Below are 144,179 nucleotides of genomic sequence, written 5' to 3' on the forward strand. Positions count from 1 at the left end.
TTCTCTTCCATTATATCATCATTTATATATATTTGAAAGGGTCATACGAATAATAAAAAGGACTCCTTAACAACCAGAGTGATTTATTGGCCACCGTCAAAGAATTACACTGACTCCAGGGGTGAAATTCGACCGCATCGGACCGGATCGGGCGAACCGGTAGGGACGATTTGAATCAGTTCGCCGAACCAGTAAAAATCACCCCTGGTTGGCCCCACCCACGGCCACCCGATCGCCGCTCACCTCTTCCAGCCGCTCGCTCGGCCCTCTCGGCCACTTGATATTCCACAGAATTCAACGTTAAATGCAGCAGAGAGAATTTGAGCTTTTCTCCCTTCATTCACAGCGGAGCTGCTGCAGCCTGTCCCTTTAAGGTAGTTCGACCCCCCGAAAGGGAGGGGGCCGGGGGGGAACCATAAAGGGAGCAGCAGCTCCGCTGTGAACGGAGGGAGAAAAGTTCAGCTTCTCTCTGCCACAGCATTCACCATGAGCCCTTCTCGTGCTCATACGCACATTTTTTTCCTACCGGGTTCTGTGGGCGTGGCTTGGTGGTGGTAGGTCATGTGACTGAGTGGGCGTGGGCATGAGTGCCATCGCGTTGGCCACTCCCATGCAGTCACAGGACCTCGCCCACCAAGCCACGCCCACAGAACCGGTAGGGAAAAAAATGTCACCACTGACTGATTCTGATTTATTTCAACAGTCTAAACCAGAGGAGGGCAATGAAGGAGCGTCATCGGATTCTGAAGGCTCCTTTTCAAGGACTTACAGCCATCCCTGCTCAAGATCAGGACATCAAAGATCAGAATATGTTTGCCAATTCGATGGGAGGCACCGGAATACAACTAATATTCGATCCCAGGCAAAATCCGCCATAACTCCGAGAAAGAATACGTTGCACAGAGCTGGACTGCTGTTGTCAGGCCTGAACGATAAGGGGAAGCACGAGGCTTCATGTCAAACAGAGCCAGTAGAGAAATCCAATGCAGCTGTGCAGTGTGACATCATCCAGAGGTGCCCCTGTAAAAAGGAGCTGTCCTTCGCCCACAGTGCTGAAATGGTGACTTCGACTAGCAAGGTAGACGCCACTGGAGGGCAGAACGTTCCAGCAGATAGTGCAGCCCTTCAGCCTCCAAATAGCAATTCTTTGTCGACTAATGAGAATTTGTCTCCCGAAACGGATGGTTTCATAGCGGCAAGGTCAGCCTAGCTCGGTCTAACAAATAAAAAAAAAAGGGGGGGGGAATTGCATCTGAACGTACATATTTATTGGCAAGGCAGTCAAGGAGCTTAAATTAATGTGTTCCTTCCGACATATATATTTTCCAGCTCTATTTCATGACACAGATTGAGGGATACTTAAATACAGGTGTCGCAAAACGGTGGGGAATTAAGCAACTATAATAACAGCGATTCAAACAACATATATATATATATAATATTGCTACTCTAGTGGTTTACTAACTTCATCTTCTCGGTAACTCCTTTTTCCGTCCCTTGACTAAATATCTCTTCCTGTGCCTTCCATTTTTGTTAACGCAGTTTAATGTAAATGTCTCTGTGAAAACAGCACTTAATACATTTGCATTTTGTCCTTCCCTTCCTGAAGCCAATGCACAGTGGCCCAATTCTGTCATAATGAGTCCTGCCGGCCAGAATTTGTTGGCAAGCTCATTTTGTCCTCTTCAGCTGAGCTTGGAACAGAAGGAAAGGAATCCTCATTTTAAAATGATGTCTGCATCAGAAAATTATGGATGAAGAGTCCCGCCCAGAGCCCCATTTGCTATTTTGTTTTTAAACCATCTTTAAACCGTAGTTTCCTGGTTAATCTATGAATAAGCGTACAAGAAGAAAGAGAAGAAGGCACACGTCATCCTGTTATTTATTCATAGGTCAAGAAGCAGGTTTCCCATTTGGATCAAAGATTGAGGGATTGGATCCATAGATTTCCATCTTATCATAAACTCTTATCAGAAGCTATATTAGAAATGAAGAATATTTCGGAAATTGGGAGCTTTAAGAATGCTCCTGATTAGTTATATTTCAGCCTTCCTTTTAGACAGGGGTTATTAATTCACCAGTTCTTGTTTTTATATCGAGCATCTTCTGGTTTAAGAGATTTTGAAATTTGCTGTCGTTTTCTTTGTAGTTATGGCATGTTGCCTGCAAACTCAGGATTGACAGCTTGTTTTATTTGTACTGTTGGAACAAGTGGGCTGATAGGCCCTTTTTAAACCATCCCCGCCTTTCGTTTGCCATGTTCCTTGTGGGTCAACCTGGACTAGCCGTGGTTGAAAGAAAAGCTTCCTTTCTAATTTTAAAGAAGAGTTTTAGGATTGTCGATATCACTCCATTGGATAACGAAAGAGAGAGATACCTATTAAAGGAAAACATACCTTCAAGAATTGTGTTTTTCAAATTGTGTTCTAAAGTACCAACATCTCACTAAAATAAACATCGATTTTAAAGTAAAAGTCTTCGACTTAACAACAGAAGAGCCTGTAGTACAGTGGACTAAGCACTGTTATTAAGAACTGCTGCTTGCAATTACTGCAAGTTCGAATCTCTCCAAGGCTCAAGGTTGACTCAGCCTTCCATCCTTTCTAAGGTAGGTAAATTGAGGACCCAGTTTGTGGGGGCAATAAGCTGACTTTGTATAAATATAAAAAAGAATGAAGGCTATTGCTTAACGCATTGTAAGCCGCCCTGAGTCCGAAGAAGGGCGGCATATAAATTAAAGCAAAATAAATAAAATAAATAAAAAATAAACAGTTCGTTTAGTGACCGTCCAAAGTTACCGCAGCACTGAAAAACGTGACTAACGACCGCTTTTCACACGTACGACAGTTGCAGCATCCCCATGGTCACCTTGTCAAAATTCAGAGGCTTGGCAACTGGTTGTGTGTGTGTGTATCAAGTGATCTCCTTTTGTGACCTTCTCACAAGCAAAGTCAACGGGGAAGCCAGATTCGCTTAACAACGAAGTGTTAATTAACTTAACAACTGCAGTGATTCACTTAACCACGATGGCATGAAAGGTCGTAAAATGGGTGCAAAGCTCACTTAATAAATGTCTCACTTAGCAACAGAAATGTTGGGCTCAATTGCGCTCATTAGCTGAGGAATACTTGTAGTTGTTTCTTATTGAACATGTTAGCTATGCTAGTCTGCCAAACGAAGCATTCGATCCACATACAGAGCAGGGGTGAAATGCTCCTGGTTCGGACCAGATCACCTGATCCGGTAGCGCTGGCGGCGGGTGGTTCGGAGAACCGGTAGCAAAAATCCCTGCGCCCTCCCCCCATGCCCAGCTGAGCCATACAATCATCAGAGGCTTTTTTTTTACTTTTAAAAGCATTTTTTTTACAAACTTTTCCAACGAAAAAATGCTTTAAAAAAAAAAAAGCCTCTGATGATCGCACGGCTCAGCTGGGATCTTCAGAGGCTTTTCAAAGCATTTTTTTTCTGCAACCTCTTGGCCGAAGAGGTGGTAAAAAAAAATGCTTTGAAAAGTCTCTGACGATCCCAGCTGAGTTGCCTGATCGGCAGAGGCTTTTCAAGGCATTAGAAAAAATGCTTTGAAAAGTAAAAAAAAAAAAAAAAGAAGTTGGCCACGCCCACCCAGTCACATTACCCACCACCACCACCAAGCCACGCCCACAGAACCGGTAGTAACAAATTTTACATTTCACCCCTGATACAGAGTATATTCTTGATTGTACTGTGGCTCCTTTTAAGACTTTCTCCAGCAGAAAACCAACCTGTTGCAATTCCCTCTCGTAGCATTCACAGGTCTTTGCAGCTTCTCGGCAGACGCAGAATTTAGAACAAATAACCAAAAACTGCTTTTCTGAAGAATGAGCGATGGATGGCTAGTGAAGGGGTGAGAAAGAAGCAATATAGACATTTACAGGTCGTTCTCAACTTACAACCTTTCATTTAGTGACCAAAGTTACAACGGCACTGGAAAAAGTGACCTAGGACCGTTTTTTCACACTTACAGCTGTTGCAATACCCTCCAAGGTCACGTGATCAAAATTCAGATGCTCAGCAACTGGCGTGGTTTTCTGACAGTGTCCCGGGGGTCATGTGATCACCTTTCGCGACCTCCCGACAAGCAAAGATAGTGGGGAAGCCAGATTCACTTCTTAACTTAACAACTGCAGTGGTTCCCCTAACCCAACAAAGGTCGTAAAACGGGCCAAACCTCACCTAACTGTCTCATTTAGCAACAGAAATTTTGGGCTCCCATTATGTATCTTATATCTCCAGATATTAAACATAAAAAGAAGGAAACGCATGACCCAAAAGCTCCTTAAAACAATACCACTAGTTCTTCCGGGTGTGTTATCAAAAAAAAAAATAAAAAATAGGCAATACGGCGCAAGAGAGGTTGTCATTGTTCCGTGATACGATTTGGGGAAGGAAAGTTGCTCGTATACAGAATCGTTCTCCAGCAGGAAGCCACCTAACTAAATAATCCTTTTTCTGAAATTCAATTTGCTTGCAAGATGATGAGATTTGCAAGGCACATTCACGCACGCTCTCGTCAGCTGTGCTGGCGATCTCGAAAAAGGACATTCGTGCTTTCTAAAATACAAGGGAAGACAATTGTGGGCCTTTCCTAATCACCCACCAAATGCCACCACAAGGGCTTTGAGGTAGCTGCCATCAGTGGGGGTGGGGGTGGGGAGAGAGAAATAATTTGTGAACTATTAGTATCTAATAGCGTTTTTTTTCATTTAACGTCTCTAGGACTATTTCAAATCACAGAACAGTGAGAAATCTACCTGTAAACGTGGCAACAGGAAGTACAATAGCAAAAGAAAGAAGTAAAATGTGAATAGGTTAGCAAAGGAGACACCAGTCCAGGCAGACAATAGACATAGAATAGAAATAGAAATAATAGAATAGAACAGAATAGAATAGAATTAGAATAGAATGGAATGGAATGGAATGGAATAGAATAGAATAGAATAGAATAGAATAGAATAGAATAGAATAGAATAGAATAGAATAGAATAGAATAGAATAGAATAGAATAGAAAATAGAATAATAGAAAATAGAATAATAGAAAATAGAATAGAAAATAGAATAGAAAATAGAGTAGTGTAGAGTAGAGTAGAGTAGAGTAGAGTAGAGTAGAGTAGAGTAGAGTAGAGTAGAGTAGAGTAGAGTAGAATAGAATTCTTTATTGGCCAAGTGTGATTGGACACACAAGGAATTTGTCTTGGTGCATACGCTCTCAGTGTACATAAAAGAAAAGATACATTCGTCAAGGATCATAAGGTACAACACTTAATGATAGTCATAGGATACAAATAAGCAATCCGGAAACAATATCAATATAAATCGTAAGGATACCAGCAACAAGGTTACAGTCATGCAGTCGTAAGTGGAAGGAGATGGGTGGTGGGAACGATGAGAAGATTAATAGTAGTGCAGACTTAGTAAATAGTTTGACAGTGTTGTGGGAATTATTTGTTTAGCAGAGTGATGGCATTCGGGAAAAATTTGTTCTTGTGTCTAGTTGTTCTGGTGTGCAGTGCTCTACAGTGTCGTTTTGAGGGTAGGAGTTGAAACAGTTTATGTCCAGGATGTGAGGGGGTCTGTAAATATTTTCACAGCCCCCTTTTTGACTCGTGCGGTATACAGGTCCTCAATGGAAGGCAGGTTCGTAGTAATCGTTTTTTTCTGCAGTTCAAACCAGAGAAAAGTTTATTCACTAATGAAGGCAAATATATGTGTCCCAGGATAATGATGCGAGATCGAATTTGGGTCGGTCACCGGGACCAGAGATTTACTCTTCCGAGCTTTCAGACTCGTGCTGGAGCCCATCCTCAGGGAATTTCTCTTTACTGAAATACATGTTTTGGGCTGTTTTGTGAGTCGCGTTTATGTGGTGCCTTCCTATTGGCTGATTGGTGTGCTGATGGCTGGCGATTGGCTGTCGCTTCCTTGTGCTGCCAAGCCCTCGGCTCCTAAGTATTTGATAGGCTGGTGGTACTTCAGCACTTCTGTTAATTGACAAGGGGCGAGTTTCTCAGGCTTCAATCATTTCCCTGGCTATTTTTGTACCTGCTCGTCCAACAATCTTAGTAGCTGCGAAATTGAATGCGTGAATGTCTTTTACTTACAGCTTAATTCACTGTTGAAATTTCTGCTAATTCTGTCTGCAAGAAAACCAAGTTCAGAGAGCACCAAGGACCCCATAATGCTTACCTGGGTGCATCCTTCTAATGAATGTTTCTGGAGTGTCCATCAAAGGGTGGAAATATAACGACAAGGCCTCTTCGTAATATGTCACTTGGCCCAGATACATTATTTGAACATCCAAGTTAGTTATGTGCTGCATTTCACACAGAGCTACTGTTCTGACCTAGGCTTCCTGAGACAGTAAAAAGCACACGATTAGTCCCAAAAACCCTCTTTTTATTTCAACGGCTGTGAATTATGTTCATTCACAGCCCGTAATGAGTCACAAATAGTTTGGAAAGAGTCTGAGGGAAGTCTGCCACAGTTCTTCAGGATAAGGCTAATAAGCACCCACTTTAATCTCCCATGACACGCTGCCAAAGACCTAATTGGCTACTAGCTTTGCAAGGCCACACGGAGCACAGAGTCAAAACGGAGCTTCAGAATTTAAACCGACCAGAACGAACAAAGTTGCTTCCTGCAAAGGCTCATGTCCTTTTGCTCCACCTTTATGTCTTATGGGAGCGGCCAATCATCTCCAAGCCTTACTCCCGAGTCGCCCCTTTTGTCTTAACTGCTCCTCCTGTTCCTCTGCCTCGCTGATTTAGACTCTGCAGACTCCGGAGGCAGCACAAAACTCCCAAATGGCCCTTTCTTTGCCTCCGACGCAGAGCCCTTGTCCGAGCCTTCCCCAGACTCCAGGACTGGTCCATATTCCTCCCCAACCTCCTCCTCACTGTCCGACTCTGCTGCCAGCTCTGCAGGCTTCCGGCGGACCACATCAGCTGCCTGCAAGTTGGTGTGTGGTAGCAGTGGCCGTGTCCCTATCTGTGGAAATGGCCCACGGGAACCTTATAGGCTTGCTCAGCAGTAGCTGTGCTGCCGATTGTTTCCTAAATATTTTACAATATTGGCAAACGTGACTATCCATACGAATAGATATGCATCTTTCTATTGTATGTGTGATAACATTCAGTAATTGGGGGGGGGGAGAAAATAAAAGGAAGAAACTATTTTTGTTCCGACGCTTTCCGATGGAAGATTTATCTTCATTATTTGATAATCCAACATTTGCAGCCACAGGCTTCTTCTATCGCCCATCAACCTCTCTCTCTCTTTATGAACCAGCAGGAGAGACCAATTTTACAAGCCTATTTGAAGATAACAGCAAATCCAGAGGTTGTTTCCTAGGAGACTTGGGCCTACTGGCTCTGCTTTCTTCATCCAGCTAGTAAATTGGATATTTTTTTTGTTTTGTTTTTGCAAGTAACACCTTTCCTCGACGATACAGGGACTGGTTTGCCTTCATTAAAGATATGCAAATGACAGAATGAAAGAACAAACACATCGACTGCTTTTTGAGACTGATTCAGTCCAAAGGGGTTGCCAGAACTGATGGCGCAGAGACCAGGGGTGAAATGCTCCCAGTTCGGACCAGATCGCCCGATCCGGTAGCGATGGCAGCGGGTGGTTCGGAGAACCGGTAGCAAAAATCCCTGCACCCCACCTCCACCCCACCGTGCCCAGCTAAGCCGCACGATCATCAGAAGCTTTTTTTCTTTTTTTTTTACTTTTAAAAGCATTTTTTCTACAACCTCTTCCGACGAAAAAATGCTTTTAAAAGTAAAAAAAAAAAAAAAAGAAAGCCTCTGATGATCGCGCGGCTCAGCTGGGATCGTCAGAGGCTTTTCAAAGCATTTTTTTCTGCAACCTCTTGGCCGAAGAGATGGTACAAAAAATGCTTTGAAAAGTCTCTGACGATCCCAGCTGAGTTGCCTGATCGTCAGAGAGGCATTTTTTAAAAAAGCCTCTTTGACGATCCCAGCTGAGTTGCCTGATCGGCAGAGGCTTTTCAAAGCATTAGAAAAAATGCTTTGAAAAGATAAAAAAAAAAAATTGGACACACCCACCCAGTCACATTACCCCCCCCCCCTGCCACCAAGCCACGCACACAGAACCGGTAGTAACAAATTTTACATTTCACCCCTGGCAAAGATGATCTCATTTTGGAGTCCTTTGGCTTGCAAACCGCCGCTTCCCCCCCCCTTTTTTTTTTTTTGCAAGGACCTCAGCAGAGAGTAACAATTTTTCACACAGAGACTCTTACCCAGGGAGATATTCGAAAACCAGCAGACTGGAGCATGTGAGGTTTCTGTGTCAGATTCCTAATAAAATTGCTTGCACCGCTGTGGTTATGTTTACATTACCCTTAATTATAAAATCTTTCCCGCTTGCACGCAAATCAGCGGGTCGCTCTCCGCTTCCAGCTTATTCTTGCCTGAAAAGTCATTAAGTGATGATGGCACGGTCCTACTGAGACGGACAACAGAATAATAATAATGAGAATTATCTTCCAGGCAGAAGATAATTTGTGTGCCCTCTGCAGTGGTGGGATTCAGCCCGGTTCGGGCCGGTTCGGGCAAACCGGTAAATTGCTAGCTGGCCTAAACCCTTCCAGCCTCTCCCAGGAGTCCCCACGGGCCCTATTTTGGCTCCCAGGTAAGTGCAGGGAGGCTTACACTGCCCAAAAAATGGCGTGGGGGGGGTGCGCCCCCCTGCGGCCCATTTTTGCTCCCAGGAGGCTGAAGGGAGGCCTACTAGACCCAAAACCAGGGGTGAAATCTACTTACCTTCCTTACCGCTTTGGAAGGGCATGCGCCCCCCGCGTGCATCACAGGTGCGCACAGACCTTCTGCACATGCGCAAAACCTTATGCGCAGAAGGTAAAAACCAGGAAGTAATGACACCCGGGCGGGTGGAGCTTTACTCCGCCATTGCTACCGGATCGCCGAACCAACGGCCAAGATCGCTACCGGATCGGCCGATCCAGTCCGATCTGGGAGCATTTCAACCTGCCCAAAACGGGACACGGGGAGGCGGCGCATCCCCCCACGGCCTGTTTTTGTTCCCAGGGGGGTGCAGGAAGCCGAGGGCTGCCTGTCACACCCCCTGGCCACGCCCACCATGGCCACGCCCATCCAGCCCGTCATTAGGGCTGAGAACCGGTTGTTAAATTATTTCAATCCCACCACTGGCCCTCTGTAACGTTCAGGAAATAACGGAAATATCAAAATCTACGGCAGACGAGGAGGACGCAAGATAGGTGCTGTTTTAAAAAGAAAAAGAAATGAGATCAGATTTGGGATCAAACGATAACGCAGTTGGTCGTGCATTCCTTTGTGCATTTCACCTCAGTTCTTCCAATAGCACTTCTTTGTGACATACACACACAACGTTCGACTTAACAACGTTCAAAGTTACGCCGGCATTGGAAAAAAGTGACTGACGACCATTTTTCACACTTACGACCGTTGCTGCATCCCCACGGCGTGATCAAAATTCTGACGCTTGGCCACCGACTCAGAGTTATGACGATGGCAGTGTCCTGCGGGGGGGGGGAAGTCATGGGTTCCACTTTTATGACCTTCTGACCAGCAAAGTCAATGGGGGAGCCCAATTCACTTAACAACCGGGTTACTAATTTAACAACTGCAGTGATTCACTTAACGACTGTGGCAAGAAAGGTGATAAAATGGGGCAAAACTCATTATTTAATAAGTGTCCCGCTTAGCAACATCAATTTTGGGCTCAATTCTGGTTGTAAGTTAAGGACTACCTACAGTCCTCGAATTACGATCAATTGCTTAACAGCCCTAGGAAGTTATGGCGAACTCCCCCTCCCAAAAGATACTGGTGACCTGATCCCAAAGTCCCAATGCCCCTGCATTCATTACAATTTTTTTGTTCTTTTGCTATGGATTCAAAAAAATATCTATTGACTGTACCTTAGTCTTATCTCATTTTAAACCTGGAGGCTTTGACATCAATAAAATGGGATGTAAGTGTAAGCTGTTTATACGGATTTGTTTTGGAGCGCCACTAAAAAAGAAACTTTCCAGAAAATACTGGCCTTCTATAATACCGTAGAATATTTCCTATTAGGGCTTGAGATTTATCTATTTTGAAAGGTGCTTGGTGCTCTCTGAGCGTGGTTGTTTTCTTGCAGGTGTTTCATAAAATAGATAACATCATCATCGCTAACATTGATGATGTTACCTAGTATGGTAATGAAACGTCTGCAAGAAAACAAGCAAGTTCAGAGAGCACCAAGGACTTCTCATATCAACCCTGAGCTACAAATATTCTCCTTTATTGCATCTATCTATCTATCTATCTATCTATCTATCTATCTATCTATCTATCCACCCATATCTATCATCTATCATCCATCTATCATCTATCTATCCACCCATGTATCTACCTATCTACCTACCTATCCACCCATATCTATCGTCTATTTATCTATCATCTATCCACCCATGTACCTATCTACCCATATCTTTCTACCTATCTATCTATCTACCTACCCACCCATATCTATCATCTATCTACCTAAGTATCCACCCATATCTATCTATCTATCTATCTATCTATCTATCTATCTATCTATCTATCTATCTATCATCTATCCACTCATGTATCTACCTACCTATCCACCCATATCTATCTACCTACCTACCCACCCACCCATATCTCTCTCTCTCTCTCATCTACCTACCTACCTACCTATCCACCCATATCTATCATCTATCTATCTATCTATCTATCTATCTATCTATCTATCTATCTATCCACCCATATCTATCATCTATCTATCATCCATCTATCATCTATCTATCCACCCATGTATCTACCTATCTACCCACCCATATCTATCATCTATCAACTCATGTATCTACCTATCTACCTACCTATCCACCCATATCTATCATCTATCATCTATCCACCCATGTACCTATCTACCCATATCTATCTACCTACCCACCCATATCTATCTATCATCTATCTACCTAAGTATCCACCCATATCTATCTATCTATCATCTATCCACTCATGTATCTACCTACCTATCCACCCATATCTATCATCTATCATCTATCTATCTATCCACCCATGTATCTACCTACCTATCCACACATATCTATCTACGTATGTACCTACCTACCTATCCACCCATGTATCTCTCCAGCCATGTATCTGTCTGTCTGTCTGTATCTATCTATCTACCTATCTATCCACCCATCTCTCTCTCTCTCTCTGTCTATATCCATCCACCCATGTATCATCTATCCATCACCTATCTATCTCTACTATCTACTACGATCTACTATCTACCCCTGATGATGTTACCTAGTGTGGTAATGAAACATCTGCAAGAAAACAAGCAAGCTCAGAGCGTACCAGGGATCCCTCATGTCAATCCTGAACTACAAATATTCTCCTTTATTATTACCTGTTTTGTTTGCTTAGTTTAAATATGTGTTTTTTTTCAAAGGGGCTATTCCTGCCACATCATAAGCTTAACTTGGTTGTTTTACATTAGGTTTGAAGTAGAATCCGCGAACATCAAATAATGAACATCATCTTTTTTTATTTTCTTTCCAAAAGCCACATGCCGTAATTTGGGTCATTAATTTTAAACCTTTTTCTCTTGCTGGTTTCTTACTGCTAGCGGCTGTGGGAATGAGTTTATGAGTCTAATTAGCATTATTCTAGAACTGGGAAGTTTATTATTCAGTAATACTTCCAAGAGCTTCTCCTTTCTGCATTGTATTAATATTACAGTACAGGTAGTCCTCCACTTACAACAGTTCATTTAGTGGCCATTGTTACTGGAAAAAGTTGACTTATGACCATTTGCCACACTTATATAGCCATTGCAGCATTCCCGTCGTCACGTGATCAAACTTTAGATGCTTGGCAACTGGCATGTACTTATGACAGTTGCTGTGTCCCAAGGTCACATGATCCCTTTTTGTGACCTTCTGTTGTGGTGCACCGGCAGCCTGCGGAGCTGGCAGCGGAGTCAGACAGTGAGGAGGCTGAGGAAGAACATGGGCCAGTCCTGGAGGCTGGGGAAGGCCCGGATGAGGGCTCTGCGTCGGAGGCAGAGATGGGGCCAGGGCCATCAGGGAGTGATGCACGGACTCCGGAGCCTCCAGAGGCTGATAGTAGAGAGGCAGAGGAACAGGAGGAGCCTGTTCCTAGTGCACGCATGGGAAGAGCTGTCAGAAGGCAAGAGCAGCTAAAGCAAAAAGGACGACTCAGGAGTAAGGCCAAGAGATGATTGGCCCCTCCCATAAGGCTTAAAACAGACCAGCAACGGCTCTTGGGCTCTTTGTCGGAAAACAGCGTTGATAGATTTGTTTCTTGTCTTGCTGCATTTCTTTCTTGTCGGCGTCTTCTGCTTCTGAACTTTTGCCAAGAAAAGCCTTTGGCAGGTTGCCAAAGTAGACCAAGGTTGGTGATAAGGCTGAAGAATTGTGTTATGAAGAGTTTGTTTTGAATTAGTTTGGACTACGCTGAGAATGAGTTCATTCTCAGCTGTTCTAATAAAATATGTTTGTTTAGAACTGATTGCGTCTGATAATACCTACTTGGACCTGGGTCACAACACCTTCTGACGAACAAAGTTGATGGGAAAGTGGCATTAGCTTAACAACCTTGTTACTAACTTAACAACTGTACTGATTCACTAAACAACCTTGGCAAGAAAGGTCATAAAAAGGGGGCAAAAATTCACTTCACAAATGTCTCATAGCAACAGAAATATTGGGCTCAATTGTAGTCATAAATCAAGGACTACTTGGATTGAAATTTGTTAAGAGGTAGGTACCCTTTGCGTTTCACAGATAACACCTTGAACAAGCAGCTCCAAAATTAAACTTGCCCTGACGTGCAAACAAAACGCCACAAAAGATTCTGTAATCAATTTATCTTTTATTTTGTTCGTTTTACTATCTTCAGACCGTTTTGAAAAGATATTTAGCTTTACATACATACAGAGAGAGAGAGAGAGAGAGAGAGAGAGAGAGAAAGACCCAGTGGTCCGAAAAGCAGTTTGAACATAAAAACAGTCAACTTCAGATCACTACATTTTCCAAATAAAAATAAAATAAAATAAAATAAAATACACCACTTTTTTTTGTTTTTTTTTTATACATTATAGGCTTGGTTGCTGGAAAAACAAAATGGCATGTGTTAAATGTCGAAAAAGGAAACCCATAGCAACGCGGAAATGTAAGGTCTTCCTAAAATGGCAAGTAAGACGTTACTTTGTACTTTTGCCATCTCCGTCTCATCGGTCAAGGTCTCTGTCTAAAATTACACCTAGGTGGAAAACAGGACTTCATGACATGATAAAACAGCTTCTGGACACTAATTTCAGCTGATCGTCGGAAATACCGGTTCAGATGAACTGCTAGCTTTTTTTTCCCCTAGTAGTAGCTTTTACTAGTAGTAGTACTAGTATTTTACTAGTATTTTACTATTTTACTAGTAGTAATACTATTAATACTAGTAATAGTAGTAGCTACTACTAGTAGTAGTAGCTAGTAGTAGTAGTTTTTATTACTACCGGTTTGCCCAAACTGGTGCAAACCGGTAGCATTTCACCCCTGGTCCACGGACCCCGGTGGAGGGGTCCGTTGTCGTCATTGAGTGAGGGGGGGGGTCCGTGCAGACGTGAAGAAATGTTATGATTTAAATCTTGAGTTAAGTCTTGGGGGTCCGTGGCCATGTTCCTTGGCCACAAAAGTTATTTCAAAGGGGTCATGGTGATGAAAAGTTGAGAATCGTTGCTTTAAGTGGTCCCCAGTGAGGGGAAAAAAAAACTCTCTGTAATGTCTTGGTATCTATTCTTCTACATAAAATGAATTTTTTTTTAAAGCATTGTATTTAATCTTGAACAGTCTTATGCAGCCTTCTAATCTTCCCCTGGTATGTTACATGAAATTAACCCCCCCAAAAATGTCTATATACTCATTTTTTTAATTTTTTTTTATTTTTGGAGGGAAGGAATCCAAAAAGAAAGACGTATGCTCAGCACACATGCCCAGTTCTTGATAATTAGATATTTAGCACATACAAAAAAAAAAAAAGGTTTGATATAAACTAGTTTCTTACATCGATTTTTACCGCCTTGATAGGAGTTAAGATTAGGAAATATATACTAACAAATCTGGTGGCTAAAATAAGTTTCATATACAGTACTTTTGAACAAATAGCACTTGGTTACAAAAACACCACGGTGAGGATTATTGGCACATTAAAAAAAAGAAAGAAAAGAAAATATTTTGTGGATGTGAAAATAACCAAAACAAAGAACTGCCTAAGAAATCCCTATGTTAAATCTACACCATTTTACAGAAACAAAACCATGTACAGTTTGTCCGTTTTCGACACTTGTTGCGATTCAAGCCATTTCCGTAGACCAAGCCGCACGAAAACTGTACACAAGGCGACGAAAAGTGTTAGGAAATCACATTTTCAAACGGCAAAATGTGACTCGTTTAAATCCGAAGACCCTTCAGGATCTTCTTATAATCTGTAGCTACATTTAAGCTGTAAAGTTACCCGCAATACCACACTTTACAAAAAACAAAACAAAACTCATAAAGCACATATTGTATGTCTATGGAGATTCTCAAATCATCCAGGTTATGGTTGTCCCAAAAGTGCTTTTTCAAAAGGCAACTGGACTTTTGTTTTTTTTCTTGAAGTCGTTTCGCTTCTCATCCGAGAAGCTTCTTCGGTTCTGATTGAAGTTAGAATCAGAAATAGTGAGTCAGAACTGAAGAAGCTTCTGTTGTGGTCTGCCAGCAGCCTGCGGAGCTGGCAGTGGAGTCGGACAGTGAGGAGGCTGGGGAGGACAATGGGCCAATCCTGGAGGCTGGGGAATGCCCGGATGAGGGCTCTGTGTCGGAGGCAGAGATGGGGCCAGGGCCATTGGGGAGTGATGCGCGGACTTCGGAGCCTCCAGAGGCTGACAGTAGAGAGGCAGAGGAACAGGAGGAGCCTGCTCCTAGTTGCACGCATGAGAGGAGCTGCCAGAAGGCAGAAGCAGCCAAAGCAGAGAGGACGACTCGGGAGTAGGGCCAAGAAATGATTGGCCCCTCCCATAAGGCTTAAGAAACGGCTCTTGGCCTCTTTGTCGGAAAACAACCGTTGAGAGATTTGCTTCGTGTTTGGATGTATTTCTTTCTTGTCAGCGTCTTCTGTTCCTGAACTGTTGCCAAGAAAAGCCTTTGGCAGTTTGCCTAATTATCCCAAGGTCAGAGATAAACTGAAGAATGGTGTTTTGAGGACTTTGCTTTCATTTCATTTGGAATAAGCGGAGAATGAGTTAATTCTCAGCTGTTTTAATAAAATCTGTTGGTTTTTGGAACTGTTTAGCATTTAATATCAACTACGTGGGCCTGGTCACAACAGCTTCTTGGATGAGAAGTGAAACGTCTTCAAGGAAAAATGAAGTCCAGTTGCAGTTTGAAAAAAAAAAACACATATTGAGGGGGGGAAAAAACAACAACTCCACAGATCAAAGTGATGATTAAAGTGCTTCTCAGGTCTGTAAATCTTCATATCAAAATAAAACTTTTAATACATTCTTTCCGACGTCTTAAAACACTGGTTTTGTTTTCTCTCTCGGCTTCCTGTACATAAGCTTGGGAGTCTTTTTCAGTTATAGGCAGAATTTGGGAATTAACACCACACTGGAAAAATAAACCTGCTTTAGATTTTCCAAACAAGGGTGGAATAAGAAGGATGATCAGGGATAGGAGGAAATTGGCACGTTTAGCAGTCTCACAGAAGCTGTAGAAAAAAAATATATCTAATGGCATCTGCAAAAGTTCATTTACATCCAAAGGTGTTGGTGATCACCTTTAAAGCGCTCCATGGCGTAGGGCCGGGGTACTTACGGGACCATCCTCCGCCACCAATTGCCTCTCACCGGCCAGTTCGCTCCCACAGAGAGGGCCTCCTCAGGGTGCCGTCGGCCAGACAATGTCGGCTGGCGACTCCCAGGGGGAGAGCCTTCTCTGTGGTGGCACCTACCCTCTGGAACAATCTACCCCCAGAGATACGAGTGATCCCAGACCTCTGGACTTTTCGTCGGGTCCTTAAAACCTATTTCTTTCAGTTAGCCGGGCTATCCTGATTTTATGGTGGGTTTTTAAAATTTGAAATTGGTTTTAAATTGAAATGTTTTAAATTATGGGCCAAACTTATTTAATTATTTTAAATCTATTTTAACTTTTGTGTACAAATGTTTTACTTTGGCTGTTCACCGCCCTGAGTCCGAAAGGAGAAGGGCGGTATAGAAATCTGATAAAATAAAATAAATAAATAAATAGGGATCCCCTGGTTAGCATTGGATCTTGAACTCTCCGCTGCCCAGAATTAAGAACTGAATCCGGTCTATCAGCTCTTTCTTACTTCCTTTTGGAAGGAAAGAGTAGAATAGTTAGGGTTAGAACAGTGATGGCGAACCTTTTTAGCACTGAGTGCCCAAACCGGAACGCATGTGCATGCCCGCGTGCCACAGCACTGGAGATCCGAAGACCACTTGGTCTTCAGATTTCCAGCATGCGCATGTGCGCCGGCTAGCTGGTCTTCGTGTGCGCCAGAAATCCGAACACCAGCTGGCCAACGCGGGCATGCTAGTTTTTTGGCTGTTTTCCAGCTGTATTTTGCCCTGCAACCCAACAACTGTAGAGTAACCTGGGATTTAAATCCTAAATGGTCTATGCCAGGGGTCTCCAACCTTGGCAACTTTAAGCCTGGAGGACTTCAACTCCCAGAATTCTAGCAGTTGAAATCCTCCCAGGCTTAAAGTTGTCAAGGTTGGAGACCCCGGTTCTATGCTATCTCAAATATGAACTGCTTGGACATCTTTGCTTATATGAAGTCAGCAAATATCTGGATTTAACATCTCACTTCTTTCTAGTCCAACGTCCGTTCTCTATATGGCAGAGATCCTCTCAGTCTCGTGTAGACCTGCTTCTAAAAAAAAAAAAATTCTTACATTTCTCTGCTTAAGAAGATAGCTTCCATTTGACATGATCAGAAGTGGGTTTCATATTGTCACCACCGGTTCGCCCAGCACCAGAAATGTGCGCGCACACTGTCCATACATGTGTGCAACATCAAACATGGCAATTCACGCATGCGTGCGGTGTCGAACACCGGAACTTGCTCATGCGCGCCATCCACACATGAGTGTGGTGTCAAAACCACAGCGATATAGGACGGGGATTGTGCCCAGGCGGGTGTGCTGGCCCACCCGCAGGTCGCTACTACCGGTTTGCTTGAACCGATCCGAACTGGCTGAATCCCACCTCTGGACATGATTATTAAATATATCCAAAATAGCTTATTTCTCCGAGTTTACTGAATGGATTTCCAAATTTACTACTCTTCACTTTTAAAATAGCTCAGAACATCTTCGTCATGACCATTGGATGGTGGGTATCAGTTATCAGCATTAACCCAACTGGTTTTAAGGATTTCCCAATATATATATATATATATATATTTGGTAAATTTATTTTTAATCACATTTTACAGCCTGAGGAAAATACTCGAGAAAATAATAATGCACATGGACCACTCAAAAAGCTGTTGGAATGTTGAAACAAACTAAAGAATTTTGATGAATTAAATGGAAGAGTAGAATTCAGCTACCTAAACTGGAGTCGGTTTAACTTCTGTTACGTTCTGGATATAACAATATTCGGTCCTGTATAGGTAATGGTAAAACATGATGGCTGCAGGCAATTTAAGAATTTGATTCATCAAGTAGATCTTCATTAGTAGATTGTTTTTGACAAATCGAGACAACTGATAAATAGAAGCAGCAGCAGCAGCAATATTTAAATGTTCTCTACTAGCACATCACTTGAAGCTATCGTGTCTTTTAAAAACAGACTTCTAAATCCAACAGACATCTAAAAATAATTAAACATTGGAATGTGTTGTGCTTCAGCTTGTTGTTCGTAACATTATTAAAAATAGACATTTTCGGTCGACGGAATTAATTCAATATCCTCTAAGTCTACTCTATTTAGAATCTGAGATCTGTAACGTAGCTTTCTTGAACTTAAAAAGTACCGCTTGCAAAATATAAAGAAAATCCTTGCTAAATAGAAGTACTCCACCTTTACTCATTCTTGTATAAACATAGATTCCAAAAAATAAAACACCCAATTTGTAGAGGGCTTATTTCAAGTATTCATTTAATTCAGCAGTATTAGAAATAAACTCTTTGCCATGAAGGATAATTTCTTTGCGTAAATGACTAAGGCAGGGCTACACGATAAAGCGATATCCAAAGGAAGACATAAACCAGTAATCCTGGTTAGAATACAGGGGCAAGGAACCTTGTGCTCTTGTATATATATATATATATATATATCAGGGGTGAAATCCAGCAGGTTCTGACAGGTTCTGGAGAACCGGTAGCGGAAATTTTGAGCAGTTCAGAGAACTGGCAAATACCACCTCTGGCTGGCCCCCGAGTAGGGGTGGGAATGGAGATTTTGCAATATTCTTCCCCCAGGAGTGTGGTGGGAATGGAGATTTTGCAATATCCTTCCCCCAGGAGTGGGGATGGGAATGGGGATTTTGCAGTATCCTTCCCCTGCCACGCCCACCAAGCCACACCCACAGAACTGGTAGTAAAAAAGTTTGGATTTCACCACTGAGATATATATATATATGTTTTTTTCTTTTATATATATATAAATTTATATAAATATATATATAAATTTATTATATATATATATATATATATATATATATATATATATATATATATATCTGATAAAGAAATATATATATATATATATTTCATAAGGAGACAATAAGCTTCCAAAGGATGCATGACTTGAACGAAGGCCAGAAAAATTAAAACAATGATTAATACTTTTCGATGGACAGAAGTTTCAGCCGAGTCTGAATAATAAGAAGGTTAAATCTAAACGGGGAACGTAATTTGCAAAGCGCAGCATGCGGCTTTCTGACAATATTTAATCATTTTCAATAAATGAAGGAAGCCATGCACAACTCTTGATGCCCCAAAGTAAAATAAGTGAAGCGGAAGAGAACACTGAATTTATCCCATTTGGCTTTGCGCTCAAATTTTTCATAGCGGCCGATTTCCACGGATCTGTTTCCCACGTGCTGGATGTCCTATTCCCCCCACACACACACCCAGTTTAAGGCTTTAGGCAGGGAAACCAGTAAAAGGCATATATATATAAGGGCAGCATTTTGTAACGACTTCTTAAGTTAGTGGTAACCCCGGGCTTCCAAATTCCGTGTCGACGCCGCGAAAAGTCAGAACACGACCGGCACAAAGGCAGAAACCAGTTTCATCCTAAAAGCAAAACCTGGTGTCATTTTAGGTAGGAGGAAGGCGGATTGGCGAGTGGGATTAAGCGGCATCGGGATGCAAGCCCCGCCTCTTTTCTCCAGCCCAAAGGGGGAGGAGCTTAGGCTTTTGTCTTTTCCGTTCGTAGAAGCAGCCGATCTTTACAGAAGTTGGGGAGGTTAGTTACTTTAAGGCAACACTTGTCTCTTTATTTATTGGAACTGGAACGGAAACGCTTTCTGAAATATCCAAGTTAGCTTTGACACAAGGAGAACCGTGAATCGTAGGTCTGTGCCCCTTTCAATTTTCGTAGTTTTGCGTCCAGTAAAAGAAAATAAGGTACAGCCAGAGCTTCCAGAAGGCTAAAAAAATATATACTCCGGCTGTCGAAACAGAATAAGAGAGTTGGAAGGGACTTTGGAGGTCTTCTAGGTGCTCAAGGAGGAACCCCTATACCATTCCTGACAAACGGCTTTTCGAATCTCTTCTTCAAAACCCCCAGTGATGGAGCACCCACAATTTCTGAAGGCAAGCCAGATCCTATAGCACCGTGATGGCGAATCTATGGCGCGAGTGTGACAGGTGGCACATGGAACCATATCGGTGGACACGCGAGTGTTGCCGTACCTCAGCTCCAGCACACATGCATGTGACGACCAGCTGATTTTTGGGCCTTCCGGTTCCACTGGAAGTTGGGAAATGGGCTGTTTCCGGCCTCCAGAGGGCCTCTGGGGGCGGGGGGGGAAGGCCATTTTTGCCCTCCCCAGGCTCCTAGAAAGCCACTGGAGCTTGGGAAGGGTGAAAAATGGGCCTACTGGGCCCACCGGGCCATCGCGTGCTAAAAGCAGGGGGGAGGGGCGTGAGCGGGGCGCATTGAATTATGGGTCACGCGGGTGACCTCCTCACGCTCTCCCAGCTTTTGGCACGCGACGGCAAAAAGGTTAGCGATCACTGTCCTATAGCATTTTAAAGAGGCAAATAGGAGAAATTAAAAGCAACTGTATACCTCCTTCTGGCAAAGAACTTTATTATTATAACAATTCCCTAATTTTATATTTCTCTCCTAGGCATATTTAACCCTACTCATTGTTCTCAGGCCTAGGAATATAATCTCATGTAAGAAGACAAAATAAATGACTTTATTCCACATGTTAATCCCAGAGATTCTATTTAGCTAACTTATAGCTACTTACAAACAGATCCACGTTTTCTCATACAAGTAGTCCTTGACTTACGACTACAACGGAGCCCAAAATGTATGTTGCTAAGCGAGAGATTTGTTCAGGGAGTTTTGCCCCGCTTTACGACTCTTCACACCATAGTTGTTAAGTAAATCGCTGCAATTGCCAAGTCAGGCACACGGTTGTTAAGTGAATCTGGCTTCCCCGTAGACTTGGGCTTGTCAGAAGGGCGCAAAAGGTGATCATGTGACCTTGGGATGCCGCAACTGTCATAAGTACATGCCAGTTGCCAAGCATTCATCTGAATGTAAATCACATGACCCTAGGGACGCTGCAACGGTCGTTAAGTGTGGGAAATGATCTTAGAGTCACTTTTTTTTGGTGCCGTTGTAACTATGAAAGGTCACTGAATGAATTGTTGTAAGTCAAGGACTACCTGTATCCTACAAGTTGAAGGCTCACCGAGGAGAGGTTTCTAAGATCAACATTGGAATATGGCAGCAGGACAGAACTGAAGAGAATTCTAGTTTAATCCTCATGAGCAGGTGAACGGTTTGTGGGTCAGATGGTCCCAAATATCTTACCTCATTTGTAGGGGTATCTGAACTAGTAAGGATGCCCTCCTTCATATCCATGTCAAGATTGAATCGCTTCACTTTTTCTGAGCTTCTATCGCTCCTCAATTTGCCAAATGGGAGGGAGGGAAGGAGGAGAGGAAATGGAATGCTAAGTTTTCATCTACGGGCCGTGGGAGCCTGAACCTCGCCAAGGTCACTGCTGCAGAGGTGTTAGGCGGCGACACGGACTGTTCCCATAACAAAAGGAAGCTTTATAATTGGACCATTTGCGCAGGGAAAATCAGAGCTGGTTTTGCTTCTGCAGTTCCGAGATGGTGTATTTATACTGTAACTGCTATTCTAATAGCAAAGCCTTCCTAAAAGTTATTGCATTACATTGATTAAATTATCTTTCCATTGATATATAATTTTATGGTACTACTCCCCCCAAAAAAGTGGTGTTATTATCTAGTTTTAGAAAATACACTTTCCTCAAAAGGTTTTCACAATTTTGGCCACTACTGTACAATAGATGGGATCGGTGGGAAGCTTTACATCTTATATGAATACGATCTTTCATTAATCCTTGGATTTAATGGACTGAATTTTAATCCATGAAACGGATTAAAGGAAAAAAAATAAGACGATATTTTAATCTTGAATTCGTCATCTACTAATTGACGTCCCCAAAATTACTTTTTAAAAATACTTTTAGTGAAGGAAGTTATAGGATTTCTTCCCCGTTTGGGAGAGTTTAAAATTGACTGTTATATACGATAGTTATAACCTTCTTTTTACTTTTCCTGTAATCCACAGGGGAACATTATTTCCCCTTTTAAAAAAATAATAATAATTTTTTTCGTTCGGTCTACGATGGATGGAAACACCTTCTCTTTGCTCCCTGCCACCTCTAAAGAAACACTGACGTTGTTGTGAGAGACTCTCTCACAACAACGCCAGTGTGAGACTGTTCATCACAAATTCTGAAATGAAATCTTCACACTGAAGGACCCACAGGTATCCTTTAACCCACCTTATGCAGCTCCCCAAAACTTGAGAAATATTGCTAACAAGAGTCAAATAACGTCCTGCCCAGAAGCAAAACTGAATTTCTTCTGATCTGGTTTTTTTTTTTTTTTTAAGCTGGAAGAATGGTGGTGAATTACTTTCGTTTGGGGAAGCTTCTTTCTAGGTTTGACATAAAACCATGATAAACTGGATCACTTCCCTGAAAATTCACTTCCTTCGTGCCCCAGGTTCCCTAAATACTGGAAGAATATCTGCCCTTAACTACAAGGCCTCAACAGGTTTACTTAATTCAATTAATCAGCGGGACAACTTGTCCCAAAGGTGCTTTTTCAAGAGGCGACTGGTTTTTCCTTTGAAGACGTTTCGCTTCTCATCCAAGAAGCTTCTTCAGTTCTGACAGGATAGTGGGGAATGGAAGGGTTTATACTCCTTGCAGACCGCTGGTCATTTGCATTCTTTTTATAGAATCGTTGAGGCCACCTGGAGGTTTATCTAGAGCAGGGATGGCTAACCTTTTTGCCGTCGCATGTCAAAAGCGTGGGGGATTGTGGGGGGGTTGCGCGCACATGTGCCCACACCCATAATTCAATGCCCCCTCTGTGCCCCGTCCCCTACGCATGCATCCCCCCGCGCTCCCTCGTGCATGCACGCACGACCCCCCCATCCCGTTTTGGGCCTAACAGGCCTCCCAGAAGCCTCCGGAGGCCAGAAACGGCCCGTTTCCAGACTTTCAGTAGGCCCGTTTTTCACCCTTCCAAGGCTCCAGAGGCTTTCTTGGGTAGGGCGAAAACGGCTTCTCCAGCCCCCGTGGAGGCCCTCCAGCCCCTGTGGAAGTCAGTTTCCTGACTTCCGGTAGGTCTGGCAGGCCTGTTTTTCACCCTCCCCAGGCTCCAGAAGCTTTCCTGGAGCCTGGGGAGAGCAAAAACGGCCTCCCCCATGGCCCGAGGCCCTCCGGAGGCTGAAAACGCCCTCCCAGAGCCTCCGTGTGAGCCCTGTACTTACCTGGCATCCAAAACAGGCTACGTGAAGACTCCTGGGAGGGGAGAGGCAGCTTGGGCGGCAGCACGTGCATGTGCACTGGAGCTGAGCTAGGGCAACAGCTCGCGTGCCTGCAGATATGGCTCCGTGTGCCACCTGTGGCACGCGTGCCATGGGTTCGCCATCATGGATCTAGAGGTTTAGCACCACTCAGGTGACTCTAATGACACAGATAAACCTCCAGGTAGCCTCAACGACTCTCTAAAAGGATGCAAACGACCAGTTGTCTCCAAGGAATATAAATACTTCCATCCTCCACCATCCAGTCAGAGCTGAAGAAGCTTCTTGGATGAGAAGTGAAAGGTCTTCAAAGAAAAACCAGAAAGTCCAGTTGCCTCTTGGGACAACCATGACCCGGGTGACCGAGACAGAATCTCCACGGACAGTGAAACAAGTTGCCTCCAGAAGTTGGGAATGCTCCATCACTTGAGCTTTTCAAGAAGCGACTGGACAGCCATTTGTCAGGAATAGTGTAGGGTTTTCCTACCTGAGCAGGAGGTTGGACTAGAAGACCTCCAGGGTCCCTTACAACTCTGTTATTCTGTATTCTGCTTAACAAATGCCTTTCACTCTGCAAAAAAAAAAAAAAAAATTAAAAAAATCACAAGTAAAATCTGAAAACTCAAGACGGACGACAAAGTTGAACTGCAAGAATCTGATGACAAAATTTATCTCCGCGGAAGGAGGCCAATCCCTTCCTTCTTAAGAAAAATGGAAGCCATCCCATTCCAGTTCATCCTTCTCCGTTCCCTCGCTTTGCTTCCACTCTAAACCGAAACAAATTCGGTTAATCCCAAGCCAAATTGTTTGCTTAGAAGTCATTCTGATGAGGTTCTCACATTGGTTTTTTGAGATTTGCAGGGTCAAAAAAAATAAAAATAAATATGAATTTCTGGCAACCTAGACCAGGAAGACACCCCCCCCCCTTCAAAATGAAGCAAAATCTTCTCCACAGGCCTGGTAGAATCCCACAGCCCACAAATCATTTAAAATGTTGTAATTCTAAGATCTCAGCTTTCCTTGTGCAAAGGACCAGCGGTGGGAAAGAAAGATTTCTAAAGATAAGCGCATCCACGGAAAGCAAGCCCCAGAGGAAGCTGCTTTCTCTAACTGCACACAACATCAGTGGAGTATTAACGTTACAATCAGTTTACAATTCCCCCACCCCCAAATAGACATTATTCTTTCCTTCCTTCTGTTTTACTCCTAAGAGGCGGGGTTACGTTTGTTCCCAAGTCTCGGGGTTCCAGGTTAACTGCTTTTACGAATCGCCTGGTTTCTGACTTCGTTGTTCTTTTATAAGCATTTTAATTTTTCGAGCCGGTCAACTAAGACGCCACCTCATCCCTCGACTCTCATCCTGAAGTTCAGCAAGCGTCCAGAACAGGAACTCTTAGAGACCTCAAGAGAGTCACTTTCACTCTGCAAGCTCTTTCCTTCTTGCCAATTCTTCTCAGCGATCGCCTCTTGGCTAGCGGGTAAGAGGATGTGGGATTTTTATTTCTATTTCCCCCCCCTCCCCCGAAGGGCATGGTTTAAAAATAGGGAACCGTTTCCACAGAGGCAGTAGGAAGCAGACCAGTGAGGTCATTCAGCGCAGCTCCTTCAGCATCCCTCAACCAAGGCTTTTGAAAGATCTAACCGATCGGCGGCTGAGATTTATTCCACGTCAGAGGCGTCGTTGTCGGAGAGATGGTAATTACTTCCCTTCACCCGGATGTACTCGATATACCTCCCGTCCTCCGATTCGGGAATGCCACATGTACATAGCGAAGTCTCAAACAAGCATTCAATTTCCTCCAGTTTTTTGCCTTTGGTCTCTGGAAGGCAGCCGTACAGAAAAAGGAGTCCCACGAACGCAAATCCAGCATAAAGGAAGAACGCTCCTGGAGTTTAAAAACAAACAAACAAAGAAAGAAACATGTCACCCCACATAGAGTTAATATATAGGTTGGGATTTTTTTTTTTTTAAAGGAAGTTTCTAAGGCTGTGGGTCTCAACCTGTGGTCCGTGGATCCCTGGAAGGGGGGGAGGGCACAGTGTCATCACAGGGAGTCCGTGAAGGTTTGGAAAAAGATGTTATGATTTAAATCTTGCGTTAAGTCTTGGGGGTCTATGGCCACAAAAGGTATTTAAAGGGGGTCCGTGGTGAAGAAAAGGTTGAGAAACACTGTTCTAAGACTTCTCTTAAGATCCATATTTCAAGAATATTACATAGGTGGTTTCGTTCAAAGCATTATATATAAAGTCAAGGACACCCCTACAAACCTAATATTCATTCATTAATTCATTCAATTTCTACACCCACCCATCTCAATCAATGATTCTGAGCAGCTTACAATTGTGTGTGTTTGTGTATTCTACACCCACCCATCTCAGTCCTTCCTTCCTTCCTTCCTTCCTTCCTTCCTTCCTTCCTTCCTTCCTTCCTTTCCTCCCTCCCTCCCTCCCTCCCTCCCTCCCAGAATCATTGACTGGGTGTAGAAATTGAATGAATGAATGAATAAATGAATGAATGGTAAAGTAAAGGTAAAGGTTGCCCTGCATATGCTTGCTAGTCGTTTCTGTCTCTAGGGGGCAGTGCTCATCTCTGTTTCTAAACCAAAGAACCATGCTGTCCAAAGACGTCTCCGTGATCATGTGGCTGACATGAACGCCGAAGGCGCACGGAACGCTGTTACCTTCCCACCAAAGGTGGTCCCTATTTTTCTACTTGCATTTTTTACATGCTTTCGAACTGCTAGCTTGGCAGAAGTTGAGACTAGTAATGGGAGCTCACCCCGTTACGTGGGCACTCGGGATTCGAACCGCTGAACTGCCGACCTTTCGATCGACAAGCTCAGCATCTTAGCCACTCAGCCACCGCGTTCCTATATATATGTAGTCCTTGGCTTATGGCCACAACTGAATGCAAAATTTCAGCTGCTACGTGAGACAAACATTAAGTGGGTTTTGTCCCATTTTACGACTTTTCTTGCCACATTTGTTAAGTGAATCACTCCAGTTGTTAAGATAGTAACACCATTCTTAAGTGAATCCAGCTTCCTCATTGACTTTGCTTGTCAGAAGGTCGCAAAAAGGGATCATGTCACCCCGGGACACTGCAAATCGTCATAAATGTGAAACAAGCATCTGAGTTTTGATCACATGACCACGGGGATATTGCAACGGTCGTTAAGTGTGAAAAAAGGGTCATAAGTCACTCTTTTCACTGGCGTTGTCATGTCAAAGGGCCCCTCAATGAACGACTGTAATTCGAGGACTACCGTATATGACAGTTAAAAAAAAATATTAAGAACGTTTTAAAACGTGTTAAAAACATTTCAAAACAATAAAGCAACTTAGGATGCCAAGGCAAATAATTGAAAATTGAAAAACGAAAACCCCAACGTATCCGAAATTAAATTGTTCTGGGTCTTGTTTTAAGAGGAAAAATAAAAAAAATAAATTCTTACCATAATAGGTCAGATATTCAGCTGTGTGCAGGAAAGTAAGTGACACCAGAACGTTGAAAATCCAGTTGACGCCAGAGGAACACGCGTTTCCTGTACTTCTCGCCCAAAGGGGATAAATTTCAGAATTGATGGTCCACGGCATTGGCCCCATTCCTTTTGACAAGTAATTGAAAAATAACCGATTAAAGTTTTTAACTTCAGTATTCTTAAATGATCTATCAAGATGGAAAGTTAAGAAATGATTAACATGGGTGAACCAGGGACTTTGCGGTGTCTCTGGGATCGTCAGGATGTGCCCTCCACTATCACAGTCAAAACGAGACTGTGAGGTCCAAAAAGGACTGTCCAGCGGTGGGGTTTTCGGCAGCGATCCTGGAGCCCAGGAATCCTCTGACCGTCCCATCGCAACGTCAGCTCCTCCCCCTTAAGAAGTGATTAACATGGGTGGAAGATGTCCTGAATAATATTTGCCTTCAATATAAATGCACGATGTGAAGAATATTCACCCTAATATCGGTTGTTCTCAACTTGCAATCGCAGTTGAGCCCAAAATACAGTTGTTAAGCAAATCATGCGGTCGTTAAGTGAATCCAGTTCTCCTCCCTTCCCCCCCATTGCCATTATGCATACTGTTCAGTTCAAAGTAAGATTCGCCATCTAGAGGAAAGTGTACATGGTTTTTTTCTTCATTCAATTCACTGGAATTGATTTTACCCAGGTGAAAGCAGAATCTGCTTCCTTACCCTATAAAATTACAAGGCTAGATGGTTCAAGGAGATATAGTAATAGAAAACATAGAATAACAGAGTTGGAAGGGACCTTGGAGGTCTTCTAATCCAACCCCCTGCTTAGGCAGGAAACCCTACACCACTTCAGACAAATGGTTATCCAACCTCTTCTTAAAAACTTCCAGTGTTGGAGCATCCACAACTTCTGGAGGCAGGTTGTTCCACTGATTAATTGTTCTCACTGTCAGGAAATTTCTCCTTATTCTAAGTTGCTTCTCTCCTTGGTTAGTTTCCACCCGTTGCTTCTTGTCCTGCCCTCAGGTGCTTTGGAGAATAGCTTGACTCCCTCTTCTTTGGGGCAGCCCCTGAGATATTGGAAGACTCTGCTATCATGTCTCCCCTAGTCCTCCTTTTCATCAAACTAGACATACCCAGTTCCTGCAACAATTCTTCGTATGTTTTAGCCTCCAGTCCCCTAATCTTCTTTGTTGCTCTTCTCTGCACTCTTTCTAGAGTCTCCACATCTTTTTTACACCGTGGTGACCAAAACTGGATGCATTACTCCAAGTGCGGCCTTACCAAGGCATTGTAAAGTGGTATTAACACTTCACCTGATCTTGATTCTATTCTCTCTGTTGATGCAGCCTAGAACTGTGTTGGCTTTTTTGGCAGCTGCTGCACACGGCTGGCTCATATTTAAGCGATTGTCCACTAGGACTCCAAGATCCCGCTCACAGTTACTACTATTGAGCGAAGTACCACATATACTGTACCTGTGCATTTTGGTTTTCTTGCCTAAATGTAGAACCTTCCTTTTATGATGGGATATTTAGATGGGATATTCAAACAGGGCGACCAGTGCTTTCAATTTTATTTTACACAGAAAAATAAAAAATTCAGACATCTAAGATTTTTAACCAGGGTTACTGAGTTTTCCCAGCTGATAACAGACAATTTCTTTTGGTCAAGGAAAGTTAAGTTCGTCACTTTGGCTTACCTGGTGCGAAGAAAACCAGGTACAATATGAGTCCCAGCAGCGCGGTCCATGAATAGGGCGTTGGACAGAAGTTATAAGCCCAAAAGAGATCTTCGGTTTTGAGTTTGGTTTCATTGGAGCATCTGGAAGGAAGGAAGGAAGGAAGGAAGAAAGGAAGGAAGGAAGGGGAAGAGAGAAAAGAAAAAGAGAAAAAGAGAGAGAGAGAGAAAGGGAGGGAGGAAGGAAGGAAAAAGAAAGAGGAAGGAAGGAAAAAGAAAGAGGAAGGAAGAAAGAAAAGAAAGAAAGAGAAAGAGAGAGAAAGGGAGGGAGGGAGGAAGGAAGGAAAAAAAGAGGAAGGAAGAAAGAAAAGAGAAAGGAAAGGAAAGGAAAGGAAGGAAGGAAGGGGAAGAGAGAAAAGTAAAAGAGAAAGAGAGAGAGAGAGAGAGAAAGGGAGGGAGGAAGGAAGGAAGGAAAAAGAAAGAGGAAGGAAGGAAAAAGAAAGAGGAAGGAAGAAAAAAGAGAAAGAGAAAGAGAGAGAGAGAGAGAAAGGGAGGGAGGGAGGAAGGAAGGAAAAAGAAAGAGGAAGGAAGAACGAAAAGAAAAAGAAAGAGAGAGAGAGAAAGAAAGGGAGGGAGGGAGGAAGGAAGGAAAAAAGAGGAAGGAAGAAATAAAAGAGAAAGGAAAGGAAAGGAAGGAAGGAAGGGGGAGGAAGAGAGAAAAAAGAAAGAGAGAGAGAGAAAGGGAGGAAGGAAGGAAGGAAGGAAGGAAGGAAGGAAGGAAGGAAGGAAGGAAGGAAAAAGAAAGAGGAAGGAAGAAAGAAAAGAGAAAGGAAAGAAAGGAAGGAAGGGGAGGGAGAGAGAAATGAAAAAAAGTGAGAGAGAGAAAGAAAGGGAGGGAGGGAGGAAGGAAAGAAAGAAAAATAAATATTTGAAGATAAATGCAATGCTTATTTGCACCAACACAAAATTAGAACAGATGTAACTCATGATTATTAAGCCCCACTCTTGTCCTGAAATAAATTGAGTGGCTTCTGCTTAAAAGTAGATAATGGATCACTGGGCATGTTCAGTGTAAAATCTCTGGAACAATATCAGAAATATACTTTATTGTGAAATGACTCGGAAGGTTAAAAATCATATTCCCACTACATAATTCCCAATGCAATTATGTTGTTTTTAAAATGATGTTTATTTCCTTTCTCAATCGATAGGGAGATATCACTGAATTCTGCAACCTATTTAAATTGAAGAACCTTAAGGCAAATGTCAGGGACGTAGTGGCTCAGGGGCTAAGATGCTGAGCTTGTCGATTGAAAGGTCGGCAGTTCAGCGGTTCAAATCTCTAGTGCCACATAACGGGGTGAGCTCCCGTGACTTGTCTCAGCTTCTGCCAACCTAGCAGTTCGAAAGCAGGTAAAAAATGCAAGTAGAAAAATAGGGACCACCTCTGGTGGGAAGGTAACAGTGTTCCGTGCGCCTTTGGCGTTTAGTCATGCCGGCCACATGACCACGGAGACGTCTTCGGACAGCGCTGACTCTTCGGCTTTGAAACGGAGATGAGCACCGCCCCCTAGAGTCGGGAACAACTAGCACATATGTGCGAGGGGAACCTTTACCTTTAAGGCACATGCAATTCTTTTGGGATCTACAATTTGGGATTGTAACTCTTCCAATATCTAAGGGGCTGCCACAGAATGGGAGGGGGTGTTCAACCTATTCTCCAAAGCCTCACAAGGCAGGAGAAAAACCAACGGATGGAAATTAATCAAGCAGAGAAGCAACCTAGAACTAAGGAGAAATTAATTCTTAATTAGAACAATTAATCAGGGAAAACAATTTGCCTCCAGAAGTTGTGGCTGCTCCATCACTTGAGTTTTTTAAGAAGAGACTGGACAGCCGCTTATCTGAAATGGTATAGCGTAGTGATGGCGAACCTATGGCACACGGAGCTATATTGGTGGGCATGTGAGCACTGCCCTAATTCAGCTCCGGTGCGTATGTGTGTGCTGGTCAGCTGATTTTCAGGCCTTCCGGGCCCACCGGAAGTTGGGAAACAGGCTGTTTCCGGCCTCCGGAGGGCCTCTGGAGAAGGTGGGAAAGGCCCGTTTTTCACTCTCCCCAGGCTCCAGAGCCTTTCTAGGTCCCACCGGAAGTTGGCAAACGGGCCATTCCTGGCCTCCAAGAGGGTGGGGAAGGCTGTTTTTGCCCTCCCCAGGCTCCTAGAAAGCATCTGGAGCCTGGGGATGGCGAAAAATGGGCCTACGGGGCCTGTTCTGTCCCCGTCTCACACACGCACACAAACAGATAGCCAGGGGTTAAATAAAACTGGCAGACAACAAATTCTTTCGATAAGAGGATTGGCAGCAACCCAGTAGCTGCTTGCCAAGAACTTTACTCATAGAGGGAGGGGTTGTTCCTCCGTCAGATAAACCCAAACAAGATACACACAGTTCAAGAATTGTCAAGTCCAGTCCGTATTAAATCCAAGGCAGATAACGTTGTTTCAAAGATACAATGTGACTTGCTAGTAGTTAGTTTTGTCCGTCACAGAGTCTGAATGGCCACCTCACCCCCTTTTATCCCCTGTGGGGTGTGGTCCAGGGACTCAGCTTAATCTCTGGCACACCTCCTTTTCTGCTGCGTGCGCTTGTCTCTCCGACGCTGGCGTGGATCCAGCCAAGACTTATCTCCGTCATGTCCGACTGTGAGGAGATACCTGGCTCCTGGCCAATCTCTTCTCCTTCGGGAGACACCTGAGGCATTGCCAGAGAGGAGGGTCCTGGAGAGGGAGGCCTGGCCAACTCCTCTCCTTCATGTTCGGAGCCTTCTCCCTCCGATAAGTCGGCCTCGGGGATCGGAGTCACAACAGGGCCCACCATGCGATCGCGTGCTAAAAACAGGGTTTGCGCAGGGAAGTGGGGTGCATTGAATTATGGGTGTGGGTACATGACCTCCCACGCTCCCCCAGCTTTTGGCACGCACTGGCAAAAAGGTTCGCCATCACTGGTATAGGGTCTCCTGCTTGAACAAGGGGTTGGACTAGAAGACCTCCAAGGTCCCTTCCAACTCTGTTATTCTATATTCTATACTTTATATGTAAAACCATGCAGGTTTAGGAGTTGGAAACTGAAGCTTTATCAAGTGATGTCTTTGATTGACTTGTGAATGCAGCAGGAATTATCAGAATCTGGTGGTATATTCAACTAGCTGATAACCCGGCATTCCTGAAATTGCTCAAGGCGTTCCAGAGTTATGCTGGAACATATACACCCTATATCCTACAGCCATTGTTCTAAACTACCACAAATAATAGCACATATAAAAAGGCCCCAATCATCACGGACAGCCAAATTTCCACCTTGACGTCAGTTTAAAGTATGGACAATAGGAAAGCAACTTCGCGGCACAGGAGTTAAATTCAGGATTGCTTCTTTAGAATTTTTTTCCCCCTGCAGGTGTGCCGTGATGAATGGAGGCTGATTATCCCCACTCAAGTGTCTTGAAGGCAGCAAAAAGGATACTATAATTGGCCTAGTACATTTTGGAAAGTGCCTTCAGCTGCCCACTCCATTTAATGTTTTCTTGGGAATTGCTCCTCGCTTGATCGTCTTGCAGTTCCCGTAGGGATCGAAGGCACCGAACAGCTGACAATCTGGACTAAGCCAAACATCCCTCATTAAAACGGACACTGTGTGCAAAACGCAAGGGCACCGTAAGCTCAAAAGTTGTGAAGATGCTGGGCTGCCACAGAGAAGAGAAGAGGTCAACTTACTCTCCAAAGCACTTGAGGGCAGGACAAGAAGCAATGGGTGGAAACTAATCAAGGAGAGAAGCAACTTAGAACTAAGGAGAAATTTCCTGGCAGTTAGAACAATTAATCAGTGGAACAACCCGACTCCAGAAGTTGTAAATGCTCCAACACTGGAAGTTTTTAAGAAGATGATGTTGGATAACCATTTGTCTGAAGTGGTGTAGGGTTTCCTGCCTAAGCAGGGGGTTGGACTAGAAGACCTCCAAGGTCCCTTCTGTTATTCCATTACTCTGCTTTTCTAAACGCTTTGCACTCAGGACTAGCACTGATATATATATATATATATTTACTCTGTTCTGTTTTACTCTGTTCTGTTTGGCCCTTGTAGAGTTAATATTCATGCTTCATGCATATAAAAATGATTCCCCCACTTAAGCTCTGAAAGAGGCAGCATCGTTTGAATATGATCCAATGTTGGTATAATGTTGGCCGTTTGATGATGTCGAGTGATGCAACTTGGGTCCCAAGGCAATATATATATACACTAAACGGGTCGCAGTAGCACCAGGCAGCTGGGAAATAATTTAGACAGAAAATCGAACCTATATGACAGCGTTAAATATGGGTATGTGGAAAGCAGTGGGATGCATGGCGACCAGCAAAATCCCTCTGCAGGAGCTGGGTCGGTACCTGAGAGAGCTCGGAGGTACTTGCGAACAGAAAGTGTTTGTAAAATCCCAAATTGATATTCCTCTGAAGCTCAGATCTTGGTGTACCGAAGACTTTATGCAAATCGAAACTTCATTCAGGTCATTAATATAAATTGCGGATGAGAGCAGGTTGGAAGGAAACACAGCAATGCGTTTATTTCTATCACCCTTTCTAAGCTGTAGTTGTTCTAACCTAAAGGTAAAGGTAAAGGTTCCCCTTGCACATCTGTGCTAGTCGATCCTGACTCTAGGGGGCGGTGCTCATCTCCGTTTCAAAGCCGAAGAGCGTTGAAGACGTCCGAAGACATCTCTGTGGTCCGAAGACGTCTCTGTGGTCATGTGGCCGGCATGACTCAACGCCAAAGGCGCACGGAACGCTGTTCCCTTCCCATCAAAGGTGGTCCCTATTTTTCTACTTGCATTTTTTACCTGCTTTCAAACGGCTAGGTTGGCGGAAGCTGGGACAAGTAACAGGAGCTCACCCCCATTACGCGGCACTAGGGATTCGAACCGCTGAACTGCCGACCTTTCGATCGACAAGCTCAGCGTCTTAGCCCGAGCCACTGTGTTCTGATCTAGGCTCCCTTAAAAAGCAGGAAGCAGAGTCTTGGTCCCGGCAAAACCTCTTTTGTTTACAAGGACTGTGAATTCCTTTCATTCACAGTCAGCAAGGCCTGTCTGAACAGTTTTTCAAAGGAATATTTATCAACACAGACCTTATCTTGTTTGGAAGGCTGCCAGATAGCTAATTTCCAAGCACAGTACAAGGCAAAACTTGGCACAGAGTCTCTCAGAGTCAAGGAATGAACAAATTGTTTCCTGCAAAAGCCCACTCCCCGTTCGCTCCTCTTTTGTTTCCTATGGGAGGGGCCAACACCTCCAAAGTGTGGCTTTACTCCCGAGTCGACCTTGCTTTCTTAGTTGTTCTTGTCTTCTGGTAGCTCTGCGCATGCGCACACTGGGAACAGGCTCCAGCTGTTCCTCTGCCTCACTGCTGTCTAGCTCCCACTCTGCCTCCGACACAGAGCCCTCGTCCAAGCTTTCCCCAGCCCCCAGGACTGGCCCAAGTTCCTCCCCAACCTCCTCACTGACCGACTCTGCAGCTAGCTCTGCTGGCCGCCGGCGGACCACAACAATAGTCCTTGATTTACGAACGCAACTGAACCCAACTTTTCTGGTGTGGAGACATTTATTAATCGAGTTTTGTCCCATTTTGCGACCTTTCTTGCCTCCATTGTTAAGTGAATCACTGGAGTGGATAAGTTAGTAACCCAGTTGTTAAGTGAATCTGGTTTTGCTGCATTAACTTTGCTGGTCAGAAGGCCGCAAAAGGGGGATCGCGTGACCTTGGGATGCAACAAGCATCATAAATATGAGTTCATTGCCAACTTTTCTGAATTTTGATCCGACCCTGGAGATTCTGCCACGGTCGTTAAGTGTGAAAAAAGGACATAAGTACAGAAGGGGATCACAGGACCCCGGGACACTGCAATCGTCATAAATGTGAGTCAGTTGTCGAGTGCCTAAATTTTGATCACGGGACCGCGGGGATGTTGCAATAGTAAAATGATCGTAAGTCCCTTTTTTCAGTGCCGTTGTAACTTTGGTCACTAAATGAACTGCTGTAAGTCGAGGACTATCTGTATATGCATCCAAGAAGTATAATCAAAATTGCCATCTCTCTTTAACCCTGTTACAAATCAGGTTAACCCAAGAGCCATGGTGGCGCAGTGGTTAGAATGCTATATTGCAGGCTAATTCTGCCGACTGCCAGCAGTTCGATTCTCACTGGCTCAAGGTTGACTCAGCCTTCCGTCCTTCCGAGGTCGATAAAATGAGGACCCAGATTGTTGGGGGCAACAGGATGACTCTGTAAACCACTTAAAGAGGTCTTTAAAGCACTGTGAAGTGGGTATATAAGTCAAAGTGCTATTGCTATCTCCGCCATGGTGGCGCAGTGGTTAGAATTCAGTATTGCAGGCTAATTCTGTCGACTGCCAGCAGTTCGATCCTCACTGGACCAAGGTTGACTCAGTCTTCCATCCTTCCAAATGAGGACCCAGATTGTTGGGGGCAAGATGCTGGCTCTGTAAACGGCTTAGGGAGAGCTGTAAAACACTGTGTAAGTCTAAGTGCTATTGCTATCGTCTCTTCTATTGAGTGACAAAATGGTGGCAAAGGTAGCAGACATTTTATGAAACATGGAGTCCTTTCTGCGCTTGGCTATTTGTTGGCAGACATTTTATTACACAAAAATAGGACGCATAAATACAAATATAGAGGGACGCGGTGGCTCAATGGCTAAGACGCTGAGCTTGTCAATCGAAAGGTCGGCAGTTCAGCGGTTCGAATCCCTACTGCCGCGTAATGGGGTGAGCTCCCGTGACTTGTCCCAGCTTCTGCCAATCTAGCAGTTCGAAAGCAGGTAAAAAATGCAAGTAGAAAAATAGGGAACACCTTTGGTGGGAAGGTAACAGCGTCCCGTGCGCCTTTGGCGTTGAGTCATGCCGGCCACATGACCACGGAGACGTCTTCAGACAGCGCTGGCTCTTCAGCTTTGAAACTGAGATGAGCACCGCCCCCTAGAGTCGGGAACGACTAGCACATATGTGCGAGGGGAACCTTTTCCTTTATATATACAAAATGCACTCCTGTCTCTTAACTCCTTGTCAAAAAAAAAACCCTGTGCAAGTGAATGAAAGTTATTTCTCCTAAGGAATTAACCCCCTTTCAATTGCCCCTAAAATAAGATGCTTTTAAAAGGGGAAAAAAATAAATAACCCATCGACAAATCTTCTCTAACTTTAAACTGGTGCCTCGATCCTTCTCGGCTTTTAATTGCTTTGCTGATCTTGTTTCCAAGATCAATTCCCAGCTTCCTGTCTCCCAGGATCGAAAAGTCAAAATAGCAGGCAGTTGTTTTCCAAACTTGTCACATTTAATTAGCTTCTCCTTCTAATGTAATTCCCAGAGCTGCTGCAATCCCTCCCAAAAGTTCACAGAGCTTCTGAGCATATTTGTTAGAGCTGACAGTAAATTGACAGGTCAGAATTTTAGCAATTTCCCTCCCAACCTATATTTAAAAAACAAAAACAAAAACTCTGGAGATGTATCAATAAGATGATATTTTAGCTTTAAATCAGTGTAGTTGTTGCAAAAGCTGACCCAAATCTCTCTCTCTCTCTCTCTTTTTTTTGGAATAATTATTATTTTGGAATACTGAATTATCAATCTTTTGAAGGGAGCAGATATTAAAAGTCTTATTTGCAGAAAAAAGGAATACATACACATACACACACACACACATATATATATACAAGACACTGGCCTGCTGCAGCCTCTTTGCCCGCGCGAGGTGCCCCCGTGCCCCATTTTGGCTTCCAGCTTGGTGCAGGAGGGTTTCCAGGCCCAAAACGGGGCACGAGACAGTGGTGAAATCCAATTTTTTTTTTACTACCGGTTCTGTGGGCGTGACTTGGTGGGCATGGTGTGGCTTGGTGGACGTGGCAGAGGAAGGATACTGCAAAATCTCCATTCCCACCCCACTCCGGGGGAAAGTTACTGCAAAATCTCCATTCCCACCCCACTCTGGGGCCAGCCAGAGGTGGTATTTGCCAGTTCTCCGAACTATTCAAAATTTCCGCTACCAGTTCTCCGAACTGCACAAAATTTCTCCTACCAGTTCACCGAACTGCTCAAAATTTCCGCTACCGGTTCTTCAGAACCTGTCAGAACCTGCTGGATTTCACCCCTGGCACGAAGGCACCCTCTGCGCCCCGTTTTGGGCCTGGAAAGCCTCCTGCACCAACCTGAAAGTCAAAATGGGGTGCGGGGCATGTGTGTGTGGGGGGGCGGCGCACATTCGCGGGGATGCTTATGCACATCAGCAGGGTGCATGCACAGGGGGCGCTTGCATTACATTTTGGGGGTTCGGCCATGCACATGTGCCTTTGCGCTTTGGGCACTCCGCACCAAAAAGGATGTAGATGTAGAAGATACCAAGGCAACTCATGGAAGCTAAACCTAGTTAAGCCACATCTGAAACCCAAAAGGCCTCAATTCCTCCCCAATTACAGCTAGTCCTCGACCTACGACGGCAGCTGAGCTATCTCTGTTGCTCAACGAGACAGTTAAGTGAGTTTTGCCCCATTTACCACCTTTCTTGCTAGGGTTCTTAAGTGAATCACTACCGTTATTAAGTGAGTCACATGGTTGTTAAGAGAATCTGGCATCCTCCATTGACTTTGCGTGTCAGAAGGTCACAAAAGGGGATCGCATGTCTTCCCCCACCTCCACCCCCCGGGGACACTGCAACCGTCATAAATATGAGTCAGTTGGCAAGCATTCGAATTTTGATCACATGACCATGTGGATGCCACAATGGTGGCATGAAAAACAGTCCAAAGTCACTTTTTTTTCAGTGCTGTTGAATGGTCATTATACGGAACTGTTGTAAAGCAAGGACTAAGCTGTATTTTTAAATAACAGCTGCTCCCACCCACGCATTACCCATGGATGAAAAAATCACGTAAAGCAAAGCAATATTTTGCCTGAGGCTGCGCAGACAGTCCTCGACTGAACGACCATAACTGAGCCCAAACTTTATGTCGCTAAGCGAGACACTTCTAAAATGAATTTTGCCCCATTTTACGACTTTTCATGCCACAGTTGTTAAGTGAATCCCTGTGGGGATAAAGCTGGACGTTGCATGTCAGCAGGCCGCAAAAGTGGACCGCAAGACTTGCAAATGTTGAAAATACGAGGCGCCAAGCGTCTGAATGTTGGATCACGAGACAACGGGGGTGTGAAAAATGGCCACCGGTCACTTTTCCCACTGCCGTTCTAATTTTAAACGGTCACTAAGTGAGCGGTTGTAAATTTGAGGATTACCTGTATGAGAGAGGAGGTCCCTTTTTTTTTTTTTTGATGAATAAATATTTCTTACCCAATTGTGTAAGCTCTCCTCTGGCACGCAGCATGGATCATTTGTCCTTTAACAAGACGTGACACGTTCATTACACACACGCGGCAAACCGTTGCGGGTATTTTGTAGTGCCCTTCAAATTGTGTTGTGATGAATGCAGTTCAGTAGGCTGCCACCTGTTTATAAAGCTGCCAACTGAATAAGGAGTCTTTGATGTTTAATTTTATTCACGTTGCCCAGAAAGGATTCATTCTTGGATTTCATGGATAAAACAGGATTATATTAGATTTTTCTCGGTGTGGTGCGGTGGCCTAGAGGTGGAGCTCTCGCCTCACGATCAGGAGGCTGGGAGTTCAATCCTAGGTAGAGGCAGGTATTTCTCTCTCTGGGCACAATATGAATATATCTGCTGAACAAAACTCCTCACTCGCAACAGGAAAGGCATCCGGCCAGTAAACACTCTGCTAGCTCCATTCAGTTGCCCAGACTCCACCCCACAAGGGATTACTGGGTCATTAAAATACAAAAAAAAATATTAAGAGTTTTCTCTAGTCAGCATACAAGTAGTTCTCGACTTACAACAGTTCACTTAGTGACCATTTGAAGTTAACACCGTAGGGAAAGAAGTGACTTATGATCATTTTTCACACCTTTGACTGTTGCAGAGTCCACACAGTTACATAAAATTACGGTAAAATTCATATGCTTGGCAACAGGTTCATATTTATGACCAGCGTCCCAGAGGTCACACAATCCCCTTTTTTCACCTTCTGACCAACAACGGGTGAACCCAATTCACTTAACAACCGGGTTACTAATTTGAAAAAACAACAGCGAACCGCTTAACAAATGTGGTGAGGAAAGCTGTAAAACGGCCCAAAATTCACTTGGCAAATTTCTTCACTTAGCAACGTAAACTCTCGGCTCAATTGCGGTTGTAAAATGAGGAGTACCTGTATTGACGCGGCCCAGAGGGCGGCAATCGTGAAACGAACAGAAAGTCAGCAAGGAATAACATTCTCCGGCTTACGCGCAATTTATCATGACAACTTAAAGAAACTTGCTAGGCAACCGAAGTGCGATTGCGGTCACAACGGTGTCATTTTCATTAGCTTTGCTTTATCGATGTGATAAAACACGATAAAGAGTCGGACTGTTTAGACTGTTCAGAACATTTATCTCAAATTGATCTGACAGCAGCGCGGAAAGTGTTGATAGACCCCCCCCCCCAAATAAAAATAGCATCCTAGATAACTGTTAAAAACTCTGGGAAAGAAACTATAAATCGACGATGGCAACCACTTATCAAGAAAACTTGTCTAAAGTGTTCTACAGGCGGCACTTACCACCAGCAAGACATAGCAAAAACGTTTAAAAATATGTCCACCAAATGTTGGAAATGTAATCAGAAAACCAGGCACATACTATCACCTGTGGTGGACATGCCCAAAAGCAAAAAAAAAAAAAAAAAGGGCGAAAATGCACATAGGGTTAGAAAATAATGTTAAGCCAGAACTATTTCTGTTAGGCATAAATACCAGAAAAATATGATCAAGGGAATGTATATTTAATATTACATGTTTTAACAGCGGTAAGAATCATATTTGCACAACATTGGAAAAGCGAGGAAACACCTACAGAAGAAGTTATAATTTAAAAAAATATTGCGCTGTGCAGAAATGGACAGATTGACAGTGAAGTTAAAAGAAAAAGAAGACACAGAATATTTTCTAATTTGTTTTATCAATGTTTGGACAACAGGGGTAGAAATTAGGAGTTTAAGAATTATTACCATGTAAACGAATGGACTCAGATAGTACACTGTTCTCATTAAGCAAATATTGTATGTAAAGACAAAACCTATATATATATATGTATGTATGTATGTATGTATGTATGTATGTATGTATATGTATATATGTAGGTCTTTGGTTATTCGGGTTTTCTCCCGTGTAAAATTGGAGGTTTCTTGGCAACGTTTCGACGAAGTCTCATTCGTCATCTTCAGGCTGGTGTTCTCGGCTTCGTGCTTCTAGGAGCAATGTATGTGATCGCAGCTGTTTCTTCCTTTTAACTGCCAGTGGGGGTGTGAATTGATTGGGTGGGAGCTTGGCTATGTTCTGATTGGGCGGAGGTGTGTTCTGAGCCAAACTCTGGCTCAGATACGTAGACGACACCTTCATAATCTGGCCACATGGGAAAGAAAAACTGGGCAACTTCCTCACACACCTCAACAACCTACACCTACAAACACCCACGAAAACCTCAGAAAACATACACACACACACACACACATACACACACACACACACACACACACATTGATTCAGCCCACCGAATCTAGGAAGGTAATTTCGTGTAAGAAGAGAAAATAAATGACTTTATTCCATATGTTTGATTCCCCAGATTTCTATTTAACTAATTTATAGCTACTTAAATAGAGACACACTTACTCATATACAGGCAGTCCTCCGACTTACGACCACAATTGAACCCAAAATGTATGTTGCCAAGCAAGACATTTGTTCAGTCAGTTTTGCCCCATTTTTACGACCTTTTTTGCTGCGGTTGTTAAGTGAATCACAACAGCTGTTCAGTTAGTAACAGGGTTGTTAAGTGAATCTGGTTTCCCCATTGACTTTGGCTTTGTCGGAAGGTTGCAAAGGGGGAATCATGTGACCTCCGGGATACTGAAACCCGTCATAAATACGAACCAGTTGCCAAGCATATGGATTTTGATCACGTGATCGTGGGGATTATGCAACGGTTGTAAGTGTGAAAAACGGTCGTAAAAAGCTTTTTTCCCACTGCCGTTGTAACTTGGAACGGTCACTAAACAAACTGTTTTAAGTCATGGAACACCTGTAGTATGCAGGTAATCTTTGACCTACAACAGTTTTAGTGTCCATTCAAAGTTACAAAGGCACTGAAAAAAAGTCAGTTATGAACATTTTTCATACTTACGACCGCTGTAGAATCCCTACAGTCACGCGGTGAAAATTTGGACACTTGGCAACTGGCTCATATTTATGACAGTCGGAGTGTTCTGGGATCACATGATTAGAAGAGATTGGATAACTATTTTTCTGGAATGGTCTAGGGCAGTGATGATGAATCTTTTCGGCACCGAGTGCCCAAACCAGAATGTACATGTATGTGCGTGCGTGTGTGCGGGCTGGGGCGCCGGAAACCCAAAGACCAGCTGGGTGGCGCATACATGCCTGTTTTTTGGCCATTTTTCGGGGCCATTTTCAGGCCATTTTTTGGCCCAAAGAACGGCCTGAAAATGGCCCCCAAAATGGCTTGAAAATGGTTCAAAAAACAGTTTGAAAAAGGCCCAGAAAACAGCCAAAAGCGGCCTTATAAATGGCCTGAAAATGGCCCCCAAAGCAGCCTGAAAATGGTTCAAAAAACAGTTTGAAAATGGCCCAGAAAACAGCCAAAAACAGCCTGAAAAATGGCCTGAAAACGGCCCCAGAAACAACCTGAAAATGGTTCAACAGTTTGAAAATGGCCCAGAAAACAGCCAAAAGCGGCCTGAAAAATGGCTTGAAAATTGTTCAAAAACCAGTTTGAAAAAGGCCCAGAAAACAGCCAAAAGTGGCCTGAAAAATGGCTTGAAAATTGTTCAAAAACCAGTTTGAAAATGGCCCAAAAAACAGCCAAAAGCAGCCTGAAAAATGGCCTGAAAATGGCCCCCAAAATGGCTTGAAAATGGTTCAAAAAACAGTTTGAAAATGGCCCAGAAAACAGCCAAAAACAGCCTGAAAAATGGCCTAAAAACGGCCCCAGAAACAACCTGAAAATGGTTCAAAAAACAGTTTGAAAATGGCCCAGAAAACAGCCAAAAACAGCCTGAAAAATGGCCTAAAAACGGCCCCAGAAACAACCTGAAAATGGTTCAAAAAACAGTTTGAAAATGGCCCAGAAAACAGCCAAAAACAGCCTGAAAAATGGCCTAAAAACGGCCCCAGAAACAACCTGAAAATGGTTCAAAAAACAGTTTGAAAATGGCCCAAAAAACAGCCAAAAGCGGCCTGAAAAATGGCTTGAAAATTGTTCAAAAACCAGTTTGAAAATGGCCCAAAAAACAGCCAAAAGCAGCCTGAAAAATGGCCTGAAAATGGCCCCCAAAATGGCTTGAAAATGGTTCAAAAAACAGTTTGAAAATGGTCCAAAAAACAGCCAAAAATGGCCTGAAAATGGCCCCCCAAATGGCCTGAAAACAGCCCGAAAAACAGCCTGAAAACAGCCCAGAAAACGGTCTGATTTTTTGGCTGTTTTTCAGGCACTTTTCAGGCCATTTTCTGGCACTCCAGCACCTGGAAGACCAGAAGAGAAGCTGGTGACGGTGCGTGTGCCCACAGAGAGGGCTCTGCGTGCCATAGGTTCGCCATCACCGGTCTAGGGTCTCCTGCTTAAGCAAGGGGTTGGACTAGAAGACCTCCAAGGTCCCTCCCAACTCTGTTATACTGTTGTTATTCTTTTGCAATCTTTTCACAGGCAAAGTCAATGGGGAAGCCAAATTCACTTAACAATTTAAGAACTGCAGTGGTTCACTTAGAAACTTTGGCAAGAAAAGTCGTAAAACGGGGAAAAACTCACTTAACAACTGTCTTGCTCAGCGACGGAAATCTGCAGCTCCACTGTAGTTGTACGCCAAGGACTCCCTGTATTTATTCTGGATTTTCTTCCTTTTAGAGTCCAATTTTCCGGGATTATATATTCCATTCGTCAAAACGATATGCCCCTTATTGTTGTTTCTTCAGGCTATGCTTTTTTGAATTTTTTAAAAAAGGCATGATTTATCTTTTATTCTCTTCATTCTTTTTATTTTATTATTTTAGTCTTTTATTCAATGGCCATCAGAGAAGGATCCCGACGGAAGGAAGTTTCACATATCCTTGTTTTAAACCTTCCATTGTTGTAAAAAGTTATTTCAGTCGTTAGCTGTCATTAAACACAATTATGGCAGCTGCAATCAACCGCTCCGAATATAGAAAAGAGATGTCTGTCTAAAGGACAATGATTTCATATTAATCACCCTTGATGGAGATCTTTCTTTCTTTCTTTCTTTCTTTCTTTCTTTCTTTCTTTCTTTCTTTCTTTCTTTCTTTCTTTCTTTCTTTTTCTTTCTTTCTTTCTCCCTTCTCCTCCTCCTCTTTCTTTCCTCCTCCCTTTCTTTCTTCCTTCCTTCCTTCTTCCTCCTTTTCTTTCTTCCTTTTTCTTTCTTTCTTTCTTTTCTTTCTTTCTTTCTTCCTCCTCCTCCTCCTCTTCCTCCTCCTCCTCCTCCTCTTCCTCCTCCTCCTTTTCTTTCTTTCTTTCTTTCTTTCTCTTTCTTTCTCCCTTCTCCTCTTCTTTCTTTCCTCCTCCTCCCTTTCTTTCTTCCTTCCTTCCTTCTTTCCTTCCTTCCTCCTCTTCTTTCTTCCTCCTTTTTCTCTTTCTTTCTTTCTTTCTTTCTCTTTCTTTCTTTCTTTCTTTCTTTCTTTCTTTCTTCCTCCTCCTCCTCCTCCTCCTCCTCCTCCTTTTCTTTCTTTCTTTCTTTCTTTCTTTTTCTTTCTTTCTTTCTTTTCTTCCTTCCTTCCTTCCTTTCTCTCTCTCTCTCTCTCTTTCTCTTTCTTTCTTTCCTTGAATTATTTCAACTCTTCGGAAGGTGATCCAAATTTGGCTGCTTGGCAACTGACTCGTATTTATGACGGTTGCAGTGTCTCTCGATGTTTGTGTGTGCGCTTTGAGACCTGACAAGCAAAGTCAACGGGGAAACCAGATTCACTTAATAACCGTGTTACAGACTTAACAATTTCATTGATTCCCTTAGCAACTGTGGCACACTTTGAACTTCCACTAAATCAGGGGTGTCAAACTCGATTTCCTTGAGGGCTGCAACAGGGCTGTGCTTCACCTTGGGGGGGCCAGGGGTGGCGTGGCCAGCTCAATGCCACTTGTGTCAGGGTGATGGCCTGAGTGCTTTGCCAGTGAAAAGGGGCTCCTGAGCTCCGTGCGACCGTCTCCTGCAACCCTCTGCCAGCAAAAACGGAGCTCTGGAGGGCTCTGTTTTTGCTCGCAGAGGCACTGTGGACTAGTCCTTTGCTGTTTTCAGGTGTTCTGATAAAGGCTTCCCAAGTGCATGAAGCAAACTCTTTGTCCTGACAAAAACCCCTTTTTATTAATGTCTGTGAATTCCTCTCATTCACATCCAGTGAAGTCTTTCAAGGGAGAATTTACAGACACAGACCTTATCTGGCTTGGAGAGCTGCCAGGCCGATATCTTCAAAATTTGGCAAGGAGTCACGGAGAGTCAGAACCAATTAAGTGAATTAATTGTCTCCTGCAAACTCCACTCCCCTTTTGCTCCTCTTTTATTCCCTCTGGGAGGGGCCATACATCGTCCACCTGTGGCCTTACTCCCAAGTCGACCCTTGTTCTTTAGCTGTTCCCTTCGTTTGGCAACTCTGTGCATGCGCATACTGGGAACAGGCTCCAGCTGTTCTTTTGCCTCCCTGATGTCAGACTCTGGAGGCTCCGGAGGCAGCAAATAACTACCAGATGGCCTTGGCCCCCTCTCTGCCTCCAACGCAGAGCCCTCATCAGAGCCTTCCCCAGACTCCAGGACTGGCCCATGTTCCTCCCCAACCTCCTCACTGTCCGAATCTGCTGCCAGATCCACTGGCGGGCCACAACACCAGGGCAGCCCTGCGGGCCAGATCTAACCACCCCACAGGCCAGATGCGGTCCTCAGGCCTTGAGTTTGACACCCCTGTACTTAATGAACTGGTATTACTCGTGGTTTTTTTTTTTGCTTTAATTTATATGCTGCCCTTCTCCGGAGACTCAGGGCGGCTTATAATGCGTTAAGCAATAGCCTTCATACTTTTGTATATTTTATACAAAGTCAGCTTATTGCCCCCACAATCTGGGTCCTCATTTTACCTACCTTTGAAAGGATGGAAGGCTGAGTCAACCTTGAGCCTGGTGGGATTTGAACTTGCAGTAATTGCCAAGCAGCAGATGTTAATAACAGTGCATTAGTCCACTGTGCTACCAAGGCTCCTTCCTGTTTGCCTTTATTCATTTGTGTGTGTGTGTTGCAGTGAGCAGCTTTTTTTTTAAATCCGCATAGCTCGTTGCTATATTAGCTTTTAAGGAAATGTCTCCTTGCTATAAAGAAAATTATAATGCAGCACAACGGTTTATTAAGGAAGGGAAAGGGGGAGGCGAGCCGGTGGAAAAATTGCCAAGGGTTTTAATGAAGCGGAGAGTAGCTTTTCACATTCACGGGCACAACAAGCGTTTGGAAAAGATAATAATATATATATATATTTAAAGTTCATGTTAGGCCAGTTGCTTGGATGTAGCCATGCAACGCTTTTCAGAATACTAATTGAGGCTCAGAGAAGCATTTGATCGGTTATGCAAGTCAAGAGAGCAAATTTAATCTCAGGTCAATAACGCGGACCGCGGGTAGTTCTCGATTTACAAACATTGCTTTAGCGACTGTTCAAAAGGTACAACAGCCCTGGAAAAGGTGGCTTACGATCCTTCTTCGCACCTTCTGTTGCTCCCCTCTGGGAGGAGGTTTCGAAGGATCTATAGAAGAATTATTAGATTCTGGAACAGTTTTGTTCCTTATGACATCCGTCTTCTAAACTCACAGGATTCTTGTTTTTTTTGGGGGGGGGCCACGTGTATGTGTACATTCGAACTAGGATTATCTTTTGAGAGCTGAATGCAATGAAATTTTATTTTAATGGATGCTGATTAGTATACATTTAAAGTGACAATAAAGTTTTATTCTGTTTTACGTTCTATTCTATAGCCTAGTCTATTCTAGTCAGCATTCTATGCTATTCTGTATTCTATTCTATAAAAGGTAAAGGTAAAGGTTCCCGTCGCACATATGTGCTAGTCGTTCCCGACTCTAGGGGGCGGTGCTCATCTCCGTTTCAAAGCTGAAGAGCCAGCGCTGTCCGAAGACGTCTCCGTGGTCATGTGGCCCGCATGTCTAAACGCCAAAGGCGCACGGAACGCTGTTCCCTTCCCACCAAAGGGGGTCCCTATTTTTCTACTTGCATTTTTTACGTGCTTTCGAACTGCTAGGTTGGCAGAAGCTGGGACAAGTAACGGGAGCTCACCCCGTTACGTGGCACTAGGGATTCGAACCGCTGAACTGCCGACCTTTCGATCGACAAGCTCAGCATCTTAGCCACTGAGCCACCGCATCCCATATTCTATTCTATATGTCTTTTCTATTCTATACTATTCTATTATTCTATTCTATTCTATTCTATTCTATTCTATTCTATTCTATTCTATTCTACCCAGCATTCTATTATATTCTGCACATATTTTCTATTCTATATGTCTTTTCTACACGTCTTTTCTGTACTATACTTCTATTCTATACTATTCTATACTATAATCTACTTCTATAATTATTTCTATTTCTATAATCTATTTCTATTTCTTTCTATTTCTATTTCCATTCCTATTCTACTCTATTCAGAAGTTGTGGCTGCTCCATCACTGGAGGCTTTCAAAAAGAGACTGGCTAACCGTTTGTCTGAAATGGTACAGGAATTCCCCCTTGAGCAGAGGGTTGGACTAGAGGACCTCTGAGACTTCTTCAAACTCTATTATTCTGTGTTCTAAGAAGCTTCTTTGGTTCTTGGTTGCGAAGCAAAACATTTTCAAAGAAAAAAACAAAGAAAGATGAGTTGCCTGAGGGGGGGCGGGGGTACCTTTGGGTCAACCATGCCCCGGATTATTAAGAATCTCCATAGATGTTTTCTCTGATTTTTTTTTTAAAAAAATGTTAAATTGTATGCAGCCCAGAGAATGAAAATTAAATTGTATTCTATATCATTGTCGTTGTCTTCTATGCTTGAGCATTAGTTTCTTCCTTGGGTACAAAGAAGAATTCTTCCATTAGCCATTAGAGAATGAAATTTCTACCGGAACCCGATCTCCAGAATTTGAAAAATGCTATTAGATTCCGAAATCAATTATTCACCACCATCCAACACAATGTTAAAACTAAGATCTTAGTTGTCTTATGAAAAACATGAAATACTATCCTGAACCCATCCAAAATATCTTTTTGCGTAGTTGGACGGATGACAAGGTTTCCAGGGTGAATTCTGTTATACCCTCTTTTATTTAAAAAAAATGAGGATTTTAATTGCTTACACTGTAGTTCCCTGACAGGGTGAAGGCCCTGTTTCTTCTTCGTGATCAGCTGAAAATACTATGTAAGTTTAATAGCACTATGTGTGTGGAGGGGGAAACAATCACAAATTGCAATGCTTTCTATATAATATACTAGCTGATAACCCGGCATTGCCCGGGTATTTCTTTATCCCAATCCTGAAATTGCTCGAGGAGTTCCAGAGTAATGCTGGAACACACACACACACATACAGATTTCGGGGTGCTAAGGGTGTCTCACCCCCACGGTATTTGTTTCCAGAAAGTAAGTTATCTGTGCACCAAGTTTGGTTGAAATTGCTCGAGCCGTCCCAGAGTTATGCTTGAATATACATACATACATAGATACATACATACATACACACACACACACACATATATACACACACACACACACACACACACACACACACACACCAGGGAGCCATTGAGAGGGGCCTTTCTTCCTCCTACTCCCATGCCCATCATCCCTGCCCTCTCCCTTCCCCCTCCCATGCACTCCTCTTTCCCACCCTGTTTACAAATCCTGGCATTTTGCCCCAAATCCACCAGGGGGCGCCTTCTGCCAAGAGAAGGGAACATCAGGCGCTTTCCCATTGGTCCACTGGAGGGCGAGCATTACAGCTGGCTTTCCAGAGGAAGCTGCAAAGGAACGGACATCACAAACAATTGCCGCTCTAGGATGCTGCACTCGCTCTCCTTAATGGCCCAAGCGTCCCAGAGTTATGCTGAAACACACACACACCCATCAGGGAGCCATTGAGAGGGGCCTTTCTTCCCTCTACTCCCAAGCCCATCATCCCTGCCTTCTCCCTTCCCCCTCCCATGCGCTCCTCTTTCCCGCCCTGTGTGAAAGCCCTTTCTCCTTCACAATCAGCTGAAAATGCTATGGAAGTTTAATAGCACTATGTTGGGGGGGGGGGAACGCCAATCACAAATTGCAATGCTTTCTATATAACATATAATCAAAATTATCCTGCATTCAGCAAACGTTTCCTGTGCCTCTAATTAAAACTTTTGCACTGCAACGTCAGAGGCTCTATTAATTCTTCTTCGGTGTGGCCCTAACAACCACTGACTGAGGAAAAATTCATCCCACCCAAAGGTTATTTAACAATTGAAACGAAAAATAGAAAAGCAACGATGAAAGCTTCCTGCCAATAGAAAGAGATACAGGTAGTCCTTGACTTACAACCTCAACTGAGTCCAAAATTTCTGTTGCTGACTGAGTTTTGCTCTGTTTTACGACCTTTCTTGCCACAGTTGTTGAGTGAGTCACTGCAGTTGTTAAATTAATAACACAGTTGTTAAGCGAATCTGGCTTCCCCATTGATTTTGCTTCTCAGAAGGTGGCAAAAAGGGGTCGATCGTATGATCCATTCCATTCCATATTTTCTATTGTTCTGTTCTATTCTACATTCTATTCTATTCTAGTCCGTTCCATTCCATATTTTCCATTCTGTTCTGTTCTGTTCCGTTCCTGATGTGGCCCACCAGCGGCCTGCGTGGATCATGGCTGATCCTTACGACGAGGAAGCTGGTGTGGGGTCGCGCCAGCAGCCTGCGCAGCCTGCGCTCGCGTCGGACAGCGAGGAGGCTGGAGAGGATGTGGTGCCAAGGCAGAAACTCAGCCAGGGCCTTCAGAACCTCCAGAGGCTCCTTCAAGTGAAGAGAGTGAAGTGGAGGAGTCTCTCCTCAATGCTCGAGCACACGCAGGGCTGCCAAAAGGCAGGAGTGGCTACTCAGGAGGAGGAGGTCTCCTCGAAAGTAAGGTTTGAGGATAATTGGGCACTTCCTTACCCTATTTAAGTTGCACGCAGTTAGTAATTTCTTGCTGGAAACAATGTGTAATTATTACAGAACATTTTGGAGAGTGAGTGTCTTATCGTATCTTGTTTTCTGGGCTGGTTGCCAACCTTTGCCGCACTTTGTTTATTCTTGGTATGTTATAACTTTGATAAGGACCGTTGGTGTATTTCACAATCCTTGGGAATCCGGATCTGGGGCAGAACAGTTCCATTCCATTCCGTTCCGTTCCATTCCGTTCCGTTCCATTCCAATAAATTTAATAGATAAATAAATAAATACTGTGGAGACTTACTTCTGAATGTTATTGTCATGACTGGTATTTAAGAACCCTACTGAAAAAGTGGCAATGAAGTAGACGGATTTGTTTCAACAAGAGAGCTTGTGTGCATTGTATACATGTATTGCATAGCTAAATCAATGCATTTATTTCTCTATATCTGAGTAAAACCTGCCTTAAAATTTAATCTAAGAGCACCATGGAGCAGCTATCAAGCTGCAGTCTTATATATATATATAAAAAAAGAATGTTAATGTGGGTTTTTTTCCCCCCTCTACAGATGATATGGAATCACAGTCACCAGGAACAATAATTCCGTAATAAAATGAAAACAATCAATCGGCTTTTAATATAATAAAAATGCTTCTTGTACCTACAGCAAACAGAGGCGGTTTACAGAGTCAGCCTCTTGCCCCCAACAATCTGGGTCCTCATTTTACCAACCTCGGAAGGACAAAAGGCTAAGTCAACCTTGAGCCGGTCAGGATTGAACTGCTGGGAGCGGGCAGAGTCAGCCTGCAATACTGCATTCTAACTACTGCGCCACCATGGCAGAGACAGCAATAGCCCTTAGACTTATATACCGCTTCACAGTGCTTTACAGCCTTCTCTAAGTGGTTTACAGAATCAGCACATTGCCCCAACAATCTGGGTCCTCATTTGACCGACCTCGGAAGGATGGAACGCCGAGTCAACCGTGATCCAGTGAGAATCGAACTGCCGGCAGCCGGCAGAAGCAGCCTGCAGTACTGCATTCTAACCACCGCGTCAACACGGCTCTTGATTTTATCTTAAAGTGTTTTTCTGAGAATTCCTTTTCTCATAAAAACACTGTAAGTACCATCCTGAAAACTAATGAAGAAACAGCAGCGTTTCTTTCTAAAGTACACCGAAAAGCGTTTCTACAATTACAAAATTAAGCCGCACCAAAAATAACTTACCTGCCCCAAGCAGCTTCCATTGTCGATTTCTTGCTAACCGGAGCGCAAGACGATTCGATGACACTTGACTTGTTCAGTTTGTAGCAAAACCCACATATTGGATCCAGCATGCAGCCGTTACAATTGCTGAAACGAAGAACGAAAAGTCATCGGAATAAATAACGCCAGCCTTTTTTTAAAGAGAAGCGTTAATTAAAGGAGAGTGGGAGTTAGCTGGTTTCTCAAAACGACAAGCTAGAATCTTAAGGTGCTTTTTTTCAAGAGGCAACTAGACTTTCTGATTTTTCTTGGAAAACCATTAATTAATGAATGAAAATATAACGGCCTGGCTAAAGAGGAAGCCCTGAGGAATCATATCGCAAAACGGGAGTGACAGAAGACGAGATCCTCTCCCTGAAAATCGTGAACCTCTCCCTGATTAAATCATGAGCCTCGAGCTAAGCTTCAAAAGAAATCCAGTTGTTTATTAGGAGCTTCATGTCGGCAAGTTCCCAAGTGAAGCCAGCTCTGACCCTACGTAATTTACACCCCAATCATGACCCCGTTTCCCCCCTTCCTCCCCAAGGTGTGTCATCAATCACATTCTCCAACGGAGCAATTTTGCGGGTTGTAGAGACCACTCCCCTCCAGCCGCTGTGGGTAACCCTGGGATACAGCCTTGAGAGAGATAAGTCTGGAATGTGCATCTTTGGCTGCCGTGCCATTTTGTTGGTTTCCCATCCCCCCTTGCTTATGGCAACTCGAGAGCAGGCAGGGGTGTCAAGCTCGATTTCATGGAGGGCTGCATCAGGGTTATGTTTGATCTGGGGGGACTGGGGTGGCCGTGGCGGGTGGGGCCAGTTTGATGTCATTTGTGTCGGCGGCGTCTCTGGTGGCCCAAGCACTCTGCCAGTGAAAACGGGCTCCCGAGCTCCGTTTTCGGTTGCGACGGCCTCCTGCAACCCTCTGCCAGCGAAAATGAAGCTCGGGAGGGCCGCATGTGGCCCTCCCGAGCTCCGTTTTTACTGGCAGGGGCATCACTGGCCGGTCCTTTGCTGTTTCTAGGGCGGCCCCATGGGCCAGATTTAAGCATCCCCCAGGCCAGGTCCGGCCCCCAGGCCTTGAGTTTGACACCCCTGGCGTAGTGGTTAAGGCACCGGGCTACAATGCAAGAGACATTGAGTTCTAGTCCCGCCTTAGCCTTGAAAGTCAGCTGGGTGACTTTGGGCTGGTCATTCTCTTTCTTCCCACCTCACAGGGTTGTTGTTATGGGGAAAAACAAAAGGAGGAAAGTGTGTTGGCTAAATTTATTGCCTTGAGTTATTTGTAAAAATAATGAAGAATGCAATATAAATAAATAAAATTAAGATGCTACTTGTATTCTTCTTAAAATCATACTACGTTTAGATTTAAATGAATCGTTGATATTACATCAAAAGCACTGATTCAAAACAAAGAACAACTTTATTCTAATTAATATATTAAATAATGGATTTTTAGCTTAGTCCTTTTAGCTTATTTGATAAGCGGATAAAGATAATTGCCAGAGGGGGAAAAAAATCACATATAAAAGGCAGATCCAAATGTTACTTCCCATAAGTATAGAAAAAATTACAGAGAGAAAATTACAGAGAGAAATTACAGACACAAGTTTTAAAGATTTTTCAGAAAGCATGCTGTGGAAAAGGGGAGAAAAATCCCAAGAAAAAATAAAATTCCAATTATGAAAACGACACTTGTACTAAATAAACATTGATGAAAGAAGGAATTGGTAGAATGCAATTAAAATTAATTGAAGCCATGGTGCCTGAACAGGATTTACTTCCAAATCTTTAACAAATATCGAAAAGCAGATGCCAAATAGTGGTTTCTCCCTGCTTGTAAAATAATATTTAGCATTTCAAGCATAAAGTGCACCAACTGAATCTTCCAAGCCATATCTCTCTCTATATAATGAGGTATGGGAGTTCTGGATGATAAAACCTGCTTGCTTTCATTAATAACAAATATTTTAGCAAATATTTCTGGCTATTGTCTCCGAGCAGACAGAAGCAGAGAATACCAAGAAGGGAATAATATAGGAATGGGATGGGAAGTTACGGGAATACATCCAGTTTTTTTAGAAAACACCTATTGCAATCCCAAAAAGATGCTTTTTCAGGACTTTCTTGTTTTTTTTCTTTTGAAGACGTTTCGCTTCTCATCCAAGAAGCTTCTTCAGCTCTGACTGGATGGTGGAGAGTGGAAGGATTGATATTCCTTGCGGACAGCTGGTCATTTGCATCCTTTTCGAGGGTCGTTGAGGCCCCTTGGAGGTTTTTCTGTGTCCTCAGGGTCACCTGAGTGGTGCAAATGATTCCTGTAGTCTGCAATTTTTGCCTCTGGAAATCCGTTCCTACTCCCACACCGTTCAAAGGATCTTCATCCGAAATTGTATAGCTAAAAGTCTGGAAACCCTGAGGACCAGGGGTGGGTTCTAAATTTTTTTTACTACCGGTTCTGTGGGCATGGCTTATTTTGTGGGTGTGGCTTGAGGTCATGTGACTAGGTGGGCGTGGCTAGCTGGTCAGAGTCATTTCTGGAAGGTCCTCGCACTTACAACCCGACTCATTTGTTTGCTTTTAACACTGAGCAGCTGTAGGACGGCCCTTTGAAGCCCCGCGGCAAGAGTTTAAACAATTTTTTTCCCTCTAGTCATCAGCTGGGACTCAGGAGGCAGCAATAGATTGGGGGTGGGACCAAATAAAAGGTAAGAATAACGTGGGGGGGGCGGGGGGGAAAGAACCGGTTCAGTGACATCATATCGTCACCGCTACCGGCTCGGCCAAACCGGACCAAACCGGGAGGAATCCACCACTGCTGAGAACACAGATAAACCTCCAAGTGGCCTCAATGACCCTCTAAAAGGATGCAAATGACCAGCTGTCCGGAAAGGAATATCAATATTTATTTTTAAAATATCAGACGCGTAAACTCTCTTTTGAGTTGAGAAAACTGGCCTGCTACCCCTCTGGCGTTTTAAATTAAATTACGAGATTTAATAAAGAGAAATGTGCTAAAAGCTAAGTTAAGTGCAACAACCCCAAAATGGCTTTTACTGCTTAGCTAATTTCAGGATTTATTACCAAGCCATCCTTCAGCTCTACGGCATGAACTTCCCAATCAAATTTTAATTACATGTTGATTAGAGCAAGGGAAAACGGCTTGAGCAGGCATTTTAAAGTTTCTTCTGAACATCTCTGGGTCAAATCCTTCGGGTTTTTTTAAACCATAATTTTTTTCATTATAAAATATGTTTTTAGAACTCAGAATGACAGAATTTGAAGGGACCTTGTAGGTTCAAGCAGGAAATCCTATATCATTTTTGGGGGCGTGGCAGGGGAAGGATACTGCAAAATCTTCATTCCCTCACCTCCTGGGGGAAGGATATTGCAAAATCTCCATTTCCACCCCATTCTGGGGTCAACCAGAGGTGGTATTTGCCGGTTCTCCGAACTACTCAAAATTTCCGCTACAGGTTTTCCAGAACCTGTTAGAACCTGCTGGATTTCACCCCTGCTTCTCTCCTTGATTAGTTTCCATCCGTTGCTCCTTGTCCTGGACTGCTGCTATTATGTCACCCTTAGTCCTTTTCATCAAAGGCACCTCAGAGGTCTTCTAGTCCAACCTCCTATACAAACAGGAGACCTATACCATTGATTGATTGATTTGTTTGTTTGTTTGTCATATTTCTATGCCGCCCACTCTCCGTGGACTCTGGGCGGCTTACACCAAAGACAGTATACTAAATAGCATATTGCCCCCTAACAATCTGGGTCCTCATTTTACCCACCTCGGAAGGATGGAAGGCTGAGTCAACCTTGAGCCGGTGAGATTTGATCCGCTGATCTGCTGAACTAGCAGTCAGCTGAAGCAGCTGCAGTACTGCACTCTAACCACTGCGCCACCTTGGCTCATTGAGACAAATGGTTGTCCTGTCACTTTTTGAAAGCCTCCAGTGATGGAGCGTTTACAACTTCTGGAGGCAAGTCGTTCTACTAATGAATTGCTCTCACCGTTAGGAAATTTCTCCTTAGTTCTAAGGTTGCTTCTCCCCTTGATTAGTTTCCATCCATTGTTTCTTGTCTTGCCTTTTGATGCTTTGGAAAATAAGTTCACCTTCAATTCCTTGTGACAGCCCCTCAAATACTAAAATACTGATAATGTCAGCGCTCCAAACTATGATTTCCCCAGCGCTAATATGAATGAGTGGGAAAAAAAAAATGAAAGAGAAAGAACCTGTTAGAAGTAGTAGCTTGGCTTTTCACCCAGTTCTTTTCCCCGGCAGATAACGTCACCTAGGTGATGTGGGGAGGGGGGAATTCCTGTGACGTGAAGTAGCTGAGATGAAAGATGGACTTGGAAGATGGCCAATGAGACACTGAGATTTGAGGAACGGAAAGGGAGGGGTTTGGGATCAGAGGATCAGTTTCGGCTGCAAATGAGTTCAGGACTAGATCTTTATTCTTCAATAAATAATAGATTTCATCAAAGACTTTGTGTTTGAGAATGAAATTTATTTGAGATAACATCGGAACTTGACAGCTAACATATCCCACCCCCGGTCCTTATTTTCTCTAATTTTTTTTCTGTGAAAAAAATGACTCAGAACCGTTTTCATACTCACAACCAATTCAAGCATCCCCATTGTTTGTGGAATCAAAACTGATTTGTACTCATGATGGTTGTAGTATCTCGGGGTTATGCGAACCCCTTTTGAGACCTTCTGACAAGCAAAGTCAGTGGGGAAATCAGATTCATTTCACACGATCCGGTTACTAACTTAAACAACGGCAGTGATCCACTTAATAAGTATATCCAAAAAAAAAAAAAAAAAAGTCGTAAAACGGAGCAACGTTCACTTAACAATGGTCTTGCTTAACCACAGAAATGCTGGGCTCGCTTGTGGTCGTACGTTGATGACTACCTATATCAGGGGTGTCAAACTCAATTTCATTGAGGGCTGCATCAGGGTTGTGTTTGACCTTGGGGAGGTGGGGTGGGGGAGTGGCCGGAGGGGGGGGGCATCACCAGCTCGACGTCGCTCGTGTCAGGGGAGCCTGTGGTGGCCCGAGCACTCTGCCAGCAAAAATGGGCTCCCAAGTTCCGTTTTAGGCTGCGACAGCCTCCTGCAACCATCTGCAAGTGAAAACAGAATTGGGAGGGCTACGTGCAGCCCTCCCAAGTGTTGTGGCTCCGTTGCCTGAGCCTGGGCTATCGACAGATGCAGACTCTGAGAGTGAGGGAGAGGAGTTGGCAAGGCCTCCCTCTCCAGGACCCTCCTCTCTGGCAATGCCTCCGGAGGACACCGAAGGCCAAAAGATAGGCTCAGAGCCAAGCACGTCCCTGCAGCCACAGGTGGACAGCGACGAAGGAGATAAGTGCTGGCTGGACCCTCGGCAGAGACGCAGGGAGAAGTGTGCACAGCAGAGGGGAAGCGTGCCAGAGATTAGCTGAGTCACTGGACCACACCCCACAGGGTATAAATGTGGGTGTGGTGGCCGGTTCAGTTTGTGACGAGCAAAAACTGGAAATACTCCATGATCTCTGCGTTACTGGACTTTGCCTGCTTTATTGGACTGCATTTGGACTAATCCTTGTATTGCTGAAACTCTGCCTGTTTTATCGGAATGCTTGCAGTCTAATCTTTGTTTTGTGTGAGTAAAGTCTGAATTGGCAGCTAGCCACTGGGTTGCTGCCAGCTTTATCTTCAAAGAGTTTTGTCGTGTGGCTTATTAACTCCGGCCCATCTGTGGGGGTGCGTGTGGGGTACGGGGACAGAACACCAAGCTCCATTTTTACCGGCAGAGGCCTCACGGGCCAGTCCTTCACTGTTGGCAGGGCAGCCCCGCGGGCCAGATCTAAGCACCCCGCGAGCCAGATCTGGCCCCCCGGCCCTTGGGTTTGACACCCCAACCTATATTCTCTTCTATCAATTGGATGAATCTTATATAAAATTAAAAAAATAAAATAAAGTAAGGTACCCAGAAGCATCCCATGTTTCTCTCCTTCTGTGAGAAATTCCTTAGTAAGACCGCATTGATTCAACAACGACTCATTTATATCATGGAGATGCTATATCAAAATTATTATATCAAATTCAAGTGCGTCTCATAATGAAAGGGTCAAAAAGCAGCAGAAAAACAACCCAACCCAAAAAAAAAATAAAAATGGACGATTAAAAAAATTTAGTTGGACAGCAATTCATAAGTCTTTACAGGCTTGTATTCATGCCAATCCAGAATGTTTATAAAACTGCATACAATTCAAGCTAATTTCAGCACACTTTAATAACTACCATCTACATATGGACCAGGGGTGAAATGCTACCGGTTCGGGAGAACCGGTAGTAAAAAAAATGCTACCAGTTTGTCTGAACTGGTATTTCCAACGATCAGCTGTGCTATTTCCTGCTAGAAAGCAAGAAATCCTGCTTTCTAGCTAATATAAATCGTGCGGCACAGCTGTTCCACCCCCTCACTATTCTACTTACCTTAAGCCTCCTTTCTCAACGCTGCACATGGGCGTGAAGCCTGTGTTTGGCAAGTACTGCGCATGCACGCGAAGTGAACCGGTCTCACTTCTGAGGATTTCACCACTGGTATGTACCAATTTTTCCTATAATGTGTTACATTATCAATAAATTGTACAGCCCTATTAGTAATACCAAGGCTTAATTCCATCTAATGAAGAATAATGAGTCTGGCATAGTTGCGAACACAAGCATTATTTCTGTCCCTTTCAACTTCGTTAATGGATGGCAAACTAAAATCATATTTACGTTATGTTGCCAGATGATGTTATGGATGTAATTTTGAACAATTCTTGCTCACCCATTAAGTTTCCCAGGCTTAATTTCTGTGTTGATTTGCTCCATAATTGGAGTTAAAGCAACTTTTTAATCATCTGCAGATGATGTTTGTAATTAAAGAGTTCACATCTAAGAGATTCCTGCAATTTGCCCTTAAAACAGCCCACGTTGGAACAAAACGCAGGCATGAAATTGCTTTCCTAAATTGTGCGACCAACTTATCACCCGGTTGCTGATTCTGTTTTCGAGCTTAATTTAGTAATACTGGAGAGCAATCATGTACCGCCGGGACACAAGATGCACAACATGAGAATCGTATATTAAGCTTCCTTTAAAGAAATATCATGGAATTTTGTAGACTACATTCGTTTATCATCATCATCTTTTAATGACCCCATCAATGGTGGGATTCAGCCGGTTCGGAACAGTTCGGGAAAACCGGTAGTTGTGACCTCAGGAGGGGGTGTCGGGGGGGGCTGGCTACTATGCCGTCCTATTCAGCCATGTTTTCTAAGCCGCACGCATGCATGCATGTAAGCCGCGTGCGCAAGGAAAGCGCATGCACGTGGAAGGCGCGTGCGGGTCGAAGTGAGCGTGTGCGCTCACTCACATTTTTAGTGCTGGACGAACGGGTTGTTAAATTATGTGAAGCCCACCCCTGGACCCCATAATCCCTTGCGGAGTGGAGTCTGGGTAACTCAATGGAACTGAGTGTTTACTGGCCGGATGCCCTTCCTGTTGCTAATGAGGAGTTTTTTGTTCAGCAGATATATTCTTATTATGCCCAGAGAGAGAAATATCTGCCTCTACCTAGGATCAAATTCACACCCTCCTGATTTAACACGTTAAATCAATACTGCTTGTATCAACTTGCCAGTTAGCGTGCCTATAGAACGATGTATTGTTACTCCCATCTGACGATATGAATCGTAAAGGAGAAGGAGCTATTTATGGCATCGAGATCAATTCAATGCAGGAATCCAAGTTAAAACGTCCTTCAGAAATCCAGCTTTGGCCTGAAAAGATTTAGCGAAGAGGGACCCAAGACCTCTCATGGTAAACAGGTTTTACATGGGGCTCCCCTTGAAGAGCACTCGGAGGCTCCAGCTGGTCCAGAATGCGGCCGCGCGGGTGGTTATGGGCACAACTCATTGTGCCCGCGTTACACCCCTCCTGCGCGAGCTGCACTGGCTCCCAGTGGTCTTCCGGGTACAATTCAAGGTGTTGGTCACCACCTTTAAAGCGCTCCATGACATAGCACCCGAGTACCTTTGAGACCGACTTCTGCCACCAATAGCCTCCCACCGGTCAGTCCGTTCCCACAGAGAGGGTCTCCTCAGGGTGCCATCGGCCAAGTTATGTCGGCTTGCGACACCCAGGGGGAGGGCCTTCTCTGTGGGAGCCCCAGCCCTGTGGAATGAACTACCCCCGGAAGTGCGTAAGATCTCCGACCTCCAGGCATTTCGCTGTGCACTCAAGACCCTGTTGTTCCGCCAGGCTGGGCTATCAACATAATAATTTAAAATTGGGTGTTTTAAATTTCTGGGGTTTTAAATTGAGCTGAATTATTTAATAATTTTAAATTATTTTAATTGATGTTTGTCTTGTGCTTTTAATAGGCTGTACACCGCCCTGAGTCCTTTGGGAGAAGGGCGGTATAGAAATAAAATTATTCTTATTCTTATTCTTTACTGGCAAAGAGATTCTATGACAGGTAGCTCTCAATTTACAACCATTTCTTTAGCGGCTGTTTAAAGTCAACCACAGACCAACGACTTGTGAAAGCAAGTTCGTAAACTGGGGAAAAACTCATTTAATTTCCTTCGCAATGAAAATTTTGGCTTAAATTGTGGTCGTAAATCAAGGACTAGCTGTAGAATGAAGTACTTTATTCCATTCCTGTATGAATGGTGTCAAAAGATGGAAGCTTAGGATGAGCTGGCTCAATCAATCAATCAACCAACCAATCAATCAATCAATCAATCAGAAAACAGCTGGAATGGACCCTGGAGGTCTTCTAGTCCAACCCCCTGCTGAGGCAGGAAACCCTACACCACTTCAGACAAATGGTTGTCCAATCTCTTCTTAAAAACTTCCAGTGTTGGAGCATTCACAACTTCTGGAGGCATGTAGTTCCACTGGCTAATTGGTCTCACTGTCTGGAGATTTCTCCTTAGTTCCAGGTTGCTTCTCTCCTTGATTAATTTCCATCCATTGTTTCTTGTCCTGCCTTCTGGTGCTTTGAAAAATAAGCGGACCTCCTCTTCTTTGTGGCAGTCCCTCAAATACTGGAACACCCCCCCCAGTCATCCCCCCCCCCGTCCCGTGATGGCGAACCTATGGCACGCGTGCCCGAAGTGGTAAGCAAAGCCATGTCGCCATGTCGCCCTGCACACGCGGACTTGCCTGTTTGTCTTCTGGGTTTCTGGTGCGCATGTGTGCACGATGATCAGCTGTCCTACGCATGCACGGCAGTGACGAAAACCAGTGCACGCATGCGCATTGACCTGCTGATTGTCGGGTGCGCATGTGTACCAGAACCCGGAAGTTAGTCTTTTCCAAAGAGCGATCCCTTCGCGCATGCAGCAGTGCCCAAAACCGGCCTGCGCATGTGTGCCAGCAGCTGATCATAGAGCATGCATGCGCGCTGGTACCCGGAAGTTCGGTTTTTCCAGAGTGTGGCCCCGATGAGTGCACGCATGTAACGTTTCCGCGTGACCTTTTCAGCACTCGGTGCCAAAAAGGTTCATCATCAGTGCCCTAGTGTTTCTTTTATTTTTATTTTATTTTATTTTTCAGACTTCTATACCGCCCTTCTCCTTTCGGACTCAGGGCGGTGAACAGCCAAAGTAAAACATTTGTACACAAAAGTTAAAATAGATTTAAAATAGTTAAATAAGTTTGGCCCATAATTTAAAACATTTCAATTCAAAACCAATTTCAAATTTTAAAAACCCACCATAAAATCAGGACAGCCCGGCTAACTGAAAGAAATAGGTTTTGAGAGCCCGACGAGAAGTCCAGAGGTCTGGGATCACTCGTATCTCTGGGGGTAGATTGTTCCAGAGGGTAGGTGCCCCCACAGAGAAGGCTCTCCCCCTAGGGGTCGCCAGCCGACATTGTCTGGCCGACGGCACCTCTGTGGGAGCGAACTGGCCGGTGGGAGGCAATTGGTGGCAGAAGATGGTCCCGTAAGTACCCCGGCCCTAAGCCATGGAGCGCTTTAAAGGTGATCACCAATACCTTGAAGCACACCCGGAAGTCCACCGGAAGCCAATGCAGCTCGCGCAGGAGAGGAGTCACATGGGAGCGCCCAGTCGCTCCCATAATCCCCCGCGCGGCCGCATTCTGCACCAGTTGAAGCCTCCGGGTGCACCCCAAGGGGAGCTCCATGTAGAGAGCGTTACAATAGTCCAGACAAGAAGTGACGAGTGTTTGAGTGACCGTGCATTTTCTCTAGACTGGCCATACCCAGTCTAGAGTCCATACCCTGCAAACCGTTCTTCATATGTTTTTTGTCTCTGGGCTCGTTATCATCTTGTTAAAAGGTCTCGTAATAGAAATCAGAAGCAACAAAAAATATTTCCTTTGGGGATGTTACAAACATTATCATAACACTTGGGAAAACAAGGCAGCTGCAACTTAATACCAATGTATACCAATGACTGCATCTCAAACGATCCCTCTGTTAAACTACTGAAGTTCGACACAACAGTGATCGGTCTCATTCGAGACAATGATGAATCCGCATACAGACGGGAGGTTGAACAACTAGCCTCGTGGTGCAACCGGAACAATCTGGAACTGAACACACTCAAAACCGTAGAAATGGTGGTGGACTTTAGGAGAAACTCTCCCATACTTCCACCTCTCACAATACTAGACAACCCAGTGTCAACAGTAGAGACCTTCAAATTTCTAGGTTCTACCATATCGCAAGATCTAAAATGGACACCTAACATCAAAAATGTCATCAAAAAAGCACAATAAAGAATGTTCTTTCTGCGGCAACTCAGGAAGCTCAAACTGCCCAAGGAGCTGCTGATCCAGTTCTACAGAGGAACTACTGAGTCTGTCATCTGCACCTCCATAACTGTCTGGTTTGGCTCTGCAACCCAACAAGACAGACACAGACTTCAGAGGATTGTTAGAACTGCAGAAAAAACCATGGCTACCAACCTGCCTTCCATGGAGGACCTGTATACTGCACGAGTCAAAAAGAGGACTGTGAAAATATCTACAGACCCCTCGCATCCTAGACATAAACTGTTTCAACTCCTACCCTCAAAACGACGCTATAGAGCACTGCACACCAGAACAACTAGACACAAGGACAGTTTTTTCCCGAACGCCATCACTCTGCTAAACAAATAATTCCCTCAACACCGTCAAACTATTTACTAAGTCTGTACTACTATTAATCTTCTCATGATTCCCATCACCCATCTCCTTCCATTTATGACTGTATGACTGTAATTTTGTTGCTTGTATCCTTACAATTTATATTGATATTGTTTCCTGATTGCTTATTTGTACCCTATGACTATCATTAGGTGTTGTACCCTATGATTCTTGATGAACGTATCTTTTCTTTTATGTACACTGAGAGGATATGCACCAAGACAAATTCCTTGTGTCCAATCACACTTGGCCAATAAAGAATTCTATTCTATTCTATTCTATTCTATTCTATTCTATTCTATTCTATTCTATTCTATTCTATTCTATTCTATTCTATTCTATTCTATTCTATTGTATTGTATTGTATTGTATTGTATTGTATTGTATTGTATTGTATTGTATTGTATTGTATTGTATTCTATTCTATTCTATTCTATTCTATTCTATTCTATTCTATTCTATTCTATTCTGATAGTCAAGAAGGATCAAAGGTAATTTATCAGGGTCATAGCTGGACTGCATCCTAAAATACTGAAGGAACTAGCAGAGAGAATCACAGAATATTCTCCGTACGTTGGGAACAAAAAAAACCTTAATCGAACAGCAATAACATGAGAAGAGAAATTAAGTTAAGGCAAAAGATGTACATGGTTAAAGAATTGCTGTTATCTGGAACTATTTAGGACTCGTCTACAAAAAAAAAAGTTCTATTAAAACAACCTTGGAACGATTGAATCAAAAACTGCAGTTTTGAATATTAGCTTAAAAGAGGTCTTCGTTTTACATTCTTGTGTTACCCTTCACTGTGGGAAAAAATAATTAGGGTATGTTTTTCTTAATATTTGAATAGTGCCAATTAAAATATTCAAAGAGATATCAAGACTGCTCCTGGATTCGGGATTTTTGCGCCCAAAACGCTTGACTAATTGTAAATTCTTAACTAATGCGAACGTTCGTTGTACCGTCTTTCGTCTTAGAACCACTGCAGAAGCTTCAAAGGTTTAATGAGCGAATCAAAATGACTTACCTGTATTTTGTGCAGGTGGAGTTTTGAGCCGACTGGCTTTCAGGGTTAAGAGTGACTTGTGGGGAAGCTTGAGCCGACAGCAAAAAACCCAAAGCTAAAACAACCAGGGCCACAGTAGTGCCTATTAAAAAAAACACACACAAAAAAAATCCAGCTTCATTTCAAGATACTGTACAAAATTCACGCATACACATAGGTAGGTAGTCCTTGATTTATGACCATAATTGAGCCCAACGCTTCCGTGGCGAAGTGAAACATGTGTAAAATGTGTAAAACATGTGTCAAAGGAGCTCTGGTGGCTCAGCAGACTAATTAACATCCACTTACATCCGCTGCCTGCAATTACTGCAAGTTCAAATCTCACCAGGCTCAAGGTTGACTCAGCCTTCCATCCTTTCTAAGGTAGGTAAAATGAGGACCCAGATTATGGGGGCAATAAGATGACTTTGTATAAATATACAAAAGTATGAAGGCTATTGCTTAACGCATTGTAAGCCACCCTGAGTCTCTGGAGAAGGGCAGCATATAAATCAAATTTAAAAAAAAAATGAATTTGTCTGCCCCCCCCCATTGTTAAGTGAATCACTTACTTCAGGGGTGTCAAACTCAATTTCATTGAGGGTCGCATCAGGGTTGTGTTTGACCTAGGGGCCGGGGGGGGGGTGTGCCCAGCTCCGTGTCACTTGTCGAAGCTGCGTTTTTGGCCGTGACGGCCTCTTCTCTACCAGCGAAAAGGGGGCCTGAGAGGGAACTGGCTTTCATGGCTAAGATGGGACTAGAACTCCCCGTCTCCTGGTGATTGGCCCAAGGTTACCCAGCTGGCTTTCATGGCTAAGACAGGACTAGAACTCCTCGTCTCCTGGTGATTGGCCTAAGGTCACCCAGCTGACTTTCCTGCCTAAGGCGGGACTAGAACTCCCTGTCTTCTGGTGATTGGCCCAAGGTAACCCAGCTGACTTTCCTGCCTAAGGCGGGACTAGAACTCCCTGTCTTCTGGTGATTGGCCCAAGGTAACCCAGCTGACTTTCCTGCCTAAGGCGGGACTAGAACTCTCCATCTCCTAATTTCTAACCTGATGCGTTAACCCCGAGACCAAATCTCTACGGTCCATTTTCAAATGTTCTTCCATTTGTTTCCGTCCATTCTTACATACCCGCTAAACTCCCCAGGGTAAGTTTGCGCCGGCCGACTTTTTCTACAAGCCAGACTCCCACAAGCGTGAAAATGAAATTAGTGAAGGCCGTCAGAGCAGCAAGCCAGATAGCCAGGCGGTCATCTCGGACACCCGACATCTGCATGATAGTTGCGCTGTAGTACCTGAAAGACAAATAACTTTATATGTGAAGTACATTCAACCGATTTGGACAACGGGCGAAGCGACAGATCGGTCTTGTCACGGATAGCGATAGACGAAACAGTTCTTTTCAAGTGACGCTAATATTACGCTCAATCCATCAAGACACAAGAAATTGGATCCTTGGAATTCTGGCACTCGAGCAAATCAATGTTTCTATCTCGGCATTCGTTCTACTGTTATTATTTCAAGCAATTAGTGAGCATAACACCGGAAATAGATCTTCAGGGAAGAGACATGAGGGGGGGGGAAAGGCATACTGTAGTTGTGCAAAATGTGATTTCTTGCCTTCCCCGGATTTGAAGGCATTTCTGAAACTGTATTCTGGTTATCTGTGGCAAATTCTTCACTGTGGCAAATCAAATTAACTGGTTTGAAATATTAAAGAGAGGAATGAAATGAGTTCTTATTTAGGTGGGAATAACCACTGAAGAAGGGGTTTTATTTATTTGTTTCAAATTTATGGCTATCCATCGATCCATCTTTCTATCCTTCCATCCATCCATCCATCCTATTATCTATCTATCTATCTATCTATCCGTCCATCTATCTTTCTATAACCCATCCATCTATTATCTCTCTATGTACGTCAGTCCATCCATCTCTCCATCCATCATCTATCTGTCTATCCATCCATCTTTCTATCTATCTATCCATCCATCCATCTCTCCATCCACCCACCCACCCACCCATCTATCCATCCATCTCTCTATCCATCTATCTCTCTATCCATTCATCCATCCCTCTAGCCATCCATCCACCCACCCACCCATCCATTTACCCATCCATTATTTCTCTATCCATCCGTCCATCCATCCATCCATCTCTCTATCCATCTATTATCTCTCTATCCATCCATCAATCCCTCTATCCACCCATCCATCCATCCATCTACCCATCTATCCATCCATTATCTCCCTATCCATCCATCAATCCCTCTATCCATCCATACATTCATCTATCCACCCACCCACCTATCTCTCTATCCATCCATTATTTCTCTATCCATCCATCCATCCATCCACCAATAATTCTCACTGTCTTACACCACCCATGAAAGTTCTCCTGAGCTCCTGAATATATACACCCATCCATTTTTTCAGTCCATTTGCTAAATGTGCCCTTCTGTCAGAAGACTCCCTATGCTGGTTTAAGCCTACTGTAGTAGTTACACTGAGAAAACCGAAAAAATATTGTACTTGGGGGATTGTCATTCACAGATTTAGCATTTCTAGTTGATTTAAGATAGCTTGATGGTGGCTATCCAATTACTCAGCACAGTCCAAAATGCAACCAGGGGCATTTGCAAAATGTAAAAACACCAGTAAACGTTTCTATATATGGAAACAGAGTCACCTTTAATTGTCTCCAGTTCTGTCCAACCTAATAATATGTTTGGAGTTATTATTAGCCATTACTGGTCCCCGAAGAGTTAACATGTCTGCTAAAGATGTTTTCTCCTTTGAGATGGAAAGCTAAAAATAACAGGCATTACGAACCTATGATGATACTTCAAAAGCTTTCCACTGTTTACATACCACGTTGATTGGATGGTATGTATTAATAATGGACTAAACTAAAGGAAGAGTTTAAAAATAGAGATTGAAAATGGGAAGAAGCATCCACCATGACAGCAACTAAGAGACCAAGACAATAGTGATGGCATTTAAGAAGTGATACAGTACGAAAAATACCTCCCCTCTTGCGTTGAGAAATTTCTCAAGCCGGGGGGGGGGGGGGGGCAACCTTTTTGATTTGTGGACTTCCAGAATTCCTCAGTCAGCAGGATAGCTAGATAAAGATGATAGGTAATATATGTAGATAAACAATAAATAATGGATGAGTGGATGGAGGACAGATAAATAGCATAGATGGGTAGAGAAGATAGATAATACAGATAAATAATAATAATGATAGATACATAAATAATAGATGGATGGTTGGACAGATAGATAACATTGATAGTAGAGATGACAGATAATATATATAAATGATAAATAATAATAATAATAATAATAATAATTTTATTTCTATACCGCCCTTCTCCCGAAGGACTCAGGGCGGTGTACAGCCTGTTTAAAAACACAAACAAAACAACAATATAAAATTTAAAATAATTAAATAAAGTGGCTCAGATTTAAAACCCCAATAAATTTAAATATCCCAATTTAAAAGCTATTGTGTTGTTAGTCCGGCCTGGCGGAATAATAGGGTCTTCAGTGAGCAGCGAAACGCCCGGAGGTCGGAGATCTTACGAATTTCCGGGGGCAGTTCGTTCCACAGGGATGGGGCTCCCACAGAGAAGGCCCTCCCCCTGGGCGCCACCAGTCGACATAACTTGGTTGACGGCACCCTGAGGAGACCCTCCCTGTGGGAACGGACTGGTCGGTGGGAGGCTATTGGTGGCAGGAGACGGTCTCGGAGGTACCCGGGTCCTATGCCATGGAGTGCTTTAAAGGTGGTAACTAACACCTTGAATTGCACCCGGAAGACCACTGGGAGCCAGTGCAGCTCGCGCAGGAGGGGTGTCACATGGGCACAACGAGTTGTGCCCATAACCACCCGCGCGGCAGCATTCTGGACCAGTTGGAGCCTCCGAGTGCTCTTCAAGGGGAGCCCCATGTAGAGAGCATTACAATAGTCCAACCGGGAAGTAACAAGGGCATGAGTGACCGTGCGTAGGGCGTCCCGATCCAGAAAGGGCTGCAACTGGTGAATCAGGCGAACCTGATAAAAGGCCCCCCTGGCCACGGCCGTCATATGCTCTTCTAAAGACAGCCGTGCATCTAGAAGGACACCTAGATTGCGAGCCCTCTCTGTGGGGGGCAGAGATTCACCCCCAATAGTCAGCGATGGCACCTGCTGACTATATCGGGGCGCCGGAAGCCATAGCCACTCGGTCTTGGAGGGGTTGGGTCTGAGCAAGTTCCTCCCCATCCAGACCCGCACGGCCTCCAGGCAGCGAGACATCACATCAAGGGCATTGTTGGGGTGGTCTGGGGTGGAGATGTACAGCTGAGTATCATCAGCGTACAGATGGCACTTCACCCCAAAACCACGGATGATCTCACTCAGCAGCTTCACATAAATATTGAACAGGAGGGGCGAGAGGACTGACCCTTGCGGCACCCCCCATGTGAGATGCCTCGAGGTCGACCTCTGTCCCCCTGATAACACAAACTGCGAGCGGTCGGAGAGGAAGGAGGAGAACCACCGCAAAACGGTGCCCCCTATTCCTAACCCCCTCAACCGCTGCAGCATGATACCATGGTCGATGGTGTCAAAAGCCGCTGAGAGATCTAATAGGACTAGGACAGAGGAGCAACCCCTGTCCCGAGCCCTCCAGAGATCATCCACCAACGCGACCAATGCCGTTTCTGTGCTGTACCCCCGCCTGAAGCCCGACTGGTACGGGTCTAGATAGATAGCTTCATCCAGGTGTCGGGAAAGTTGTCGTGCCACCACGCTCTCAACAACCTTCGCCACAAAACGAAGGTTGGAGACTGGACGATAGTTAGCTAATTCAGCCGGGTCCAGGGAAGGCTTCTTGAGGAGGGGCCTCACCACCGCCTCTTTCAAGGCGGCAGGAAAGGCACCCTCACTCAGAGAAGCATCTATAATCCCCTGGAGCCAGCCTCGTGTAACCTCCCGGGAGGCCAGTACCAACCAGGAGGGGCACGGGTCCAATAAACACGTGGCGGCACTAATCTTACCCAGAACTCTGTCCACATCCTCGGGAGTCACAGGATCAAACTCCTCCCAGATAACATTCTCAAGACCTGCCCCGGTCTCCTCCCGTGGACTCATCCAATCGGAGTTCAAGCCATCCCGAATCCGAGCGACTTTATCATGCAGGAATTGCACAAAATCCTCAGCACGACCCTGCAAGGGATCTTCCCGTACTCCCCCCCGAAGAAGGGAGTGGGTCACCCTAAACAGGGCAGCTGGGCGGTTCTCTGCAGATGCAATAAGAGCGGAAAAATGGTTAGATTTTGCCGCTTTTATCGCCACTAGGTAGGTCTTGATATAAGACCTCACCTGTGTCCGGTCAGAATCGGATTGACTAGTCCTCCAAATGCTCTCTAGGCGTCTTTTCCGACGCTTCATCTCTCTCAGCTCCTCAGAGAACCAAGGAGCTAATTGAGATCGGCATCGGGTCAGAGGCCGCAAAGGCACGACGCGGTCCAAAGCTCCAGCGGCCGCCCTTTCCCAGGCGGCCACCAGTTCTTCAGTCGAGTCGTGTGTTGGATAGATGGATAGATGGGTGACTTATAGCATAGATAGATAGATAACACAGATAAATGATAGATAATTGATAGATACATAAATAATGGATGGATGGTTGGACAGATAGATAACATTGATAGAGATTATAGATAATAAATGTAAATGATAAATAATGGATGGATGGAGGACAGATAGCATAGATATGTAGAGAAGATAGATAATACAGATAAATGATACATAAATGATAAATAATGGATGGATGGTTGGACAGATAGATAACATTGATAATAGAGATGATAAATAATAAATATAGATAAATGTTAGATAATAAATGTTAAGAAATAAATGTTAGATAAAGGATGGAGGGATGGAGGGATCGATGATAGATTTCAAAATGGGTATGAGTATTGCAAAATCCCGTTCCCTCCCCATTCCTGGGGAAAGGATATTGCAAAATCCCCATTCCCTCCCCACTCCTGGGGGAAGGATATTGCAAAATCCCCATTCCCTCCCCACTCCTGGGGGAAGGATATTGCAAAATCCCCATTCCCTCCCCACTCCTGGGGGAAGGATATTGCAAAATCCCCATTCCCTCCCCACTCCTGGGGGAAGGATATTGCAAAATCCCCATTCCCTCCCCACTCCTGGGGGAAGGATATTGCAAAATCCCCATTCCCTCCCCACTCTTGGGGGAAGGATACAAAATCCCCATTCCCTCCCCACTCCTGGGGGAAGGATACTGCAAAATCTCCCTTCCCACCCCATTCTGGGGCCAGCCAGAAGTGGTATTTGCCGGTTGTTGAAACTACTCAAAATTTCCGCTGCCGGTTCTCCAGAACCTGTCAGAACCTGCTGGATTTCACCCCTGATCTCATCTGCAGACTCATAAGACTAAGACATGGAAGAAAAAAAAAAAACCCAACAGATTTCAGGCATATATTCCAAAACATTTTCCCAACAACCAGATGACACAGCAGCAGCTATGCAAATCTCCCACTGCTTTCAGGAAAAAGAGGACAACGGCAATAAATTAAAAAAAAAAATACCAGAAATTCATGATTCTGAACAATATATCATTATGATATATACCCCTCAATACTAGGCTCTATACTGGAAAGTACAACCTCTTAACACCTAGTGTAATTTTTCTCGTTTTATAGATGGAAGATTACACGCATAGAGATTCGCTGAGCTATTCCCCTTTGGGATGAGCAACATTATGAGAAACACAGAAAAAGAATGAGAAGTACAGAAGCAAAAGAAATTGAACACTGGAGATGAGAAGGAGAGGAAAGTTAAATCTGGTTTAGTAACGCAACTCATTATATGTCTCCATGTCTTTCTGCCCTGTGGGGCATCAACAGTGGGCGGCGGCAGCCAAAAAAGCCAACGCAGTCCTAAACTGAATTAACAGTTAATCAAGAATGAATCAAGATCAAGCGAGGTACTAATAAAAGGTAAAGATTCCCCTCGCGCATATGTGCTAGTCATTCCCGACTCTAGGGGGCGCTGCTCATCTCCATTTGAAAGCCGAAGAGCCAGCACTGTCCTAAGACGTCTCCGTGGTCATGTGGCCGGCATGACTCAATGCCAAAGGCGCACGGAACGCTGTTATCTTCTCACCAAAGGTGGCCCCTATTTTTCTACTTGCATTTTTTACCTGCTTTCGAACTGCTAGGTTGGCAGAAGCTGGGACAAGTCACGGGAGCTCACCCCATTACGCGGCACTAAGGATTCGAACCGCTGAGCTGCCGAACTTTTGACTGACAAGCTCAGCGTCTTAGCCACTCAGCCCCTGCGTCCCTATAGTGACACGATCAGGCAACTCAGCTGGGATCGTCAGAGGCTTTTAAAGGCATTTTTTTTTCTACAACCTCTTCGGCCGAAGAGGTTGTAGAAAAAATGCTTTTAAAAGTTAAAAAAACAGCCTCTGATGATCGCGCGGCTCAGTTGGGTATGTGGGGTGGGTGGATGCAGGGATTGTTGCAACCGGTTCTCTGAACCACCCGCCACCATCGCTACCGGATCGCGTGATCCGGTCCGAACCGGGAGCATTTCACTCCTGATATAAACCAAAGTTTCAATCTTTCGCTTAACACAAATGTAAAGAATTATCTCTGCAAGCTAGGAACGCTAATACGGACACGACTTTGCAAGCCAATATTCCGTGGAATTCATCAAACTGGAAGTACCTGCCTTGTGCAAACATACCCACGGCCCTAGAATGAAAGGATTCAAGAATAAATGCAGAATTTAGAATGTATATATAACTGATCTGCTGTCCCCATCTTAATAAAACCACTTCTCCCATTATACTATATACACGTTTCATTGCCAATTTATATATATGTTTGCTAAACCACACTGTGGTTTGGTTCTGGCTTATAAAACCTTACAAATCATTGTGGTTTACGAATCCTGGTTTACGAGTTGGCATTAATAGATCAAACTGCTGTGGTTTTGTTGTGACCTGTCGGCTTCCAGCCCCTCCAACAGCCGAATCAGAGGAGGTGTGGGAGTCGGGGTCAGCATCAAGGCAACCTGAGAGCTCCGAGGGGGAGGAGGGAATGGAGATGGCAGAGAGAGAGACAGAGGCGGAGCCTGGGCCGTCCGTCAGCCCTCAGATGGAAACAGCTCCAGGGCCTGGAGGTAACTGATGAGGAAGAGGAGGAACAGCTGGGTCCAGTGCCTCACGCGCAGATGCACAGAAGGCAGAGGAGAGGAGAGCAGTGGAAATCTATGGGCCGGTCCTTGGGACAGAAGAGCCACCGCTGCTAGCGAAGTCCCACCCTAGCTCTGGGGATAAAAGGCAGGGGGCGGAGATGAATAGATGTGGCAGACAACTATTTAACCCCCCGGGCGGACGGACTTGTTAGCCTGCGGTGAGAGACATTTTGCCGGGGCTGCTGGCGCTCCAAATAAATTGTTGTGTACCTCTTGAAGTTATTTTATACACGACACATATGGCTAAGAACCTACATTGCAGCTTAGAAACGAAGAACAGATGACTGATCTCCTCTATAAAGCCGTCATTTCAGTAATTCCAAGGTGATTTACATTTACAATTTTGCATGATTTTCCTCTACCGCAATATCCGGAGTTAAAAAAAAATCACGGAACGTTTAAACTGACAGTCGCGATAAGACGCCTCCTGGCCAATCAGATATATCATGCGGCTTTTCTCCTTCAACAATTTCATTTCCAGGAAAGAAATAACTGGAAGCAAACAACTGGAAAAAAAACTGTTTTCCACCTTCATCAAACCCAGCGAACCTAGGATTTATTGGGCTTGTATAATATATATTTAATAATTAAATGGTCCTTAGCCGAAACCGGAGAACATTCTGGAAGCTTCGTTCTGTCTTGTTTGAGATGGTAAAGAGTATTTTTTTCAAAGCTTCTCTCCCAAGCTTTTCATCTCAAAGATCATGATATTTACTGTGATCTCCATCCTCTCTCACAAGCATTCCTCCTTTAGCTCTAATTTCCAGTAATTTTAGGCTGGTTTTTCAGAGAAAGAACTGCATTCAATCCATCCATCCACTCACCCATCCATCTTTATTCAGTCTTAGGGCAGTAGATAACCCCCCCCCCCAAAATTACAATGAAGTAACAGAAGAACAAAGTTGGAACTTGGAGGTCTTCTAGTCTAGAGGTCACCAACCTTTCGGACCTCACGGACCACTAAATTCATAATCTTAAATCCTGCGGACCAGTAATATGATCTGCCTAATGACTGGCTGGGTGGGCGTGGCTAGGTGGTCATGTGACTGGATGGGCGTGGCCAAGTCAATGTCACTCACGTGGAGGGGCGCCACGCCGGCCTCTACCCACTCCTCCCCTCCCAGCCACTCCTTGCCTCCCCGCCCGGGCTCCTTAGGGCCCCAACAGGAAGAAGTTGTTGAAGCTAAGCAGCCGCCATGAGAAAGAGTTGCCAAAGCAAAGTTACTGGACTTCTGCCTGCCTTGTCGGACTGCATTTGGACTAATCCTTGTATTGCAGAAACTTTGCCTGCTTTATCGGAATGCTTGCAGTCTAATCTTTGTTTTGTGTGAGTAAAGTCTGAATTGGCAGCTAGCCACTGGGTTGCTGCCAGCTTTATCTTCAAAGATTTTGTCGTGTGGCTTATTAACTTTGGGCCGTCCGTGGGGGTGCGTGTGTGGGACAGGGACAGAACAGCCTCTTCCAGCTCTTGTTATTCTGTTTTAAATTGGGAATTGAAACGGCAGTGCCATTAGCCTTCCCAAACATGCTGTAGTGTCTGTAGTATTGGAACACTGCTATCATGTCACTATAGGGACGCAGTAACTCAGTGGCTAAGACGCTGAGCTTGTCGATCGAAAGGTCGGCAGCTCAGCGGTTTGAATCTCTAGTGCCGTGTAATGGGGTGAGTTTCCGTTACTTCTCCCAGCTTCTGCCAACCTAGCAGTTCGAAAGCACGTCAAAAAGGCAAGTAGAAAAATAGGGACCACCTTTGGTGGGAAGGTAACAGCGTTCCGTGCGCCTTTGGCGTTGAGTCATGCCGGCCACATGACCATGGAGACGTCTTCGGACAGCGCTGGCTCTTTGGCTTTGAAACAGGGATGAGCACCGCCCCCTAGAGTCGGGAACGACTAGCACATATATGCGAGGGGAACCTTTACCTTTATCATTTCACTCCTGGTCCTTCTGTTCATTAAACTAGACATTATCTACTTCCTACAATAATTCTTTATACGTTTTAATTTAAATTAATTTAATGGCTCTAAAAGATCTAAAAATGAGAGGAAATATTACGGCATATTGTACAATAACTGATAACTGATAATTTAATAATGGAACTGACTTCACTGAAGATATACTGATATAAAATGTTGTTGCGTAAATACTAGAAAATTCAGTTTTACGACCTTGCTTGCCATTGTTAAGCGAATCACCATAGATGTTAAGTTAGTAACAGTGAATCCGGCTTCCCCATGGACTATGCTAGTCAGAAGATCGCAAAACGGGATCCCGTGACCCCTGCGGACACTACAACCGTCATAAATACATGCCAGTTGCCAAGCCTTCTGAATTTTGATGACATGACCATGGAGATGCCTTATATCAGTGAAAGCCTCGGCTGGGATTGATAGCCATTTATATTTTAAAGCTCTTTCATAATTAAAGCTTCTTCTCCTTAGCCGACTGTCAGGAAATCATGGTCCCATTTGATTTCACGCGGTTGCCTTGGTAATAACTAATGCTATCAAATCCAATTTGAAATCTATTAATAGGGAAACAAAAATGACGTGGGGGAGAGAAACCACTTTGTTGTCGTACACAGCTTTGGGAACGATCGAATGGGCTAAGATTGTTGTGGCCCGCCAGCGGCCAGCAGAGCTGAGTCAGACAGTGAGGAGGCTGGGGAGGAACTTGGGCCAGTCCTTGGGGCTGAGGAAAGCTCGGACGAGGGCTCTGCGTCGGAGGCAGAGAGGAAGCTAGACAGCAGTGAGGCAGAGGAACAGCTGGAGCCCGTTCCCGTGTGCGCATGAGCAGAGCTGCTAGAAGACAAGGACAACTAAGAAAGCAGGGTCGACTCAGGAGTAAAGCCACACCTTGGAGGTGATTGGCCCCTCCCATAGGAAACAAAAGGGGAGCAAACGGGGAGGGGGCTTTTGCAGGAAACAATTCATTTGTTCCGTGACTCTGAGAGACTCTGTGCCAAGTTTTGCCTTGTACTGCGGTTGGAAACAAGTCACGTGGCAGCTTGCCAAACGAGATAAGGTCTGTGTTGATAAGTATTCCTTTGAAAAACTGTTTGGACAAACCTTGCTGACTGTGAATGAACGTCATTCACAGTCATGTCAATAAGGACCAATTCCTGCCTCCTGCTTGTTAAGGGAGCCTAGGTCCAAACAAAGACAGGGAGCAAAGTTCAGTTGAAATCTTGTCAGAGCAATTAAAAAAAAAAAAGAATTTGTCCGGCAGAATCGAATACAAGCCTTGTGTGTAATGAGTTGTTCAGTCTATCACAACGAAGGCCGCCGGGGTCCCTTGCTTCGTGAATCGCTTCACCTTTATTTTTGAGGATGTGAAAACAGGTTTTTTACGGATGAGGAAACCGACCTATCTAGATAACCAAAACTTTATCCATCAGAGCGCACAACAAGAATCAATCGTAGCCAAAGATTTTTAAAAAAGCAGGCAGCCTTAAACGGAAAGGACTATCTGAGATTGATGTTGGGGCACCTTGTCACTGTTTGATTCCGTGAGATTTTTTCCCAAGGATAAAGTCTGTTTTATCTGCAGCCTGTCCAAGGGAACCTGTTTTTCTTTTAGAAGGCCAAATTCCTTCCTTCCTTCCTTCCTTCCTTCCTTCCTTCCTTCCTTCCTTCCTTCCTTCCTTCCTTCCTTTCCTTCCTTCCTTCCTCTGTCATTCCTATTTCCTTCCTTCCTTCCTGTCATTCCTATTTCCTTCCTTCCTTCTTCTCAAACATTTCTCAATTTCCTTTCTTCCTCTGTCATTCCTATTTCCTTCCTTCCTTCCTTTTCCTTCCTTCCTTCCTTCCGGAAAATGTCTGTGCATCTTATAGACCAAATATTGCTGAAGCTCCACCCACCCGTCATTTTTTGGCCTCTGCACACCCCGTTTTTGGACCTTTTTTCGGCCTTTTTCCGGCCCATTTTTGGAGCTTATTTCAGCCTGTTTTTGAGGCTTTTTCTGGCCCATTTTTGAAGCTTTTTCTGGCCTGTTTTTGAGGCTTTTCTCGGCCCGTTTTTGAGGCTTTTTCTGGCCCGTTTTCGAGGCTTTTTGTTCGGCCATTTTTGAGGCTTTTTTGGGCCGTTTTTTCAGGAAAAACAGGCTGAAAAAAGCCTCGAAAACGGGCCAAAAAAAGGCCCGAAAAAAAAGAGGCTAAAAACTTTTGTTGTTGTTTTCTCTCTTCTAAATTTAGGTGCATCTTATAGTCAGGTGCGTCTTATAGTCCGAAAAATACAGTAAATCAAATCTACTCTGCTGCAAAGAGCTGGAAAAAAACATTTTTGTTAAGGTAAAAGCCACACTTGGCCTTGGGCTTTACATTATATGTTGCTTTTATTTAGAAACATTAGTGCTCATTCATGTTCAGACAGTTTTCCTTCCCAGCTGGCTATAAAGTCCTTCAACCGATTTGGAACAAATCATTGAAAAGGTTGAAGCCAAAATGTTCCCAGAGCAAAGCCAAAAATGAAAGTAAATAGTCATATATAGGCATTATATCGAAAGGTGGCTTTAGTACTTTAGCATTGTTAAAACCATTTTAATGATGTTTTCCATCTCTTAAACCGAAAATAAAGGGCGGAATTCTCTTTAAAAAGTTGAATGATACATACATGACTGTGTTAATACCTGCCAGCTGTTGGAACATCTGTAAGCTGCAGCCCACAATCAGCTGCCTTCGAGTCGGAGGATAGGTCAGCATTCGGTAGATCACCGGTCCAGCTTCAAAAGAAACAAGGGAAAAAGGTTTTAATTCCTTTACCGTTTCAACCTATCGCTTTTCAAATCTTCTTGACATGCAGCTAGTCCTCATTTATAAAAATTAAAATCGCAAGCGCGTAAAGTTGCCTAACACCTTGGCATTATCACAGGAAGTTGAGAAGGCATGTTGAAATGATAATACAGATAGTCCTTGACTTATAGTAGTTCACAATGACCGTTCGAAATCACAATAGCACCTTTTTTCACAGTTAAGGACATTTGCAGCCTCCCCATGATCATGTGATCAAAATTCAGACGCTTGGCGACTGGTTCTTATTTATGACCGTTGCTCCGTCCTAGGCCTTTTGCGACCTTCCTGGCCACAGTTGTTAAGTGAATCACTGCAGTTGTTAAGTTAGTAACTCGGTTGTTAAGTGAATCTGGCTTCCCTGTGGACTTTGCTCGTCAGAAGGTCGCCAAAGGGGAAAAGTCATCTCTGTTACAGTGCTGTTGTAACTTGTCACTGAATGGTCACTAAATGAACTGTTGTAAGTGGAGGACTACCTATATATCCGTATATCTAGATGTAGCTATATTTTATATAGATACAAATAAAATGGAGTGAAGTAAGAACATAAGAAAATGAAATAACAAAATAAAAAATAAAATATGAAAGCAAAACAAAATAAAAAAATAGAATATAAAATATGAAAGTAAAGTAAAATGAAATAGAATAAAAAATAAAATAAAACAAAATAAAACATAAAATAAAATAAAAAATAGAAAATAAAAATATAATATAATAAAAAATAAAATAAAAAAATATAAAAAGTATAATATACCGTATTTTTCAGAATATAAGACGCACCTTTTTCCCCCCTAAAAGAGGGTGAAAATTTAGGTGCGTCTTATAGACCAAATATGGGCGTTTTTGGCCTTCCGAACCTTCCGTGCGTCGTTTTTGCCCTCGCCGGCCCACAGAAGCACTCTGCAGATCAAAACCTGGCACATTTTTGTCGAAAACAGCCTTTTTTCGGTGAAAACGGGCATTGCGGAGCACTGCAGAGTGCTTCTGGGGGCCTGGGAGCGCGAAAACGTGATGCATGGAGGGTTGGGAGCCCAAAAACGGGCCCAGTACTGCAGAGTGCTTCTCAGGGCCTGTGAGGGCGAAAATCTGACGGGAGGAGGCCAAAAGCTATTTTTTTCTTGTTTTCCTCCTGTAAATTTAGGTGCGTCTTATAGTCCGAAACATATGGTAATATAAATATATTAATATAATACATTAATACAACATAATAAATAAAAAATAAAATAAAAATAAAAAAGGGGGGGACCCTAAAGTCACACTACCAAGCTTTTTTTGAGGAAAAGGGGTATTTTAATGTTTTCCTCACATCAATGTACTTTGTTGGCAAAGGACTATTAATACTTCGGAAGTTTGGAATTAACTTTGTGTATTATATCCTAAAGGAACTAGGTGGCACTCTCTTATTAAATTAAAAGGACAGCATCTTGTGTTCCCGAAATGTTTATACTGTTAAAACCTGTGTTGTTTTGAAACACAACACCTCCAATATTGACTTCAGAATGGAAAGTATTCCAAAGAGGACAACAAAACCTTTGATGTTATTACTCAGTGGCCGGAGAGTCTTTGTAACATCTAACCTCGCTGGTTCTTCTGGTTACACAAGAAAACCTCAAGATATTTTGCTCCAAGTGAAGCTTAAATCACAACTCTCAGTGAAAAAAATGCATTATTTTTTATACTTTCCAGTGAAATTCCAGGAAATCTTCCATTTACCTACTACAGGTAGTCCTCGCCTTAAAGGTAAAGGTTCCCCCCCGCACCTATGTGCTAGTCGTTCCCGACTCTAGGGGGCGATGCTCATCTCCGTTTCAAAGCCGAAGAGCCAGCGCTATCCGAAGACGTCTCCGTGGTCATGTGGCCGGCATGACTCAACGCCAAAGGCGCACGGAACGCTGTTGCCTTCCCACCAAAGGTGGTGCCTATTTTTCTACTTGCATTTTTTACGTGCTTTGGAACTGCTAGGTTGGCAGAAGCTGGGACAAGTAACGGGAACTCACCCTGTTACGCGGCACTAGGGATTCAAACCGCTGAACTGCCGACCTTTCGATCGACAAGCTCAGCATCTTAGCCACTGAGCCACTGCATCCTCGCCTTACAACAGTTCATTTAGTGGCGGAAATTACAACAGCACTGAGAAAAGTGACTTATAATGGTTTTTCACGATTTGCAGCCTCCCTATTATTCATGTGATCCAAATTCAGGTGCTTGGCAACTGACTCGTACTTATGATGGTTGTAGCGTCCAAGGGGGGGTCATGTGATCCCCTTTTGCGCCCTTCAGACAAGCCAAGTCAATGGGGAAGCCTGCCTGATTCACGCAACAACCGGATTACTAATCTAACAACTGCACTTAATTGTCACCTAACAACTGTGACAATAAAGGTTGTAGGTTTGATGCATAATTTCTTTCTGACTTTTCAAAACAAATAAAAAATACAGTAGTGGCCAAAATTGTGGAAACCTTTTGGGAAAAGTGTATTTTCTAAAACTAGCTAATAACACCACTTTTTGGGGGGAGTAGTACCATAAAATGATATATCAATGGAAAGACTGATGGCTTTCCATTGGTTTAGGACCTGGTTATCTACAGGACCGCCTACTACCACCAATAGCCTCCCACCGGCCGGTACGCTCTCATAGAGAGGGGCTCCTCCAGGTGCCGTCGGCCAAACAATGTCGACTGGTGGCCCCTAGGGGGAGAGCCTTCTCTGTGGGGGCACCTACTATCTGGAATGAGCTCCCCCCCCGGAGATACGGAGGATCCCGGATCTGCGCACCTTCCGCACCTCTTAAAACCTTTTTATTCCACCAGGCCTAATCCTTTCCCTCTTTTTAATTATGCAAATTTTAATCGGTTTTTAAATGATTGGGGTGTTTTAATCTGTCTGGGCCAAATTGTTTAATTCGATTTTACTTTGTTTTTAAATTTTGTATCTATGTATTTTTACCGTTTGGCTGTTCACCGCCCTGAGTCCTTCGGGAGTAGGGCGGTATATAAATCAAATAAAGTAAGTAAGTAAGTAAGATAATTTAATGAAGAATGTAATGCAATAACTTTTAGAAACAATTTGCTATTAGAGTGTAAAGAAGAAAAGTGAAACACGTAGAAAAAACGAGATATACAAAAATGATCCCCACGTCAGATAATACTTTGTTGGGTAACCTTTAGCATGAATTGCGGCCTTACAACGTCTTCCCATGGAGTGAACCAAGTCTTTTAGTTCTGCAGCTGTTCGAATGTGAAACCAAGATTGAATGATGGCTTCTATTAACTGGGTTTTATTGCTGGGTCGCTTCTGACTAACAAGTTTCTTTAATCAGTTCCATAGATTTTCAATTGGGTGAAGGTCTGGGCTATTCTCAGGCCATTCCAGCAGCGGAATAGGATTATCTTGAAACTCTCCCCCAAAAGTGGTGTTATTAGCCAACAAACCTCAAAAATACACTTTTCCCAAAAGGTGTCCACAATTTTGGCCACTACTGTAGGTAATACTAAGCCATTTATTGAAGTTAAAAGAATCAAAAGCAAAAAAACGAAAGCAGTCTCCAGTGCGTTACAATGGCTCTTAAGTCATACATGAGTAAGATACGTCGAGTTGGCTGATTCACAACTGAAAAGACAAACATGAACTGTGAAAAAGGTCTTAGAAGAGGAGATGACCACTAATAAAAATGAAATTGTGTTGTTTATTTACAGCACTCTGAATGTTCAACGGATGCAGCCTCTCATTTTACTGTAATGAAAATAAGCATTATTGCCACTTTAAAAATAGTAAGACTATTAACTCAGACCGTTAAAAAAGCTGATGGTGCAAATTACAAGTGTTTGTTGCTGCTCTATGTTCCGCACGGCAAGCCAGGGGAACTGAATTCTTCTATAAATGCTTCCCTTGTGCTCAGCAACTCTTAGTCTGCACATACTAGAGAGCAAGCATATCTCCGCTTACATAGTTCTCTGCCTTCCAGCTATTGCATTACAAATATATTAAAGTATTTCTAACGGTGTTTGGTAGGCCGACTTTCAAGGCGACATACAGGACATTTCGCAAGGATTTGCAGGAAAAGGCATGGCAGAACCTAGGGGCGGAGTTAAGAGAGGGATTAGCCTAGAATCTCTATGTGGTCACAAGCTGAATTACCGTATTTTTCAGAATATAAGACGCACCTTTTTCCCCCCTAAAAGGGGGTGAAAATTTAGGTGGGTCTTATACAACGAATGTAGCCCCGCCCGCCCACAGGCCCCCACCCTTTGGCCTCTGCCTCCCAGCAGTTTACCTCCTTGTGGCAAGCAGCAAGAAGAAACAGGCCATTTCAGCTTCAGCACAGCCTAATTAGCACAAGTTGATCGTCTATTGGATCGGCCTTCCGACTCTCAGCTGTTTTGCGTGGGCCTCTGCTGCTTGCTGCAAGGAGGTAAATTGCTGGGAGCAGATTTTTTTTTTTTCCTTGTGCTAATCAAGCTATGCTGAAAACGAAAATGAAAGTAAAGCAGGTTGTTTGCTGCAACGAGGCAAAATTGCTGGGAGGCAGAGGCAAATTTCTTTTTCTTGTTTTTATACCAAAAAAGGGAGGTGCGTCTTACAGTCTGGTGAGTCTTATACTCCGAAAAATATGGTAAGTCCAACCTCCCTTGAATTCCATTGACCCTTGTCTAACTCTAAGCAGGTGCTGCACTGTTATTTTAGAAGATTCCTGTGCGTAGGCTTTTAGCAATGAAGTTGTTTAATTGGAACGTCACAGGTGGACCTGGCCTTTTGCACCTAACATATTTCAAACCACAATCTCAAGAAACAGAAAACTGAAAATAGAGCCATCTATCCATCTCTTACTAACCAATATACTCTGAAATACTTCCTGCTTAAGTACCACCACTTCTGACAATTCTTCTGGCGAATTCTTTTGTACCTGGATCTTTACTATACAAAATACTATATATTACATTCTACTAAGTCACCTGTATTTATGGGTGCCCCTGTACAGGAGAAAAAAGGACTACAGATTTCATTGTTCTAAAAGTATTATCATGTATATACACATATATTTAAAAATCTAGAGAGGGTACATAGCAAAGAATGTTCTTCCTATATGCTCAAAGGCATATCTGAAGGCAAGCCATCCCACTGATTAATTGTTCTCACTATCAAGAAATTTCTCTATATCTTAGATGAGTTCTCCCTTTGATTAGTTTCCATCCGTTGCTTCTTGTCCTGTCTTCAGGTGCTTTGGAGAATAGATTGACCCCCTCTTCTTTGTGGCAGCCCCTCAGATATTGGAACATTGCTATTATGTCACCCCAGTCCAGTGGTGGGATGCTGCCTGTTTAACAACTGGTTTGATGAGCGCACATTTTGCGCGCACGCGCACCTAGGGTGCTTCCGCATAGCGCTAAAAATGGAACATTTAGAAGCTCAGCTGCTTACCTTCCAAGTCAGCAACGGTAAGTAGAACAATGAGGTGGAGGGGAATCAGCTGTGCCGCGCGATTGAGATGAGCTACAAAGCAGGAAATAAAGGACAGGAGAGAGCGGGGGCGGGGCCAACTGATTGTCGGAGCTACAGGTTCACCCGAACCGGTCTGAACTGGTCCAAACAGGTTGAATACCACCTCTGCCCCAGTCCTCTGCAACCATTCTTCGTATGTTTTGGCCTCTGGTCCCCTAAGAAAAATATCATTTTTTCCTACACATTTAATGGTTCATACTATTTGCCGTTTTCTTCTCTGTTTCATTAAAATATAGAGAGTTTCATTTCCACGATTGGCTGTGCTGACATTCTAATGCACTGTAATTCTGTCAAGTACCGTCAAGTGTGGGATTAAATTTTGTAAATATAATAACTAAATTATTCCACAGTGGTTCTGTAGTGCTTCTGGTAACGGTGAGATTGCTGCAAACAAGAGCTTGAACATCGGTTTTGGAGGGGGGGGGAACAGCTATGGGATAAGAGTATCATGCTTATCTCCTTGTTTCTTTGCAATTATTTAATTACAAAAATAATTACCAAAGTTCATTACAGAGAGAGGTCCAACCTAGAAGCGAGGAGAAATTTTCTTGACAGTGAGAACAATTAATCAATGGAATAAGCTTGCCTCCTGAGATTGTGGGTGCTCCATCACTGGAGGTTTTCAAAAATAGATTGGACAACCATTTGACCCGGATGGTTTAAGGTTGCTTGCCTTGTCAGTGTATAAGAGTTCATGAATTCGAATAGACATGGCAACAAGTCAACCAATGGGGACTGTTTGGTGACTCAGATAGTTTGTAGCCTGGGCGTGGCTTAGCATAACTGTTCTGTATGTAAGACCTTGAGTGCACTGGCACTATCTTGTTTCTGTGATTATATTGATTCTGTATTTCTGGATTCTGAGTTCTGGTTCTGGCTTCTGCTGCATGGGTATTGTATACATGCATCATGCTTTACATTTACTGTATATAAAGAAGTTTCTTTTATACATGAATCCTGCTGAATGTGTGCTGGTTGGATTGCTGCAAACTCTAACATACCTTGACCAGGGGGTTGGATTAGAAGACCTCCGTGGTCCCATCCAGTTCTATCATTCTAATGCATTCCATTACATAAATAATAGCCTGCTTAGCCACTCGGGGAAGAGACTGGTAAAGGAAGGGTTCCCATATTTTTGTACTGTCCTCCTTCTCCATGATTCAGAAATATCTAGCTGAAGAAAGTGAAGCACTAATCTTTAGGGGGCCAGAGCAGGGGTGTCAAAAACTCAAGGTCCAGGGGTCACATCCAGCCCACACGGCCGCCCTGGAAACAGGGACCAACCCGCGGTGCCTCCGCCAGCAAAAATGGAGCGTACGGCCCTCCCGAGCTCTGTTTTCACTGGTAGAGGGTTGCAGGAGGCCGTCACAGCTGAAAACGAAGCTTGGGAGTCCATTTTTGCTGGCAAAGCACTCGGGCCCCCAACACGAGTGACATTGAGCTGGCCACACCCACCTTGGCCACACCCATGTCGGCCCCTCCAAAGTCAAACACAACCCTGATGCAGCCCACCATGAAATTGAGTTTGACACCCCTGGGCTAGAGGCTAAAACATATGAATAAGGGTGGCAGGAATTGGGTATGTCTAGTCTGGTGAAACGAAGGACTGGGGTGATATGATAGCAATGTTCCAATATTTGAGGAGCTGTCACAAAAAAAAAAGGGGTTGATCTATTGTCCAAAAGCACTAGAAGTCAAGACAAGAAGCAATGGATGGAAACTTATCAAGGAGAGATCTAACCTAGAAATTAGGACAACTTTCCTGAAAGTGGGAACAATTAACCAATGGAACGACTTCGTCTTCAGAACTTGTGGATGCTCCAACACTGGAAAAAAGTGTTTTTTATCAGGGCAACCTGGTCTACCCAAATATGGGACAGAGCATACTGCTTCCGCTTTCACCTTTCAGCGCCAATCCAGGGGCCTTCGCAGACAAGTCGCTTTCGCGACACACTACTGTGTTTCCCCGAAAATAAGACCCTGTCTTATATTTTTTTGAACCCCGAAATAAGAGCTTGGCCTTATTTTTGGGGAGGTCTTATTATTTTGGGGCACGTGGAGGAAACCAGAGGAAATGGTGGGGACCGGCTGCACATGTGTTTAAATATTTTCAGGGAGGACTTATTTTCAGGGGGGGCTTATTTTAGCGCATACGCTCAAAAGCCTAATTGGGCTTATTATCAGGGGATGTCTTATTTTCGGGGAAACAGGGTAGTTTTGTGTTAAATTTATATTTTACCGCCAAAGAAATAAAGGGAGACTAGTATAGATCTATTTCAAGCTATTTAGCTCTCGTTAAGTTAGCCATACGCTTTCTGGGATTCAAACTCGAGCTACTTACATATTAGGTAAATGTATTTACCTCTAAGCTACGGGCTCTCCTCCCTTTGTCAGCTCTACCAGGGGACAGATTAAGTGTTTTTGTTTTTTTTATCAGGGCAACCTGGTCTATCCAAATATGCGACGGAACATACTGCTTCCACTTTCGCCTTTCAGGCCCAATCCAGAAGCTTTCGCAGGCCATTGCTTTCGTGACAAACTAGCTTTGTGTTAAATTTATACCGACAAAAGAAATAAAGGGATACTATTTACCCACAACACTGGACATTTTTAAGAAGAGACTGGACAGGCACTGGTCTGAAATGGTATAGGGCCGTGATGTCTTGGTGGGCGTGGTGTGGCTTGGTGGGCGTGGCAGGGGAAGGATACTGCAAAATCTCCATTCCCACCCCACTCCAGGGGAAGGATACTGCAAAATCCCCATTCCCTCCACACTCTTAGAGGAAGGATATTGCAAAATCTCCATTCCCACCCCACTCTGGGGCCAGCCAGAGATGGTATTTGCCGGTTCTCCGAACTACTCAAAATTTCCGCTACAGGTTCTCCAGAACCTGTTTGAACCTGCTAGATTTCACCCCTGGCGCATGCCCACCGGCCAGCTGTTCTTCGGGTTTCTGGTGCTCCGGCGCATATGTGCATTCCAGTTTGGGCAGTCGGTGCCGAAAAGGTTCCTCATCACTGGTATAGGGTGTACTGCTTGAGCATGGGGCTGGACTAGAAGACCTCCGAGGTCCCTTCCAAGTTCGTTATTCTGTTACTTTCCCAGTGCTGTTTTATTTCAAGTGATGAGCAGAAGAGACATAATCATTAACTAACGAGGACGGGGGGGCGGAAATCTTGATGCCTCATCAGCGGAGCAAATATTGCGGTTTTCAGAGTTGATTAATTCATTAGAGGACTCAAGCCCAACCCATTTACCAGATGTTATTGTAAAGACGGTATCTTTCCCAATTTTTTTTTTAAAAAAACCCAGCCTATTAAAGCACGCAGTTGGTTACCTCGGTTTTTTTTTTTGTTTGTTTGTTTGTTCTTCACAGCTTAGAACGCGGACTGCGCTTTTAGGAGGCATAAAACTGGAAACGTTTGAAGTCCTTAAACAACCTCGCTTTTTTAACTTTTCAATTATCGTGAACTGCGTGATTTTAAGTTCATCGCTTTCTTTAAAAAAAATAATAATAATTTTTTTAAAAAAAAAGAAAAAAAGAACAAACTAACTCCCCGATGCCCTGGTGCGCAGATTGCTGTTCTTGTTGCTAAGATACGTTGGAAAGGGATTTTGTGAAAAAGTGTGGACCGTGATGAGCTCGGGAGCAAATTTTTCTGCTGCTCCACAATAGCTAGCCTCCACTTTCCTCACAGCTAAAAGCAAACCCTGTCCAAAAAAATATCCAAAAACATGTTTCGGAGAATTATTAAATTGGTTTATTCATATACGTCCGGCCATATTCTTTTTTTTTTTTATTGAAAAGTTTTACAAAGAAAAATTCCTCCCCCAGTTCCCTCCCCACTACCCCCACAGCCCTTCCCCCCTCCCCTCCCCCCCCTTCCCCCCAGACTTCCCAGAGCAAAATACAGGGTATTTCTGTTTAACAATCATATGCTAAATTAACCTAACTATTCTTAAACTGCCAAATCCCCCCCCGAAACCTTAACTCCACTATTAATAAGATAATACTTCGGAAGTTTAACATTCATTCATAAACTATTTGATATTTTCTTGTCTGATACTTATTTTGAATATAATCAATCCATCTTCTCCATTCCAATATGTATCTATGGACACTGAAAGTAGCGAATTTAGCGGAAATGGCGAAAATTTCAGCATATTTGAAGGATATGCTGAAATTTTCACAATTTCCGTTAAATTCACTACTTTCAGTGTCCATTCTTCAATAGTAGGCAAAGAATCCTTCTTCCAATATTGCGCTACCAGCAGCCTAGCTGCTGATATTAAGTTCAAAATCAGTTTGAACTCTAATACTGTACAATCCGTCATTATACTCAGTAAAAACAATTGAGGAGTAAATTTCAATCTTTTTTTCAGAATGTTCTGCATCACCCACCAAATTTTTATCCAAAATGCCTTGATTTTCTTACAAGTCCACCATATATGGTAATAAGTTGCATCATCAGATTCACATCTCCAACATTTAGCTTGTAAGTTTGGATACATACATTATAATTTTTTAGAATCTAAGTGCCATCTATAAAACATTTTGTAAAAATATGTCCGGCTGTATTCTTATCGCTGTTAAATGTATACCTGAAAAAACAAAAAACTCTTGGCCATAGCTACAAATCAGATTAACAGAGTTAGAAGGGACTCTGGAGGTCTTCTAGTCCAACCCCGCTGGCTCAAGCAGGAAACCCTGTACCATTTCAGACAAATGGTTGCCCAATCTCCCCTTAAAATCCTCCAGTGTTGGAACATTCCCACCTTCTACTAGCTAAAACATTTTCAAATCTATTTCAGGTAATCCTTGACTTACAACAGTTCATTGAGTGACAAAAGTTCCAACAGCATTGAAAAAGGTAACTTATTACCATTTCTTCACCTCTTAATACTACCTAGTGTTTCCCCGAAAATAAGACCCTGTCTTATATTTTTTTTTTTTGAACCCTGAAATAAGCACTTGGCCTTACTGCCATGCGCTCAAAAGCCCGATTGGGATTATTATCAGGGGAATGTCTTATTTTGGGGGGAAACGGGGTATTGCCGCTAGAGATAAAATTGAAATGTAAAAAAGTGTGATGGGGATTTTGAAATAATATGTTGTAAATTATGAAATAAAATAATTAATTGACGTTATAAGAAGAAATCAGGAATTAAGGGGGGATAGTGATATTTCTTATTTAGAAGAGATTAAGATAAGATCAGTGGTGGGTTCCTCCCGGTTCGGCGTGGTTCGGCCGAGCCGGTAGCGGTAACGATATGACATCACCAAACCGGTTCTCTTTGTTCGGGAGCTGGGCCCTCCTGCCCACCCCCACGTTATTCTTACCTTTTATTTGACCCTGCCCCCAATCTATTCGCTGCCTCCCAAATCCCAACTGATTGGCTAGAAGGAAAAAAACTGTTTTGCCGCAGGGTTTCAAAGGGCCGCCCTACAGCTAATCAGTGTTAAAAGGCAGTGTGATGGTAGACCAGGGCGCTCGAAAAACAAATGGGTAGACCGGTACAGCTCTGCAAGCATTTATAAGCCTGGTAGACCAGTACCTCTGCCAAATCCTAAAAAATTGTCACATGACCATCAAACTATGCCCACAAAATAAGCCACGCCCACAGAACCGGTAGTAAAAACATTTAGAACCCACCCCTGGATAAGATGTCGAAGTTCAATTAAGTTAAAGGGTTTCAATGTAAAAATTGAATAAGATGAAGTACATTGTTTATAGCCAAAAAATGTGATGGGGATTTTGAGAAATATATTTTATAAATGGAGAAATAAGATAATTAATTTAAGTAATGCTAAGAAATTAGGATTTGAAGGGCGGATGGTGATATTGTTGATATATTATGTATTAAGAAGAGGTTAAGATCAGATAAAAAAGTAGGGAAAAAGAATATCATGGCAGAAATATGAAATATGTAAATTGCATTTGGAAAAAACAAAAAAGATTGGAATAGATTATAAAATCAATATATGTTATTAGTAGTATAAAATGTGACCCAGTCAATACTCTGTTCATAAAATATGTACGTAAAAGAAAAATTTAATAAAACTTGTTAAAAAAAAAAATACCATTGCCGCATCTTTCTGGCCATGTGATCAAAATTTAGATGCTTGGCAATGACTCATATTTATGACAGGTGCAGTGTCCCAGGGGCATGTGATCCTCTTTTGCAAACTGGGGAACCCAGATTCACTTAACAACTGTGGTGAGAAAGGTCGTGAAATTGGACAAAACTCGCTTCACAAATGTCTCATTTAGGTTTTGGGCTCAATTGCGGTCGTAAGTTGAAGACTACCTGTATTAAATAAAAGAATTACCGTCAATGTTCACCTGTACTTAGGTAGTGAGTGTTCAACTTATTACACCCAGATACTCCATCTAAACCTTGATTTTAAACCAATTACAGGAAAAGTAACAGGTCCACTAACTTCACTTTCTAAATTAAATTAAGTGGCTTAATCTACCTTTAAAATCGTTGCCTTAACTATTATCAATCTGACTACAAGGTTCAAAGAAGTTTCAAAACTCATCTGACAATGTTTGATTTTATATCTTCTGTTGACTCAATGAACCTCTAGATCTAAAAACTTTAAAAATATCATTTTCGGAAAAAACAGGCCAAAAAATATCCTTGAAAACAGGTCGAAAAATCCTCGAAAATGGGCTGATTTTTTTTTTTTTCGAAAAGAGGCCGAAAAAAGCCTTGAAAGTGAGCCAAAAAAATCCTCGAAAACGGGCCGAAAAATCCTCGAAAATGGGCTGAATTTTTTTTGAAAAGAGGCCGAAAAAAGCTTCAAAATTGAGCCAGAAAAGCCTCAAAAACGGGCCAAAAAAGCCTAAAAAATGGGCCCAAGAAAGCCTCCAAAACAGGCCAAAAAAGGTCTTGAAAACGGGCCAAAAAAAGCCTCAAAAATGGGCCCAAGAAAGCCCTGAAAACAGGCCGAAAAAAGCCCCCAAAATGGGCCAAAAAAAGCCTTGAAAATGGACTGAAAAAAGCCCCGAAAAAAGGGACGCCAAAAACTTTTATTGTTTTCCTCTTCTAAAATTTAGGTGTGTCTTACAGTCCGAAAAATACGGTATATATTCAAGGTATGCTGAAAAGATCACATTTGCATTATGCCCATAAACTGAAAAACTATATTTTTATTTTTAAAAAGTCCAAATCAATAATGTAACTTTAAAAAAATAAACTAACCGCAAATAGATGGATCATTATTAAAGTCATATAATCGTTGCTTAATATAGGGAAAGGTACCAAACAGAGTATATTTGTTTTAAAGATATATATATATATATATAAAAAAGAATATAAATTTTTGAGTTTAATGCCAAAGTGATTAAAGTTTTCTCAGCTAAGATCTGAGCCCAAGTCTTCTCTGGAGCTCAGGTGGGCCTCTGAAAAGTCATTTTTTTCTCTTGAAAGAGTTCAATCCATCTATTTATATCTATTTACGATATAAGTAGTCCTTGGTTAATGACGGTAAAGGCAGGAATTCTGTTGCTAAGGGACATGTTCCTAAAGCTTAACGTCATGCTAACACTGTCAGACTCCCAGAATTACTTCTTTTTATTAACAGATTTGCAATCTTAGCCTGTCCTTCCCATCAGGACAGGTTGAACCTCTTCAGAAAAAATCATCACAGGAACTCTATAACTTAACAACCAAGGATCCTTTGCATATCCAACATCCTTAGATGCTGGAATTACTTAATCATCATCTATTTACTCCAACTGAGATATCCGAGCCATAGTTCAGCGTACAGGTAGTTCTCAACTTATAAACCATTCGCTTAGTGACCCAAAGTTACAATGGCACAGAAAAATAAGTGTGTTCTGACCCAACACGACAAACCCTCAGTATTTAAATCAATTATTCCTTTATTAGGAGCGCCAGCAGCCCCGGCAAAAAAAAAATTCTCTCTCAACACAGGCTAACAAGGCCGTCCGGCAGGGAGATGAATAGTTGTCTGCCACATCTACTCATCTCTGCCCCCTGCCTTTTATCCTCAAATCTAGGGTGGGGCTTCGCTAGCAGCAGTAGCTCTTCCGTCCCGAGGACCAGCCCATAGATTTCCACTGCTCTCCTCTCCTCTGCCTTCTGTGCATCAGCGCGTCAGGCACTGGACCCAGCTGTTCCTCCTCTTCCTCATCAGCCACCTCCAGACCTGGGGGCTGTTGACTCTCCGTCTGAGGGCTGACAGACGGCCCAGGCTCTGACTCTGTCTCTCTCTCTCTGCCAGCTCCATTCCCTCTTCCCCCTCAGAGCTCTCAGGTTGCCTTGATACTGGCCCTGACTCCTCCTCCTCATCTGATTTGGCCGCTTGAAGGACCGGTGGCCGACAGGCCATAACTAAGTGACTTATGACCATTTTTCACATCTTATGACCATTTATACCATCCCCGTGCTCATGGGATCAAAATTTGGATGATTGGCCAACTGCCTCGTATTTATGACTTGTAATTCAGCAGCCCACATAGTCTATGCTTTCTCCTGGAATAATTTTTTTTTTTTTAAATCTCATTTTAAAATCTAGATCCAAGTTCTAAATTTTCATGAGAAAACTGACCCCAATCGAGCCCAAAATTTTTCCTGATAAGCAGGCTAGTTGTTAAGTGAGCTCTGCCCAGTGGTGGGTTTTGACCGGTGTTACCACCGATTCGCTTCATGCGAACCGCGCTGTTGTGGCCCGTCAGCGGCCTGTGCAGATTGTAGCTGATTCCGACAACGAGGAGGCTGGTGTGGTGCCGTGCCAGCAGCCTATGCAGCTGGCACTCGAGTCGGACAATGAGGAGGCTGGAGAAGATGTGGTGCCAGAGGCAGGGATTCAGCCAGGGCCTTCAGAACCTCCAGAAGCTCCTTTAAGTGAAGAGGATGAAGAGGAGGAGCCTATTCTCGATGCACGAGCGCACAGAGCTGCCAAAAGGCAGGAGTGGCTCCTCAGGAGGAGGTATCCTCGAGAGTAAGGCTTGGGGCTAATTGGCCACTCCCTTAGCCTATTTAAGAAGGAACGCCACTTTCAGCAAGCTGTAGGGAACAACTTTAGTTCACTCTCCTTCATGTCTGGATTCTCTGCAAAATTGTTTCTGGGCTTTCTGCCAACTCTAGTAAGACTGTGATTACCTTATCTTAGAATTCTGGTAGGCTGTTAAGACAGTTTATTAACAGCCTTTGGTTGATAAAGACTAAGTTATTTGAGTAAAATAAGCTTTGTATAGAGTTTGTGTGTGCTGCGTTCTTTGGGGTCCGTAGCTGAGGCAGAACACGCGCGCTTTCCGCGCACTTCTGCTGCCGTGCCTTTCAGCTGGGCTAAAAATGACTGATTATAAGGTATGTATAACGCAGGGGCAGGCGGGAGGGCCAAGCTAACCGTCAGAGAGAACCGGTTCGCTCTCACCTCACCATCTCCGCTACCGGCTCACCCCCCGAACTGGGGAGAACCGGTAGCAACGCACCACTGGCTTTGCCCCATTTTACAACCTTTCTTGCCATCTCTGTTAAATGAATCATTGCAGTTGTTCAGTTAATTACAGGGGCGGGCAAATGTGGCCCTTTTACAACCTGTGGACTTCAACTCCCAGAATTCCTGAGACAGTCAAGCTGTCTCAGGAATTCTGGGAGTTGAAGTCCACAGGTTGTAAAAGGGCCACATTTGCCCGCCCCTGAGTTAGTAACGCGGTTGTGAAGTGAATCCAGCTTCCCCCATGAACTTTGCTCCTCAGAAGGTCTCAAAAGGGGATTGCGTGACCTCGGGACCCCGTAACCGTCCCGAGTCGCTTGCCAAGTGTCTGAATTTTGATCGCGTGACCATGGGGATGCTGCAATGGTCGTTAAGTGTGAAAAAATAGTCGCAAGTGCTTTTTTTTTTTTTTTTAGTAACGTTGTAACTTCGAACGGCCGCTAAACAAACTGTTGTAAGTCAAGGACCAACTGTATTAGATCAGGGTGGACAGCCTGCTGCTTTCAAAACTTACGTTTTAAAAAGCTTTCTGCAAGCAATTCAGAAATATGAAAGGCACCTTCCTTCCTTCAGCCAATAGTCAGGAAAGAGGGAAGGCAGGAGCTGGAGGGAGGGAGGGAGGAAAGGAAAGGAGGAGAAGACAGGACAAAGGGACTGTCAAAGGAAACAAATCTATTTTTGAGCTGTGCAAATTGCTCCAATCTCAAGAAAGGACTTGAAACAAAACGCACTGGCTTTGTTCCAAGTTTCACACAGAACGCAGGGACACACTCTTAAAGCAGCCATTGTTCCAAACGCTCCGTACGTCTTAAGCCCTGTGTTGCCTCATTATTTTATACATCTTGGTTGGAGTGGTTTTAAAAGAATGTATTTTCCAGAAGAACTAGTAAATTAGCAAGAGTCAGGGAGCAGCAGAATAACAGGATTGGGAGGGACCTTGGAGGTCTTCTAGTCCAACCCCTGCTTAGGCAGGAGACCCTGTACCAGTGATGGCTAACCTTTTTTTTTCTTGGGTGCCAAAAGTGTCTGTGCGCGCTATTGCGCATGCTATTGCGAGCATGTGCATGCCCACACCCATAATGCAATGCCCCTCCTGCATGCCATGCCCCTGCACATGTGTGCGTGATCCCCGCACATGCGTACGCGACCCCCCGCTCCCCTTCCCCCTACGCATGCACATGCGACCCACCCTTTTGGCCTCACATCCCAAAAGAGCATGGGGGGGGAGCCTCGCCTCCCAAAATGACTGGGAGGGGGAAAAAGCCTCGCCTCCCAAAACAGCGCTGGGAGGGGAATCTCCGGAGATCTGGGAAGGCACGGGGAACAGAAAGTGAAGAGAAAGGTAGCCCCCCCCCCTCTCCCGCTTGCAGGGCAGAGCGCCGAAAATCAGTTGGCCGGCTGGAAGCGCGTGCACACATGCGCAGTGGAGCTAAGCTGGACGACGGCTCGCGTGCCCGCAGAGAGGGCTCTGTCTGCCACCTGTGGCATGTATGCCATAGGTTCGCCATCACAGCCCTATACCATTTCAAGTAAATGGTTGTCCGACCTCTTCTTAAAAACCTCCAGTGTTGGAGAACCCAAAAATATCTGGAGGAAAGTCATTCCACTGATAAATTGTTCTGTCAGGAAATTTCTCCATAGTTCCTTAATCACAAAGGCCATATTTGATGACTTGATCTCTGAAGTTGTTATGTTAACTCAACAGAAAGATACTGTATTTTACATCTTATCCCTCTCCCTCTCCCTCTCCCTCTCCCTCGGCTGTATATATGTATGTTCCAGCATAACTCTGGAATGCCTCAAGCAATTTCAACCAAACTTGGTACACAGATGACTTACCCTCTGGAAACAAATATGGGGGGGGGGACATCCCTGGGGGGGTGTATGTTCCAGCATAACAATGGAACGACTTGAGCAATTTCAGGAATGCCGGGTTATCAGCTAGTTGCATATACCAGCAGATTCTGATAATTCCTGCTGCATTCACAAGTCAATCAAAGACATCACTTGATAAAGCTTCAGTTTCCAACTCCTAAACCTGCAAGGTTTTACATATAAAGTATAGAAAATAGAGTAACAGAGTTGGAAGGGACCTTGGAGGTCTTCTAGTCCAACCCCCTGCTCGAGCAGGAAACCCTATGCCATTTCAGACAAATGGATGTCCAGTCTCTTTAAAACCTCCAGTGATGCATCCACAACTTTTGAAGGAGAATTGATTAATTGCTCTCCCTGTCAGAAAATTTATCCGGAACATAATTATGTGTGTTAAAATTTGCCAGCATTATATTGCCATATTTTAGCTCATTACCGAATCTCTTTTTCTAATGAAAGTTCAAAATGTCTACTTATGGTACATTACAAATTAGGGGCTTTTTTTTTTTAACCTTTAAAGCAGATACATGCCGGGGGGGGGGGGAATGGTCATTTTTACTATTTTAATTAGCTGTCCTCTTTCTAAGACTGTACTTGGATATCAATATTTTCTTACTTCTTTTCCTTTTGCAAATGTTACAAGTGTTAAGGCCAGTAGGGAAAACAGAATCCTGTTGTCATAGCAACGGAAGATAAATACGAGGAAGCCATAGCACCTTTGAAGCAAAATGTGAAGAAAACTATTTTACCCAGGAATCTGTAAAACTATGTATTATTACTGCCGACTGAATTTGTTTTGCTAGCACATCAAAGTCCTTTTGTAGCAATTATTTGCTCTTGTTAAAAAAAAAAAAGGCGAATATATAAACCCCAAGATTGCTTTTTTTCAAAAGGCAACTGGCTTTTTTCTTGTGTTTTTCCTTGAAGACATTTCGCTTCTCATCCAAGAAGCTTCTTCAGTTCTGATTTCTGACAGAACCTCTGATAGAACTGAAGAAGCTTCTTGGGTGAGAAGCAAAATGTCTTCAAGGAAAAAAAAAGGAAGTCCAGCTGCCGTTTGAAAAAAAACAATTTTGGGACAACCATGACCTGGAAGATTGAGCATCTCCGTAGACATATGTGCTTTATGAGTTGTTCTTTTTAAAGTGTGGTATTGCGGGTAACTGTATAGTTTAGATGTAGCTAGAGATTATAAAAAGATTCTGAACAGTCTTCAGATTTAAATAATCCAGTTGGCCTTTTGAAAAAAAAACACCTTTGGGACAACCCAATGACCTGGATAACTGAGACTCTCCACAAATATTTGAATATATGACAAGATCCAAAAGAATGCAACCACACCACAACAATGACAAGTCGACAACAACAGGCAGATGCCCAAAGAAATAAAAACCACCATCGAAACACAATTGAGAGACATCAATTGAGCAGGGGGTTGGACTAGTCCAATAATGGCTAACCTTTTTGCTGTCATGTGCCAAAAGCGGGAAAAGAGCGGGAGGGTCGCGCACATGTGTGCCCACACCCATCATTCAATGCGCCCCGCCCCCACATGCATGCGCACGCGATTCTCCCCCCCCCTTTTTGGCACGCGATGGCACGATGGGTCCGGTAGGCCTGTTTTTTTGCCCTCCCCAGGCTCCAGAGGCTTTCTAGGAGCCTGGGGAGGGAAATACGGCCTTCCCCACCTCGAGGCCCTCCATTTTCTGACTTCCAGTGGGCCCAGAAGGCCTGTTTTTCGCCCTCCCCAGGCTCCAGAGGCTTTCTAGGAGCCTGGGGAGAGCAAAAATGGCCTTCCCCACCCTCTGGAGGCCCTCCGGAGGCCGAAAACAGCCTGTTTCCCAACTTCTGGTGGGACCAGAAGGCCCGAAAATCAGCTGGCATGCACACTGGAGCTCATGTGCCCACAGATATGGCTCCGCATGCCACCTGTGGCAAGCATGCCATAGGTTCGTCATCACAGGACTAGTCCCTTCCAACTCTGCCCTTCTATGATTCTATATGAACATTATCTAATTATTCACTAATACCCGATCTCCAAATACAGCCTCTAATTTTAAAAGCTACATCTTGACGGCAGAAGTTTTTCCAAGGTGAATTGCAAAGTGGCAAATGCTACCACACAGATTTATGTCGCCGGTAATTTAATGTTCACCGGTAGACATAAATTGCAAGCAAAAAAGTACACAGAGCTTTGAGAATTTTGAATTCCTAAAGAATGCTCTGTTGCTACTCAGGCGTTATTCCTCATCTGGGTACTGTCAACTCTGCAGCTGTTCTAAGATTTATGCACTTAAGCTGTTTTACATACCTAGAGTAACAGAAGAACCCTGCAAGCAAGAACAATGATTTGATTATTGAGAAAAAGGTGAGCATGGATGCTAAAAACTGATATATAATTTGCATGAATATGGACATGCAGTGAATCCTAATTTTAAATAAACAGCATGGCTGCCTGCCTGGCTGAATCCAAAATATTTAAGTCTTTGTTAGCCTTTTCGAAGATTATGGAAAATGCACAACTTTAGAAAATAATTAAAATTTCTAAATGACAAGCTGGTCAGAGTCTCATTTCCTGAGACTCTGGCACACGACTTGACTGAAGACCTGGTGGCCACCTGGGATAGGGCGGCCGCCGGGGCTTTAGACCGCGTCATGCCTTTGCGGCCTCTGACCCGATGTCGATCTCAATTGGCTCCTTGGTTCTCTGAGGAGCTGAGAGAGATGAAACGTCGGAAAAGACGCCTAGAGAGCGTCTGGAGGACTAGTCAATCTGATTCCGACTGAACACTGGTGAGGTCTTATATCAAGACCTATGTCAGGTTTCCATGTCATCTCAAATAAATTGCACTCCCAAACAATTAATCTTTGCTGAAATATTCCATTTATTGAGTACGACAGATCTGGCCCCGACTTCGTCATAGCCGATACTAACCCTCTGACCCCCAAACCCTTCCCTTTCCGTTCCCCAATTCTCATCTTCTCATTGGCCATCTTCCAAGTCAGTCTCCCCAGCTTCTGACCTCACCCCACAGGAATGTTCCCCCCTCCCATCCCATCTCCTAGGGGATATTATCTACAGAGAAAATAAGTAGATGAAAAATCAAGCCTCGTCTTTTTATGGCAGCATCAGAATGCTGACAACCTACCGAGTGGAGATAAAAGCGGCAAAATCTAACTATTTTCCCGCTCTTATCGCATCTGCAGAGAACCGCCCAGCCGCTCTGTTTAGGGTGACCCGTTCCCTTCTTTGGGGGGGAGCGCGGGAAGACCCCTTGCAGGGTCGAGCTGAGGAGTTTGTGCAGTTCCTGCATGATAAAGTCACTTGGATTCGGGAAGGCTTGGACTCCGACTGGGTGAGTCCAGGGGAGGAGACGAGGATAGGTCTTGAGAACATTATCTGGGAAGAGTTTGACCCTGTAGCTCCCGAGGACGTGGACAGGATTCTGGGTAGGCTTAGTGCTGCCAATGTTTATTGGACCTGTGTCCCTCCTGGTTGGTACTGGCCTCCCGGGAGGTTACACGAGGCTGGTTCCAGGGGATTATAAATGCTTCTCTGAGTGAGGGGACCTTTCCTGCCGCCTTGAAGGAGGCGGTGGTGAGGCCCCACCTCAAGAAGCCTTCCCTGGACCCGGCTGTATTAGCAAATTACCGTCCGGTCTCCAACCTTCGCTTTGTGGTGAAGGTTGTTGAGCGTGGTGGCACGACAGCTCCCCCAGTACCTGGATGAAGCTGTCTATCTGGACCCTTACCAGTCGGGCTTCAGGCAGGGGTACAGCACGGAAACGGCATTGGTCGCATTGGTGGATGATCTCTGGAGGGCTCGGGACAGAGGTTGTTCCTCTGTTCTGGTCCTATTAGATCTCTCAGCGGCTTTTGATACCATCGACCATGGTATCATGCTGCAGTGGTTGAGGGGGTTAGGAATAGGAGGCACCATGTTGCGGTGGTTCTCCTCCTTCCTCTCCGACCGCTCGCAGTTTGTGTTGGCAGGGGGGCAGAGGTCGACCTCGAGGCGCCTCGCTTGGGGGGTGCCACAAGGGTCGGCCCTCTCGCCCCTTCTGTTCAACATTTATGTGAAGCTGCAGGGTGAGATCATCCGTGGTTTTGGGGTGAGGGTACATCAGTACGCTGATGACACTCAGCTGTACATCTCCACCCCAGACCATCCCAATGATGCCCTTGATGTGATGTCCCACTGCCTGGAGGCCGTACGGGTCTGGATGGGGAGAAATAGGCTCAGACTCAACCCTTCCAAGACCGAGTGGCTGTGGCTACCGGCGTCCCAGTATAGTCAGCTGACGCCATCGCTGTCTATAGGGGGTGAATCTCTACCCCCCACAGAGAGGGCTCGCAATCTGGGCGTCCTCCTGGATGCACCGCTGTCTTTAGAAGAGCATATGACAGCCGTGGCCAGGGGGACTTTCTATCAGGTTCGCCTGATTCGCCAGTTGCGTCCCTTTCTGGACCGAGACGCCTTGCGCACAGTCACTCACGCCCTTGTTACCTCCCGGCTGGACTACTGTAATGCTCTCTACATGGAGTTCCCCTTGAAGGAGGCTCCAACTGGTCCAGAATGTGGCCGCGCAGGTAATTATGGGTGCAACTCGTTGCCCCCATGTAACACCTCTCCTGCGCGAGCTGCACTGGCTCCCAGTGGTCTTCTGGGTGCGATTTAAGGTGTTGGTTACCACCTTTAAAGCGTTCCATGGCTCAGGACCTGGGTACTTACGAGACCGCCTTCTGCCACCGATAGCCTCCCACCGACCAGTTCGCTCCCACAGAGAGGGACTCCTCAGGGTGCGATCGGCCAAATTATGTCAGCTGGCGACACCCAGGGGGAGAGCCTTCTCTGTGGGAGCCCCTGCCCTTTGAAATGAACTGCCCCCGGACATACGCAAGATCTCTGACCTCCGAGTTTTCCGCTGTGCTCTTAAGACCCTGCTCTTCCGACAGGCAGCGCTAGCTTCATAATTGAGTTTTAAATTCGGAGTTCTTAAATTTTTTGGGTTTTTTTAGCTAATTTTGGCCTTAAATGTAATACTTTTAAGAATTTTTTAAATTTAAATTGTGATATTTGTATTGTGTTTTACCTGGCTGTACACCGCCCTAAGTCCCTCGGGAGAGGGGCGGTATAGAAATAAAATTATCCTTATCCTCATCCTTGGTCATTTGCATTCTTTGGGTTTGAAAGAAGGGTCCAAGAGGCCATCTGTGTCCAAATTGAACAGCCCACTCTCAACAGAGGGGAAAGGATACGACATCGTCTATCTCCAATCTACAACACAATCCTTTCAGCAGTTCCAAAAAGGCTCCACGCTCCACTACTCAGGTGACCCTGAGGACACAGACAAACCTCCAAGTGGCCTCAAGGACTCTCTAAAAGGACGCAAATGACCAGCTGTCTGCAAGGAACACAAATCCTTCCGTTCATTTCATTTCATTTCATTTCTTAAATTTATTTAATAAATTTAATAAAGTTCCCCATCATCCAGTCAGAGCTGAAGAAGCTTCTTGAATGAGAAGCGAAACATCTTCAAAGAAAAACCAGAAAGTCCAGTAGCCATTGAAAAAGCACCTTTGGGACAACTGTGACCTGGATGATTGAGAATCCCCACAGACTTTAAGGTATGCACTTTGAGGTGAACACCAGGGGTGAAATGCTCCCGGTTCGGACCGGATTGCCCGATCCGGTAGCGATGGAGGCAGGTGGTTCGGAAAACCAGTAGCAAAAATCCCTCCCCACCCCCATGCCCAGCTGAGCCGTGCGATCATCAGAGGCTTTTTATTTTATTTTTAAAAGCATTTTTTCTACAACTCCTTCAGCCAAAAAAATGCTTTTAAAAGTAAAAAAAGAAAAGCCTCTGCCGATCAGGCAAGTCAGCTGGGATCGTCAGAGGCTTTAAAGAAAAAGAAAAGCCTCTGTCGCTCAGGCAAGTCAGCTGGGATCGTCAGAGGCTTTAAAGAAAAAGAAAAGCCTTTGTCGATCAGGCAAGTCAGCTGGGATCGTCAGAGGCTTTTAAAAGCCACGCTAGGAGACTTTGATGGGGGAACCGGACTTCCGGTCGGCTCCAGAATTGAACAGGGGCTTCTAGTTAGGACCTTTGTGGCTCTTTGAGTGTTTAAGGTTGCCGATCCCTGGTCTGGGGGGACCTCAAGAATTCTCTAAAAAGATGCAAATGACCAGCTGTCCACAAGGAGTATAAATCCTTCCATTCCCCATCCTCCAATCAATGGCAGGCGTGAAGATCCAATGCAAAAGATGGCTCCCAGATAGAGATAAAGAAGCTTCTTGGATGAGAAGCGAAAACGTCTTTAAAGAAAAATCAGAAAATCCAGTTGCTTCTTGGAAGAAAAAAGCACCTCCACAGACATTTAAGAAAAAAAAATCGTTTTTTAAGGCAAATTAAGCAGGCGCAATTCCACTTAAACTTTTGTGCCAAAGCAAGTTATTAAAATTCTCTTGTAGTAAGGCACGGCCTGTGGCTAACAAATATGCAAAAAGGACGATAAAAATTCAGCCTACCTGACCCAACTTCCTTTTCTTCCTCGTCAATGTTATTCTTGATGCTGTCGTATTCGTCGTCTATCGTTTGATTGCCCCGCATCCGTGAGAGGATTCGCCGTGCTTTTTGAGTCTGTCCTTTTTGAATAAGCCAGCGGGGGCTTTCGGGAAGAAAAAGGAAACCGACGAATTGTATGACAGCTGGAATTGCTGAGAGACCCAGCATATACCTGCAGGGAGAGACATAAAATTACAGATGTTTTTAAATAGGGGCTTATTAACGTTCTCTTCCTAGAATAGCGGTGTCAAACTCAAGGCCCGTGGGCCGAATTTGGCCCACGATATGGTCGAATCCGGCCCGTAGGGCCATCCGGGTCTACCCAATGCGAAGAGGAAACGTGTCAGCAGTTTGGGGAGTGGCGTCAAGCTGGCCACGCCCACCCAGTCGGCCACGCCCGCCCAGTCAGTCACACATACACACCCCCAAAATCAACCACAGCCCTGATGCGGCCCTCAATGAAATTGAGTTTAATACCCCTGTCCTAGAAGAACAGCAAGAGTTTAGTTTTGGATTTTTTTTCAAGGGAGTCCCTATGGGTACCGTTTCCCCGAAAATAGGACCCAACCAGAAAATAAGCCCTAGCATGGTTTTTCAGGATGCTCGTAATATAAGCCCTATCCCCAAAATAAGCCCCAGTTAAGATTGTCAGCCAGATGTGTGCATTTAGTACCGTATTTTCCCAAAAAAATAAGGCCTAACCAGAAAATAAGCCCTAATGTGTCTTTTGGAGCAAAAATTAATATAAGACCCGGACTTATTTTCGGGAAAACATGGTAGATCTCGACTTATGACCACAACCGAACCCAAAACTTCTGTGGTTAAGCGAGACGGTTGTTAAAGTGAATTTTGCCCCATTTTACGACATACAGGTGTTGTAAACAAAACTCATTTCGGGAGCGTGACTTGGCTCTATCTACAATGAAAAGGAGGGTTGTGATTTCATTTTAAAATTAATATATATACCAACCTCCATCCGCCCTTGGGAAGGTAGCTGAAGGCGCCATCTATAACACTGGCAAAGAACTGCCCCCCTGTGATGAAAAGTGTATTTATAGTCACTAAACGGCCTCTCAGGTGAGGTGGGGCCACTTCTGCTATGTAGACAGGGACCGTCATCGAAGCAATGCCTGCAAGAGATAAACCATAATAATTAAAATTATTATCAACTATTTAATTTGTAAAAATTAAAATATTTACCATATTTTTCAGAGTATAAGACGTTCCGGAGTATAAGACACACATTAGTTTTGGGGGAGAAAAACAAGAAAAAAAAATCCGCCTCTGCCTCCCAGCATCCATCAGTATTCATCTGGCCAGCATCCTTGTAGCTAACAGCCTGGTCAGCTTCAGCACATTTTCAGAGCCTGATTCAGCATGAACAGCTGATTGGCGATTGGATCGGCCTCTCGGAATACCGCCAACAGCTGTTCCAGGCTGCGGGGATCACCACAGCCCATTGCCACCTCCACGCATTGCATTTTTGGCCTCTGCGCGTCGTGTTTTTGGCCTCCACATGTCACATTTTCGGCCTCCGCATGCTCCATTTTAGACCCATTCCAGGCTGTCAGGATCGTCACAGCAAATCGCCGATCACTGCCTCCGCGCATCGCGTTTTTGGCCTCTGCGCGTCATGTTTTTGGCCCGTTCCATGTGGCGGGGGGAATCACCTCCAATCCCCGCTGCCTGGAACCGGCCGAAAACGTGACACGTGGAGGTGGTGATGTGCTGTGGTGATCCCCACAGCCTGGAACGGGTCTAAAACGGGATGTGCGGAGGCCGAAAACACGATGCGCGGAGGCCAAAAATGGCTGAACAGTGGGGGCCGGCAGGTGGGCGGGGCTTCAGCAACATTCACTGTGTAAGACGCACAGACATTTCCACCCACTTTTTTTGGGCGGGGGGAGTGCATCTTATACTCTGAAAAATACGATAAATTCAAAATCTAAAATCACAGACACAGAACCTTGGCATGATCGCAGGAAGTTGGGGAGGCATGTTGAAACGGTAATACAGGTAGTCCTCGACTTACAACAGTTCATTTAGTGACCGTTAAAAGTTGCAACGGCACTGGAAAATGTGATTTATGACTGTTTTTCACAGTTACAACCTTTGCAACATCCCCAGGATCATGGGATCAGAATTCACACGCTTGGCAATGGTTCATATTTATAACCATTGCTGTGTCCCAAGATCATGTGATCCCCTTTTGCGACCTTCTGACAAGCAAAGTGAATGGGGAAGCCAGATTCACTTAACAACCAGGTTACTCACTTATCAGCTGCAGTGATTCACTTAACAACGGTGGCAAGAAAAGCCGTCAAATGGGACAAAACTCACTTAACAGACGTCTCGCTTCACAACAGAAATGTTGGGCTCAATTGAGGTCGTAAGTCGAGGACGTACTTTAGAAAAGCATTGAAATTCTATGCCTGTTAATTTCAACCTGGTGCGTACAGTTCTAAATATTCATTTCTGCATGGGAAGGTAAACATCTCATGTTTTGAATCATATACAATTTTAATCATCTTTTGATGATGAAAAACCAATTTTGAGTATGCTAAGCTGCTGGAGAAGAAAGAAGAAGAGGAAGAGGAGGAGGAGGAGAAGGAGGAGGAGGAAGAGGAAAAATCAAGATCTTTTAGTTCCTCACTGCCAACTCTGAATTAAATGGACAAAATTAAAAATGTGTGTGACTGACACCTGTCCAAGCATCATCAATTAATTAGATAGTTAGACTACATTAAGTACACAGGATGAATCTATCACCAGAATATGTTAATTAATCGTAAGTTACAACAGAACCAGTTTGGTCTAGCGGTTAAGGCACCAGGCTAGAAAGCAGGAGACTGTGAGTTCAAGTCCTGCCTTAGCCATCAAAGCCAGCTGAGCCAATCAATAGGAGAAGGAGAGTTCTAATCCCGCCATAGGCATGAAAACCAGTTGGATGACTCTGAGCCAATCACGGAGAATTCTAATCTCGCCGTAGGCATGAAAGCCAGTTGGGTGACTGTGAGCCAATCACCAGGAGATGGAGAGTTCTCCTCCCGCTTTAGCCATTAAAGACAGATGGGTGACTCTGGACCAGTCCTTCTCCCTCAGAACAACCCACCTCACAGGGTTGTTGTAGGAAAATCAGGAGGCGGAAAGAGCATTTAGTATGTTAGCCCCCTTAACAATAAAGGCAGGATATTATGCCCAGTTGCTCTGTGATTTTATTTTTGTTTTGCTTTCTACATTTTCATTTGTTTTATTGTATGCTAGAGACGCCTGAAAGAAGGGCAGCTAACTAAATAATTAAACTTGAATTAGAACAAGCGTAGTGATATTTTCATGAGACTTTTAACCCTTCAGCCCTTTCAAAACTGTCAGGTTTAATGCTATTAAAATCAAATTTTACCTTAGCTAAGATGTCCATAAAATGAAAACAAACACTAGTCATTTTTTTTTCTTTAATTTGATTTATATGCCACCCTTCTCCGAAGACTCAGGGCGGCTTACAATGTGCTCAGCAATAGCCTTCATCCTTTTGTATATTTATACAAAGTCAGCTTATTGCCCCCACAACTGGGTCCTCAATTTACCTACCTTAGAAAGGATGGAAGGCTGAGTCAACCTTGAGCCTTGGCGAGATTCGAACCCTGCAGTAATTGCAGCCAGCTGGTCTTAATAACCAGCTTAATAACAGGGTGCCTTAAACCCCTGTACTACCAAGGCTCATTAAGGAGCTTAGAGCCCTTATTTTAAGAGTCCCCAAATCTCAAGATATAAACAAACAGTTTCAGGTTAAACCGAAACTAACATTTAAGACTTGTGTTTTAAAAGTAGATTTCCCTGTCTGTTCATTATTTTTACCGCTACGCTGCCAACAATCAAATATTTTTATTGGTATAAATCTGCATATATAGTTTATCGTACCCGATTAAGTCATATATGTGAAAATAAACTTTAATCCTTAGAAAATCAGTGCTTGTTCCTATCATTGGAGAAGATGTAAGAACTAGCAATCAAAACAACAGCGCTTATAGTTTATTTGCAATTTTAATGATTATGGTGGGGGGAAAAAAAACAGCTGTATTATCTGCCCTAACAGCCAACCTTTGGACAAACACACACACACCCACAATGTACACACATATAAACATAACTGAGTCCAGGACAGTAGACATACCATTCATTGCCATGGTAACCAATCCTTTCCAAGACCGGTAATGCAACTTTACAATTTAGCCCGTCAATGACACATGTCACTTTATAACTCGGCTGCTGAGAGGATTTGCTTTGACAGAATATATTTATATTCCACCACATCATGAAGCAGAGAGATCGGAAAACCACAAATAAGCATGTCTTGTGATAGAACGACCTTTTTTTAAAAAAAAAAAAAAATAGTATATAAAGATAGAAAACTATCTTTCTCCTGCTCTCTGAAATCTTTGCACTTAAAATGCATTTTTTTTGGAGATTTAGTAGGCTGAGAAGAATTTATATCTGAAAAGGAATGAATCGTAACAGACAGGCTGTTTTTCAAGTAAAAAAACAACACAAAAACTATAGTTAAAATTATTTTCATCTATAACTAATTGGATTTTCAAACGTGGTTTGACCTAAAATGACCAGCTAAAATGACCATCATTAAGATTCTGTATTCCAGCATCGAAATTTGTATAATTCTGTTCAAGCTCTAAAACAGGGGTCTCGAACTCAAGACCCGCGGGCTGGATCCGGTTCTTAAATCTGGCCCGCGGGACTGGCCTGGAAATATTAAAGGACCAGCCCATGGTGCCTCTGCCAGCTAAAACAGGCCTCACGGGGCCTCCACGTCGTCCGTTTTCAGCCAGGAGAGTGCTGCAGGAGGCTGAAAATGTGACGTGGGGGGCGCACACGCCCCCCCATGCCCCGTTTTGGCCGGCAGGGTGCTACAGGAGATGTAACCCTAACCCCGTGATGGCGAACTTATGGCAGCACACACGGCTTTGCCTGTTTGTCTTCCGGGTTTCTGGTGCACACGCAACCATCAGCTGTCCTTCGCACACACAGCAGTGTCGAAAACCGGTGTGCCCATTTGCGCCAACCAGCTGGTTGTCGGGTGTGCATGCGCGCCAGAACCCGGAAGTTTGGCTTTTCTGGAGTGCAATCCCTTCGCGCACGCAGCAGTGCTGAAAACCGGCCTGCAAATGCACGCTAGCCAGCTGATTGTTGGTTACGCATGCGCGCTAGAACGCAGAAGTTTGGCTTTTCCAGAGCGCGGTCCCAACAAGCACACATATACACGCGTGACATTTCCGTGCGACCTTTTCTGCACTTGGTGCCGACAACATTCGCCATCACTGTCCTAACCCACCTTCCCCACCCCACCCCCAGATGCTGATCTGGCCCTCGAAGAAATCCAGTTTGACACCTCCACTCTAAAATATTGAATTTCTGTGAATATATTCAACAAAGAAATAAGATGAATGCATATAATGTCTTGAAGCGAACGTATTAATAAGTGGATTATAATCACTTGATTTTATAAACATTGTTCTCAAATTATATCTCTCCATTCAACCTATACTTTTTTAAAAAAAAAAGTAAAGCAAAAATGTGACTTATCGATTTATCTGCCTAAATTATAGGGTGATAGCAATCTTTGATGAGTTACAAAAATTACAATTTTTTTGAGAATGGGTGTCTAACCCCAGCTCAGCTGGCTGGGGAATTCTGAGGGTTGAAGTCCACAGATCTTAAAGTTGCCAAGGTTGGGCACTCTTGCTTTTGAGTAAATATTTGTGTTAGACTCTAAATATATACTCAACGAAACAAGTTGTGGACACCTACCATATGTATTGATATAATAAGTGTCTTTCAGACCAGAAGGAAAAGACATGGGGACATGACCCCTCCCCCCCCCCGGGGTGAATTCAGCCAGTTCTATCCAGTTTGGGCTAACAGGTAGCGGCGGCTGCAGGAGGCTCCGCCCACCCACGCAGACGTCATGACGTCGCTTTTTTGTGACGATTTTAAGCCTCTGCGCATGCGGAGTGCACACATTTGCAAACTGGTAGAGAAGGTAAAAGAATTTCACTCCTGCCCCCACCGATGAAAATAAATTCTCTTTTCTTCAGCCTTTTCCATTAAAAAAAAGAAAGCTTTTTTTTCTTAATGCGTGCTACTTTATAAGGAATCACCATCTACACATCTCATTCCAACTGTTAATCGCAGAAAAGTTTGCAACTTTCCTGGTTTTCTCCACATTGATCCTTTGATTAAAAAAAAAAGTGTATTTTCTGAATGAAGTCAGACCTATCATCCATTAGTAAGGAGGAAAATCAGCTCTCCAGGCCCATATCTACTGTAAGGTATGAACGGCAACTCAGAACATGCATACAGGTAGTCCTCGACTTACGACCACAATGGAGCCTAACATTTCTGTTATTAAGTGAGACATTTGTTAAGTGAGTTTGGTCCCGTTTTACGACCTTCCTTGCCGCAGTTGTTAAGTGAATCGCCACAGTTGATAAGTTCGTAACCCGGTCGTTAAGTGAGTCTGGCTTCCCCGTTGATTTGTGTTGTGACCCAGGCCCAAGTAGGTATTATCAGACGCAAACAGTTCGAAACAAACAGACTTTATTAGAACAGTTGAGAATTAACTCATTCTCAGCGTAGTCCAAACTAATTCAAAGCAAATTCTTCATAACACAATTCTTCAGCCTTATCACCAACCTTGGTCTACTTTGGCAACCTGCCAAAGGCTTTTCTTGGCAAAAGTTCAGAAGCAGAAGATGCCGACAAGAAATAAATGCAGCAAGACAAGAAACAAATCTATCAACGTTCTTTTCCGACAAAGAGCCCAAGAGCCGTTGCTGGTCTTTTAAGCCTTATGGGAGGGGCCAATCATCTCTTGGCCTTATTCCCGAGTCGTCCTTTTTGCTTCAGCTGTTCTTGCCTTCTGGCAGCTCTTCTCATATGTGCACTAGGAACAGGCTCCTCCTGTTCCTCTGCCTCTCTGCTGTCAGCCTCTGGAGGCTCCGGAGTCCGCACATCACTCCCAGATGGCCCTGGCCCCATCTCTGCCTCCGACGCAGATCCCTCATCCGGGCCTTCCCCAGCCTCCAGGAGTGGCCCCTGTTCTTCCTCAGCCTCCTCACTGTCTGACTCCGCTGCCAGCTCCACAGGCTGCTGGCAGACCACAACAGTCAGGAGGTCGCAAAAGCGGATTACGTGACCTTGGGACACAGCAACGGTCATAAGTTTAAGTCCGTTGCCAAGTGTGTGAATTTTGATCACGTGATCATGGGGATCCTACAAAGGTCGTAACTGTGAAAAACGATCATAAGTCACTTTTTTCAGTGTGTTTTAGACTTACTTTATTGCTACCTTGAATGTCCACGAATCGGCATACATTAAAAATGAAATTTCGTTGCATACAGTTCTCAAAGGGTCTCCACCTCCAGGATACACCACATAAACATTACAAAATAAATAAATACAAAATTATGCACATACCCCCCACCCCATATATTATGAAGTTTGTAACTTGGAAACAGTCACTAAATGAACTGTTGTAAGTCGAGGACTACCTGTCATTGTCTCAACTCAATGGCGGTCACTGGTGTTTCTGTTCTGACCCAGTTCCCCAAACACGACAAACCCTCTGAAGTTAATTCAAAGATTCCTTTATTAGGAGTGCCAGCAGCCCCAGCAAAATGTTTCTCTCTCAACGCAGGCCAGCAAGTCTGCCCGACAGGGAGATGAATAGTTGTCTGCCACATCTATTCATCTCCGCCCCCTGCCTTTTATCTCCGGAGCTAGAGTGGGGATTCGCTAGCAGCAGTGGCTCTTAGGTCCCAAGGACCGGCCCATAGATTTCCACTGCTCTCCTCTCCTCTGCCTTCTGCGCATCCATGCGTCAGGCACTGGGCCCAGCTGTTCCTCCTCTTCCTCATCAGCCACCTCCAGCCCTGGGGGCTGTTGACTCTCCACCTGAGGGCTGACGGACGGCCCAGGCTCCGCCTCTCTCTCTCTCTGCCAGCTCCATTCCCTCTTCCCCTCAGAGCTTCCAGGTTGCCTTCCCCTCAGAGCTTCCAGGTTGCCTTCCCCTCGGAGCTTCCAGGTTGCCTTCCCCTCAGAGCTTCCAGGTTGCCTTCCCCTCAGAGCTTCCAGGTTGCCTTGATGCTGACCCTGATTCCCAGGCCTCCTCCTCCTCCGATTCGGTTGCTGGAGGGGCCGGCAGCCGGCAGGCCACAACAATACCCAGCAACCACAGATTGGTGCTGCCAAAATGCATTTCTTACCAAAGGAGGTTTTAAGAGGCAAAGGCAAGGTTAAAACTTTAATCATTCCTGCAGAGAGCTCGTAATTTTGTGGGAAGGTAATTAAGGCAAACCAGACATCTTTTCCGTCACTTACAGATTGAGTTGCAATGTATGTGTATTCAGCAAGGGACTATATAAAAATGTACTCGAAAATTCGTTAAGGCTACCTGGGGTGAGAGCAATTCATTTGTGCAGGAGCTAAAATTTATTTCTGGATCTGGCGGCAGAAACCAGGATTATAAACTAAAATCCAGTGGCAGGAGGTTACTTTAAAGTCCCTACAATAGATAGGTAGATTATGGACTATTTGCACATAACCAACCTTGCTTGCTCCAATCTATCCATCTATCTCTATCTATCTATCACCAGATGTTGGTCCATTCAGAATCTGGGAGGGTAAAATTGACATTAATTTATGCATACCTTCCATCCAAAATGGTTGTCTTTGGCCTGGCAAGGCCTGATAACGTTTTATTTGCGAATGAAATATTCCTTTCTTTCTTTCTGCCTTTTTATTTTTTTAATCCACTGTATAGACGAGTAAGCTTAATGAATTTAATTGGAGGGCTATTCTGCTCGACAATTATGCAGTATATTAATCTCCCTTTGGGGAGAAAAAAGGCTACCGATAAATACAATTAAGTATCATTATTACAGAAGAAATAAATTCAGCATTACCGACCATCTCTATCCATATTGATTACGGCAGTTTCATAAATCTGTCTATAATTTTTTTTCTAGAACATTTAAGTCTCTGTTAATAAAGCGAAATTCAAACTAAATCTTAACCAGAACATTAGGGAGAAAAACAAAGAACTATCAGTTTACTAATCTGCCATCTCTCACACACATACACAAACGTGTAATTTTTCTTCTTACTGCTTTTTAGTGTTATTTTAATTTGAACTTAAAACAGTACCGTTGATCTGTATATTTATTTATGATGCGTTAGCTAATCTCCTTAGCGCCCTCTGATGGATGACAATAAATATGACTGTATACTGAATTTTTAAAAAGATTAATTAGTGTGGTTTTTTTTTCTATTGGCAAAAAAAAAAAAAAACAATCCATAAGGAAATACCAATGTTTTTGAATCACAAAAGACAAAAAAAAAATATTGATGTTTTATATTATTTCTGTACTAATATTCTGAGTTGCTAAATGACAACATTAATTACCTTTGAGTACTGGGGACCTAGGCAATTCCCACTTCCTATTAATACAGTTAGTCCTCAATTTACAATGGCAAATTGAGCCCAAAATTGATGTTGTTAAGTGAGAAATTTGAGTTTTGCCCCATTTTACTTTTCTCGCCACATTTGTTAAGTGAATCGCTACAGTTCTCAAATTAGTAACACGGTCGTTAAATGAATCAATGGCCTTCCCCATTGATTTTGCTTGTCGGGAGGTCGCAAAAGGGGTATCGCATGACCCTGGGACGCTACAACCGTCATAAATGTGAATCAGTTATCAAGCATCCGAATGTAAATCACATAACCACGGGGGATCTTGCCATGGTCGTTAAGTGTGGAAAAAAAAGAGGTTCCAAGTCACTTTATTTTAAGCGCAGTGGTAACTTCAAACGGTCACTAAATGAACCGCCGTAACTCGAGGACTACCTGTAATTGCAATCTAGTTAACCCAGCTGTCTTCAGCTTCTAGATTGTTACATAAACAAGGTGAAATCAAATTGTAATCCCTGAAAGAAAAAAATCAAGAAGACCTGGCTTTTGATTGGCAGTTTATGTGTGATTAGCTTTTGACGGGTAATGAAAGGTATTTTAATCAGGGTTGGTCAAATTAATTTAATCAAATGCAACAAGGCTTAGCATGATGTTTTGAGAATCAGAAGTCTGCAACTTGAAGCCAACTTTGGCTGATTTAGAGGGGGAAAAGGGTAACTAAGGTAATAGCTGGTTAATATTTGACTGGGCAAACACTATGAAATCCCAGAGCTATAAACCAGATTTGGAGATTTAAAACGGAGAAAGGGGCAGTGAAAAGATAACAGTCATCCCCAGGTATTTCCAGAGGCGCAAAGCTCAAAATTTTTATCCATTTCCTTGTGGTTTAAAGTTGTTCATACAGAATAGAATTGGCCAAGTGTGATTGGACACACGAGGAATTTGTCTTTGGTGCATATGCTCTCAGCGTACATAAAAGAAAACAAGATATATGTATGTATGTATGGAGAGAGAGAGAGAGGAGAAGTGAGAGAAGAGGGAGGAGAGAGACAGAGAGAGAGAAGAGAGAGAGAAGAGAGAAGAGAGAAAGAAGAGACAGAGAGAAGAGAAAGAGGAGAGAGAGAGAGGAGAGAAAGAAGAGACAGAGAAAGAGAAAGAGGAGAGAGAAAAGAAAGAGAAGAGAGAGGAGAGAAAGAGATGAGAGAAAGAAGAGACATAGAGAGAAGAGAAAGAGGAGAGAGAGAAGAGAGAGAGAAAAAAAAGAGAGAGAGGAGAGAAAGACAGAGAAGAGAGAGAGAGAAAGGAGAGAGAGAAGAGGGAGGAGAGAGACAGAGAGAGAGAAGAGAGAGGAGAGGGAGGAGACAGAAGAGAGAGAGAAGAGAGAGATGAGAGAAAGAAGAGACATAGAGAGGAGAGAAAGAGGAGAGAGAGAAGAGAGAGAAAAGAAAGAGAGAGAGGAGAGAAAGACAGAGAAGAGAGAGAGAGAAAGGAGAGAGAGAAGAGGGAGGAGAGAGACAGAGAGAGAGAAGAGAGAGGAGAGGGAGGAGACAGAAGAGAGAGAGAAGAGAGAGATGAGAGAAAGAAGAGACATAGAGAGGAGAGAAAGAGGAGAGAGAGAGAGAAGAGAAAGAGGAGAGAGAGGAAAGAGGAGAGAGAGAGAGGAGAGAGAAAGAGAAGAGATGAGAGAAAGAAGAGACATAGAGAGAAAAGAGGAGAGATGAGAGAAAGAAGAGATATAGAGAGAAGAGAAAGAGGAGAGAGAGAGGAGAGAAAGAGAAGAGAGAGAGAAAGGAGAGGGAGAAGCGGGAGGAGAGAGAGGAGAGAGATATAGACAGATGCGGTGGCCTGTAGGTGGAGCTGTTGCTTCACAATCAGGAGGCTGTGAGTTCAATCCTAGGTAGAGGCAGATATTTCTCTGGGCACAATGAGAATATATCTACTGAACGAAGCTCCGCATTGGTGACAGGAAGGGCATCCGGCCATTAAACACTCTGCTAGCTCCATTCAGTTGCCCAGACTCCACCTCACAAAGGATTATATATGAAATGATGAATATATATATATATATATATATATATATATATATATATATATATATATATATATTGTGGAGTCTGAGAGAGAGAGAGAGAGATGGCTGTACAAATGCCAACTCAGTGCCACGTAACCATGCTTGCCAGCTGTTAACTTGGAATCGCACAGGTTTAGCAAACCGTGAGCCGATACCAAAATGTTTCTTATTTCATAGTAGACGATAAAGTACCCTTGTAGAGACTTTTCTGCAAGGAAAACCAGCAAACTGCTTGGTTCTGTCCCCATCCTAAAAAATAGTTGAAGAGCCATTATATTTTTCCTTCTGCATAACTATAGTTGACACCAGTTTGATGTTTTATGGCTCTTAGCTCTACCCAAAGATTTAATGTGAGATTTTTTTTCAAAATTCATTTCTTGCTACCTGGCTTAATAATCCTAGTGCAAAGCTTTGGTTTCCAAAATCAGAATTCTCTGTATTTTATTTTGCTGTAAGGTTCCTGTGACTCATTTGTACAAAGATGTAAATTGTCTTCTACCACGTCAAGAAAGGTGAAAAAAAAGAAAACTTGCCAAAATACAGCTGAATCCAAATCCTTGTTTCTCATCTTAACATAACTAACGTTACTCGCCTTTCCAATTTCGGTAGCTGGTAGGAAAACGGGTAATTTGCAAGACAGCCGTGTCATTTTAATTCAGCATTATATATTGATTTTTTTTAAAAAAACGTTTGCTTCCCTCTTGGTTTCTTGCTTTGGATATCATCCGCTTTCCTCGGCATTGGCTGTCCGCCGCACGTCAGATTCTCAACTTTATAAAGTATTTTGACATTGCAATTAACAACTAGATGAGTAATGTCGGATTGGTGACTATGTTGTTTTCCCCAAGGATCAATAACCAACCAAAATATGAGGTTCTCATTTTTTTTTCCCTCTCTCTAAAAACAAAGTCATTATGAAGACTTCTTTCCTCCTTCTGTTCATTCTGTCTCTCTAATCCGTTTTTATCCGCATTTGAATTTCTCAGAATTTGGCGTGCCAACCCCCATTATCTTGTCACGTCCGTGTTAAACCTTTATTTAATAAATGTTATTTTCTCCATTTCCATCTCATTTCTTTTAGGACTGTTAGAAACGGCTTACCGATGGACAATGGTGCGCAGAATTTTGAATTTTTACCACAGGTAGGCCTCAAATGACATTGATTCGTTTAATGACCGTTCGAGGACAGAAAGGCATTGAAAAAAACTGACCTATGACCTTCCGACAAGCAAACTCAGTGGGGAAGCCAGATTCACTTAACAACCATGTTACTAATTTAACAATCCCAGTGACTCACTTAGCGAATGTGGCAAGAATATTGGGGAAGACCCACTTAACAAATTTCTCACTTAACAACATAAATTTTGGGCCCAAATGTGGTCGTAAATCGAGGACTACCTGTACTGTAAATGTAGATTAAGCTTGTTAATTGCTGAGCCACTTCACTAAAATTAAATTGATGGTGCTTCATTTCCACCATGACTAATTTATCCCACGGATTTCAGGTACTCGTAAGCGTAGATTGATCGTTCTTGACAAGTAATAAATATGGAGAGGATAAAAAAATTAATCCTTTATCCCTCCATCTCCAAATTCAGTCATCATCATCTTCTTTTAACGACCCCATAATCCCATGAGGGGTGGAGTCTGGGCAACTGAATGGAGCTGTTTACTGGCCAGATGCCCTTCCTGTCACCAATGCAGAGTTTTCTTCAGCAGATATATTCTCATTGTGCCGAGAGAGAAATATCTGCCTTTACCTAGGATCGAACTCACAGCCTCCTGATTGTGAGGTGAGAGCTCCGCCTCTAGGCCACTGCACCAGTCTCCAGCTCCAAATTCAGTGAGCTGCTAATATTCACGTGTATTTACCTGAAAGTATCTTACTTCTGATAAAACAGCCACCTACATTAGAGTTGTACTACAGATAGTCCTCGACTTACAACATTTTGTTTAGTGACCGTTAGAAGTTACCATGACACTGAAATAGTGACCTATGACCGATTTTCACACTTACGACCGTTGCAGCATCCGCCTGGTCACGTGATCAAAATTCAGACGCTTGTAAACTGGCATGTACTTATGACGGTTGCAGTGTCCCAGCGGCTGCACAGGCCGCTGACGGGCCACAACACAGGGTCCCGTGATCCCCTTTTGCGACCATCTGACCAGCAAACTCAATGGGGAAGCCAGATTCACTTAACAACCTTATTACTAGCTTAACAACTGCAGGGATTCACTTAACAACTGTGGGAAGAATGGTCGTAAAACGAGGCAAAACTCACTTCACTGTCTTGCTTAGCAATTGGGATCAATTGGGGCCATAAGTTGAGGACTACCTGTATAGAATAACAACGAATGAGTATATGTGAGGTTTCTGCTATACAGTGTATTCCTATCAATTCAAGTTTCAATTTATTGTAGACAGATGCTACAATCCCAGTTTTGACAGATCAAATCTAACTAATTCTTAGAGCAGGAGTCAGCAACCTTAAACACTCAGAGCCACAAAGGTCCTAAGCGGAAGCCCCCCGTTCAATTCTGGAGCTGACCGGAAGTCCGGTTCCCCCACCATAGAGTCTCCTCCTAGCGCGGCGTCCTTTTTCCTCTACCTGTCCTAACCGAAAGCCCTATCAATTGTGGAACCGATCAGCGACAGGGAGCCACAGCAGAGGGATGAAAGAGCCACATGCGGCTCCAGAGCCACGGGTTGCCGACACCTGTCTTAGAGCAAACAAATTGTGATTTTTTTTTTAAATTAATTAAGCTGCCCGTGATGCACTAAGTTAGAGTTTGCCAATTTTTCTTGGCTTGTCCATGATTCATTCCATCCCTATTCCAACTTAATGATCGTTTCTCAGAAATAAATATTCAGAGAGAATATTCACTGTGCTGAAAAGTCCTGAAATTGTTTAATAAAGATGTATCTTCTGCCTTCGTGGGCAATTTGATATTAACTTAGCATCTTGTTATTTAATATAGTCCTTAACATTAATATGGTTATGAGACAATAGAGACCTCGACTTACGAGGTCTAAGCCCAGAATTTCCATCGCTAAACAAGACAGTTGTTAAGCGAGTTTTGTCCCTTTCTACAGCCTTTCTTGCTACTAGAGTTGTTAAGTGAATCTCCTCACTTCTTAAATTAGGAACATGGTTGTTAAGCGAATTCAGTTTTCTCCGTGATTTTGCTAGTCAGAGGGTCGCAAAACGGGACCACTAACCCCGGGATAACGCAACCGTAATAAGTACATGCCAGTTGCCACGCCTCTTAATTTGTTTGTTTTTTTAAAGTTTTTTATTAAATATAGAATTAAAAACATTGGACATGGTGCGACTTTTCTGGTTTACACATTTCCATCAAGTTTTACCTTACAACAAATACAATTCATCTTCAATATATAAGTATGTACAGTCGATCACAATTCAAACACATAAATTCATCTGTGAAGATTATTTCAATACCAATATCATTCCTACCTATCATAGAATACTAGCATAAAAATTTTCAAACTCTCAATTTATCATTATTCCTTTGTCCCAACATTTCTCCTCCTCTCCAACCATTGATACATTTTATTCCAGATTTCATAATATTCCGTATCACCCTTGTCTTTGAGTTCTAAAGTCAGCCTGTCCATTTCAGCACAAATCAGTATCTTATTTATTATCTCTTCTTCGGGGGTGGGGGGAGGTCTCTTTACTTTTCCAATTTTTCATGAAGACCAAACTAGCTGCCGTTAGTATATGCAACATTAAATATATTGTTCCTTTATTATATTTGTCCTTTGTAATACCCAATAGAAAAAGTTCTGGTGTTGAGTCTTATGTTTTGATTTAACATCTCTTCCAGCCATCGTTTTATCTGGTGCCAAAAAATCTCTTGCTTTCGGGCATTCCCACCACATATGATAAAAAGTTCCTAGTGTTGCTTTACATTTTCAACACATCGGTGAGAGGTTTTTGTTCATTTTAGCTAATCTTGTGGGTGGGAGGTGCCACCTGTAGAACATCTTGTATAGGTTTTCTTTATACGTGGTGGCTAAAGTTAGTTCTCTATTTCTCTCCCATAATTCCTGCCAATTATCTAAATCGATACTGTTACCAAAGTTTTACTCCAAGTTAACATGATTTCTTTCACCTGTTCTTCCACCATGGCATGTTCCAGTAGGTATTGGTATATTTTTCTTATTACTTTCTCATCTGTTCCTAGTAAAATTTTTGGTTCTGTGGATCCTGTCTTTATGCCCTTCTTTTTTATCTTTATCGGTTATAACTCGCTTTTTTCAGTGCTGTTCTAACTTCGGTCACTAAGCGAAGGCTTGCAAGTCGAGAACCACCTGTACCGATTCCTTCAGTTTCCAAAAGATTTTGAGCAAAGCTGGCCAGAGTACATATTATAGAAGCAAAAAATTGTTCAAACGCTTTTTAAACATTTAAATTTCTAATTGACGGGTTGTTCTGAGCAGAACAAATGGAAGCCTTCATTAATAATGGATCGTCACTCAAAATGAAAATGTCACACGCAAAATGGCAGTTAAAAAGTTCCCTCAAAGTTTTGTTCCACTCCAGCTTCCTGTTCTAATAGAAATGAATGGACTGATGGCGATAAATCAAATCTGAAATCAAATCAGTACGATTGGAAAGATGGGCCTTGTGTCCTGCACAGTCTATAGAGGAGCCAACTGAATTACTAATGAAATTCTCTCTTGTAGGAAGCAGCCGAAAGGAATATATTAAAAAGAGAGAGAGAGAGAGAGAAAGATGACAACACAACAGAAACACATAGAAAAGAAGCATTCGTAAGAGAGGAACCGACGAGAAGGTATTATGAATTATCAAGTTGGAAACTGTTTAAAGCAGGTGTGTCAAACTCGATTTCATTGAGGGCTGCATCAGGATTGTGTTTGACCGGGGGGGCGGGTCATGGGGGGAATGACCAGGGGGGGCGTGGCCAGCTTGGCGTCACTCGTGTTGGGGGTGCCTGTGATGGCCCGAGCGCTCTGCCAGCCAACATGGAATTCCCGAGCTCCGTTTTCGCCTGGGACGGCCTCCTGCAACCCTCTGCAGGAGTTCGGGAGGGGCACATGCGGCTCTCCCAAACTCCGTTTTCACTGGCAGAGGCACTGCGGGCTGTTCCTTCGCTGTTTCCAGGGCAGCCTTGCGGGCCAGATCTAAGCACCCTGTGGGCCACATCTGGGCCCAGGCCTTTATTAGAATTTGCAGTAGAAATCAAATCCAGAAAAGCACACACAGATAACTGATGCAGCAGGGTTCATTAACTTCTTCATATACATATAATACATGAAGATAAATGTACAATCCCAATATAGATTCTTCTCCAACATAGTAGCGGTTACAAGCAAAACACAAGGCAGGAGAGAACAGTTAGTTTCATTTCAGCAGAGCAGACTAGTTTCAGTTTCTCTGCACAGACTCAGAAGCTGCAGGGTTAAGCCACGCCCAGACTTCTTAAGTTTCTGTTTCCAAAACAGCCCTCATTGGCTGTTGCTATGCCATTCATTGGCTAACCTATTCCAGTCTATGAATATTCATATACTCTGACAGCCTTGAGTTAAAGCAAAGGGCCAGCCTTATTAAAACGAATTTCCAAAAGATTTCAAAGAAGCTGAAAAATCATACAGATAGTCCTCGACTTACAACAGTTCATTTAGTGACTGAAAGGCAAGGAAGGTCATAAAATGGGACAAAATTCACTTAACAAATCATCTCGCTTAACAACATACATTTTGGGCTCGATGGTGGTCGTAAATCGAGGACTACTGGATAGGCTCTGCAGCAGACAATTCTCCTCTACATACGTATTTGGCTACCATTTATCAGCAGATAAATGTTATTCCAATATTTTTCTTTAAAAAAATAATAAATTATAGATTCATCCAGTAACTATTTTTTTTTTCAGTCCAATCTATTTTTCTGAATTGTTATTAGGATAAAAGAGAGGGGGAAAAAACAATATAAGCTTCTTTAAATTACTTGAAAAACATAACAGTTACAGCCTCTAATAGCATAATGTAGTTCTCGCTGAATATAATGGTGCTTATTACCATCTTAGTATATATACACTATAAAGCAAAATTGTAAAACTTAGATATAACAACTATGTGCAGTTTTCAAAACCTTAGGTTAAACTTCCAGAATTTATGCCACTTTTAAAATATAATGTAGATGCATGTAAGACAGTAATCACATCGACCAGATTGAATTAAATTAGAATCACAGAATTAAGCAAAATTTAAATATTCTCCTGAACTTGTGCATTTTTGTTTTGACTGCTTGAAATGTGCCACGTGATAAAAACACCCAAAGATTAAATAAAAGTCCAAAAAAAAAAAAAAAAATCCCAGCACATAACTCTACCCTATTGATAAATTAACCTTACGAGACCAACTTCTTAAAAGGTATTTTGGGAATAAATATTAACTGAACAGAAAGAGCATTTAAGGAATATTTTATATAAGAAATGGAAGATCCATTTTCGGATATCATTTAAAATTCTGACTTGGTATGAGATCACAATGCTTGGGCAGGACTTATTGCTGGATATGCTGTGACATACTGTAATAAATGGAAAGGATGTTTATTTGCGGTTATTTAAGTTTAAACAAATGATAAAGCATCTTCTGTACCTACAACACTGATTGTGAAGGTCATCATATCACAAGTTAACCGATTGTTTAGATGAGGTTAAAATTGTTCCCCGAGGTATCAAATGAAGCATCTGGATTTTAAGTGGTGATCTGCGTTAGTTCATGAGAAATTCAAAGAACTACAGCAGATTATTCAAAGCACTATATATGTTACACAGAGCACAAGCTGAGCCTTGATAGCACAGTGGTCTAAGCACCCTGTTATTAACACAGCTGCCTGCAATTACTGCAGGTTCGAATCTCTCCAAGACTCAAGGTCGACCCAGCCTTCCATCCTTTCTAAGGTAGGTAAATTGAGGACCCAGTTTGTGGGGGCAATAAGCTGACTTTGTATAAAATATACAAAAGTATGAAGGCTATTGCTTAACGCATTGTAAGCCGCCCTGAGTCTCCGGAGAAAGGCGGCATATAAATCAAATTAAAAAAAAAAAGCAGTTTAAATCCTAAATAAAACTCCGTGGATAACCAACACGAGGAAGACAATCTTCCAAATGAATTGAAAACGAGGGTATCAAGATCAAATCCGAGTGATTTATTCCACATTATATTTCCGTTCCTTAAAATGAGCTCCTGTGGCGGATGAAAAATTCAAGAGACAGCCAAAAAGAAAAAAACAGGCACGTTTTAGAACAATGGGAAATTTAAAAAGGACGGGAAATCCGAACGGTTCTTTAGAAAACAACACCGAACTCCCGTTTTAATTCTACACATTCACACAAGCGATGGAGGAGTCGGCTGTCTCTCCTTTCCATCCGTCACTAATCTCAAGAAAAGTTTATTCGGGTTTCCATAGCCACAAAAACTGCAAGTACGTTAAGACGCATCAGCGGCAAACCTGCATCGCTGGAGGTCTTCAAGAAAAGATTAGAAAAACTCTTTGTCCAGGAAGCAATAAAATCTCCTGTCTCGGGACAGGGAGGGGCTGGATTAGATGACCTCCAAGGCCCCTTCCAGCCCTAGGAGTCTACGTCTCCAAGGGGCTAGAAAATAGACCGCAATTTTGTGGGTGTGTAAAGCTGAAAAAGGCCCACCACTGCACACGGAGGGGGGGGGAAGACTTAAAACAGCCGCCTCCCCCCCCCAAAATCGACCCTGTAAGGGATGACGGGTCTATCCCATAAGTCAATCAATGTTTGGGGCTAAAAGGAGGTTTAAAAAATGTTTGGGGCTCAGTAGGTGGCGGATGGAAGGTCGATAGGAGCCAATTCATGTCTGGGGGTCTTTGAGGTTTATGGTACCCCAAAATCCTGAAGGGGAGTTGATAAGCAGCAAAGTATGGCTCCAATTGTCAAAATTAATCTCAAATTAATATCCGTAATGCTAGGAGTTTAAAGTGGTGCTTATGGCATTGTTTTCAAATTATTTATTTATTTATTTATTTATTTATTTAGTATACCGCCCTTCTCCAACAGGACTCAGGGCAGTGAACACCCACGGTAAAACACAACATATAAAATTTAAAAGCAGTATATATATACCATGTGTATTTATATACCATATAACTCCACTCCCTTCAAGCACTGATGATGTTGCCCAGTTTGGTAATGAAACGTCTCCAAGAAAACAAGCAAGCTCAGAGAGCACCAAGTCGTCCTCCTCTTCCTCTTCTCCTTCTCTTCTACTACACCAACCCCTCAGCCTCCTAACACTGATGATGTTCCCTAGTTGGACCATGAAACGCCTGCAGGAAAATTTGCAAGTTCAGAGAGCACAAAGGACCCCCCAATCTTCCTCCTCCACTCCCTCCTAGCACTAATGACGTTCCCTAGCCGGGCAATGCAACGTCTGCAAGAGAACCACCGAAAAGCACCAAGCACCCCTCATTTCAGTACTGCAGCTGCCATGGGGAGGATCAGAATCGAGCTGAAAGGGACCTTTGGAGATCGTCTAGCCCAACCCCTTGCACAAGCACCCTACACCATTCCAGACAAGTGGCTGCCCAGTCCATTATTCAACACACCCCCCCCCCCCCCCGTAATGGAGCACCCACAACTTCTGGAGGCAAGCAGTTCCACTGGCTAACTGTTAAGAATTGCTAATTGCTTCATTGTTAAGAATTGCTAATTGCTTTCAATTAATTGGTTTGTTAGCAATTGTTAATCGGTTCATTAACAATTATTAACCGGTTGTTAACATTTAACTGGTTAATTGTTAACCATTATTAACCAGTTCATTATTTACCATTAACTGGCTAATTGTTAAGCATTATTAATCGGTTCATTAACCATTAACCAGTTAATTATTAATCGGTTCATTGTTATCCATTATTAACTGGTTAATTATTTACTATTATTAACTGGTTCATTGTTCACCATTATTAACTGGTTAATTATTTACTATTAACTGGTTCATTGTTCCCCATTAACAGGTTCATTGTTCACCATTATTATTAACCAGTTCATTGTTCACTATGAAGCAGTTCATTGTTCACCATCATTAACTGGTTGTTATCCGTTATTAACTGGTTAATTTACTATTATTAACTGGTTCATTGTTCACTATTAACAGGTTCATTGTTCCCCATTAACAGGTTCATTGTTCACCATTACTATTAACCAGTTCATTGTTCACTATTAATCGGTTCATTGTTCACCATTATTAACTGGTTGTTATCTGTTATTAACCGGTTCATTGTTCACCATTAACTGGTTCATTGTTCACCATTTAACTGGTTCATTTTTCACCATTTAACTGGTTCATTTTTCACCATTTAACTGGTTCATTACTCACCATTATTAACTGGTTCATTGTTCGCCATTATTAACCGGTTAGTTATTTACTATTATTAACCAGTTCCTTGTTCACCGTCATTAACTGGTTGTTATCCGTTATTAACTGATTAATTATTTACTATTATTAACCGGTTCATTTTTCACCATTTAACTGGTTCATTTTTCACCATTTGACTGGTTCATTGCTCACCATTATTAACCGGTTCCTTGTTCACCACTATTAACCGGTTCGTTACTTACTATTATTAACCGGTTCCTTGTTCACCATCATTAACCGGTTCATCCCCACCCCCCCACCCACCCCAAAAAAACCGGGGGCTGCTCCTCTTGCTCCCCATCCACCCCACCCACCCACCCACCCCCGACCTTACCTATGCCCAGCCCGACCACCAAGCGCCCCCCGAGCAGCGTCTCCTTATCGGGGGCGGCGGCCAGCAGGGCGGCTCCGGCGGTGAAGACCAGGCTGGCCAGGAGGATGCAGGCGCGGCGGCCCCACCAGCCGTTCAGGACGCCGCCCAGGAGAGCGGCCAGGGCGGCGGCGCCCACCGTGCCGGAGACCAGCAGCTCCTGCCAGGCGGCGTCCAAGCGCAGCTCCTTCTTCAGCAGCAACAGAGCCCCGGACACCACGCCGGTGTCGTAGCCGAAGAGGAAGCCGCCCAGAGCCGAGAAAGCCGCCACCACGTAGACGAAAGTCACCGGCTCGTCTTGCTGGAACTGCCGGCGGGCCGCCCGCTCCAGATCCGAGCAGCCTCCGCCGCCTCCCGAAGAAGAAGCCTGGCTGTTGAGGCTGGAGCAAGACTCGGCGGCCGCGATCAAGCTCCGTTCGCCCAAACCGGCCGAGCCCTCCCGCCTGCAAGGCGGCGGCGGCGGAGGGGCAGCAGCAGGCGGAGGCTGCCCCCGGCGCCGCTTCTCCCCCATCAGGTTGCTCAAGCTCCGCAGCGTGTATTCCACGTTGGCCTTGCGGGACATCGGGCCGTCGCTGCCCACCGGCCGGGCTGGTTTTTCCCCTTGCTTGTTTGCAAGGCTCCGGAGCTCCCTTTCATGCTCCGGCTCCGCGCTCGGGACTGGAGAGACGCGGAGGAAGAGCGCACCCTCCCCGTCCGCTCACCTCCGAGGGCGCCGCCCTCTCACGCCCGGCGGGGTGGAGCAGGAGGTAGAAAAATAAGAGGCGGCGCGGGAGGTGATTGGTCGGGCTCGTCGAGGGGCGTGGTTGAAGGAGAGGGCGGGGCTTTTTGTCTCCTCCTCCTCCTTTTTTGGTCTTGCGAGTTTATTTTATTTATTCTATTTATTCTATTTATTTATTATTTTATCTATTATATTTATTTTATTTATTACTTTATTATTTACTTATTTTATTTATTTTATTATTTTATCTATTTTATTTATTATATTTATTATATTTATTTATTACTTTATTTATTTTATTATTATTTTATCTATTCTATTTATTCTATTTATTTTATTTATTTATTATTTTATCTATTATATTTATTTTATTTATTTTATTTATTATTTATTTTATTTATTTATTTTATTATTATTTTATCTATTTTATTTATTTTATTATTTTATTTTATTTATTATTTTATTTTATTTATTTTATTGTATTTATTATTTTATTTATTTTATTCATTCTATTTATTTTATTTATTTTATTCATTCTATTTATTTTATTTATTGTATTTATTACTTTATTATTTTATTTTATTCATTTATTATTTTATCTATTCTATTTATTCTATTTATTTTATTTATTTATTATTTTATCTATTCTATTTATTTTATTTATTTATTACTTTATTTATTTTATTTACTACTTTATTTATTAGTTTATTTTATTTATTGAAATTCGACATTGTTAAATTTTAATGTCATATACCATATATTTTTAGGCTGTTATTTCTCTAACTGTTTGTTTTTTCTTTTTCTTTTTCTTTTTTTGAAAAGGCCTTCGGGCTATTCAATAAAAGAACCCTCTACTTTATTTTATTTATTTATTTATTATTTTATTTTATTATTTTATTTAAATTAAATTAAAGCAAAATTTATTTTATTTATTATTTTATTTATTTTATTTTATTCTATTTATTTTATTTATTACTTTATTTATTTCATTTATTATTTCATTTATTTATTTTATTTATTCTATTTTATTTGTTTTATTTATTTTATTTTTTATTTATTTTATTTTTTTATTTTTTTTGTATTTCCTTAAGCATGTATTTGATAACAGATACAAGTGTGAACGTAATTTTGAATACATGAAATGGATACGAATAAAAGGAAACATTAGGACAGGGAAAAAGCTTGAATATATATATATATATATATATATATATAAAATCATAGAGTCATAGAAGGGCAGAGATGGAAGGGACCTCGGAAGTCATCTAGTCCAGCCCCCTGCTCAATCGATGTCTCTCAATTGTATTTCGATGGTGGTTTTTATTTCTTTGGGCATGTGCCTGTTGTTGTCGACTTGTCGTTGTTGTGGCGTGGTTCTATTCTTTCGGATCTTGTCAGAGAGATTCAATTCAATTCCAACCTTTATTGTCAATGCACAACATGGGTACAGTGAGATTGGATGGGCTTCCCTTAATGCAGCCCCCCCAAAACACAAAATACATCTCAATAACTCATAAAAGAAAGAATAACTCATAAAAAAAATGAAAAAAACCCCAACCCAATAGATCATATTAACACACACACAATCCTATATACATATATATGCATAACATTAGGTAAAGGTAAAGGTTCCCCTCGCACATATGTGCTAGTCGTTCCTGACTCTAGGGGGCAATGCTCATCTCTGTTTCAAAACCAAAGAGCCAGCGCTGTCCAAAGATGTCTCCGTGGTCATGTGGCCGGCATGACTAAACGCCAAAGGCGCACGGAATGCTGTTACCTTCCCACCAAAAGTGGTCCCTATTTTTCTACTTGCATTTGTTACCTGCTTTCGAACTGCTAGGTTGGCAGAAGCTGGGACAAAGTCACGGGAGCTCACCCGTTACGCGGCACTAGGGATTCGAACCACTGAACTGCCGACCTTTCGATCGACAAGCCCAACGTCTCAGCCACTAACCACCGCGTCCCTTTCTTAATATCTTTTTTATATTATATTACACCAGCGTGGACACATTGCATTAAATTCCTTTTAATGAATAAAATGACAGTCCGATGACATCTGAACATTCTGATTTGGAAATCTGAATTTATTATTATTATTTTTTAATTAACATCTCAGACATTTTCAGATGTTCCGAAGTGGCAGTTGGATATTCTGTATACCATATACTTGGTACGCCCAACAATAACATTTCTGTGTTTGTAAACTTTATTTTGAGACAATGATACTGTTAGATACTTATTGCTCCAACTAGTATATAGAACTTTCCCCCCATCTAACTTTGAAAATAACAATCAACTTTATAATGCCTTGGTAAGGCCACACTTGGAATACTGCATTCATTTTTGGTCGCCACGATGTAAAACATGTGGAGACTCTAGAAAGAGTGCAGAGAAGAGCAACCAAGATGATTAGGGGACTGGAGGCTAAAACATATGAAGAACGGTTGCAGGAACTGGGTATGTCTAATTTAATGAAAAGAAGGACTAGGGGAGACATGATAGCAGTCTTCCAATATCTCAGGGGCTGCCCCAAAGAAGAGGCAGTCAAGCTATTTTTCAAAGCACCTGAGGGTAGAACAAGAAACAACAGGTGGAAACTAATCAAGGAGAGAAGCAACTTAGAACTAAGGAGAAATTTCCTGACAGTTGGAACAATTAACCAGTGGAACGACTTGCCTCCAGAAGTTGTGAATGTTCCAACACTGGAAGTTTTTAAGAAGATATTGGATAACCCTTTGTCTGAAGTGGTGGAGGGTTTCCTGCCTAAGCAGGGGGTTGGACTAGAAGACCTCCAAGGTCCCTTCCAACTCTGTTATTCTATTCTAACTACTCTTTGTGTGTGTACAGGTGTAACATACATGCATACACACATCTATTAAGTGTTACCAAATATTATCTTAAATGGTCAGGAGAAGAAAGGTTTTTTTTTAAACGCGAGAACAAGCTTTGAAATGTCATCTGATACGGAACCTCTTATGTTTTACTCAATCTACAGTATGAAATCTTTTTATTTCTTCTTACTTTACTATCATATTAACTGATATTTGAACAGTAAAATCCGGGTCTTATCTGTTCCATAGTAAGCAGAGGGTGTCAGCACAAAAAAAGACACTCCTTATTGAAATGACCAGTGTTATGATCACACCTCATAGGAGGCCAAGGTTCAGGGGTGGACTTCAAAAATTTTAGCAAGAGGTTCTCTGCCCGGTTGCTGGGTGGCCATGGTGGGTGTGGCCTAGTCAGCCTCCTCCACCACAGCGGGGGTGGTGGTGGCATTTTTGCCCTTCCTGGACTCCAGAGGTTTTCCTCGAGCATCCAGGAGGGCAAAAACAGCCTCCCCAGGCTCCAGAGGCCCTCTGGAGGCCAGAAACGGGCCCGTTTCTGGCCTTCCTGAACTTCCGGTAGGCCCATTTTTTCCCCTCCCTGAGCCTCCACGCACAGCCTGCACTTACCTCCATCCAAAATGGGCCGTGTGGGGCAGGGGTGGGTTCTACTTACCTTTACTACCAGTTCGCAATGGGATTGCTTGCACGCGTATGCAAAACTCGCACGTGCGCCTTGCTTCTGCGCATGCGCAGATCACCGATGACATCCGGGACGGTGGGCGGGGCCTCCCACCGGTTTTACTACCGGTTCTTGTGAACCGGTCCGAACCGGGGGCAACCCACCACTGGTGTGGGGACTCCCAGGAGGGGAGGGGCGGGGTGATCGGGGCCATCCAGGAATGGGATTTGGGGCTTCTCTGAACTGCACAGTTATCTTAGCTATAGGTTCTCCCGAACCCCTGCGAACCCCCAGCAGCCCACTCCTGCCAAGGTTGTTAAACCCAGTTTAAGAAAGATAAGATTGGAGGTTTGCCTAGCATACTAAGTTACCTTTTGGTCTAACTGGGTTACCTAGAATGAATCACTAATGATGAGGTTGCATAATATGCTAAGTCGTAAAACATAGTTATTAAATCACTTTGACATGATTCATAGCGTCTCCAAACCAAAAACAAGTATTTAATCTTAATGCAACCTTCAAATTTAACCAGTAAGTCTATTTTGAATTATATAGGTTCTAAAAGGGAAATGTAAACATGTTTTGTTTTGTTTTTAATTTCTAGTCAACATAAGCAGAATACCGGGGATCCCTGACTTACGGCAGTTCATTTAGTGACCACTCGAAGTAACAATGGCACTGAAAAAAGTGACTTATGACCATGTTTCACACTTACGACCATTGGTCATACATCCCCATGGTCATGTGTTTTATATGTGGATGCTTGATAATTGGTTCATATTAAGGACAGTTGCAGTGTCCCGAGGTCCTCCTGACAAGCAGAAGCCAGATTCACTTAACCACTGGGGCGAGAAAAATGGGGCAAAACTCACTTGACAAATTTCTCACTTAGGCAACAGAAACTCTGGGCTCAATTGTAGTCATAAGTCAAGGACTGTCTGAATCGCTAGCAAAACAGATTGGTCATTTCCTGGCATTTTAATTGATGCTTTCTATGCCCCTAAATTGGATCTGAAAGGATCATTTTGATCGGCCGGGGAGTCGTACAGGTAGTCCTCGAATTATGACCACAATTAAGCCCAAAATGTATGTTGCTAAGTGAAACATTTGAGTTTGCCCCATTTTATGACTTTTCTCGCCCCTGTTGTTAAGTGAATCACTACAGTTGATAAGTTACTAACCCGGCTGTTAAGTGAATCTGGCTTCCCCGCTAACATTACTTGTCAGAAGGGGATCACACGACCCTGGGACACCGCAACGGCGAAGACCAATTATTTTATAAGGTTCATTAGATTAGATTGCAGGGGGAGTGGTGCAGTGGCCTAGAGGTGGAGCTCTCACCTCACAATCCGGAGGCTGTGAGTTCAATCCTAGGTGGAGGCAGATATTTCTCTCTCTCACACTGAGAATATATCTTCTGAACAAAACTCCGCATCGGCGACAGGAAAGGCATCTGGCCATTCCAACACTCTGTTAGCACCATTCAGTTGTCCAGACTCTACCCTGCAAGGGATTATGGGGTCATTAAATGAAAATGATGATCAGATTAGATTGCATCCCCCCCCAGGGGTGAAATCCAGCAGATTCTGACAGGGTAGCGGAAATTTTGAGCAGTTTGGAGAACCAGGAAATACCACCTCTGGCTAGCCCCAGAGTGGGGTGGGAATGGAGATTTTGCAGTATCCTTCCCCTGCCACGCCCACCAAGCCACATCACACCCACCAAGCCACACCCACAGAACGGGTGGTAAAAAAATTGGATTTCACTACTGATCCCTCACCCCAAGAAGTGACCTGTGGCAGACCCAATAAAACAATTGAGCATCTCGTTCTTTCCGTAAATCCATTAATCTTTTCCTTATGAGTAGGCATTACGAAGGATTACACAGCATATCATTCCTCCTTTCTAATTCGCTAGTATTATTTGATTAATTGGTGAGTAACAGATCATCATGTTAAATGTCCGATAGCCTCTCTTGTTTCCGTTCCGACATTTTCCGTGCCTTTTCCTAAAAGCACAGTCATTCAGCGGGATTTAAAACATGCAAATCCTATGAAGATAATGCTGGTAATATTTGTTCTGAACAGCAAGGCCTCCGAAGATTAACAATTGTTATTGCAGTTATAGGTATTATGCTTGCAACTGTAAAATTATAATGTAGAAAAAACGGGGGGGGGAGGATTTTTTTGGGGTGCTGAGCTCAAAGCTTTCCTGCAAAAAGAAAGTGGGGTGCATTTCAGAGACCGGCGTTGTTGTAATATAATGCAAGAAAGATCAAATACATCTGCATAATAATGGGACGCTTGGTATTGGCTTTGAAAAAGAAAGCTTCAGCACAAATTTTTTCCGACCAGAAGGTTCCAGAAGGAACTTTCTTTTACTTTTTCTACCATTATAAAAAACTAACAGTGCTTGTGTTTGGAAGAATTGTTCTGTTCCTGCAGGGGGAAAATCAAATATCAATATAAGGATCCCACAGCCAGAGTTATGAAAGTACTGACAAAGTTATGAAAGTCATGACACGGAATTATTAGTGGCCTCCTCTTGTGAGTTTTAATAAAAAGGAAAAAAAAAAATCCATTAAAAGCTATCAAGCTGGGACATTCTCTTGTAGAAGCCCCTGCGATCGTTTTGTAAGGTCCCAAAATGTACTTGAGTCACCAGAATGCCGAAGAGAGAGACTCAAGAAGAGGCTTGGAAAAATATTGGCGAAAAATGGGCCTACCGGGCCCACCAATAACCTTTTTGTCAAAAGCGGGGGGAGTGCGGGGGGGGGGGAGCACGTGGATGCAAAGGTGGGTCGAGAGCGGGGGGAGCATTGAATTATGGGTGTGGGCACGTGCGCGCGCCCCTCCCACTCCCCCCAGTTTTGGCATGCAATGGCAAAAAGGTTAGCTCTCACTGCTCTAAACGAAAGGTTGCTAATTGAGGCTGTAAATTGTATATCAGCAAGAACCTAGAGTTATATACTGGATTGTAACCAGTATATATTCTGGAATAAAAATGAGCTGTATACCTCATTTTTATTCCTGAAAGGCTGGATTATCTTCTGTTCCACTTCTAATAAACTTTTTTGGAGTTGTCGCTAAAATTATTTGCGCAACACAGCATTCCCTCTCCCCCCGCGTGTGACATCTTAGTGCAAAAGTACGCCGAAGGCATTGTGTGCAAGATGAGAGTTAGCACGCTCTGAGGCTCTTATAGAATAGAATTCTTTATTGGCCAAGTGTGACTGGACACACACACAAGAAATTGGTCTCCTTTATCCTCATTTGTGTTCGCTTCAGAGATCTCCACAAGAGGCTCACTGAATCACTCTTTGATCAAGAGATCTATCACGTGAAGTTGTCAACGTACGACCACAATTGAGCCCAAAATTTATGTGGTGAAGCGAGACTTGTGTTCAGTGAGTTTTACCCCATCTTGCAACCTTTCTTGCTACAGTTGTTAAGTGAATCGCTGTTAAGTTAGTAACTCGTTTATGAAGTGAATCCAGCTTCTCCGCTGATTTTACTTGTCACAAGGTCGCAAAAGGGGACCCCGGGATGCTGCAGGCGTCATAAATATGAGCCAGCAACCAAGCATCCGAATTTTGATCGCATGGCCAGGGGAATCCTGCAACGGTCGTAAGTGTGAAAAACAGTGTTGTGGCCTGTAGGCTGCCATTTCCTCCATCAACCAAATCAGAGGAGGAGGAGGAGGCATGGGAGTCAGGGTCAGCATCAGGGCAACCTGAGAGCTCCGAGGGGGAAGAGGGAATGGAGCTGTCAGAGAGAGAGAGAGAGAGAGACAGAGGTGGCACATGAGCCGTCCATCAGCCCTCAGAGTCAGCAGCCCCCAGGTCTGGAGGTGGCTGATGAGGAAGAGGAGAAACAGCTGGGTCCAGTGCCTGATGTGCGGATTGAAGAAGGCAGAGGAGAGGAGAACAGTGGAAATCTATGGGCCGATCCTGTTGTGGCTCTGTTACCTGAGCCTGTGTCATTGGCATGAGAGGACTCCGAGAGTGAAGGAGAGGAGTTGGCAAGGCCTCCCTCTCCAGGACCCTCCTCTCTGGCAGTGCCGTTGGTGCCCACCGAAGGGCAAGAGATAGGCCCGGGGCCAAGCACGTCCATGCAGCCACAGGTGGACAGTAATGAGGGAGATGAGTCTTGGCTGGATCCTCGGCAGCGTCCCAGAGATAAGCGCGCACAACAGAAGAAGAGGCATGCCAGAGATTAAGCTGAGTCACTGGACCACACCCCACAGGGTATAAAAGAGGGTGAGGTGGCCATTCAGACTCTGTGACGGACAAAACTAACTACTATCGAGTCACATTGCATCTTTGGAAACAACATTATCTGCCTTGGATTTATTTTACGAACTGGACAATTCTTGAACTGTGTGAATTTTGTTTATGAGTAAAGTTCTTGGCAAGCAGCTACTGGGTTGCTGCCAAGCTTCTTATTGGAAGAATTGGTTGTCTGCCAGTTTATTTAACCCCCGGCTGTTTGTTTGTGTGCGTGTGTGAGATGGGGACAGAACAGATCCTTGGGACGGAAGAGCCACCGCTGCTAGCAAAGCCCCACCCTAGCTCTGGGGATAAAAGGAAGTGGGCAGAGATGAATATACAACTATTTATCCCCCTGCTGGACAGACTTATTAGCCTGCGGTGAGAGAGAAACATTTTGCCGGGGCTGTCGGCATTACTAGTAAAGGAATTTTTGAGTTAACTTCAGAGAGTTTGTCGCATTTGGGGAGCTTTTTTTCTGCGCCGTTGTAACTTCGAACGGTCCCTAAATGAACTGTTGTAGAGTACTTCCCTACGCTTTAGAAGTCATAGGAAGGAAGATTGTGGTGGAAGAAAAACGGGAAGGTAGTATTTTCAAGGAGACCAGCTGCATTGCTCTCTCCACCCTTCATTCAGAGACATTTTGTATTTTCTGAACACAACAATGCACCAGAGAATAGATGGAGGTTGGGTCTATTTGACAGGAGAGTACGGCTTCTGCTAGGAAATGCGGAGAGCAAACCTGTGTCAGAGTGACCTTTTATATTTTTGTGCTTTAAACAAACTCCCTCCAGAACAGCAAATAAGCTTTCCTGAGGAAAAAAAAACAGCATATTTTTTTTCTTGACCTCTATGAGATGAAAAAAAAATCATAGTTTGTGAAGTTGAGACTCTGGGGAAAGAAAATGCAGGGAAGAGCAACTAAGATTCATCAGAGCCCAGAGACTAAATCATATGAAGAATAATAGAGTTGGAAAAGCTTATAGGTCAATTAGTCCAACCTCCCGCCAAAGCAGGAGACCCTACACCCGTGATGGCGAACCTACGGCACGCGTGCCACAGGTGGCACTTGGAGCCATATCTGTGGACACTCGAGCGTTGCCTTAGCTCAGCTCCAGCGCACATGCACGCGCCATCCAGCTGACTTTTCGTCCTTCTGGGCCCACCGGAAGTTAGGAAATGGGCCATTTCTGGCCTCCGGAGGGTCTCTGGGGGGCGGAAAGGCCGTTTTTGCCCTCCCCAGGCTCCAAGAAAGCCTTTGGAGCCTGGGGAGAGTGAAAAACAGGCCTTCCGGTTCTGTTGTGGCCCCGCCCTCTGAGCCTATCCTATCGGAGGAAGAAAGCTCCGAGCATGAGGAAGAGGAGTCAGCCAGGCCTCCCTCTCCAGGCCCCTCCCCTCTGGCACTGTCTCAGGAGCCGGCCGAGGGAGAGGAGATTAGCTGGGAAACAGGTGACTCGGATGAGAGTGAAGGAGAGACGTCATTCCTGGATGCACGCCACCGAAGGCATGATAAACGATTGCAGCAGCTCAGGAGGCGTGCTAGGGATTAGAACTGAGTCACTGGACCACACCCCAGAGACTATATAATAGAGGGTGGTGGCCAGTGATCCCTGTGACGAACAAAAATAAACCTTGGATAGTCACTAGAGCATCGTCCGAAACTGCTGAGAGGAATATTATTTCTGTTGGACTCTTGTACGTTGAGTATATTATCTTTCTGTTTCTGTGGCAATAAAAGCACTTGGCAGACGGTGTGTATATCGCTGCCAAGTTGGAGATAAAGACCTGGGTGTGTGCCAACTGCTTCCTTAACCCTCGGCTGGCTGTGTTTGTGTGTGTGTGTGGATGGGGACAGATCAGGTTCCACTGGAAGTTGGGAAATGGGCCGTTTCCAGCCAGCCGGGAGGGCCTCCGGGGTGGGGGTGGGGGAGGCCATTTTCGCCCTCCCCAGGCTCCAAGAAAGCTTCTGGAGCCTGGGGAGGGCGAAAAAACAGGCCTACTGGGCCCACCGGTAACCTTTTTGCCATTGCGTGCCAAAAGCGTAGGGAGGGGGGAGGGGGTCACACGCTCATGCTTGGGATGGGTGGGGACCACGGGGCATTGAATTATGGGTGTGGGCACGTGCGGGCACGATCCCCCTGCATTCTCCCCGCTTTTGGCACACAACGGCAAAAAGGTTAGCCATCACTGCCCTACACCGTTTATGACAGATGGCAGTCCAGTCTCTTCTTGAAAGTCTCCGGTGACGAAGCTCCCACAATTTCTGAAGGCAACTTCTGAAGGCAACTTTCTCTGGAGGCCGAAAACCAGCTGTTTGACAACTTTCGATAGGACCTCCAAGGTGGTGGGGAAAGCTGTTTTCGCCCTCCCCAGGCTCCTAGAGAGGTCCTGGAGGCTGGGGACAGCAAAAAATGGGCCTTCCAGTCCCTCCAGTTGTTGTTAAATGGCCCGTTTTCAGCCTCCGGAGGACCTCCGGGGTGGGGGATGGGGAAGGCCATTTTTGCCCTCCCCAGACTCCTAGAGAGGCCCTAGAGCCAGGTGAGAAAGAAAAACGGGCCTTCCCCACCCCCCTAGGCCCTCCGGAGGCAGGAAACAGCCTGTTTCCCTATTTCTGGTGGGCCCAGAAGACCTGAAAATCAGCTTGCCGGCGAGCGCATTCACGCTGGAGCTGAGCTCACATGCCCACTGATGTGGCTACGCGTGCCACCTGTGGCACTCGTGCCGTAGGTTCGCCATCACGGATCTATATGATATGTTTTTTATTTATTTATTTATTTATTTATTTATTTATTTATTTATTTATTTATTTTATTTATTTGGCTTATATGCCGCCCTATCTCACAATGGACTCAGGGTGGCTCACAAGAATAAAACACAAGCCACAATAAAAATAAAGACTAAAATCTAAAAAAATTTGAAATTAACCCATTAAAACCCTTAAAACCCCGTCATCAGACCAGGTCAAGGGATTTGAAAAGCCAAGTTTTTAATTCCCGGCGGAAGGTGCGAAGGTCAGGCGCTAGTCGGAGCTCCAAGGGGAGTTGATTCCAGAGGGTGGGCACCCCAACCAAGAAGGCTCTACCCCTGGGGACCGCCAGCCGCCACTGTCTAGCCGACGGCACCCTGAGTAGGCCCTCTCTATGGCGCGAACCGGGCGATGGGATGTTGTTGCTGGCTGTAGGTGGTCCGCCAAATATCCTGGTCCTAAGCCATGTAGCTTTCAGAAATTTCTACATTAGGAAGAATTCGATCTCTTTAAGCAAAACCAGCCAACTAATTCTTTCTTCAGCAAGGCCAACTGATTTTGCCTTCCCACCGCTGCCTATAATTTATGAGTGACATGTTAATAAATTAAATTATTTGAGCAGGATTTGCAAACGGAAGAGACATGGCGTCTGTCATATCCGCTAGACCAGAAATGCCAGATATAATTTTTGTTCTAAATACAGCCCAATTATCCCTGCCATGATTAATATGGTCGGGTCACTGCATTAGGGCCGTGCTTTTATTATTTTCAGGCCCAGAAATTTGCATCCGAAGGCCACTTTTGGATGGCAAGGTCGAAGGGATTGACTGGCTCAGGAAGAATTTTAATTCTGAGCGAACCTCCTATGTGGCAAACGAAAAGCCGCACAACGCGAGGGCGGCAAAATAACACAACGTCTCCATATCAGCTCATAAAATGAAGCAGAACATAATCACCTCGTTTGATTTCATGCCCAAGAAAACAGTTAATGTTTAAATGCTTTATTAGTAACAGCAAAAATATATAAAGTGGTTATAGTCCTTTGTTACTTTTTCCTCAATCCCCAGCTTGGTCCTGCTTCTGTGACTTTTAAATTCTTCTTTGGGATATGTTCCTCTTTTTTCTATGAACGGATTCCAAGCGTATTTTATTAACAATGGTGGGTTCCTCCTGGTTCGGCCCGGTTCTCCCGAGCCGGTAGCGGTGACGATATGACATTACCGAACCAGTTCTGCCCCCCTGCCCCTCCACCCCCCGCGTTATTCTTACCTTTTATTTGGCCCCACCCCCAATCTATTGCTGCCTCCCGAGTCCCAGCTGATCGGCTAGAGGGGAAAAAACTGTTTAAACTCTTGCCGAGGGGCTTCAAAGGGCCGTCCTACAGCTGATCAGTGTTAAAAGCAAACAAATGAGTAGACCAGTGCCTGCAAAAATACATGAGTAGATCAGTGCCTGCAAAAATACATGAGTAGACCAGTGCCTCCAAAAACAAATGGGTAGACCGGTACAGCTCTGCAAGCAGTTAAAAGCCTGGTAGACCAGTACCTCTGCTAAATCCTAAATAATTGTCACATGACCATCAAGCCACGCCCACAAAATAAGCCACGCCCACAGAACCGGTAGTAAATTTTTTTTAGAACCCACCCGTTTATTAAATATCAAAAACAGAGTGTTTGCATCTGCTTTTATCATCTCCTTTTTATGACCCCTTAATCCCCTTGTAAGCTTGTAAGCATAGATTGATCGTCCTTGACAAGTAATAAATATGCAGAGCATAAAAAATTAATCCTCTATTCCTCCATCTCCAAATTCAGTCATCATCATCTCTTTTAACGACTCCATAATCCCGTGCGGGGTGGAGTCTGGGCAACTGAATGGAGCTGAGTGTTTACTGGCCGGATGCCGTCCCTGTTGCCAGTGCGGAGTTTTGCTCAGCAGATATATTCTCAACATGCCCAGAGAGAGAAATATCTGCCTCTACCTCGGATCGAACTCACAGCCTCCTAATTGTGAGGCGAGAGCTCCACCATACAGCATAGGTAATCCATGACTTACGACAGTTCATTTAGTGACTGTTCAAAGTTACAACGGCACTGACATGATCATTTTTCACACTTACGACCGTTTGCAGCATCACTATGGTCATGTGATGAAAATTTGGATGCTTGGCAACTGTCTCATATTTATGACGGTTGCAGTGTTCCAGGGTCTCACGATCCCCTTTTGCGACCCTCTGACAAGCAAATTCAGTGGGGAAGCCAGGTTCACTTAACAACCATGTCACTAATTTAACAACTGCTATGATTCACTTAACCACTGTGGCAAGAAAAGCCATAAAATGGGGCGAAACTCACTCGACAAATTTCTCACATAGCAATCTAAATTCAGTTGCGGTCATAAGTCAAGGACTACCTGTCCTAGGTAGTATTGAGCAACACATTTGTTGTGGAAAGCTGCTTTAGAATACACTTAGGTGCACGGATGCGGCACCTCTCAGCAGCTCTTTAAAGCAGCTGCATCTTTTCGCAGGATTACACAGCAGCATGTGGGAGCCCTACACAACCCAGTTGAAGCCAGTTGCATCCCTTTTTGGATCAGGACTCGTTAAATACGGTCACTCATGCTCTTGTTACTTCCCGCCTGGACTACTGCAATGCTCTCTACATGGGGCTCCCCTTGAGGAGCACCCGGAGGCTCCAGCTGGTCCAGAATGCGGCTGCGCGGGTGGTTATGGGAACGGCGTGGCGCTCCCATGTGACCCCCTCCTGCGCGAGCTGCACTGGCTCCCGGTGGTCTTCCGGGTGCGCTTCAAGGTTTTGGTTACCACCTTTAGAGCACTCCATGGCATCGGACCGGGGTATTTACGAGACCGCCTTCTGCTACCAATAGCCTCTCACCGACCAGTACGCTCCCATAGAGAGGGCTTCTCAGGGTGCCGTCGGCCAAACAGTGTCGACTGGTGGCCCCCAGGGGGAGAGCCTTCTCTGTGGGGGCACCTACCATCTGGAACGAGCTCCCCCCGGAGATACGGAGGATCCCGGCTCTGCGCACGTTTCGTCATGCTCTCAAAACATTTTTATTTCAGCAGGCTGGCCTGGCCTAACTCTCCCTTTTAAATTTTTAAATCGTTTAATCTGTTTTACAAATTGGGTGTTTTAAATTTGTTTTCGGCCAAAATATTTAATAATTTTAATGGACTTTTAATGTTTGTATTATCTGTATTTTATCTTGGCTGTTCACTGCCCTGAGTCCTCCGGGAGTAGGGCAGTATAGAAATTTGATAAATAAATAAATAAACCCTAACATTTGCAGCTTGCCAACAAAGAAAAGAATTCCTTCCTTTTTTGAGGATGTAAATTTACAAGTCATGAGTCTTTCTTCTGCGTTAAAGAAAATGACGTTTTAGAAGTCTGTTTGCTGTGAGAAATTGCTGTGTATCGTTTTTGTAAAAGTTTCGTAACAGATGCATTTATCCTTGCCAGAACTCGGAATTTTTCTTACCTCCTTCATCTGCTGAACTAACATTTTAAAAACAACACGTCTGTCGAATTCTATCGGTGGTTTATTTTGCCTAAAACAACTGAAAATCCAATCTAAATCTGTTGGTTTCTTGGTAAACAGTTATAGAGAATTGTCTTGCCTTATGTAATACTGTATGTGTTTTGAGCTGCAAAAATAGAATTTTTTGCTGAAGTATCTACTTATATTAATCTAGTTTAAATGCACTCTAACCTTGTGATGTGTCTTTGTGATAGGGATGCGGTGGCTCAGTGGCTAAGACGCGGAGCTTGTCGATCGAAAGGTCGGCAGTTCAGCGGTTCGAATCCCTAGTGCCGCGTAACGGGGTGAGCTCCTGTTACTTGTCCCAGCTTCTGCCAACCTAGCAGTTCGAAAGCAGGTAAAAAATGCAAGTAGAAAAATAGGGACCACCTTTGGTGGGAAGGTAACAGCGTTCTGTGCGCCTTTGGCATGCCGGCCACATGACCACAGAGACGTCTTCAGACAGTGCTGGCTATTCGGCTTTGAAACAGAAATGAGTACCGCCCCCTAGAGTCGGGAACGACTAGCACATATGTGCAAGGGGAACCTTTACCTTTAACTTTGTGATAACCAGTGAAGGAGAACGTAGTAATAAAAGCCACTTTAACTATATTATTATTTATAGCCTATTATTATTCTATTTAAGCTTTGTGTTTCACAGTCTTTGATGGATGTTGAAGAGAGAGCAACAACCGTGTGACAACACAGATTGGGTTACAATACAGCCAGAGGTGGTATTCAGCCGGTTCGAACCAGTTCACCCGAACTGGTAGCAGAAATTGCATTTGTGAACTGGTAGAGAAAGTAAATGAATACCACCTCTGAATACAGCCATCCCACTCAGTGGTGGGTTTCAAAATTTTTTACTACCGGTTCTGTGGGTGTGGCTTGGTGGGCGTGGCATGGCTTGGTGGGTGTGGCTTGGTGGGCATGGCAGGAGAAGGATACTGCAAAATCCCCATTTCCTCCCGATCAGCTGAGACTCGGGCGGTAGAGAATAGAAGGGGGCGGGGCCAGTCAGAATTTTTACTACCAGTTCTCCGAACTACTCAAAATTTCTGCTACCGGTTCTCCAGAACTGGTCAGAACCTGCTGAAATCCACCTCTGATCCCACTACACAAGATAGCTACCATTGGTCTCTTCTGAAACAAGAAGTTTTTATGAACCGTTACTTCAAAGATCAGGCCTATCCATGGACCCATCTGTGAAAAAATATTATGCACGGAAGAAGCAACCAAATGTTCATAATTAGATTGTTCATGGAACAAACCATCCAAATATTTCTTTTCCTACGTAAGAAGTACTACCTGGAAATTTGGATGCTGTCGTTTCCATCGGTTATTACATATCTGGGCCTCATCCAATTTAATCCACATGTTTATTTGCATCTGAGCCTCACCGTATTTGCTTTCGATCAGCTGTGGCTTCCAGTTGGTCTAAAAGACAGACCCTTGAAGAACTATATCTATTCAAAAGTTTCTTTTTAAGTTGGTAAGCAGAGGTGGCATTCAGCCGGTTTGGGCCGGTTCGCCCGAACTGGTAGCGGAAATTGCAGGTGGGCCTGTCCACCCGCCCATCCGCCTGGTTCTATGCCATCCTATTTAGGTATGTTTTTGAGGCCGTGTGCATGCATGGAAGGAGCACGCATCAGCAAAGCACATGTACGGAAGGCCAGGCGCATGAGGGGACGGGCGTGTGCAAGTGAATGTATGGTTTTTTTCCAGATTTGAAATATATCTTTTTTCTATTCCCTGCATATCCCTAAAATCAGCGCTGGATCTGGTTTGTTATGTTTTGACACCTGGCATCATCTTCGTGCTGTAATTTATTCCACAGATTTTATTCAGCCTGGATGTTGTTAATCCCTACTTAAAAATGAATTACATGCTGCAGGCAAAAAATTCTCATTGTTGCATCTTTATCGACAAATGTAATTGGGTAATTATTTGCATGCGAGTTATTAAAAGATGACAGTTTGCAAGAAAGGTATCTGATATTTTGCAAGTTAAATATTTTGCGTTGACAATAAAGGTTTGAATTTGAATTTAAAACCATTGTGGGAAGCCCCTCCCTCCAGGGGTGAAATCCAGCAAGTTCTGATAGGTTCTGGAGAACCGGTAGCAGAAATTTTGAATAGTTCGGAGAACTGGAAAATGCTACCCCTGGCTGGCCCCCGAGTGGGGTGGGAATGGAGATTTTGCAATATTCTTCCCTCAGGAGTGGGGAAGGAATGGGGATTTTGCAGTATCCCTCCCCCGGAGTGGAGTGAGAATGGAGATTTTGCAGTATCCTTCCCCTGCCATGCCCACCAAGCCACGCCCACCAAGCCACACCACACCCACCAAGCCATGCCCACAGAACCGGTAGTAAAAAAAAATTGGATTTCACCACTGCCCCCCTCCCAGAATGAAATATTTTGAGAAATATTAAAAAGGCAGAATATTACATTTCCCTAAATGAGAAATGGAGAAACACATTTTTAGAGGCAGAAAGCAACCCCCACCTTTTCTTAATAGCCCACAGCAGATGTCAGCACTTAAGAGATAAAAAGCCTATTGAAAGAAGACAAGTATCTAGATACCCTGTTTCCCACAAAATAAGACATCCCCTGATAATAAGCCCAATCGGGCTTTTGAGGGCATGGCAATAAGGCCAAGCACTTATTTCAGGGTTCAAAAAAATCTAAGACAGGGTCTTATTTTCGGGGAAACACGGTAGCTCTATTCATAAGCAAATACTCTCACCCAAGAGCCAAAACAGGACAAAAGCCATTAAGCCACAACAATAGGAGTTGCATCACTCCCCAGAGCAGTCCAAACTTCAACCAAACCTGGAAGCTCAGACAAACATCCTTTCCTCTTTTGCCTATACAGCCAGCTATGACCCCTACATGACCCAATAGGAATCTGACAACAGCCAGTAGAATACATGTTCTTGTATAGGAACAGGAAGCTCAACTACAAAGCCCAAAGAAGATATAAATCCCTCCCCCCCCACTCTCAATTCCATTTTGTTCAAGCTGCACCAGGACCTCAAAACCCATATGGTTTTGAGGTCAATAAACCGTCTTTCCAATCAGCCTCCACGTTTCCAGTCTCTTCCTCTCAGCTTGGGACTGAACCAGATGGATATTTCTTCCTACACCATCATAGTCAATTTCCTAGATTGTAATTGTTTAATATGGCATTCTCTTACTTCTGCTGTCAAGATGGGTTTTGAGTTGTCTGTATGCATGGAAGGAACTTCAAATGAACATCTCCAGGTCTTTCCAAAATGCTAACAAGGGCACATTGCACTGATTTCCTCAAAAAATACAGATTGGGAACATTAGTTTTCCTTCTGTTCCTTCAGCATTTCTTTTACGTTTTGCTAAAAGCATAATTCAGATCAGTTTTGGTGGAACAAGCTGTGATTATTGAAGTCTACTGTCAGACAGCTGCTAACTCTCTGGCTTAATTGATGGGGAAACTCACACAATTTCTTTGAATTATGGAGTGGAACAAAGGAGGGTTTTGCAGCCAAGTCAAGAGCGAGACACAAACCGTCCTTAAAGGTAAAGGTAAAAGTTCCCTTCACACATATATGGTAGTCGTTCCTGACTCTAGGGGGCGGTGCTCATCTCCGTTTCAAAGCTGAGGGGCCAGCGCTGTCCGAAGATGTCTCCGTGGTCATGTGGCCGGCATGACTCAACGCCAAAGGCGCACGGAACGCTGTTACCTTCCCACCAAAGGTGGTCCCTATTTTTCTACTTGCATTTTTTATGTGCTTTCGAACTGCTAGGTTGGCGGAAGCTGGGACAAGTCACGGGAGCTCACCCTGTTACGCAGCACTAGGGATTCGAACCGCTGAACTGCCGACCTTTCGATCGACAAGCTCAGCGTCTTAGCCACTGAGGCACCGCGTCCCCTTACTTAAGAGTAAATAAACTCAGAGGGGCTCTTTAATTTACTATATTGGGGATGTTACAGAAAGACGGTTAATCAAAAGTCCTTTAAATGTTTTGAGCCAGCCAGATTTTTCTGCTTTTAGAAAGAATAATGCTTTCTTTTCCAACTTCAAGGAGGAAAAAAAAGTAAGACTATAAGGAACTGTTAACCCCCCCCAAAAAAACATGTGATATTTCTTTTAGCATCTTTCCAAGCATATTTCCGTTAATTGAAAGAATTGATTCCATTGTGAAAGCCAAATCTGGCCCTAGCTTCTGCCTCAGTTTACCTTCCCAATAAGCAACTGAGTCAGAAGATCATTTAAAAGCAGTTTATTAGGGTACCCCAGGGGTGAAATCCTACCGGTTCGGACCGGTTCAGGCAAACTGCTAGGGATTGTTGGCACAAGTTTGTCGAACTGGTAGTAATCACCCCTTGTTGGCCCCACCCACGTCTGGCAGGTCGTTGCTCACTTTTTCCGGCTGCTTGATATTCCACAGAATTCAACGTTAAATGCAGCAGAGAAAATCCTAACTTTTCTTCCTCCATTCAGAACAGAGCTACTGCAGCCTGTCCCTTTAAGGTAGTCCCCAGGAGGGAGGGGGCCAGGGGTGGAAGCAGCTGGAATGGAGCCGTTTTCGTGAAAGGCAGGAAAATGGGGAAGGGGATTTTCCTGCCTGTCGTCCATTCCTCAATCTCAGCACAGACTGGGGGAAGGATGGTAGGCAGGAATATTCCCCTCCCCATTTTCCTGCCATTTGCAACAAGGAGTGGCTGGGAGGGGAGGGGCCGGTGAGGAGCCCCTCTAGGGCCGTGATGGCGAACCTATGGCACGCATGCCACTGGTGGCACGTGTAGCCATATCGGTGGGCACACAAGCTCAGCTGATTTTCAAGCCTTCTGAGCCCACCAGAAGTAGGGAAACTGTTTCCTGCCTCTGGAGGGCCTCGGGAGGTGGTGGGGAAGGCCCATTTTTTTGCTGTCCCCAGGCTCCAGAGCCTTTCTAGGAGTCTGGGAAGGGCAAAAACTGGTCCCATCGGAAGTTGGCAAACTGGCCGTTTCTGGACTCAGGAGGGCCTCTTCCCAGACTCCTACAGAGGCTCTGGAGCCTGGGGACAGCAAGAAACAGGCCTTCCAGTCCCCCGAGAAGTTGGCAAATGGGCCATTTTTGTCCTCCGGAGGGCCTCCAGGAAGATGGGGAAGGCTGTTTTCGCCCTCTCCAGACTCCTAGAAAGGCTCTGGAGGCTAGGGAGAGCAAAAAACGAGCCTACCGTGCCATCGCGTACCAGGAGCGGGGGAAGCGGGGGCGGCAGTCGCGCACGCATGCATGGGGGCAGGGTGCATAGAATTATGGCTGTGGGCACCGACGTGTGTGACCCCTCCCTCCCGTTCCTTGCACGCGATTCCAAAAAGATTAGCCATCACTGCTCTAGGGGAATAATTACGTGAAAATTGATAATAGAACAAAAGACCTTGGCAGTCTTCTAGTCCAACCCCCTGCTCAGGCCGAAAGTCTACATCATTTGAGAATGGTTGTCCTGTTGTGGATTTAATAAGACAAACACAACTTTTGGGTTGATCAGAGACAGATTTTTATATATTGCGCAATAGGTTCAAGGCTCTGTACATGAAGCGTTGAACAAAGACAGGAATTAGGTACACTAGTTTTATACCCTTCTAGACAAAGGATTCTTTTGAAGTCAGCAGTTCATATGGTCCTATACATTTATCAATTTTAATTGACATTACAGAGTTTCTTTGCAAAACAATTATAATTCTTTTTGTAGATTACTGAAGCATATCTTTTATCTTTTGACGATGGACAACTTTTAACTCATGTGGATCCCCTTGACCTAACCAACCCTTAAGATGTATGTCATTAGAATGTTCCTTTCTTCTGACAACTTAGAGGCCTCCTAGAGGAACCAAAAGGACCTTGGCTGAGTTTGTACTCTTTCCAACTGGATGCATTGCTTTTTAGAATAGAGTGAATAGAAAGTTATCCAGTGGTCATCCATCAGAGCCCGCTTCATTACAGTCCAATCTCCTCTTAAAAACTTCCAGTGTTGGAGCAGGAGCACCCACAATTTCTGGAGGCAAGTCGTTCCACAGATGAAGTGTTCTGTCAGGAAATTTCTCCTTAGTTCTAGGTTGCTTCTCTCCTTGATTAGTTTCCACCCATTGCTTCTTGTCCTGCCCTCAGGGGCTTTGGAGAATAGCTTGACTCCCTCTTCTTTGTGGCAGCCCCTGAGATATTGGAACACTGCTATCATGTCTCCCCTAGTCCTTCTTTTCATTAAACTATGGATAGATAAAAATCCTTCCTTCCTTTCTTTCATTCCCATCTTCCTTCCTTCCTTCTCTTTCTTTCTTTCTTTCTTTCTTTCTTTCTTTCTTTCTTTCTTTCTTTCTTTCTTTCTTTTTCTTCCTTCCTTCCTTCCTTCCTTCCTTTCTTTTTCTTTCTTTCCTTCCTCCCTCCCTTCCTCCCTCCCTCCCTCCCCCTCCACATGCTTCTTTCCCATTCTTTTCTTCTTAGACTCTTTAAAACATTTGCTGTTATGGCTATTTCAAACATCTGCATTCCTTTCAAAGTAAATGTCTTCCTTTTCTCCAGCATGGGGCCTCTCGTAAGCTTTCAGGTGAAAGGAAGTGAGAGGAAACAGTATGACATTTTTTCTTTCTTTCACAGCCAGCCTCTCACAAAAATCTGATTTTTTTTTCTAATTGAGAAAAATCTGTTCCAGAGCTGCCCATGCAGAGAGTTCGCCATGCCAGACACCCACTCCCGCCATCTGGTACGGAGACCGAGGGAAACTGTTCTCCTCAGTAAAACAGGCTAAATGCCCATACCTAAAAAAAAAAAAAAAAAAAAAGGAAGGGGAAAATGTAACAAAAATAGAATTAAAAATAATAATACGCAATAACCAAAAGGAAAAATACCCTGTTTCCCCTAAAATAAGACACCCCCTGATAATAAGACCAATCGGGCTTTTGAGTGCATGCGCTAAAATAAGCCTCCCCCAAAAAATAAGCTCTCCCCTCAAATACCACTTTAGATTGAACTGAAAAGCGAAACAACAGGAGAGAGGGGAAGGAGTAGAGAGAGAGGAAGGGAAAAGAGAGGAGAGGAGAGGAGAAAGAAGAAAGGGAAAAGGAGAGGAAGAAAAGGGAGGGGAAAGAGGAGTAGAGGAGAAGTTTAGAAGGGGGGAAGAAGAGTGGAGTGGGGGAAGAGAAGGGGAAGTAGGAAAGAGAAGGAGAGAAAGAACGAAGGAGGTAGGAGGAGAAAGAGGAAGGAAGAGAAGGGGAGGAAAAGAAGAAAGATTGGAGTAAAGGTAAAGGGTAAAAGAGCAGTCCCGAAAAAGTAAAAATGAAAAATGAAGGTTAAAAGAAAAGATGAATGAAAAATGATGAAAATGACTGTACAGGTAAATGTGTTTATGAGAAATAAAAATAATTTTTTTTAAAAAAAAATAAGCCCTCCCCGAAAATATTTAAACGCAGAGCTGGAAATCAGGTAAGACGGCAAGAGGAGCCCCTTCTTGCTCCACGTGCCCCAAAATAATAAGACCTCCCCGGAAATAAGGCCTAGTGCTTATTTTGGGGTTCAAAAAAATATAAGACAGGGTCTTATTTTCGGGAAAACACGGTAGTCACAGACAAAAAAAGGAAGACCTCGGAAAGGGTACATTAGAGACAAGGCGCAGTCGAAAGTTGGACTTTTAGGCATAAATTTAAAATAAATTTAAAATAAATTTCAATCAATCAATTTAAAAAATAAATTTAAAAATATAATCGGTGGCCATTTTTTTATTGGTTTTAATCTCACAGAATAAAAAGAAGAATTGACCTATCTTGGGCAGAGTTCTGTGCCAGACAACGCTGAGGAAAAACTTGAAGCAAACTTATCTAGAGTACCATTACACAGGTAGTCCTCGACTTACAACCACAACGGAGCCTGAATTTTCAGTCGTTACGTGAGACATTTGTTTAAGAGGGTTTTACCCCGTTTTACCAGTTTCTGGCCACAATTGTTAAGCGAATCGATGCAGTTGTTAAATTAGCCACACCGTTGTAAAGGGGATCGCGTAACGTACACACACACCCAGGACACTGCGACCGTCATAAATACGAACCCGTTGGCAAGAGTCTGAATTTTGATCGCAGGACCTCAGGGATGGTCGTATGTGTGAAAAACGGTCATAAGTCACTTTTTTCAATGCCGTTTTCTTGAAAACGGTGGTGCCGGGATTCTGGTCTAACCGCCCCCCCTCCTTCCTCAGGTGCACAATCCATTACAGTGCGTCCTGCTTAAGCAAACATTTTGTGACAACAAAGCATGCATGCTCCTTTCTGAAGATTTGAAGCATGGATTTCTGCTCATGTGAAGCTCGGCTGATACGCAGATTGCTTATACACAGATCGTGCATGAATATACATGCTTATGTAACACCGGACCTGGATTATAGGAAACAGCCGAGGAATATAACCAGAGCGCTGGAAAAAAAAAAAAAACACAAAAAATATCTTTGATTGAATGGTGGCGAGGTGGCTAGATTCTGCCCAGCAGCACTGGGGATTCGTCGGAAACACATGTCTAATCCAGCGTAGTTATGTTACATAACAAATGTGGCAAACTGCTTTGCACTGCTCATTCCGTTCTCTTTTAGTATTAAACTGCCACACAATTTATGGATTGGAGTTTTTAGTATAGTTAGACCCTGTATAATTGGCAGACTGGATTTGATCATAGATTTTAGTTGTAGAATAGAATAGAGTAGAGTAGAGTAGAGTAGAGTAGAGTAGAGTAGAGTAGAGTAGAGTAGAATAGAATGCAATGCAATACAATACAATACAACACAATAGGGAAAGAATTGAATAGGGAAAGAATAGACTAGACTAGACTAGATTAGAATGCAATGCAATGCAATGCAATGTAATACAATACAATACAATACAATACAATACAATAGGGAAAGAATAGAATAGGGAAAGAATAGAATAGAATAGAATAGAATAGAATAGAATAGAATAGAATAGAATAGAATAGAATAGAATAGAATAGAATAGAATAGAATAGCAGAGTTGGAAGGGACCTTGGAGGTCTTCTAGTCCAACCCTCTGCCTAGGCAGGAAACCCTACACCACTTCAGACAAATGGCTATCCAACATCTTCTTGAAAACTTCCAGTGTTGGAGCATCCACAACTTCTGGAGGCAAGTTGTTCCACTGATTAATTGTTCTCACTGTCAGGAAATTTCTCCTTAGTTCTAAGTTGCTCTTCTCCTTGATTAGTTTCCACCCATTGCTTCTTCTCCTGCCTTCAGGCGCTTTGGAGAATAGCTTGACTCCCTCTTCTTTGGGGCAGCCCCTGAGA

The 144,179-nt window shown here is 43.7% G+C and overlaps 2 protein-coding genes across 2 annotated transcripts in view; one reads left to right on the plus strand and one right to left on the minus strand.

The window, feature by feature from the left end:
* The window catches only part of REDIC1 (regulator of DNA class I crossover intermediates 1), a 17,684-nt gene extending 16,474 nt beyond the window's left edge, over positions 1-1,210 (plus strand). Inside the window, exon 12 of the mRNA XM_070947822.1 lies at positions 704-1,210. Within this exon, the coding sequence (XP_070803923.1) occupies positions 704-1,210 (507 nt within the window). The remainder of the gene's footprint in view (positions 1-703) is intronic.
* Positions 1,211-24,870: 23,660 nt separating this feature from the next.
* On the minus strand, positions 24,871-120,662 carry SLC2A13 (solute carrier family 2 member 13). The gene is made up of 10 exons (XM_070947508.1): positions 120,065-120,662; positions 99,710-99,869; positions 98,703-98,911; positions 75,156-75,264; positions 63,396-63,559; positions 62,243-62,363; positions 49,986-50,111; positions 28,392-28,513; positions 26,667-26,819; positions 24,871-25,097 (listed from the first exon to the last, which is right to left on the minus strand). The coding sequence occupies exons 1-10, from the start codon at positions 120,660-120,662 to the stop codon at positions 24,871-24,873; spliced, it is 1,989 nt and encodes a 662-aa protein (XP_070803609.1).
* Between the last annotated feature and the right edge of the window lie 23,517 nt (positions 120,663-144,179).

This window comes from Pituophis catenifer, unplaced genomic scaffold (assembly GCF_029215685.1).
Source record: "Pituophis catenifer annectens isolate HBS135680 unplaced genomic scaffold, rPitCat1.0.hap2 SCAF_7, whole genome shotgun sequence".
In the NCBI taxonomy this organism is placed as follows: Eukaryota; Metazoa; Chordata; class Lepidosauria; order Squamata; family Colubridae; genus Pituophis; species Pituophis catenifer.

What these genes read in the sequence shown, in the direction of transcription:
- SLC2A13 (XM_070947508.1), bottom strand. Translation starts at nt 120,662, where the DNA reads ATGTCCCGCAAGGCCAACGTGGAATACACGCTGCGGAGCTTGAGCAAC. An exon ending in ATGGAAGCTGCTTGGGGCAG is followed by an intron (nt 28,514 to 49,985) that starts GTAAGTTATTTT and finishes CCTTCCTTCCAG; the next exon opens with ATGCTCCAATGAAACCAAAC. An exon ending in TGAATATCTGACCTATTATG is followed by an intron (nt 25,098 to 26,666) that starts GTAAGAATTTAT and finishes TTTAAACTCCAG; the next exon opens with GAGCGTTCTTCCTTTATGCT.